Source organism: Cupressus sempervirens, chromosome 3, assembly GCF_028749045.1.
Source record: "Cupressus sempervirens isolate cs-2001-9-10 chromosome 3, ASM2874904v1, whole genome shotgun sequence".
Taxonomy (NCBI): domain Eukaryota; kingdom Viridiplantae; phylum Streptophyta; class Pinopsida; order Cupressales; family Cupressaceae; genus Cupressus; species Cupressus sempervirens.
In genome coordinates, this window is record NC_143120.1 from 442,923,010 (window position 1) to 443,067,188 (window position 144,179).

Consider the following 144,179-nt stretch of genomic DNA (forward strand, 5'->3'; position numbering starts at 1 on the left):
GGAAGCCTCTAATTAGGTTAATCATATAATATTATTAAAGAGTAAAATCCTATTAAGGATATTCATACTTTACTATATCTATATGATCTATAGTTTATTAGTTATGATTATCAAGGTTATAGAATTAATAGCACAAAGGATTCTTTTCTCTAGCATCCAAAGCATTTTTTCCTCCCTTTAAGCTCACATTTTTTTCTTTTTCTCAACTTTCATTTATGTTTCTCAAACATTTTTTCCCTAGTCACATTTTCTAGTATGCATTTTATATAGACTTTATAGTAATCTTTCATCTAGTGTACACATTTTCTATTCTATGGATTTTAATTTGATTTGAATTATCTATTAAGTAAAGGATGGGAATTCATAACAAATAAGAAGAAGAAAATTCTAACATCCACAAAACTAAACATAGCCTATGGAATAATATGTTGACTTCAACAAAGAAATTTGATTTGTATACAAAATGATGATGAGGGCCCCAAACTTATCAAATTCTCCTTTCTAAAGAAGTTATACCAAGAGAAAACAATTAGAAAATTCATTAATTTCACCTTGTTTTCCTCATAACCATCACAATCGACAATAATATGGTGCTCATTTTTTACATTTCCAGAGCTTTAAAAGGGACAAACTCTCTCATCCCATGCCTATTTTTCCCTTTTCCAATGCTTGGTCTAATTATGAAGTTGATGTGAGTTAGTCCTCAATTGAGTAACAAGAATTATTTTTTTCTAAGAAATATTGGCTCCAATGTAAGGCTTATGAAGTTAGTCATATGTGGGATTAAAATCATTGATATGGTATTATTTTCCTACCTATCTTTTTATCCCAATCCTCTTATAAACTTATTCAAAATGAAGACCTTAATTTCTTTTTTATTTGTGTGGCATGTGTTGAAATGAATATTCCATCCACTTGATGTTTTGATGCATCCATGTCTTCTCTTTGCACAAAACATCATTAAATACAATTTTAGGCCATTTACCATTTTCTATTTGTTGGGTTCTTTTAAGATAGCATAAAAGATGAACTATAGTGATAGCCTTAATAGGGGCAGCTCTTATTTCTCTTAGCATGGCATCATATAGGAGAGTGCACTAATTTTTAACTTTCTAGTGATCAAAAACCTTTAAATACCCTCTATTTGCTTCCATTGGAAAATGGAAGAGCTACTAGGCCACACCTCACAAGCATAGAGAAAAATCTGTAACACTTTAGACAAAAAAGGGTTTGAGTAGTCTTCCAATCCCAAACCTCATCCTCTCTACATCTATTTTGAAGAGCATAAAAAGTCTCCCAACCTCCCAAAATTCATTTTTATTGCAACTTCCCCCTTAGTTTCTTATTAAATTCAATGTTGAGATACTTGCACTCCTTTACTTCTTCAAGAGTACTTCCATTAAAATGAAACTTATACTGATTCTAATTTTTGCTAGTGAAGAATGTTGTGATTTTAGCTTTTTTAATTCTAACTTACATTCCCACCATAGTACAAAAACCCTCAAGAGTATATAAATTCTCTTGAAAAACTCAAGCAAATTTGGAATCAAAATAAGGACATCTACATAAAGGAGCATCCTAATAACAAATTCTCCCAACTAAACACCCTCTCCATTTTTCATATTTAACCACTCATCTAGTTTGTTAACATAAAGATCAAATAATTTAGATAATAGAGCACAACCATTTTTGACCTCAATATCACTCATAAAACATTTAGAATTACTAGTAGAATTTCTAATTTTCACTTTGACCTCATTACACAACCTATGAGTAGTATCTCTAACATGCAAAGGAATCCCAAGTTCTTCCATTCTAAGCCACTTCAAACCAAGATTCTTATGAACCTATGGACCTTATCAATCATATGGATTTTATCAAAATCCTTAACAAAATCCACGAAGTAGAAAAATAATTCATCCTTATATTTCCATTTCTTTTCAATAATGTGCATCAAAGTTAGGCAATGATTGATTATTGAATGCTTAGGTTTGAAACCAAATTTCCCCTTTTCCCTCTTATACTTCTTCTTTCTTTTTTATTCTATTTTGATCATGTTTCCAAATAATTTTAAACATGAAGGCTTGATCATAATCACCATGTAATTGGACAAATTATCGACATCACCACTTTTAAAGAAAGGTACCACTAAACTAGTTACACATTCCTAAGGGAACCCCTATTGGGTGATCTCATTGAAGATTTTTGTGATATGAGATGAAGGAAATTTCACGCCCCATTTGAGATACTTAGCTTAAGGCTCACCCAAATATTTTTCTTTCCCACTTCCCAATTTCTTGATTCCCATCAAGACCTCTTGAACTATGAAAAGATTTACTACATTGTTAACCAAGGGTGGGGGTTCCACCTCACAAAGCTTCAATGCATAATCAAACCTTTGCTGATATAAAATGTTATTACTAGCTTGCTTTTTTCTTGCAAGAAATTCCTTCCCACCTTGTAATCAAATAATCAACTTTTCTCCTCTTTAAAATATGTTTGTAAGATTTTATGTCAAATTTCTATTTGTTTTACTTTCTTAACAAAATCTATAACCATTTTGCACCCCTCATCAAACCAGACATTGACAAGAAAACAACTAGTTGTAGACTTTTGTTTATTTTATCTTTTGCACTTTGAGAGAGCACCATGAATCAACTTTGTTAAATCATGACTATTGTTAACGTGCATATGCATTGTCTTTTCCTTATAAATCTTATCAAGTGTAGCCTTGAAATTATTTCCATTCTTTTGAGTTTAAAGAATTGTGCACTATAAAAGTGGTTGTTGCGAGCATTTTGTTTTCACCACATATTTCTCCTTATCCATCCACAAAAAATTAATATACTTAGGTTTTTGATTTGACTTCAAATCACACATGCAGTCCCCAATTATGACTTTCTCAATTCTCTTATATAAACTATGTGCACAAATTGCATAGTCAACCAAACTTACCCAATGTAAGTATTCAAGTGAAAAACCTAACTTTGACTGCTTAGCTAAACTATTGAAAATAATTAGAATTCAAAGTATCACTTAAGCTAATAAAATCTTCAATAAATTGATTAAATCTTGTAGTATCCTCTGAGATTCTTTTCCATTATTTCTTTACACCTCCATGAGATAAATAGGATTATAATTTTCATTGTTGTTGATGATACTATCTTGATTGCTTATTGTCCTAGCATTACAATCTCCATCAAGGATAATATCATCTTGTTGCAAGAAAACAACCTCCTTTTTTAAGGCTACAAAGGGGTATTTATCATCTAATTTTTGTACTTTTTTTTGACTTGAGAGACAAAATAACAAGTTGCAATCCTGATCAAGTTGTTATTTTCTGATATCTTGAACCAAGTAAACATCTTATTGATGTCTTATTTTTCCAACTAAATGATATGACCTGCTTTTTCCTTTACTTAATCCCATGTCCTTTACCATTACCTACTACTTCACTGCACCCTACAAACTTCAAATATACCTCAAATAGAGGATTCATACATCCCTCATTGCCATGTATCTTAGTTAGACAAATAATGTCTCTACCTTTTGCAATAGGCCCTAAACCAAAAATCCATCTCCAAGGATAATCTTTATAGTTCCAATAACTAAACTTAATGAAACCTAAGTAGAGCACGAATTCTATTTATTTTTCCCTAAAAGACTCAAAATTGAATCTTCACACCTATGTGATTGATTTGAGCTTACATCATAGTAATCTACTAAAGAGTTTTATGCCAGACAAATGATGCCTACTTGCTTTCATAAACTAGAATGATGTCCAGAATGAGAAATCACAACTCTTTCTTTCAATAACCATGCCCTTTTACCATCATTTCTAATTTTTTAAAACTTTTTCCAATTCAATCCTTCTCTCATCATATTTTCTAATATTTAAATCTACTTCTAAAAGGAAACACAAACCTCTCAAGATTTATTCTTTTCCTAATAGATTTTTCTTTTCATGAGGACTAGACAACACAACCTTAATAAACTTTTCCTTTTCCGTTGATAACTTACCAACCCTCCAAGATTGGTAGATTTGACCTTTCCAAAGAAATACCTCACTTAAGAGTTACTTGGTCATATCAAGAGTGCATTCATTCACTACATAATCCTTTACACCCTTGATAAATATATTTTTCACTCATTTTTGTCTTTCTTTGATCTCTCTATGAATGACCAACATGCTTGCGTATTTTGTCACAAGATTTGGTAACTTGTGGTGAGAAAATGAAACTCGTAGAAGATCTAATAATAATTTTTTTATGAAACTTTCACTTGTAATGGCAAGTATAAGACTCAATTGCACTTGGCTACAAGAAACATCTTTGCCATTTTTTTACACTTGCAACTCAGTCTGGACGGAAATAAATAGATACAAATGTGATCTTACAAGCATGGAGAATATTTTCATACAAATTATAATAGAAATAAAAACATATGATAGTCTTGTGAATTGATGTGATCATCATATAGGTAATAGGGATGTTGTATATTACAATCAACGCCATCAAAAAGGTGATAAATTTTATGCATAATCTTAATAATGAGCTTAATGCATAATCTCATCCAAAAATTATAGTAATAGAAAAATGTTGATTCCATTGCTTATGATGGTCAAAGCAACAAATTTTTTCATACATAGTGTTTTAGAAGTTTCATACATTGTTCATTGATACTTTGAGTCTAAAAGACCTAACAGGAGTTCCATGAAATAATTTCTTCATTCTCATGAGAGATTTGAAGTTGGCACCATTACTTCATAGGCATATACAAAAAAATATGCCTTCAAATGAAGGTTTTAGGAGCAAGATATAAACATGAAAAAGTGGAGATACTAAAGACAAAAATATTTCCAAACTAGGTAAACTAAAGAGTGATCCTTGGTTTTGTAGTGCAACCATTTTATGAGTGATATAGTGAAAGTTTTAGTCAACCCTGCAAACATACTTTCCAAATTTTGGGTTTTCCCTATGGAAATATACTACCCTAGGAGATGGAAGAATGACTTTCAAATTGACTCACAGAAATACAAGTAGGCTCTTCCTCTCATTAGCAAGTTGCAACAAGTTCGTTCTTCCCCTCAATATTGCAAGTTCATCAAGGTTCTCCCCATTTTTTTCCAACTTTTGTTATGTATTCTAAGACTTGAATTATTTAGACATATTGATAATTTTGGGTTTTGAAAATATCATTGCATATTTTATAAATACAATAGAATAGTTCTTCCCAAATCTATAATGGATCTTCCAAGAACTGAATTTGGCTTTACAAGATATATTTACACTTGAAAAATATAAAGTACTTCCCACTACTTGTAATTGATCTTCCAAAATCTGAGTTTGGGTTCAAATGTACTAAAATGTCACGTAAAATTGGGTCTAAGACACAATTAAAGTGCAAGTTGGTGTACTTCCCATAAATATGCAAAGTACAATGATATCCTCCCATTTAAAAATTAAATGGTCATGTTCTTTTTAACTTGAAATGTACTTCCCAAGATCTTAAATTCATTTGTAATTCCATTTTTTAGCATCTAGAATATTTCTTCCATTGATAGTGTGCAGTTTTGTAAGGAAGCAAAGGTGCGCGAAATCACTTCCTACGCTAATCTTTGAGAGGACAATTGTGCAAATCAAAGTAACTATTGCAAAGATCTCAAGAAATGCATAATAACATAATCAAAATAACAAAGAACACACAACACAGTGATTACCATGGAGAAACCCTTCCAAGAGAAAAACCCCACCCTCCAAAACTCACACAATGTATTATCAAACCAAGATGATTACAATACATTTGCAATGCAAGTTCTTACAGGAGCGCATCACCACAACTCAAACTTGGAGAGACTCCTTCTAGCACTAGTCTTGCAAACTAAACTCAGTTACACAAACACCTCCCCAAGCCCTCCTTTTATAGTGATTTTACAACCTGGAAACCACTTATGGTTTTACAAAACCATGGGCAAAACTACCATGCCACATGTTACCCATTTTTGACATTTACATTTCCAATATGGAAAAACAACCAGGTTAAAATAGTAATCCCGTCCACAATTTTGTCTCTTAGTCTAGACCCCCATAAAAGTCACATAATGAGTCATCAAGGCTCTAAAAATGACCTACCTATATTCTACTATGGACAAGACTCATTTTAACAACTCACTAATTATTTTCCAATGCATAAACAAGTGGAAAACTTCCACAAACAAATTCTGGAATTTTCCAAGAAAGGATTGCAAGGTTGAGACACATGTTTCTCAACATTCTCCCACTTTTCGAATACCTTGCAAGAGTCAAGGGATCCAAAATATGATGGACTTAATTGCTAGGGGCCGAGAGGCCCATAGACTCTGAACAACATCTGAATTTCTCTGTGCTCATGGGCTTAGTTAATGCATTAGCAACATTCACCAAAGTCTCTACCTTTTCTAGCTTCACCTTGCCGTCCTCGATCATATCTCTCACAAATGATATTGTACATCAATGTGCTTGGTCCTCACATGAAAAGTTGGGTTCTTCACCAGGCAGATTGCACTCTGGCTGTCACTATAAATTGTTACTGCACCGTGTTTGAACTCTATATCTGAACACAATCTCTTTAGCTAGATGGCTTCTTTGTAGGCATGAGTAGCTGCAATATACTCTGCCTCAATAGTGGACAAAGTGACCACAGCTTGTCACTTACTCATCCAACTAATTGCACCACCAAATAATGTAAACACATATGCACTGGTGGATCTTCTTCTATCAACATCACCAACCCAGTCTGAATCCACATAGCCTCGAATATCTAAGGAATGCTTACTTCCTATTCCATGAAAACATATTGAGTAATCTGAGGTACCCCGCAAGTATCTAAAAACTCTTTTTACTGCATCCCAATTTGCTCTTCCTGGATTAGATATATAACGGGAAAGTACTCCCACTGCTTGGGCAATGTCTGGTCTTGTACAAACCATAGCATACATCAAACTTCCAACAGCACTCTGATATGGTACTCGACTCATCTCTTCCATATCCAATGGGGATGTAGGACACTGTGAGCTAGAAAGCTTTGTTCCCATAGTAACAAGAACACTCAATGGCTTGCATCCTACATATTGAATCTTTTCAAAATAGTACCAACATACTTTCTTTGGCCTAGCCAAAGCTTTATGTTCCATCTATCTTGTATAATCTCCATTCCCAAAATGTGCCTAGCTGCACCAAGATCTTTCATTTCAAACTTTATTGAGAGTTGAGATTTTAACTCTACGATCAAACCTTTTCCTTTGCCAATAAACAACATTTCATTGACGTACAAGGCAATAACCAGGAAACCATCACCATCAAATTTGAAATATATATAGTGATCAGATTTAGATCGCACAAATCCCAAACTCAACACATATGTATCAAACTTCTGGTACCACATCCTAGGACTCTGTTTTAAACCATACAATGATTTCTTCAATTTATAGACCAAATGACTTTTACCTTTCACCACATAGTGCTTTGGTTGTGACATGTAAATTTCTTCCTCCAAATCTCCATCAAGGAAAGCAATTTTCACATCCATTTTCTCGATCTCTAGATCATAAGCTACTGTAATAGAAAGCAAAAATCTAATGGATTTCATTTTGGCTACTAGAGAAAAAATCTCACCATAATCTACTCCCTCAACTTGAGAGTAACCTTTTGCAACCAAACGTGCTTTATACTTCTCAATGCTTCCATTTGAACCCATCTTCCTTTTGAACACCCATTTACAACCAACAGGCTTTCGTCCTTCAGGCAATGGTACAAGGTCCCATGTTTGATTCCTCTTAAGAGCTGCCATTTCTTCATCCATGGCTATTTTCCAAGACTCTAAATCATTCATACCAAGAGCCTCTTCTTCAGATCTTGGTTCATCAATGTTAGCAGTCAATGAAAATATGCACCTCCAATCATCAGGAGAATACCCATACCTTTCAAGTGGTTTCCTTTGTCTAGTAGATCTTCAAACAAGATCTAGTTCAGGTTTAGGAGATTTAGGTTCATGATTAGGTTCTCCCTCTTCCTTTGATGATTCAGAACTCGTAGAGCTCTCTTCAACATCTCATCTTTCTAAGGGCCTTGATTCAACTTTCTCAGGTGTAGACAGAAGTTGAATCACATCTTTCTTTTCTTTAATTTGTTCTGGTTGCACTGTAACAGAAGAAGTCTTAGTTTCTCTAAAAATAACACTTTTGGAATAAAATACCTTTTGTGCAACAGGATCCCAAAGCTTGTATCCTTTCACACTATAACTATATCCGATGAAGATACATTTGACAGCTTTGTTGTCCAATTTTGTTCGCTTCTCCTTTGGCACATGAGCATATGCCTGACAACCAAACACTCTGAATGAAATGTCCCTTCCTCTAATTTTATATGAAATTTCAAGCCTCTAATCAGATCTTTAAGATCGAACAACCAATCTTTCAAAGATCCACCAATTTCTCAATAAACCCCAAATCGGGTATGCCGGAAATAGAACCAAAAACTTCACAGCTTCACATATTATTAGCAAATCTGAAAGTGGAAATTTTTATAGAAATTTCATCAGCATAACAGCCTAAAAAATGAAATTTTCAGATCTATATAACATTTACACAACAGCTCCCAAACGGAGGATAAAAATAATGCTCATTGGGCTCCTGAAAACAACATAGAATAGCTCGAAAACACCACAAAAACACTAATAATCTATCACAGAAGTATAATCATGACCAAATAAATATATTCAACTCTCTTTTAACATCTAAAATTCTGAAATACAACAGCAACCCAAACTGATATGAAATACTCAACTGGAAACACCAAACTCTTACAAAAAACACACCCGAAAAACCACAAATCTGCACTGTTTAGCACAAAGGCAAACTCTGCATGAACATGCACATGGAATAGCTTCAAACTCCCATCCTTAGCCTTCTTGGAAACCTAAAAATTCTCATTCTTGGGTCTCCTTCTCCAGAGGTTTGGCAGCCTCTGAAGAATAACGAAGAAATGAGCAAAAATCAAGTTCTGGAATCAGCCCAAAATGCCTCCAAACCCCTTAAAAGAGGGCATAACCCTAACTCATGTCCAAGAGGGGTTAATAAAACATATTTTAATAATAATTTTCATTTATTAGTCCATTCGCTTCCAAATATTATTCCCTTTTGCTAAAAATTTTCCTTTTTAGGCCTGCCTGCCTTAGCAAAGATTATTATTTTTTAATTATTTGAAAAGGGGACATGACAAGTCCTCCCCTCCCAAATATTGCTTGTCCTCAAGAAATGGCTGAAAAATAAACCAATCAATCCACCTAGATCCCAAATGTAGTCATGAACTATACTATTTCCAATTAACACAAGCTCCTGCAATATCCTCTGCAATATGACCAAGAGGAATCCATAATCAAACTAACAATTACAGCTCAACCAAACTCCAAAATCACCACTGCCATCATTAGAAACCCACGAGACACAAACTCTTAGAACATCAGAACCCAAGTAAAGTGGACAAATCAAACTGCCAACACAGTAAATACCATCAACGTATTCCACTGGCCTATACGAAATGTACAATCCAACTCTGCAACAATGGTGAATGCTCTCGAATGAAACTGTACCAAGTATGGAGAATCCACACACTGTACAACTCCTGCAGTCAACACAACTCTACAAATCACTGGCCACTGTCTCATAACCATAACTCCCATGCACTACTGATGGTGAAAAGACATTACAAGATAAAGAGCAAGAAATGGAACCCAAACTAAATTTGCCATGAACAAGTGATATAGCCCACTGTGACTGACCACCAGCTAAGTTAGGAGATGTCATAGCCAAAGGAGTAGAATCAATAAAAACTTCTAAACTATCACTCCCAAACTCCTACTCTAAGTCATGTATTATCAAGCTATCAACTGCAGAACCTATTGCCATGTCATGCCCATCACAACTCTCATCCCGAGGTGTCAAACTGTCCCATAACTGATGACAAGCACTAGGAACCAAAGTACATCTCTATATCATCATCTCATCAACATGTTCATCAAAGGTAAATTGATGAGCATAACTCATAGTGTAGTGTTGATAGAATGTGCCAATCTTAGTCGGTGGCTCAGACTGCAATCCAGATGAAACTAACTGCAATTGATCACTAACCAAGTTGGAATTGACTACTACCTCTAAAGACATTTCCAAGGGAGTAATATTACTAGCAGGAACCATGCCAATTTCTGGCTCACCAACATCACACATGATCTTTGATACCTGTGCCATTAGTACTAGAGGCCACCACCATGTCAGGCATACCACAACAATTTGTTGCAACACCCAACTCAACTGAACCTGACTCTAGTGGGAACAAACCAGATATGGAAATGTTAGTATCAAGGATGGATGCATCCCCATCTTCACTGTCTTCGACAATCTCGACCATGGACATCCTCAAATCACTAGACACCATAGCTTGTGACTATACAAAATCTGGTAAAGATTGCAGTCGCTCCAACTCCATGGTCACCTTAGTCAAATGAAACTGTGACTCCTTGAAAGCCAACTGTGTACTCTCAAGAATCTCAGAAGTCACCTTGAGTTGCTGAGTAAGCTCACTCACCTCATCTTCCTTGGCCAATAATGCATCATATGTTGTACCCCCCTACTCTATAAGATAATTTTTGTCGGCTACCAATTGCATATAATTCTGTCTCAAAATCCAAATAGCCTCCCATAAAGAGTGGATCTTTGTCAAGGAAAGATAACTGCCTTCCTGCTCAGCACTAGTAGGAGAACCCCATCCATAAACTGCTAACAACTGACGACTAGCATCGAAATGCTGGCAAGTGATAGCAATGTCTCATTCACTAACTCTCAATTGATTAGACACATGATGGCACTGGCTAGATTGTCTCCTACAAACCTCCTCTGATGCATTGTCTAAAGGAGTATCCTCAAAGTTACTAGTCTCTAGAGTATTACCATCCATATCCTGTGAATCAACTCCAAAGCTCATATCAACATATGGAGTATCAAAAATTGTAGCACTTCTGTCCAACTCCTTTGTACCAAAAGAAATTTCCAAGGATACTAAGTCTTCAAAACTGCCCACTACATCCTCCTGGATGTCATCAATGCCAATATGATCTTGGGACTCATTTGTACACACTGCCAAATATGAAAGATCATCAACACATTCTAGCAAGTATGGTCGACTAGATATATGAACAAAGCCCAACACCGGTATATAAAAACTAATACCAACATCGGACAAGCTGCTAGCACAAGAAAAGACAACACCATACAATCTGCTAATCAAATCCATGATAGCACCCAAACAAACACTACTACCAAAAAGTGTGAAAGATCTCCAGTCAACTGAATCCCAAACGTCAATATAACAATCTTGAGTCCATATCCATAAACTAGAATTAGTTGGTAACTCAAGCAAACTCCTCACCTGAGTAATATGACCAATACCAACTAACTCCACATACCTGTCATGATGAGATAATGAAGTCACAATATTCTCTTTGTTCACTTTTAGCTAGCTAGAAAAATCATGTGAAGTACTACCAGCCTGAACCTCATGTGATGAAGCATCTAACTATGCCTGGTACTCTTTCTCAGAAAATTCATGAATGCTCAATGTCTACTCATCTCTACCAGGTATCTCACCATCATGCACAATAACATCCTCATAATCATCATCTGAACCCACTACGTTGTAGTCACTACCTGTTGTAACTATACCATCCTGAATACCTGTGACATCACCCTTTGATGACCTATATACAATTGTCTCAATTTGAGTATCAAGTTGACCATTACTATTAATCTGCATAATATTCTTTCTCACTACCTCTTATGGCGGAGTAGAATCTGAGACCTCTACCTGGCTATAAGCTAGTTTCTCAAACTCCTCATGCAAGTTCTTGGGAATTGTGTCATCTGTCCTGTGAGAAAATATGCCAAATAGAAATCCAGTCAACTTATCCACCTTAGCTCGGTTAGATAGCATATCATTCATCATACGGTGGTGCTTAACCAACTGTTCAAACATGTCATGGCTTATTTTCCTAAGTTTATCTTGAATGTCTAAATAACCATCCTTTCTACTATTCTGACTCTGGATATCAATTGTCCAAGATCGTGTCCTCTAAGACTCTGTACTATACTTGTCCATTCTAGATAAAGTAGAGTGTAACCCCAATATGTTATAACTTCTTCAAACACCAAGAATCTTTATACTTCAATTGTTTGACATTTCGTCAAACACTTTGCAAGTAAGGGGTCATATGACTGATATAATTTTTTAGATTGCTGCAAGGACTCTTGTTTCGATTTGCATCAAAGAGAATGCTTAAAAAAAGACTCCAGATTGCCTAAACAATAACTTAACATGAATGTGCAACTAATTTGGAAATATTCAATACAAATATGAGACTTAAACTACTTGCAATATGCAGCTACAGCAACTAGTAATTATGACAAATACCTTGGATGTCTTGGAAGAATTTCTTTGCCATCTCATCTGGATAAGTCGTACTTTTTCCTTCCTTGGATTTTGTACTTTTACTTTCAACTAGAGGTTTGATCAAAATTTCTTTATTCTTTTCTCACTGCAAATATCCCTTTTCTCTTTCACTTAGTTGCATTCAACCATAAATTTTTGCATGTAGCTGATTAGAAGCAACATGCAACCGTAAATTATGACATGCAAGATTTGGGTAGTTGTCAAAACTGACATGCAAACTTCTACAAACCCTCAGGCTGGTAAGATCATAGCTCTGATACCACTGAAGTGTCCCTTCCTCTGATTTTATATGAAATTTCAAGCCTCTAATCAGATCTTTAAGATCAAACAACCAATCTTTCAAAGATCCACCAATTTCTCAATAAATCCCAAATCGGGTATGCCGGAAATAGAACCAAAAACTTCACAGCTTCACATATTATTAGAAAATATGAAAGTGGAAATTTTTATAGAAATTTAAGCAGCATAACAGCCTACAAAATGACATTTTCATATCTGTATAACATTTACACAACAGCTCCCAAACAGAGGATAAAAATAATGCTCATCGGGCTCCTGAAAAGAACATAGAATAGCTTGAAAACACCACAAAAACACTAATAATCTATCACAAAATTATAATCATGACCAAATAAATATATTCAACTCTCTTTTAACATCTAAAACTCTAAAATACAGGAGCAATCCAAACTGATATGAAATACTCAACCGGAAACACCAAACTCTTACAAAAAACAAACCCGAAAAACCACAAATCTGCATCGTTCAGCACAAAGGAAAACTCTGCATGAGCATGCACATGGAATGGCTTCAAAATCCCATCCTTAGCCTTCCTGGAAACTTGAAAACTCCCTTTCTTGGGTCTCTTTCTCCACAGTTTTGGTAGCCTCTGAAGAATAATGAAGAAATGAGCAAAAATCAAGTTTTGGAATCAGCCCAAAATGCATCCAAACCCCTTAAAAGAGGGCATAACCCTAACTCACATACAAGAGGGGTTAATGAAACATATTTTAATAATAATTTTCATTTATTAGTCCATTCACTTCCAAAGATTATCCCCTTTTGCTAAAACTTTGTCTTTTTGGGCCGGCCTGCCTTAGCAAAGATTATTATTTTTTTAATTATTTGAAAAGGGGACATGATACTCAGATGTCTAAGTGAAGGGTTGTGGCCTGACCATGCTTTGATTGGCATCTTATCAACAAGAGCTGATGTAGGAGACCTGTTTATCAAGTAGCAAGCAGTGGCTATAGCTTCAGCCTAGAACTTTTGTTCTAGTCCAGCACCACTCAGCATACTCCTAGCCTTCTCCATCAAGGTCATGTTCATTCTTTCTACAACTCCATTCTGCTGTGGAGAATACGAAGTTGTCTTCTCTCTTTAAAGACCACAATATTTACAAAATGTGTCAAAAATATTGGAGAAAAATTCACCACCATTATCAGTTCTCAAGCATTTTATTTTCTTTCCAGTCTGCAATTCAACCATTGCTTTAAATTCTTTGAAACAACTGAAAACTTCAGCTTTACTCCTAAGGAAATAAACCCATGTTCTTCTACTAAAACCATCAATGAAAGAAACATAATAAACTGATCTACCAATAGAAGGAACATCAACTGGACCAAATACATCCGAATGAATTAGATCCAAAATACATGAAGACTTATGAGAACTCGAGTAAAACTAAATGTGGTTTTGTTTACCATAGATACAATGCTCAAAAAAATCAAACTCAAGATTGCAGTCATTCAGCCCATCAACAAGGTTCTTATTTTTCAAGCTTCATAGGCTCTTCTCACCTATGTGGCCAAGTCTCTGGTGCCATAACATAGTCTTCTCTATAGGCAACTTTGATTCAGTAGACAGAGCACCCTTGGGTACCCAAAAACCATGACCATCTGTTGAAAGAGAAACTCTCTCCTTCTCCAATTGAGTAGTATTTTCCACAATCTTATTAGAAGTACTATTGCACTCGACTGTGCATGCATCAAGTTGGTACAATGTACCCAAACTACTTCCTCTTGCTATTACCATAGCGCCTCTCACCATTTTTACACCTGCTTTAGAAAACTATACATGCACACCAACATCTATTAGCTTACTAACAGATAACAAATTCCTTGCTAGTCTAGGGATATGCAAGACACCATCAAATCTTCTAATTCTACCATCATAAAATTTCACACAAATACTTCCATGACCAACAACATCAAGTACCAAATTATCACCCAAATACACCTTACCACCATCAAAATTTTCATACTTACTAAACCAATTCCTATTACGAGTCATGTGGAAAGATGCACCTGAATCTATTAACCATGCATTTTCACCTGCATGAGTGGCCAAGGCTGCAATGAAAGCATCTCCATCTTCCTTCTTGGACTCAGAATCAGAATCTTGCTTCTTCTTCTTCTTCTTCTTCTTCTGCTCTTTGCAATCCTTTCAGAAGTGTCCAGGTTTGCTGCAATTCCAGCAGATTGCCTTGGACTTACGAGGGGATTTCGATCTCCCCTTATTTTTGGACTTTGAATGGCCATGCTGCTTTTCATTCTTGCCTCTTTCTTTTGGTCTTCCATGAACACTCAAAGCCTCTTTGGAATTTAGAGAGACCTTCCTTCTCATCTCCTCGGGAAGTAGAGAACCAACAACGTCCTCCATCTTCAAGACAACTGAAGTGCTCCCTATAGCCATCACAAGACTATCCCATGAGTCTGGCAATGAACATAACAAGATTTGACACCTTTCTTCTTCATCCATTGGCACCCCTACTGAGGTCAACTGAGTCACCAACATATTAAACCTTTCCAGATGCTCAGAAATTTGTCCACCTTCTTCCATTCTCAAGGAATACAACTTCTTCCTCAAGAAAATCTTATTCACAAGTGATTTTTCTTGATAGATCTCACTAAGATTTTTCCAAAGCTTCTTTGCGGTAGGTTCTTCATGGAAATTAATCAGAATCGAGTTTGCAAGACACAATCTGATGAGACCTTTATCTTTTCTATCAGTCACATCATATTCTGCGGCTAATGTCAGATCTTTGGGCCTCAGCTTGTTCTTATCAATTGCATCCCATAGATCCCGATCAGACAACAGATCTTCCATCTTTAGCTTCCACATCTCAAAGTTTGTGCCAGAAAACTTTTCAACATCAATTCTCCCTATCATGCTTGCCATCTTTTCAATCCTGCAACAAAAAAATGAAATGCTCTGCACAAGCTCCCACTCAAACCTTGATTAGCTCAAAAAACCTTGTACCCAACAAATAGAACCAAAACTGGCCAGAATCTGATACCACTTGTAAGGAAGCAAAGGTGCACGAAATTGCTTCCTACACTAATCTTTGAGAGGATGATTATGCAAATCAAAGTAACTATTGCAAAGATCTCAAGAAATGCATAATAACATAATCAAAATAACAAAAAACACACAACACAGTGATTACCATGGGGAAACCCTTCTGAGAGAAAAACCCCACCCTCCAAAACTCACACAATGTATTATCAAACCAAGATGATTACAATACATTTGCAATGCAAGTTCTTACAGGAGCACATCACCACAACTCGAACTTGGAGAGACTCCTTCTAGCACCAGTCTTGCAAACTAAACTCAATTACACAAACACCTCCCCAAGCCCTCCTTTTATAGTGATTTTACAACCTAGAAACCACTTATGGTTTTACAAAACCATGGGCAAAACTACCATGCCACATGTTACCCATTTTTGACATTTACATTTCCAATATGGAAAAACAACCAGGTTAAAATAGTAATCCCGTCCACAATTTTGTCTCTTAGTCTAGACCCCCATAAAAGTCACATAATGAGTCATCAAGGCTCTAAAATGACCTACCTATATTCTACTATGGACAAGACTCATTTTAACAACTCACTGATCATTTTCCAATTCATAAACAAGTGGAAAACTTCCACAAACAAATTCTGGAATTTTCCAAGAAAGGATTGCAAGGTTGAGACACATGTTTCTCAACAAGTTTCTCTTCCATTGGTGTTATGTAATTAGAGAAAGAAACAATCAATGGCTTGCTCCATTATTCATAATGATATCAAATTCATATTAGCCCAAGGAAGATCAAGGAAGCTTCTGTAGTTGTAAGTCTTGGAGCTTAGATCGAAGGAAAGCACACTATCAAAGAATTGATAGTCATCCACATGTCAGATGTTTAAGTTTTTTGGTTTAGATAGGGATTGCAAAGCCATTTTTGTGATTTATGGTATGGCTCTAAAATTATGTTCTTAATATGTTAGATTATGTAGGTTAGTTATTAGGATTGGCTTTGGGATTTAGACCACCAAGTATGTTATATATAATCTAGTATTTTTTCTTTAGGGAAACTTTGTTTTAAAAACCTTGTTAAGCTCTGACTTAATTTGAAACATATATATATACATATATATACTTGTTTTGATTACACTAGAGAATGGGTTGGTAATTAAAATAAGCCAATAGTATGGTGCATTCCTATAAGATTTTATAAGGTTTGGACTAGTTTTAATATAGTTAGAACTTGAGGGATGGACATAATATATTTTATATTCATGAAAGTAATTTCTTAATTATGATATCTGGTCTTTGTTACAGTAGTCAAAAGTTGAAAGGGTTGCAAGATTTGACTCTCCTCATTTCACCTCATATGAAATTAGATAAAATTTTCAATTACTTACATATCTTAATGTTTTTAGATTGATTCCCTTAACTGTTAATTGGTCTCTACAGTCAAAAAAATCATGGGCTTTGAACAAATACAGTTGATTTAAGATTTAAATTTTAGATTAATTTAAATTCAATAGCAATAGGTGTCATATCAACATTTATAATTAATTTTATGATAGAAAGCCTCACGCAAAATTATCGATTATTAGTAAGTTTGGATATGTTTATTCATAAGTATTGTTCTGATCGAGGGTAGCCATTATTATTGCCAAATTTGGATAAGAATTTATAAACTTTTAGAAGAATTGCAAAAGAATCAAATCATTCAATTTAACTATATCAATTTGTTATCTTTAAATATCTCAAAAAGAGTATATAATCAGATTGATCATTATTGCTTCAAATTGAATTATCCTCTCTTGAATTAAAATGTTTAACATAATTCCCTTTTAAGGACTGATTAAAGATTCTTAGTTTTTTCTAAAACCAATATCAAATCGTTCTCCCTTCCTCTAAATTTTACTATTTAGATGTAGTGTTATCTTTCTAACACTTAGTTCCTATGGTCTTGTTGCAATGTATTCAGCTTATGTGGAACTATGTGCTACTAATGCCCGCTTTCTACATATCCATGATATCATCATTGGCCCTAAACTGAACCAACATCCTGAAGTTATTTTCCTATCAGTAATACTTCCCACCCTATCTGAGTCTGTGAACCCATGTAAGTCCAAATCAACTTTCTCATATTTGAGCCCAAAGTTAAGAGTTCCTTGTAGGTATCACATAATGTGTTTGACTACAACCAAGTGAATCTCCTTTGGCTCACACATAAACTAACTTAAGACATTAATAGCATAGCAAATATTAGGTCTTGTATCTACCAAGTACATAAGAGACCCAATCATTTTTCTGTAAAGAGTAGAATCTATGGAGGGTGATTTTGATGTTGCTTCCTTAAGTTTGTGTAGATTAGTCTCCATAGGAGAAGACATAGGTCTATAGTTCCACATTCCAAATCACTTCAAGATTTCTAATGTATACTTTTCTTGATTAAGTATGATGTTGTTAGAGTTCTTCCATACTTTTAGTCCAAGGAAGTAATAAAGGATTCCTAAATCTCTCATTTCAAATTCTCTAATTAGATCTTTCTTTCATTGATCTATAAGATGATCATCACTTGTTATTAGTAAATCATCAACATATAGTATCAAAATTATCATATCATCTTTATCCCTTTTATAATAGAGATTTGGATTAGCTTCATTCTTGGAGAATCTTAAACTGGTGAGATACTTATCAATTCTTTCACACCCTGCCCTTGGAGCTTATTTAAGCCCATAGAGAACTTTCTTGAGCCTGAAAATAAAGACTTTAGGGTTATAAGTTTTAAATCCTTTAGGTTGTTCCAAATATACCTCTTTTATAATCTTTCTATTCAGAAATGTTTTTTCACATCCATCTAATGTACTTTCCATCCCTTCGATATTGCAATAGCTAGAACTACTCTTATAGAGGTGTATCTAGCAATTGGACCAAAGGCTTCTTCATAATCAATTCCCTCGTTTTGAGAGAATCCTCTAGCTTCAAATTTGGCTTTATATTTTTCAATGCTACCATCATTAGTATGCTTGATTTTAAATATCCACTTAGAAGAAACAACATATTCTTCTTCAGGCCTTGGAAAAATTTCCCAAACATCATCCTTAATAATGGATTGGTATTCTTCCGTCACAACATCCTTCCAAGCTGTATGTTTAATAACATCTAAAACATTGGTTGGTTCTAATTTAGATAAATCACTCATGTTTGTTGCATAACTAGAAAATATTTTGGATCTTTTTCTTTCTCTAAAGGTTCCAGATGGTGCAGCGAAGTCTTGTGCTTTCTCTACAGTCTTGATAGCCCAAATTGGTATTTTCTCAAGATTTTGAGTTTCCTCAAGATTAAGATTTTGAATTTCACCTTCAATTTCTTCAATATTCTTCATCTGAAACTCAGATATATGATTTTCTTTAGAACTAGGTATATGTCTAGGATCTTCAGAACTTAGGGTTCTTTTCAATGCTAAATCTTCTTCAAATATTACATCCCTACTAAGTTCAATGTTTTCTGACCAAGTTGGAAAACTCTATATGCTTTAGATGTTTCACTATACTCAACAAAAATATCTTTGCTCCCAAAGGGTTCTAACTTGGTTCTCTTTTCCTTTGGAACATGTATGTATATTAGGAACCCAAATATCCTAAGATGACTTATATTTGGTTTAACCTTAGAAAAAAAAAATTTAGGATTTTTATCTCTAAGATGGGAGTGAGGACTTTTGCTCTAAATATAGACAACAATACATGAGACTTTTTCCCAAAGATGATATTTTGAATTTTGATCAAATATCATAGCTCTTGTTGCTTCTACAATTTTTTTATTCTTCCTTTCTACTACCCCATTTTGTTGTGGGTTATAAGGAACAATATACTCCCTCTTAATTCCTACTTCTTTACAAAAATATTTAAACAAACCTGAAGTATATTCCCCTCCATTATTAGTCCTAAGAGTTTTAACTTTGTGTCCTAATAGGTTTTAAATTGAGGATTTGAATTCTTTAAATCTTTTAAGAATTTTTTTAATTTCTTTACATTTTAAGAAGTAAATTTATCTTTCCCAAGAGAAATAAATCTAAGTGGACTAATTCTAAAACATTGTTAGTTTTTCTAGTGCTATCTTGAAATGGACTTTTGGTGTTCTTACCTAAAGCACATCATTTTCATATGCTTGAATGATCTTTATTCAGCTTAGGTAAACCAATAACCATCTTCTTCATAATTGATCGGGCTTTAAAATTTAGATTTCCTAACTTTCTATGCCACATTTTGTTTATATCAGTAGCTTCATCAATTAAGACTTGAATACGTTCTATATTTAATTCATACAAGTATCCCTTTCTTTGACCAATCAACTTTGATTTCTTAAATGAAGACTTCTTTGACCAAGTCATTACTTTACCATCCATGAATGCAACATTATGTCTATCATCTTCAAGTGTTATAACAAATATTATATTCCTCTTTATTCTTGTTACATAGAGTTGATGGAGGGCCACACCACTCTACCCACTCACAATCAAGAATGAAACAATATGAAGATAGAGATGACAAAAATGCTTCATAAAACATCCATTAATACTTGAAAATTCACTACAAGAGCTTACACTTGAAGAGCTTCTATTTTCCGAACTTGATTACAAATGATAATAAGCCTTGCTTAAATAGGCACTTCTAACCCAAGATATTACAAACACAACCAATGTGGGATAAAAGGTAAATACAACTACCTTTAAATAAATATTAAATTCCCACCCAAATACAACTAAGCACCCAACAAATATTAAATACATGATTTATCCAAAACCTTCTAGAATTTCTACCTACACACCTCGATTAATGGAATGACAACTATTTTTTTTATTTTTCTATTTACGCCACCTACGCACCTTGAAAATAGAGATTCCCCTTTTCTTTTTCTTTTTTTCTCCTTTTTCCCTTTTTTATTTTTTATCATTTCTCCTCTAATTTTCGTCACTTTTCTCTCTCCTCCATTTATTTATTTATTTATTTATTTTATTTTATTTTAAATTTTAAATTTTAGATTCAACACGTCTCCCCTTTATTTTGGATGCAAGATGCTCCTGCATCAAGAGTACTCTTTTAAGATGGAGAGAAATACTTGACTTCAGTTTCAAGGTGCAGTTCCCAATTCCTTTGACTAAATGAGTGGAGTTATCACCTATGGTAACTTCATGATTAACTTCTTCTGATATTGATTCTAGTACTTCTTTATATCTTGTAATGTGCCAAGATGATCCACTATCAATTGCCCATGCTTTTCTTGATACTTCGTTTGATAGTGTAGAATACAATACACATTTCTTAGGATCATAGTTTCCCTCTTTCCTAGTAACATGTGCATAGTTTACTTGTTTCTTTGTATTCTTAGGGCAATTAGATCTATAGTGTCCAAAATTTTCACATTTAAAGCATTTTATTTTGGATAAATCTCTCTTAGGTTTGTCATTTCCTTGATTACCCTTTTCCTTCTTCTTGAACTAATTCTTCTTAAGTTTATAGGAATTTGTGTTGAGAATATGAAGTTCTTCATCTTCAATTTTCAATTTTTTGCCTTTCTTGAGTTGCCTAGATTCTTCTTGAAGGCAATCTACTTTAAGTCTATTGAAGTCTAGAAGTTTGTCTCTAACACTTACTCCTTGTGAGAATATTTCCCATGAATCTGTTAATCCATATATTGCCATTAAAGTTAATTCTTCATCATCAATTATGTACCCAATGCTTGTAAGTTCATCAAATATTCCCATTAGACTAGCCACCCTTAGGCAGTATGAATTCGTAGATTCTCCCTTCCTTATTTTTATATGATTTGACTACCTTTTTAGTGACAGGTTTTTGATCTTATTAACAACCTCATATGCATTGATTAGTGCACTCATCATTTTGAATTTCATTTAATGTTTCATTAGCATAGGTACTATATCATTTTTTACTCCATCTAATATGATTCTTATGGCCTTTTTGTTTCCTTTGATCTAGCTAGTTTTATTAGGTTCAATATCAAGTTGCTTGGATTCCTTATCAATGAACTATGATACATCATTTTCATCAAGAGAAATCATAATTATGAATTGCCCTGCAATGAAATGGTCTTTACCATCAAATCTATTTTTGTGTCTAATTGCATTATCTGTTGTAGTCATTGTAGGTAGAAGAATGATGCTAGATATGAATTAAGTCTAACTACTAATTTGTAGAGCCAAGGTTTGACTACCAAAGCTCAAATACCATGTAAAGTTTCTGCAAATTATGTTATAAATCAAATTGATATAATGTCTTTCTTTGTTGCTGAAGATGATCTTGAATATATAGAATTGTCTATGAAGTGTTACTTGGAGTATGATAATTATTCTGAAAATATTTTATTATTATCCCTACTATAAATCACATAAGTCAATAATGTAGAGGAGTGGATTTAATTGTATTTGTGTGTACTCTATCCTCATTTTTACCTCATAGTTATTTAACATCCAAGAGGCATGTCCTTACCAAGGACATAACTCTTTCTAAATTGGCCCTTATGTATAAACTAATGATAATATTCCAAGATCAGTGTCTCCCAGAATGCAAATTAGTTAGTAATTATACTAACAACAACTATACAAAATAGAACATTAGTAAATGCTCCCAAGGAAGCCTCTGATTAGGTTAATCATATAAGTTTATTAAAGAGGAAAATCTTATTAAGGATATTCATGCTTTACTAGATATGTGCGATATGTAGTTCAAATTAGTTATGATTATCAGGGTTATAGAATTAACAACACAAAGGACTCTTGTCTCTAGCATCCAAAGCACTTTTTCCTCCCTTTAAGCTCGTGTTTTTATCTTTTTCTCAGCTTGCATTTGTGTTTCTCAAACATTTGTGCCCTAGTCACATTTTTTATGCGTTTTATATAGACTTTATAGTTTTCTTTCATCTAATGCACACATTTTCTATTCTATGGATTTTAATTTGATTTGAATTATCTATTAAGTAAAGGATGGGAATTCATAACAAATAAGAAGAAGAAAAATTTAACATCCATGAAACTAAACATAGCCTATGGGATAATCTGTAGAATTCAATAAAGAAATTTAATTTGTATACAAAATGATGATGAGGGCCCCAAACTTATCAAACTTTCATTTCTAAATAAGTTATTCCAAGAGAAAGCTGTTAGAAAATTCATTAATTTCACCTTGTTGTCCTTATAACCATAACAATTGACAATAATATGGTGCTTGGTTATTACATTTCCAAAATTTTAAAAGGGACAAACTATCCCATCCTATTCCTATTTTTCCCTTTTCCAATGCTTGGTCTCATTATGAAGCTGATGTAAGTTAGTCCTCAATTGAGTAATAAGAATTTTTTTTTTCTAAGCAATATTGGCTCTAATGTAAGGTTTATGAAGTTGGTCACATGTGGGATTAAAATCATTGATATGGTATTTTTTTTTCCTACCTATCCCTTTACCCCAATTCCTCTTATAAACTTATTCAAAATGAAGACCTCAATTTCTTTTTTATTTGTGTGACATGCGTTGAAATGAATATTCCATCCACTTGATGTTTTGATGCATCCATATCTTCTTCTCTTTGTACAAAACATCATTAAATGCAATTTTAGTCCATCTACCATTTTCTATTTGTTGGGTTCTTTTAAGATAGCATAAAAGACGAACTGTAGTCATAGCCTTAATAGGGGCAGCTCCCATTTTTCTTAGCATGGCATCATATAGGAGAGTGCACTAATTTTGAACTTGATATTGATCAAATGCCTTTAAATACCCTCTATTTGCTTCCATTGGAAAATGGAAGAGCTACTAGGCCACAACTCACAAGCATAGAGAACAATCGGTAACACTTTAGACCAAAAAGGGTTTGAGTAGCTCTACATCTATTTTGAAGAGCATAAAAGGCCTCCCAACCTCCCAAAATTCATTTTTATTGCAACTTCCCCCCTTTTGTTCTTGTTAAATTCCATGCTGAGATACTTACAATCCTTTACTTGTTCAAGATTACTTCCATTAAAACAAAAACTTATACTAATTCTATTTTTTGCTAGTGGAGAATGCCATGATTTTAGTTTTTCTAATGCTAACTTGCATTCCCGCCATAGTACAAAAACCCTCAAGAGTATATAAATGCTCGTGAAAACCTTAGGCAAATTTGGAATCAAAATAAGGACATCTACATAAAGGAGCATCCTAATAACAAATTCCCCCAACTAAACACCCTCTCCATTTTGCATATTTAACTACTCATCTATTTTGTCAATATAAAGAGCAAATAATTTAGATAACATAGGACAACCCACTTTTACCTCAATAACACTCTTAAAACATTCAGAAGTACTTGTAGAAGTTCTAATTTTCACATTGACCTTATTACACAACCTATGAGTAGTATCTCTAACATGCAAAGGAATCCCAAGTTCTTCCATTCTAAGCCACTTTAGACCAAAATTCTTATGAACCTATGGACCTTATCAATCATATGGACCTTATCAAAATCCTTAATAAAATCCATGAAGTAGCAAAATAATTCATCCTTATCTTCCCATTTCTTTTTCCTTGCATAATCAAACCTTTGCTGATATAAAATGTTATTATCATCTTGCTTCTTTCTTACAAGTGTTGATCTCAGTTTGGTTTTGACAATTGAGTGTCAACACACTTAACCACTTTTCATATAAGAGTTGAGTATACTATGTATGTTGAGCATTATAAAGGTGTCGAGTCACAGTTGATGCCGAGAAAATCAGAACATTTCATATGCCAAGTGAGCCAGAGTCATACATGTGATGAGCAAGATAGAATGCAATAGGTGCCAAGCAAAGTAGGATAGCATATGTGCCAAGCACCAATAGTCCAGTATGTGTCAAGTAACACAGAATCAATATATGAGTTTGTCCCTTCACAAATTGAGATATAAACCATTTTTTTTTTAGCCAAAATAGGAGGATTTAGAAGGATAATAAGGATAAGAATTAATATTTTATATTTCCCATGCAATCACCATGCAACCAATCAGAAAAATGGAGAAGGAATGCAACCAATGAGAAAAATGCAAGGAATGAGTAAAAAGTCAAGATTCAATATAGATCATAGATCCATACCTAACCCTAAGTCTAGAAGTCTTTAGAAGAAGGCTTAGACCCCATGATTTTATGTTGTTGAAGAGAAGTTAAGGAAGTTGCTAAGTAGATAAGAAAAAATTGCAGAACAAGGCAAACAGTAGGGGTATCATAGACTTAGTGAATTGAGCAGCAATTACACATCTAGTTAATCAAAAGAGTACAAGGGATACAAATAGATATCAGATCAAGCAAGGATCACATTAGAATGAGTAGATCAAGTGCCTAAAATCAGCAATTGAAGATTGCAAGCAATCAGGTCAAAGGTTTCTAATACTCTCTAGCCATTGTATTAGATAGTGAAAATCCTATGATGATAGGTTAGCTTAACAGCTATTTTGTAGATCCTTTGAAGAGGTGACTAAATCCTTTAATAGGGTGACACTTCATATAAAGTGTTTGTAAATCCTTTAACCAAGTCACTATTGACACAGTGTAAAGCCTTTAACAGGGTAGGCCTTTCATAGGGCAGACCATCAAAAGTGGTCAAACAATTATTGTTGCAGTAATTTTGTGGGTATCATCCCCACCCTAGTTTTACTTTCATATTCCTAGAGGCTTTCTGGGTTTCCAAATCTAGTGTTATGTGTGTTGATGCATGTGTTTATTTTATGTTCATTTAATATGCTTACATGCATGTAGTTTACTTTCAGTTATTTGTTTTAAAGGATTTGAAAAAGGTCAAAAGTGTGGTACTTTTGATTCACCCCCCCCACTCAGAAGTACTCTTCCCATTTGAATATTCCAACAATTGGTATCAAAGATGAAGGTTCTCACAAGAAGAAGTCTAATAGCTTAGAGGAAAGATCTGAAGATGGAAGTCCTTAAACCTAGGAAGATCATAGACAATCAAGTGATTGATGTGCACCTCACTCTACACAAATTGGAGGAAGTTAGAGAGAAATTGAGAAAGTCCTTAAAAAGAAGGAAGGATATAGCCATAGCTGAAAATGACATACACTACAAGGATATTGATACCACACAAGTGTTTTCCAATGGAGATCCCAAAGAATTTGATGTAGAAATAGAAAAACTGATGGAGAAAAATAGAGCACAAGTTGAAGAAATCAGAATACTCAAGCTTGAACAAGAGTCACAAGCCATAATGCTTTGTGAAGTGACTAAACAAAAGAAGAAAGCCATTGAAGACAAGGCCATGATAGAATATGACAAGAGAAATCTTACCAATAGATTGGAGGAGAAGACAATTGATTTTGAAAGAATCTCAAACATGTAGCTTGACAACTTAAGCCAAATGATGAATGCTCATCATGAACTAAACATGAAAGACATTGAGATCTCTACATTGAAGTTACAAAATGATCAACTGCAAAATGAATTGAGAAGAGAGAAGGAGATAGCAAAAAGCTTCAACAAACCCAATGAGGCTATCAAGTACTTTGAGCAACTACTGAAATCACCAAGGGCTAGTAATGATACTTTAGGACTTGGTTACACTAGCACTGAACAAGGAGAATCATCCAAGACTACAGAAGAAAGGAGTAACAAAGGTAAGAACACTAAACCTACTTGTCATTTCTATGTTAAAAAGGGACATACCTCTAATGTATGTAGGAGCAAGGATAGTCATCAATATGATAAGCCTAAGAATACAAGCTACTATCATAAGTGCAAAAAGAAAGGACATCAAGCACATGAATGCAAAACCAAGACCATGAGGACATCAAGATTTGAGGGTCACTACTATAACTGCAATAAGTATGAACATAGAGCATTTGAATGCAGATCAAAGCCTATGTGGACACCTAATCAGCCTACAAGGAAAAACAACCATGTACACCACTACAATTGGGATTACAATACCAAGTATAGTTGTCACTATTGTCAAGAATATGGACACATTTTTGAAAATTGCATAATGACACATTTCAAAGGAAACTACAGTAGATGGTTGAGCCAAACCACATATTTCAATTACTTGAAGATTGGTCATATCAATAGGAATTGCCCAAAAAATTCAAAGGCACCCAAGTTAGAAGTCAACAAAGGAAAAGAGAAGGTAGAGGTTGAACAAATCAGAGGGCAAATGAACAAGACATGGAAAAAGAAAGGTGAGAGAAGCACATCAAATGGAGGGATCACTTCACCCAAGAGGTCAAGTGATCACATCTCATCCAACTAAGCATGAATAGGTGTATGGGACTAGTATACAAAGTTATATCATACATCAGTCCCAAGACAAAGAAGTACTACAAAGAAGAAATCAACATGAGCAAAGATGCCAAGATGAAATTTGAAGTTTTTGCAAATACTACCAAACTATTCTTAGATACCGAGTAAAGCTCCAATGGATGCCAAGTTGCTAATAGCGACCAAGTTGATAGTTGATGCCGAGTGAAGTGAAAATCTAGTGGAAATCAAGTCATGTTGAAAACTTCAAGTGCCAAGTGTACAATTGTACGTACTAAGAATTTAATGCTAGGTTTTGAATGGTATAAGGTCAAATTTTGTTCATTTTTTTATGCCATTTGAACATAGAGAAAAGATAAAAAGAGTGCAGAAGCGATCAAAGAGAAACCTTGAAGCCATCTATATTGATTTCAACAGCGATTCAACATAAATTTTGACAATCTAAGGTATTTATCAAGTGCCCAGCTATGCAGTGTTGAAGTTTTTAATATATTAAAACCCTAGTTTGGTATAATGGCCTCTAGTTCTAAGAACCCCAAAGGAAAGGAAAGTCATGAGGTCCAACTTGTCAGTAATGAGATCAAACAACTTGAGTTTAGGCCAATCCCTGTAGTCACCTATAGAAACGACCCTGTTGGAGCGTTGTCCATTATTCCACCAAAAGTTATCATGGTGCAAGACATAAGGAAGTGTTATAACTACAAAATAGGAGCAACAGGTGATCTTGAAATATTTCAAGCCTATGACAAACTTTGTGATAACAAAATTTTGAAGGACAAATATCAGATAGTTGAGAAGGAGGGTTTAACAAATGCCCTAGTTTACCCTACAAGTTTCAAAAAGAATGGATAAGGATTATTTTGAGCAAGATTTACAATGGATGTTTGTGGTTGGAAACAGGACCAATTAAGATTACCAAGAGGATAGTACATAAGGTTATGGGTTTTCCAATCCTAGATTGGCCTAAGACCTTGCACAGTTATTCAAAAGAGATCATTGAAAGGAATATAGGAGCTAAGTGGAATAAGAGGGGTATGACTATTGACACTGTAACTGATCCTCTTCTAGATTTTGAAGTGAGAGTGATATCTCACAAATTCTACCAATCCATCAGATTGAATAGTGTGTCGTGTATAGCTATTGATGTAGCATACAAACTTGTGAAGAAAGATCATACATATGATCTAGTAGAACTAATATTGCAGCAAATAAATGAGAACCTAGGAGCAATAAGGAGATCAAAAGGTGCTCAATGCAAGTTTGGCTCAGTTCTTACGTGCATATTCTTTTATGTCATGGAAGAGTTTCTTTCTATTGGAAAGGTGAATTGGAACTTAAACAAAATTGCAATCACACAAATCAACGAGTTCATTGATCAGATGGGTGACAACTTTGAAGCCCAAATGACAAGCTATTTTGAGGATTTAAAGAAATCCATGAAGCAAAGGGTATGAATACCAATTTCCCTAGTGGAAAAATACATCAATGACATATGCTTTTTGGTTGACATTGACTATACCTATATCTAGGCAGCAATTCCAAGGGTAAGATGGCTAAGGCCATCAAGTTATGAACTTGATGTGGATGAAGCCTCAGTAGAAATCACAACATTTCTTGTAGAACAGATTGATAAGGAGGCTCCTCATTTTGGCACATATGATGTTGTCAAATCCAAAGTTGAAACAGAATTGAAGATAGCCTCTATAATTAAGAGGAAAGATAAATTAGTGAAGAAGATAAAGAAGAAATTTGGTGCCGATATTGAAGGAGAAGCAGGTGCTGAAGAGAAAGAAGAAGAGGAAGGTGAGAGTGAAGAATAAGAACAAGGGCAAGGTCAAATGGAGTTGACCCGAGGCTTAGGAGAAGACAAGGAGGAAAGTGCAGAGGAAGAAGAAGTCGAGTCAAAGAAGAAAAAAGCTAAAACTCGGCCTCTAGCTTAGTCCAAACCCAAGAAGGTGACCAAGCCTGCACAAGCCAAGCTAGCACCAGCAACAAGAGATAGCACAAGGGTGGCTACTCAAAAGGCCAAGGAGAAAGTAAAAGAAAAGAAAAAGGCCACTGAACAGACCGATGAAATGCCAAAGAAAAATAAGAAAGTATGTGGCACAACCAAACACTGATGATGAGGAGAGAACAAAATCAGGGGATATCAACCAATTCATAGTGGTAAGGCATCCTCCCAAATCTGCCATAGATAAGATTTGTGAAAATATTAAGAATGCAGATTTGAATGATTTGAAAAATCTTGATTTCAACAAGCTAAGTAGAGAAGAGCAAAACAAAATAGAGGAATATGTATATACCATGATGGTTGAATTAAAAAATACACCTCTAGAGCTAAACAATACCATGCCTAGAGAACTATATGAGATAGTTGAAAACAAATGGCATTATTGTCTGAAAATGGAAAAGGAGATCAGAGAATCTACCTTAGCACAAGTGATGCCTAACCTGAAAATAGGTCAAATAACAAAGGCTAATAAGAAACATGGTGGAAAATTTGCACCTAAATATAGAGCCTTTAGCATCCTATAAAATAAGATTGAAGTAGTGAATAAGTCCACACAATTATGGAAGACGATCTATCAAATTACTAATGGCAAGGATGAAGAAGAAAATAAGGCAAAGGCTAGTGCCAAGGAGAAAATAGAGGAAAAGAAAGTGGAAGAGAAGCAAGAAGAAGAGAAGGAGGAGGAAGAGAAAAGAAAAGAAGATAAGGAAAAAGAAGAGGAGCAAATACAAGAGGGAGAAGACATGGCAATAGCTGAACAACAGCAGCAAGAGGAACAAAGTGTGCAAGACACACAAATGCTACCCCCTAGCCCTCCTCATGTAACCATCACACCTGCAGATACAATAACTATCAAGGATGTTCCTAAAAATTTTGCTCAGAGCATCAATCCCCTAACTGTAGAGGATCTCTCCAATATCCTTCACCAATCCACTCTACAGGCACAATTATGCACCAACCCTGTATTGGTGAGTGTAGATGAGCTAGAGAAGGTAGTAGCAGAACCAAAAAGAGACAAGGTGAAACCACAAGAACCACCTTTCATCTATACAGCTAATAGCACTCAAATTTTAATGCTTCCACCACCACCTCCAACAATTGCAATAGCAACAGGTGACACCATTCAAAAGCCAAGTGCAGAAGAAGGGAAGTCTAATGAGAAGGAGGAAACATCAAAGGAAGAGGAGCAAGCCGCTATTCAAACATTGGTAGAACTACCAAAAATAGACACACCCACAAAGACTCCTCAAAATTCGAGAACTAAAGCCATACCTTTGCAAATTGCCACACCAAGCTTGAGCTCAACCAAGGTGACCAGGGTACTTCACTATGGAGACCCTGAGTTAGATGAAGAGATAATCATTCCTTATTATGACTCAAAGACTATCACAATGGAACAAATTATAGAAATGCAAAATGCATTAAATAGGAGGCAAAGACAAGAAATACTCATAAAAGAGTATAAACATAAGCAAGCACTACATGAGATTAAGGAAATCTTTATGGATGCCTTCAGCTTGCAATCACCAGATGAGTCAAAGCCCATTATGGAACAATTATCTGATACAGTTGACCAAGTGACTAGTGAAGACTAGGATACAAATGTTAAACTTATGGAATGGTCTAAAAAGAAGTTTCAAGGGAAGATAAATGAGAAAATATCTAGTGGTATAGCACTTGAACAAGTAGAATTGGCCAAGAAAATTGACAAGGTCAAAACTGTACTTGAGAAAATTTTCTCACTGTACAAAAAGTTGTGTGATTTTTCCAACTTCACACAAGAGATAGGTCAGAGGATAATGAGCTTGGAAAGAAATTTGAAGATTTCCAGCATGCAATTTCCAAGTGATCTAGCTCAATGTGAGAAGCATTTTACCCAATCGCTTCACACTCAAAGAGAGTTAGCTACACTAACAAGTGAAGAGGCCAATATAAAGGCCAAATTAATGCAAATTCAATCCTCCATAACCCCACATCTAGAGGTCCTCCACAAAGAAAAAGTCTATGTTGAAACTTTCTTAAAGAAAGATCCTAATCTTTATACATTAGATGGACTTGTACATCTTACTGTAGAGACTGCCATCCAACATAAGTCACTAGACATTGCTTTGGAGAATTGGGATGCAGCTCTAAAAATGATAATGGAGTTAAATAGCACATTTTTGGCTAAATATGGTATTAATCCTTAGAACCCTTTGACATAAGTGTCAAAAAGGGGGAGAAATAATAAAGGAGATAAGGAGAGAGATAATAATAAGGAAGATATGACTAAGGGGGAGATAAGACTTAAGGTGTAAATAGACATGGGGGAGAAATAATGTTTTGGGGGAGATATGAAAAGACAAAGAGTATCAGGCACATTCAGCATAGAATTTTGGTTACAAGAATAAAATGGCACAATCAGCTCAAGGGGAGTTATAAGAATTTTAAGGTATTTTGAACTAATTTTGAAATTTTGTACATATGTAGAAAAGATTGAATAGGGTACTCATAAGGTTAGATTAGCAATGTTTAGTTAAGTGTTTTTGACACTCATGTCAAAGGGGAAGATTTTTGGTCTCAGATTGGTTTTGACAATTGAGTGTCAACACACTTAACCACTTTTCATATAAGAGCCAAGTACACTATGTATGTCGAGCATTATATAGGTGTTGAGTCATAGCTGATGCCAAGAAAATCAGAATGTCTCATATGCCAAGTGAGCTAGAGTCATACATGTGTTGAGCAAGACAGAATGCAATAGGTGTCAAGCAAAGCAGGATAGTATACGTGTCGAGCACCAGTAGTCCAATATGTGCTGAGTAACACAGAATTAGCATATGAGTTTGTGCCTTCACAAACTTAGATGTAAACCATTTTCTTTTGAGCAAACATAGGAGGATTTCGAAGGATAATAAGGATAAGAATGAATCTTTTATATTTCCCATGCAATCAGCATGCAACCAATCAAAAAAATGGAAAAGGCAAGCAACCAATGAGGAAAATGCAAGGAATGAGCAGGAATTCAAGATTCAATATGGATCATAGATCCATACCTAACCCTAAGTCTACAAAGTTTTTATAAGAAGGCTTAGACCCCACGAATTTATGCTATTGAAGAGAAGTTAAGGAAGTTGCTAAGCATATAAGAAAAAATTGCAAAACAAGGCCAATAGTAGGGGTATCACAGACTTAGTGAATTGAGTAGCAATTACACATCCAGTTAATCAGAATAGTACAAGGGATACGAACAGATATCAGATCAAGCAAGGATCACATCAGAATGACCAGATCAAGTGCCTGAAATCAACAATTGAAGATTGTAAGCAATTAGGTCAAAGGTTTCTAATACTCTCTAGCCATTGTATTAGATAGTGAAAATCCTATGATGATAGGTTAGCTTAACAACTATTTCGTAGATCCTTTGAAGAGGTGACTAAATCCTTTAATAGGGTGAAAATTCATGTAAAGTGTTTGTAAATCCTTTAACCAGGTCACTATTGACATAGTGTAAAGCCTTTAACAAGGCATGTCTTTCACAGGGCAGACCATTAGAAGTGGTCAAACAATTATTGCTGCAGTAATTTTGTGGGTATCATCCCCCCCCCGAGTTTTACCTTCTTATTCCTGGAGGGTTTCTAGGTTACCAAATCTGGTGTTATGTGTGTTGATGCATGTGTTTATTTTATGTTCATTTAATATGCTTACATGCATGCAGTTTACTTTCAGTTATTTGTTTTAAAGGATTTGAAAAAGGTCAAAAGTATGGTACTTATGATTATGTTGAATTTCTCTTTTTTTTACTTTCTTAAAAAAATCTATAGCCATTTTGCATCCCTCATCAAACTAGGCATTGACAAGAAAACAACTAGTTTTAGACTTTTGTTTTCTTTATCTTTTGCACTTTTAGAGAGCCCCATAAATCAACTTTGTTAAATCATGACTATTGTTAACATGCATATGCATTGTCTTTTCCTTATAAATCTTATCAAGTGTAGCCTTGAAATTATTTCCATTCTTTTGAGTTGAAAGAATTGTGCACTATAAAAGTGGTTGTTGAGAGCATTTTGTTTTCACCACATACTACTCCTTATCTGTCCATAAAAATTAATATACTTTGGTTTATGATCTAACTTCAAATCCCACATGTAGTCCCCAATTATGACTTTCTCAATTCTCTCATATAAACTATGCGCACAAATTGCATAATCAACTACACTTGAAAAACCTAACTTTTACTGCTTAGCTAAACTATTGCAAATAATTAGAATTGAAAGTGTCACTTAAGCTAATAAAATCTTCACCAAAATGATTGAATCTTTTAGTGTCCACTAAGATTATTTTCCATTGTTTCTTTACACCTCCATGAGATAAATAGGATTATAATTTTCATTGTTGTTGACAATACTATCTTGATCACTTATTGTCCTAGCATTAAAATCTCTATCAAGGATAATATCATCTTGTTGCAAGAAAACAACCTCCTTTTTTAAGGCTACAAAAGGGTATTTGTTATCTAAACTATAATTTTTGTACATTTTTTAGACTTGATAGACAAAATAACAAGTTGCAATCCTGATCAATTTGCTATTTTCTGATATCTTGAACCAAGTAAACATCTTATTGATGTCTTATTTTTCCAACTAAATTATATGACCTACTTTTTCTTTTACTAAAACCACAATAATCCCGTGTCCTTTACAATTATCTACTACTTCATTCCACCCTACAAACTTCAAATATACCTCAAATAGAGGATTCATATATCCTTCATTGCCATGTATCTTAGTGAGACAGATAATGTCTCTACCTTTTGCAATAGGCCCTAACCCAAAAATCCATCCCCAAGAATAATATTTACAATTCCAACAACTACGTAATGAAACCTAAGTAGAGCATAATTTCTATATATTTTTCCCTAAAAGACTCAAAATTGAATCTTCACACCTATGTGATTGATTTGAGCTTACATCATAGTAATCTACCAAAGATTTTTATGCCAAACCAATGATGCCTACTTGCTTCCCTGAACTAGAATGATGTCCAAAATGAGAAATCGCAACTCTTTCTTTGAACAACCATGCCCTTTTACCATCATTTCTAGTTTTTTAAAGCTTTTTCCAATTCAATCCTTCTCTCATCATGTTGTCTCATATTTAAATCTTCTTCTAAAAAGAAATGCAAACCTCTCAAGGTTTATTCTTTTCCTAATAGATTTTGTTTTTCATGAGGATTAGACAACACAACCTTAATAGACTTTTCCTTTTCCTTTGATAACTTACCAACCCTCCAAGATTGGTAGATTTGACCTTTCCAAGGCAATATATAACACTCCGCCAAGGGATCCAAAAGAATTAACCTAAAGTTTAACTAAGTTTGCCAAACATTTTTTTGTTAAGAACAAGAAAGAATAGCATACACGTCAAACATAAAGTAGCAAGCAATAACATACAATCATACATAAGCAAACATAATAGATTACATTCCTTAAGGATCCCAAGATGTTGAGTCACATTTAAATTTTAATTAATACTAAGTCTAAAAAAATACTACATCCACATGAAAGAATAATTAAAAGTCCAAAGTCCATTTAAATAAAATACATTTGTTCCAAAAGCCACTTGGAAATAAAATTCAGAATGCTCATTCATCCACTGTACATGTCACAGGGTATGAAAGGCTAAAAGAATATACATTTATAAAAAGTAGATTACATCATCCATTTCAATTGCATGATACAAAGTACAATACAACAAGTGAAGCCATCCATCATAAAGATATAACCATCCATTATAATGCACAAGGATAGAATGAAAAGAAATGCAGACAAGGAACTCCAGCCACAATATCATCAAACGGATCTCAATGGTAAGAGTAAAAAGCACTACCAACCAACCGCATGGTAACCCAAAATGACCCACTCCCACAGTGCCGAGGAGATAGTCTCTAGTCCCAAATAGGATATCAATCCAAAATCAAAAGTAATCTCTAAGTCCAAGAAACCCTAAAAGTAATCTAACTCAAAGGTTCTAAGATACATCGACATCTAGACCCAGAGGCACACAAAGACAAGTAGGAAATATATACTAGTAGTAGGCAAGTGTCATCGTATGAATCCAACTCTAGGGTTACCCGGTGAGTCTTTTAATCCTCCAACCCCCTAGTGACCCTATGCGGCACGAGTATCCTTTTGTACTAACAAGGCATACTAACAAGTCAACTCTAGGGTTACCCGGATAGTCTTTTAATCCTCCTGCCCCTTAGTGACTTCCTATGGTACCAATATCTTGTTAATTCATTTTAAACCCATTTAATGAAATGTTATCACTTATTAAACTACTTACAATGAGTTACCCTGGCAGCCACTTTAGGCCCCGACCCCCATTGCAAGCCACTTCACAACTTAACATATAGATTACCTAACCTAAGCTAATAAAAGTATAAATCAAAGAATCATAATATATCACCTCAGTACTATACAAGTGACTAGAAAGCATCAAAAAGATAGTCATAATAACACATTAGTTCTCTATGAGCAACTGGAAAGCATCCCAAAAATACTGATCGAAGACTCAAATGATTAAGTCAAATATGTCATAACATTCACCTTAGCTTCACATAAGAACACTAGAAAGCAATAACAAACAATAAATACAACTCATCATAGAGCATACCAACACATTACCATGGCTAAGTTTTAAAAGATCGAGATCAAAACATCAGCATGACATCACAAACACATAACCCTTAAGCCTCTAGTAACATCCTAATATTGGTCAAAGCTAGGTCAACCCAAAGCCCAAACAACATACAAACAACAATGTTGGTCAAAGTTTGGTTTGATTTGAAAAGACAAAGTTGAGTTAAATGTAAGGTTTTAGTTTCTAGTTTAACGTATGTTTTCAAGTAAAAATGTCTCACAGTTCACCCTTACGATTAATCCATTCTTTTGCTCGAATAAAATAAAAAATTACCCCCCTTTGATTTTACGTCAATTTCCTAAAATAATCCAAGAGTAATTATTTATTTAAATTATTAAAATAATAAGTTATTGATTCTAAATAAAATTCTTTACAGTTTTATTAAAAATCAATCTTATTGATAATAATAATTAAACAAAAAATTTAAAACTTCATTTTATAAAATTCATTATTAATTACATTTAATTAAACTAAATTTAATTAAATTAATTATTAATTTTAAAATAAGAACTATATTAATATTATTTAATTAATTATTTAATTAATGAATATTAATAAAATTTATTAATATAAATTACTAATAAATAATAATTAAAATTTGATAACTTAAATATAATTTAATTTAAAACTTATTAAATAAACTAATATTAAATAATATTAATTAATTAATTGATTAACATTAAATAATAAATGAAACTTTTTTTTAAAAAAATTACAAACCATGCGATTTAAATCGTAGGCTTGCATACAGCAGGCCTTCGTACAGCCTATAAAGGCTACGGTGGCCTTTGTTGCCAATGCAGTATTGTGGGGGGGGTGGGGGTGTCACGGCCCCACCTCTCTTTTTCATATACTAATTTGTTTTTTTTTAATTATAATTTTATTTCTTTTTAAAAAAAAAAATATTTTGTTTAAATTATATGAAATTTAATTTAAACAAAAACCCCTCCTTATTAAAATTTTTAATTTTTATAACAATCATAGCAAATCTCTGATAGGGAAAGTACGGCCAATCGGTCAAATTTTCTATATAAATTTTCAATTTCAATACAAAACCCTTCCCTGTTTAATTTTCACTTTTGAATCTATCGAAGGAAGATTATTTGATATATCGATCTTTCCGTATACAGAAGATTTAACATGCATACTAGAATTTCACCATATTGAAACACTCACCATAGAGAATCAATCTGAAAACCATTCGTAGACACGAAGAAGAGAGGAAAAGAAGAAACATAATAAACTATGTGAATAATCACAAGCATCTACCTAAATTCTAATGCTAATTGCTATGCCCAAGAAGATCGTGAGAGAAATTTCTCCTCCCAAAACCTTCTTTCTTCTGAAATTCTTTCCTCTTCCCAAAATCATTGTCCTTTGAAAATGAACCCTCAACTGGTGATAAGGAGTTCTCTCCTAAATTCGGGGCACTAATTGTGCAATCACCCGAGAGAACTCTCTACTCACCAGACTTTAACTCTTTATAAACTTTTCTTTATCTTTTCTTTGTCTTTTACATGCACGTTTATTGAATTATAAAATAACTTTATTTAATTTTCATTTGACTTCTCTTTTTAATTAATTTAATAAATTTTAATCTCATGCACACATCATGAAATCTTAAAACTTTTAATAAATTAATATCTTTTCACTTCTTAATTTATTTTCTAATGTTTAATTGATAAAATATTTTATTAACTTAGATAATAATAATAATATTTAGCATTTGTTTAAAAATGAACTATAAATATATTATTATTAAATTAAATAAATATTACCATGTTCTAAAATTAAACTTATAACTTTTATCCTTTAATTTAATTCTTTTTATTTAATTAATTTTTTAATTAATTAATATAATTAAATATTAAAAATATCATAATAATTTTTCTTTAAATTAAATCGTTAATTTAATAATTTAATTTGACTTAATTAATAAAAAATTACCAAAGACTCATAAAATAAAATACGAAAACCCATCATAGAAAAACACATACAAGATCAAACTAGAGGGATATAATCATGAATTAATGTCATTCAACGCATTCAGAAAGTAAAAAACTTGGACACTTATCCTAATTTTTTAGGAAAAATGGCTTAAAGGTTTAGGATTTGGACTTAAGAATTTATCTCCCCTTTCTTACCATTGAGATAATGTGATAGGGTGTGCTCATTCTGGCAATTCAGGGAAGTCGATACCCACTACCTGCAATCTGCATAAAATTCATGCATGTACAAACACAATATTCTAAGTTAAACAAACAATGGCAAGAAGTGGTGCATCGTGTAGATCCCGACTAGTAGGTGACTATGACTCCCTTCCTTAACCACATTAGAAATGTCATACATAAAGAAAACATACACGCACACCATACACATGCAGTATGGGGTAAGTATCCATAAGAAAACACATATGATAATCCATCTAACTAATCATCATCAATAACTGAAAACACTATAATAATCATCATACATACATGAAGTATAGAGTACCAAGTAATCTCATCATAAATCAACTGAATATGAAACAATATCTGATAATCTCAAACAATGCTACTAATCATCAAGCATAAAACTACCTTAAAAGAGTTCGGCGATAATAACAAAATGTAAACTACGGACAGGCACTACACAATACCTCACTTAAGACTTACTTGGTAATATCAAGAGTACATTCATTCACTGCACAATCCTTTACACCCTTGATAAATACATTTTTCACTCATGTTTGTCTTTCTTTGATCTCTTTATGAATGACCAGCATGCTTGCTAATTTTGTCCCAAGATTTGGTAACTTGTGGTGAGAAAATGAAACTCGTAGAAGATCTAATAATAAGTTTTTTATGAAACTTTCACTTGTAATGGCAAGTATAAGACTCGATTGCACTTGGCTATAAGAAACATCTTTGCAATTTGTTTACACTTGCAACTCAATCTTGATAAAAATAAATAGATACAAATGTGATCTTACAAGCATGGAGAATGTTTTCATACGAATTATAATAGAAAGAAAAACATATGATAGTCTTGTGAATTGATGCGATCATCACATAGGTTTCAGGGATGTTGTATATCACAGTCAGCACTATCAGAAAGATGAAAAACCTAATGCATAATCTTAATAATGAGCTTAATGCATAATCTCATACAAAAATGATAGTAATAAAGAAATGTTGATTACATTTTTCATAATGGTCAAAGCAACAAACATTTTCATAAAGTCAAAGTGCTACAAAGCATACATAAAGCAATGTTTTAGAAGTTTCATACATTGTTCATTGATACTTTGAGTCTAAAAGACCTAACAGGAGTTCCATGAAAGGTTTTAGGAGCAAGATATGAACATGACATAAAGTGGAGATACTAAAGACATAAATATTTCCAAACTAGGTAAACTAAGGAGTGATCCTTGGTTTTGTAGTGCAACCATTTTATGGGTGATATTGTGAAAGTTTTAGTCAACCCTACAAACATACTTTCCAAAGTTTGGGCTTTCCCTAAGGAAATATACTACCCTAGGAGATGGAAGAATGATTTTCAAATTGAACACAAAAACACAAGCAGGCTCTTCCCCTCATTCGCAAGTTGCAACAAGTTTGTTCTTCCCCTCAATATTGCAAGTTCGTGAAGGTTCTTCCCATGATTTTCCAACTTTTGTTATGTATTCTAAGACTTGAATTATTTAGACATATTGATAATTTTGGGTTTTGAAAATATCATTGCATATGTTATAAATACAATAAAATAGTTCTTCCCAAATCTGTAATGGATCTTCCAAGAACTAAATTTGGCCTTGCAAGATATATTTATGCTTTAAAATATAAAGTACTTCCCACTACTTGTAATTCATGTTCCAAATCTAAGTTTGGGTTCAAATGTACTAAAATGTCACGTAAAATTGGGTCTAAGACACAATTAAAGTGCAAGTTGGTGTACTTCCCATAAATATGCGAAGTACAATAATATCCTCCCATTTACAAATGAAATGTACATGTTCTTTATAGCTTGCAATGTACTTCCCAATATCTGAAATTCATTTGTGATTCCATTTTTTAGCATCTCTACATTTCTCCCATTGATAGTGTGCAGTTTCTCTTCTGTTGGTGTCATGTAATTAAAGAAAGAAGCAATCAGTGGCTTGCTTCATTATTCAAGAAAGCAAGAATAGAGTTCCCTCCAGTTACATAATGATATCAAATTCATATTACGCAGGTTGAAGAAGTCTAGTAACCTAAGGAAGATCAAGCAAGCTTCTGCAGTTGTAAGTCGTGGAGCTTAGATCGAAGGAGAGGACACTATCGAAGAATTGATAGTCATCCACATGTCAGATGTTTAAGTTTTTTGGTTCAGATAGGGATTGCAAAGCCATTTTGTGATTTATGGTATGGCTCTGAAATTATGTTCTTAATATGTCAAACAGTATAGGTTAGTTATTAGGATTGGCTTTGTGATTTAGACTGACAACTATGTTATATATAATCTAAAAAAAATTCTTTAGGGAAATTTTGTTTGTTAAGCTGTGACTTAATTTGGAATATATATATACTTGTTTTGATTACACTAGAGAACAGGTTTGTAATTAAAATAAGCCAATAGTATGGTGCATTGCTATAAGATTTTATAAGGTGTGGACTAGTTTTAATATAGTTAGAACTCCAGGGATGGACATAATATATTTTATATTGATGAAAGTAATTTCTTAATTATGATATTTGGTCTTTGTTACGGTAGTCGAAAGTTGAAAAGGTTGCAATATTTAACTCTTCTTGTTTCGCCTCATGAAATTAGATAAAATTTACAATTACTTACATTTCTTGATGTTTTTATTTTGATTTCTTTGATTGTTAATTGGTCTCTATAGTGAAAGAAATCATGGGCTTTGAACAAATACAGTTGATTTAAGATTTAAATTTTAGACTAATTTAAATTCAATAACAATAGGTGTCATATCAACATTTATAATAAATTTTATGATAGAAAGCCTCTATCGATTATTAGTAAGTTTGGGTATGTTTATTCATAAGTATTGTTCTGATTGGGGGTAGCCATTATTATTGCCAAATTTAGATAAGAATTTGTAAACTTTTAGAACAATTGCAAAAGAATCAAATCATTCAATTTAACTATATCAATTTGTTATCTTTAAAGATCTCAAAAAGAGTATATAATCAAACTGATCATTATTGCTTCAAATTGAATTATCTTCTCTTGAATTAAAATGTTTAACATAATCCCTTTAAAGGATTGATTAAAGATTCTTAGTTGTTATAAAACCAATATCAAATCATTATCCCTTCCTCTGAATGTTATTATTTAGATGTAGTTTTATCTTTCTAACACTCAGTTCCTTTTTCAGTTTCTTTAAAATCGTGCATTTTTTTTCTTATATCATTGCTTTTCCTTATCTACGCCTCTCATTTTTAGAAACTCTAGTTTGTAGTATTCTTGTCAGAAAAAACTAAATGTTGTTTTGGCAGTGATGCCCATTATCTAGTATAGTAATCTTGGCTAGGGTTTAGCATTTCTTTGTTATCCTTGACTTCTTATTTTTCTTTTTCCGGTCTTATTACAGAGTATTGGATCCTTTTAAGGGAATGAGGTTTTTAGTGATATCATATGTTTGAGAATCAAGATTTCCCAAACATTACGATATCCCCATAAACAACTTTTCCTTGGCCTCTAAAGTATGGCAATTCTTTTTGTCTTCATGTTTTCATGTTTAGGTTTAGTGTATTGACGATTCATTGATAGCTATAGGAGTTAGTCGTTTTGTTCATTTCTCTCACTTTTTGGTATTGTATGTCTTCAGAATTGTTTCCTTGTTAAAAAATGGGTTTGGCCTATATATTTTCCTTGGTAAGATATACTTTAACAAGGCTCCATTTGAACAATGAATTTTTTTTGAAGCTCCATTTAAGATTGTTTGAGGTTGTCTTTGTTGACAGATCGTCTTCGATGGGACAGCTTCCTCTTTTGTTGGTGTAACCTGTGAACTTTTCTTCTCAGATTACACCAAAAATGGAAAGGCTTTCTTTCCTAGACTAATCCTATTTTATCCTAGTTTTTACCTTCTTCACAAATAGACTTTTGGATTTGGAAATAGACTTATTGATTAATATGATGTTTTTTTAATTTAGTATTGGAGTTATATGTTGCTCTGGATATTTATGGTTGTAAGATTAAACTTGTACTTAATTCCAGAAAACCTTTTGAAGATCTTTTATTTTGCAGATATATAATATATATTTCTGATTTGAAGGCATATATAATAAATATTATTCATTTTATCAAACAATTCTTATTTAATAATGATAACAAAGTTTTCATTCAACTTAAGACATCTGACAAAAGATCTTAGTCAAGATTGCGATACAAGTTATGTAGTGAAGGATAAAATATTTAATCAAGGTTATCAATGAGGAGACAATTGGGGTAAAAAAATGTCTATCAAAAAAAATATTGTTATTATTTATCAAGCTCGAGTCTTGAACCCAAGACCTCCTAGATAAGAGACTTGCAATGTATTATTGTGGTGCATATAGACTACGGTAGATCTTACATTGCATTTATGCACTTTAGTTCATAACAATTCAAATATACTCCTGATTTGTGAGCAATACACACTTTTTTCTATTATATTGGCTATTTGTGGAGGTGAGAATCACCAAAACAAGGGGTTGACGAACAAAAGCCCCTATATAGCCACACACACAAATCCATATTATAGCCCTTTTTTTAAAAAAGAAATCGAGCGTGAAAATAGTAAAAATCAAGCGGGAAATTTAGAAACAGCCGGTCGGTCTAGGAAAGTTCACTAATATAAGAAACTCACAGCAGCATACAGCCAGTCGGTCGGGAAATTTCACTAATATAAGAAACTCACAGCAGCATATCATTTAGAAACAACCAGTCGGTCGGGAAATTTCACTAATATAAGAAACTCACAGCAGCATATCATTTAGAAACAGCCAGTCGGTCGGGAAATTTCACTAATATAAGAAACTCACAGCAGCATATCATTTCACCTCTTGTTTATTTGAAAAAAAATTGAGGCGATTTTCATTTTGTATACGTAGTTTTGTAAAAGCTTCGCAGTTGAACATGGAGAAGGTTTTAGAGGGTTATTTCAACAGATTTCACTGGATTCTGTGGATTCTACTGGTTAGACATACACTCTTCACCTATTTACATGTTAACTGCATTATCAACCGGTTTAAACCCCATATTTAAATATCGACCTTAAATTTTTCAAGAACATTGTACGCATTAACAAGTTTGTTGAAATGATATGGAATTTATGTTTTTTTACAGGTTATTGCTAGTGTTGTGTGGAGTTTATTTTCATGGAAACTGCTGTCTCAATCGAAGATTAGCAGAAAAAGAAGTCATTTGGCCAAAGAGAAGGAGCGTACAGAAGAAGAAGATACAGATGAAGGTCTGGAAAGAAGAGCCAAAGCAGCTGAAGAACAAGTTGTATTGATTTCACAAGAGTTAGAATCGATGGATTTGTATGAACGCACCGGATCCGATTCTGTGAAGAAAAATGCAGATTTTTTGTGGAGAAGACTGAGAGAAGTATGTGAAGAAAAAAAGAACTTAGCAATTAGGGTTTCATCTGAAATTCAGAGCCGCAAAAAAGAAAGATCTCTGGCAATTGGTGCCCGCAGTTTGATTGAGAAAGAGTTGGAATCTCGAACAAAGATATTGGAGATTGAGAAAGATGATCTGCAGAAAAAATTAGAAAAGGAGATTGATAGGAGATCGAATGAATGGGCTTCTGTTCTGGAAAAAATTAGGGCCGACGAGAGAAAGATGAGAGGGAGAATAAAAAATTTGGGGAAAAGAAATGTGAAATTGGCAAGAGAAGTTTCTTCTTTGAATAAAGAGGAAATTCATGCAAAAACCATGGTTATGGATGATTTGAGAAACAAATTTAAAGATGCGGAGGATGAGATTATGAAATTAAGGGAAATCCTTTCAGAATCTGTCAATAAGGCTAAACAAGTAGAAGATGAGCGGGATTCAAACAATAGAATCTTGAGGGAAAAGGAAAGGGAAAATTCTGAGTTGCAGAAATCGGTTGTTAGATTGCACAGACTTTGTAGAAATCAGGAAACAATAATTGGAGGATTGTGGTTACAATTAGACAATGATGTGAATAATAATCCACAAGAAAAAGACAAAGATGTTCGTATTATCGAGCTACAGAAGGAACAACTCAGATTGGTTGGTATAGAACATGGGTTGCGCAAGGATTTAGAGAATTGCAGGTTGGAAACTGAAGCTCTGAGGAAGAACAATGGCAGCCTTCTTGAGAGGGTGAGAAGTAAAGAGAAAAGTAGTAGTATTGGATTGATCAAACTTGATCAAGAATTTTGGGATTTCCTTCATACTCTGCAAGCTCAGGCATTCCCATTGCTGGATGAGAATGTTCAGCTTTCTTTCAAGTTGCTTGGTTTTGTTAAAAGGGTGTGGGAAATCAATGAAGGGGAACACTCAAAGGGTATGTTGACTTCTGGACAAGAAAGAGATCATGTCCTTGAATTGGACGTGATGGCTCAAAGTTTAAGGAAAAAGGTTGAATCTTGGAAGGAAAGTGTGCATAGGCAAGAAGAAATCTTGAAAGAAAAATCTCATATTTCCTGTGATGAATCTCTCAAGCAAGATTCTGTTGAAAATTCAGAGGCATATCAAGAAGAGCAACAACATATAGAGGTAATTGGAACTATTTCTTTTGTTATCTTGAGGTTTTTGCATTTTTATCCAGCTTTAGAGAGACTGGTGGCTTAGAGATAATTTAGCCCATAATATAAATTCAACAGTTCTTTTTGGAAAAGTTTAAGGCGAGCAGTCTTATGAATGTTTTACTGTGCTTCAGCTTAGAAGTTTTGCGTCTTAAATTTAAGGAAAAATCTTATAAATTTTATTTTTTAGCAAATCGTTTTCAGTTTTGGTAATGATAAAGTGTGCAGATTTTTGACATGTGGAACTAACTACAATGTATGGCTCAGACTATCTGTCCCTTTGATGAAACCACCATCTAGTATTCTAGTACATGGCATGGCTGAATTCCTTGTATCTATGCGTAACTCGAGTTCCATGCTCAGTTTCCCCGACCCCACAGCTTGTCTGGTTTCAGAAAGTTTTATAGAATTGTTCTCTTTATTAATTTCGATAGTCAACTTCACCGAATCCAGAGTTTTAGAGACAGAATTTGCTGGTTGAGTAGCAAGTTCACTCCGTACCATCATAGGATGAGATGCGAGGATATTCATATATCTATTTCATTCTGTTCAATTTTAGATTTTTCCAAGCTATCAGAATCCTCAGCATGACAGTTTTCATCTTTTGTGTTACCTTCATCAACTTTCAAAGGTTGAATAATCATTTGTTTCTTTTTCACCACTATGTTGTCCAATGTTTGTTTCCATCTTGAGCTGATCAATGACAGATAATGTCATCTCATTTTTGTCATGGTAAGGTCTGAAAGATACAACCAACGGATCATATGCTTCCCGTTTAAAGTTTTTAATGAATTCAAGAACCCTATAACTGCAAACACGGGCAGTCTGTGACCGTGGTCTGTCTTGGGTATGATATTCCCTCTTTACCAGATCTATAATATTATATACAAAGAAATCTTCACACAGTGCTATTCCTGGGTAATGGCACCGCCTGCTATAAGAAATCTCCGAAGTATCCAAGAGGTTCCTGAACAAATGTTGATATAATATCCCGCAGAGTTACAACACCCTCTAAATTGCCATGACTATCAACAACATAGATCCTTTGAATTCTTGCATTATCCAACTTCAATATGACATTTTCAATAGTATCAGTCTTTTCGCACGTGATCACGTGTTCCAAGGGAGATGATGCCTCTTGCTTTAACCAGAGGTGAGATCTAACTGTCGTACAGAAGACCTTTGCTGTAACCGATCTGAATTCTTTATATATCTCAGGGGCCATCAGCAAAAACTGGATGTCCCTTAAACTTATGTTCCCCACAACCTTCTTTCCTTCTTTCTCAATAATTGGAAGCCCTCCTACACGCTTTTCACTCATCAATTTGAATGCTTGGAGAACAGGTTGATCTTCAATCAACTTGACCATTTGATCCGGTTTCATTACTGGAAGGCCAAGTTCTGAAAGTGTGTTGTTTCCCCAGGTCTCAAACCAAGGGAGTCTGACACGCTTAGAAAGCATATGCACTACAGCAGACTGTGTAACAATTTTTTCAATCTTTCCCTCACCTATGTGAACCACAGGGAGGCTCTTCATCCTGTACTTCGAAAGCAAGAGAAGCATTGTAAAAAATGAGTCAGATGGCTGTACAGATAGGAATGGAGCCCAACGGAAGGATCCTGATATGTCTTTGACCTTTGTCTCCCCATAGAATTTTGAGGATGTCAACATTTCAAAGAAGTGACCTCCCTTTGCAGCATCAGCTTTAGGATATGAGTTTATTCCAAACACTTGAGACTGTTGAAGTAACCACGCAGAGATTCCTACAAACTCAACAATCTCGATATACTTGTCAATCCAAGTTGCATCATCTGGCGCATTTATATCCCTTACTGGTGCACTCAATATCTTGTTCTTGGCAAGCAATTCGACCACTTCAGCAAGACTGGCATCTGAATTGATCTCTACCACTGGAGATCTTCCAAATTTGCAGAGCCCTTAGTAACTAAATGTCTTTCTGGATTGCACATACTGCTTCATGAATCTCTGAAATAAGAAAGATTTGTATATCCTTTATCTAAGAAGATCATCAATAAAACATGATATCCTTGCCGGACTAGGAGCTATCACCTACCCGACATGACAACACTTAAACCAACCCACCTGGCAAATAAATGAGAGGTCAAGAGAAAGGGAAACCCGACAAGGATGGCCTACCTATGAAGGACTTAGACCTAGACACCAAACTGACTTGACATTGAAAAATGATGGGTGACCAAAAGTCAGGCAACATACTGAAAAATAAAACTATAGACCCCCATTAAACTACTGTCTAATTACCTTTATTTCTCCTTTCCCATGTTCTTATTTCTTCAAGTTTTATCGTACATCTTCAAACTCTAATGCTAGATATGATGACAAACTCAGAATTTTAGGTTAGAGCTTATGTATATGTTTGGTTCCAATATTGTTGGTAGAAGGATGGTTCATTTAGACTTTGCCATCTCTATTTTTATGTACTTTTTCTTCTATTATCAGTAACATTTAGTATCTCAGCTACTTTGTCTTGATAACTAAGAGGTACTTTTACCATCAACTAATAATATTTGATTGCTATTTCAGAATGAGGAGGGGTTCAAACAAGTTCAACATGAACTAAGAGCAAAAAATTTGCTTGTCAAGATTCTAAGGGAAAAGTTATTTTCCAATGCAATTGATATAGAACAACTTCGAGCTGAATGTACAATTTTGGTAAGGGGTCAAGAGGTTTTGAGAAGTAACATTGAAAGCCTACAAGGTAGCCTCAGTAGCTCAAATCAGAAAGAGAAAGACTTGGAAAATCAAGTATGTGTTTTCATGCTTTCAATTGTTTCTATTTAGAATGTCAAAAGAAGATTATACTTACTTTTGAAGAGCATTATTATATTTAGAATGTCAAAAGAACATTATGCTTACTTTTGAAGATCAGTATGTTTCTTCTAGATAATGAATACTAATGCTATGATATATTTTATATATAGCTTGCAGGTAAGGAGAATACCATCAAAAGTTTACAAGTTGACTTACAAGAGTGTCTTAAAGAACTGGTAGTGGTAAGAGGAGAGATGGCCAAAGTTTAAAAAAGATGCATAACCAACTACCTGGGAAATCAATGAACTCATTTGAGAAATTCAATGAGGATGTATAGTTAGGAAAGCCGAAATGCATAATTTTGTAGTATTTAGATTCATTCGTCTTTCCATTGGTACCCATCTAAACATTCAACATTCTTGTTGGTTGTATTCTATTTCTTGAACAAGTGTAATATAGCTGATTTTCAAAGGTATCTAAACATATTAAGAGGAAATCTTTTATTATATAAAATTTCTAGTTGAAAGATGGCACTAGGGCATTCTGAAATATTGATATTTATACTGTTAAAATAAAAATTAATTTTTTTAATAGTAAGTTTGGTATTTGCTTAATTTTGTTTAATTTAAGTAATTTATATTAATGATTAAGAATATGTATTAATGTATTTAATCTTGTTTATTTGAATTTCAAATTTGTATAATTTAATTTTTGTTTCAGATAGTAACACCAATTGTCCTTGAATGATTGAAAGTATAATTCTAATTGAAAGATGACATTAAAGGCCTTCTCAGATTGAAATGTTGATATTAATATTGATTACTTGAAAATTTAAGTTTTTGCACCATTTCAAGTTCTCTATTGGATTAATTTTGTTATACCAAATATATATAAGCTATCTATATTAATGATTAATAATAAGTACTAATGTATTTAATTTTGTTTTTTTGAATTTTAAATTTGCACCATTTACATTTTGGTTTCAGATAGTAACACCAGTTTACTTTGAATGATTGGAATCATATTTTTGTTTTATTTTAAGGATAGATTTTTTTGGTATAATTTTCAATACAATCATTAATCAAAGAGTAAAATAAATAATATGGAAGCAATTATAAAACTTGTGCAGTTATTGAAAACATGGTGCACAACCATTTGAAAAGGGTGACCAAGTTAAAATAGAACAATTTTTATCTATTAAAATCTTTGTAACCTATGGGAGAAAAAGATTCACATTTTGATACCAAAGTTAACAAGAGCAAGCGTAGTGAAGTTTGTTGAAAATAAGGATCTAGTCAATGATTATCAAGGCCCCCTTTTGTCATAAGAGGTGTCTTATGTTCTTGCACCCAACTTTTCTTGCAGAGATATGGAGTGCAAAGATTCTAAGAGGCTGAATCTATCTTTTTTGAGCTCCTTTGAAGACTAAATAGTAAGTGCCAGCCTTTGTTGACAAAGTCACCCCATTTTTTTAATTCTTGTGTAAGAAGCTTGGACATGTACAAAATCAAAAAAGGAGGCAAGGGAGTTTGCAAGCAAACAAGACATTGTGGATGAAAAACCAAAAACCATCCAAGAAATCTTCTCGCCACATTCTAAATGAAGATTATGTCTTGGAACGTAAGGTGTTTGAAGGCGCATCACAAAAACATGTGCTGAGGAATGTTATTTGGGACTACAAACTGGATGTTGTTATGATTCAAGAAACTAAACTGTCTAAAGACAAATGGAAATGCTCTCTTTATTCAAAAATGGGAAAGTGGTTGGTTGTGACTCGAGGGGAGCTTCAGGTGTTGTTGTTTGTGTTTTGGAATGACTTCCTTATTCAAGGTGAGGTCATTTTTCTGAAAATAACATTAGTTGTACTAAGTTTACTCACATTAGAGAAAAATATCTCTCGATTCTTCCAAATATATATGCACCCAATACTAAAAATGATAGTTTGGGTTTCTAGGAAAGGCTTGGAGATCTTACAAAGTTCTTACTTAATGAGCCTTGGCTTGTTATGGGGGACTTCAATTCTCCTATTAATGTGAGTGATAAGATGAGAGACTAATGCAACAAGGATCCAAAGGTACCCCTACTGGAGGTAATCTGGATCCCTACAAATAACTACATAGTGGAAACATAACACCAAGGCAAGATTTGATAACAAATCACAATACTTTATTCATAAATAAACTGTTTCCATGTAATATGCCCAATTGTAAGGTCTTCTTGGTTAGTTCCAAATACAGAAAGAAATTACAAAGCAGTTCAACAAGATCCCTCATCAAGATCCAACTCCACACTAATCCCAACCAGTTTAAATCCACACTATGGCAAAAAACCTCGAGGAAATCTCAACTTGTGCTTGCAAGCCCACCAAGCAATCTTCTGGTTTATCAAGCCTTGGCTACTAGCCCTTCTCAAAATTTTCTCGTACACTTCATCCTCTTCTCCAAGTTGGATGATCTACCTTCTCCTCAAGACTCCACAAAATACCCCTACTTATACCCAACTAAGCCACAAGTAAGCCTAGCCCATTACAAATTAAAATAAAACCTTACATTAAATGTTTGCATAAGCCACAAGTTGGCTACAACATAAATTAAATACCCATACACAAATTAAATGCTAAAAGTCAGCTCACAAACAACTTGGGCACCACAGGGACCAAGACCAAACCGAGTGTTAGAGAAAACCATGCCGAGTGTTAGCATTTCACTAGACATAATCGAGTTCCTTCAGTAACCAAGCACCAGTATGTGTTGAGTCCTCCAAAAGTAGCCGAGCCCCTTCATAGACGAAGTTGACTCGGGAAACACTACTGTCAAGCTCCCAGTGCAAACCGAGCTCCCTGTATTTGCTGAGTACCCCAAGTATCGCCAAACATCTTCATTAACCAAGTTACTTGGTTAACACAACAACCAAACCAACTCAATATCAATTGATTCACACTTCATTCTTTGACCAAGTCCTCCAACTCCAAGGTCAAACCACACCAACATGCAGGAATGCAAGCCCACCAAGGATGCTTCTACATCAGAGTTTTCAGTAGCTAGAAGAACATCTTTTGGGATTCAACACATAAATGCCAAATTGGTTCTTCACATACATATCCTCTAAGTCCTCAACTTGTACACTCTTTCCCTTGATCTTCTTCTACTTCTTCACATCCATCCGCAGTGTACTACAAGTCTACTTTCCATGTTGATCTCCAACCTTACTAGAATCCTTTAACCCAACTCGGCTAGCAAAACTCAGGTTCCTCCTACCGAGCTCTTCATTTTGTAAAAGAATTAGGGAATTCTTTCTACCACCTTTCACAATGGAAAACAAATTCTTGACATAATCATGCACAACCCTGCAATCATAATACCAAGGTATACTAAGCAACACATGACAAATGTTCATGTCAACAATATCAGACAACACTTGATCCTTATACTTTCCAATCTGGAAATCAACAAGGCATTGCTCCCTCACTTCTAAAGCATGTTCACCTTGCAACCAACCAACTCTATAAGGATAAGGATGTTTCATTCTTTTCAAACTGAGTTTTTGAACCATCTCCTTAGCAACAAGGTTGTCAATGCTACCACCATCCATAATCATATTGTAGACTTTACCACCAGACTTACAACGAGTCCTGAACAAACTAGTCCTCTCACAAGAATCTTGTGTCCTTTGACAAACTAGTACTCACTGAGCTAGCAAACTCTCTCCTTGCTTAGGTTGACTGGCATGGCCTTCAACCTCATTCACAACAACTCTTTTGTCGCCAACCTTTGGACATTCATAAAATATATGTCCTACTTCTCCAAATTTGTAGAAAATAACCTTTTCCTATCCTTCTCGTCTAGTCAATAGGTTATGGTTCATCTTCTTCACTCAGTTTAGCTTTTATTGAGCTATCTTGCTTCTCCTTCCCTCTAGAGTTACCTTTATTTTTCCTCTTCAACTTATCTTCTACCTTTAGGGCATATTGATAAGCATCCTCAATTGAATCAATCTTCAATATACCATCCTCATCTTGGATATTGAATCTCAAACAATTAATGCACCTAGCTACCTTCTCCTTTGACAATTCTCTATACCTTGAGCGAATAGTCAACTTGTAGAACTCCTTGATATAATCTTTCATAGTCATATCTTTCTGCTTCAAATTCTATAACCTCTTGAATAAATCAAGTCCATAATCAGTAGGAATGAACTTAGCCCTCAACTTAGTTACCATCAACCTCCATCTAGCGATCTTCATTTCACCTTCCTCCTCTCTATTTCTTTGCATTTCTTTCCACCAAAGAGTAGCATGCCCTTTTAATTCCATTTATGCCAACATTACTCTAAGTGGATATCCAATATCCTCTAACTCAAAGTAGTGTTCACATTCACCAATCTAATTAATCAGGTCTTCAGGATTCAACGTACCCAAGAAATTAAAAACCTCCATCTTATGCTTTAGTTTTAATTGAGATCTAGGTCTAGCAAACTAACCAACCCTATTTCTCATATTTCTCTTCACACAATCAATTATGTGCTCACCACTCGATCTAGAAACTTAAAAGTTTTCAGAAACTTCCTCATATCCAAGATACACCACCTATAACACTTACAATTTTGGTAATCATGTCACTCTTCATCAATGCAATCTCATATCAGAATTTTGCTTTAATCTTCTCTGAGATCCTTTCCTCCACAACATCACTAAGATCATCAATTGCCCTAGGGTCCAATCTTCTTGGAGGCATCTTCCAAGATCCTTTGCAAACCCAAAGTAATGAATCCATAAATCCAAAAGATCGAACAACTCCACGAGATCAACCTTATCTTCCAGCCTTCACCCAAGTCCTAGTGCAAACTGCCTCAACTTCGACGCTTGGTCTACACACTCAAGAACAACTGTGCTTTGATACCACTTGATGCAACGAGAATCCAAAGGTACCCCTTCTAGAGGTAATCCAGATCCTTGCAAATAACTACACAATGGAAACAAAATACAAGTGCAAGATCTGATACCAAATCACAACACTTTATTCATAAATCAACTATTTACATGCAATATGTCTGATTGCACGACCTTTCGGGTTAGGGAAAAATACAAAAAGAAATTAAAAAATAGTTCAACAAGATCGCTCAAGATCCAACTCCACACTAATCCCAACTAGTCCAGATCCAAACTATGGCAGAAAACCTCAAGGAAATCTCAAATTGTGCTCACAAGCCCACCAAGAAATCTCTTGGTTTACCAAGCCTTAGTTACTAGCCCTTTGTTATCCATTTTTTGCCTCTCGCCAAAAAATTTGAATTCAAATGCTTAATCCCACCCAACAGTCTCTCCCCCACTTTTATATTATTTAAATGGCTTGGAAATATCAAAAAAATAAAACGATAAAACCTTATTGTATTTTCTTATTTCCTAAATATGTTTTCGCTGGCCTGCACTTTCTGCGCCATCAGATCTAGCACAAATCTATAGTGGGTGCTTTCTCGCATTTTGAAAATGCACTACCTTTGCGTAATGCGGGGAAGCCCCTTTGCAACATGTGAATCAGTGGGTCCAAGTTCTTCTTGTGGGCTGCAGAAAGGAGGAAGGTTAGTCCAACTAGCGATTCTATTGGCGCCCGCTTTCCCACATTCAAAGTTCTGTCAAACTTCCTGACAATGCAAGTAAGTGCTTTTTGGCCGCGTGGTAGGTGGGTCCATCTTCTTTGAGCAGCTGTAGATAGGGTGGAAAAGGTGGCAGGGTGAGTTGGCAGTTCAATTGGTTCCCGCATTCTTGCATTTTGTCTTTTGTTAGGCTTTCTGACAATGCGGGCATGCCACTTTGTGACACATGTCCCATGACATCCCATGTTCCCAGTTGTACCTTCCACCGTTACATCTATCGAGATCAATGGCTGGTGCATGCCCACAATATGAAGATGTGAGGTAGTTAAGGAATGCAAGTATGCACCCTTGCAACGCGTGGCATGATGTGACATCCTAGGCCCGCTCTCCTCAAGAGGAATAAATATTTTTGTTGTGGCACTTGTTAGAACACGTGGGTTTGAAAAGGTGATATTCTATTCAGTAGCAAGATCCATTGTCTGATGCAATCATATCAGTGGCTAGTGCATGCCCGCAAGATGAAGTTGCAAGGATGTTAAACAATGCTGGCATGCCCCTTTGTGATGCGTGGCTGGTGGGCCCACCTTTCTTAGAAGGTGATGATGACTCATCCTTGGTGGCAGTTGTTAGGTGAGTCATAGTACAATGGAGGCATTTCATTGGCCCATCTAGCTAACTAGGTATGCAGTCAAGCATGATTTTATGATCACCATAGATTTAAAGAAGATCAAGGGTTGGCGCTTCCCCACATTAACAAGATGCAAGGAAATTAAATAATGCGGGCAAGTGCCTTGCTACCTCATGTCTCTGTGGGACCAATTTCTTGTGTGGGTCTCCAGGGTGATGCCAGTTAGGGCCGGGTCAGGTTGAGTTAGATGTCGATGTTTCATCGGCCCAAAATTTTGAAGAGCAAACATAGTAATATGGGGGTCTTTGACGATCGCTGATCTTACAGAGATCAACGATCAGGGCTTTCCCACATTATGAAGTTACAAGGAAGTTAACCAATGTGGGGAAGTGCCTGAGGGATAGGTGTCCTTGCGGGCCTGGGGAAATACATTACAGTTAAGGTATTAACAAATGAGCTAGTGGTTATGTGACTATCACGGTCAGGATTTTAAGGAGGTAGCACAGTTAGTAAAGAAGATGTTGGTCAACCACGTGGAGACCTTGCGGGGTGGAAAAATAAAATGAAACTACTAGCCCACTTCGCTCATCCTAGTGACAGAGTTAGGTTGACCTATTGACTTCACTGATTCATGAGCTAGAAACAGGGAAAATTGAGTTTTGTTTTGCGATCTGATCCTTGTGATCAATGCCAACCACCCTTGAATGACTGCTAATCCTAGGAGAACACTCCACCACCCTAGTTGATCTATCTACTTGGTCAGACAATTTAATGGCATCATTTCTGTCTTCTCAGGGCCTTGTTTCAACAAAGATCATATATCATTGCATCTGGATCTATGCTCAGATCAGATTTTCTTCAGATCTCCATGATTATTCTTTGTAAGACTTAATGGAGGTGGTTGTGGAGTAACTTTAGTTAGAGGACATCTCAGTTATGCCTGAACTATAAAGGCAATTTTTGTAGATTTTGTTCTAGTCGACTCTTCTCTAACTTCCCTGATATTGCTCTACAATTTCATGTGTAAATTCCCTTTTCCTCTGAACTATATGACATTCTACCTTATCTCCTTCAACCACTAATGTAAAGTGCAATAACTATTTGCCTCTCATTGGTGTATTGTAGATATCTATAATCTTCTATGATTGTATCTCTTTTGGCCTATGAATAGTATATAAGTGAATCCTCTCTTTCCTTGTGTCATTCATTTGGGTTTTCTAATCTGTATATGATTTTTAGATTAAAGCAAGTTTGAATGTGTATATCTTTTGGTGTCATGATGGTTCAATAGTGCATGTATGGGCAGAGATTGGTTTGAACACTCTATTTTGGTGCATCACCCCTTTAGGTTAGAATAGGTAGATTTTCTTCTATGCATTCTTTCTCCATTTTCCTCTCCAAGAGTAGTTAGGTGCACCCTAATCGTAAAGGAAGTCGGCCTTCTCTAGAGACTCAACCTCATAGTTCAAGTCCCATAGCTTGGAGGTTGTTTCCATGTTTCACAAGGTTGTCCTTAGGTAAAAAATTTGGACGTGGGTGAAAACTTTTGTGACAACACCCTTCTCAAAATTTACTCCTACACTTCATCCTCTTCTCCAAGCTAAATGATTTACCTTCTCCTTGAGACTTCGCAAAACACCTCTACTTATTCCTAAGACAGTTCCAATTTTGTCTATCCCAACTCTAGTATTAGGGTACAAAATAATGTGGTTGTTATCTACGTCCAAGATCTAGGTCAAATTTAGCTTGTCGTTAGGTGTCGGTTGGGAGATCTCATATTTATAGTTACAGGTGTCAGCATTCTTCCTATCTTCATTCTAGGTGAACAAAAATCCCTCATAATTTCCATTTATACGTTATTTATAGCTCATTAAGTTCATTTCTTATCTTGTTTAATCATTTGTATAAAAACATTAATTATCTCCTCCTCAATTCTAAGCAATAAATAAATAGAAACTTCGAGAGCATAAATATTACATTGGCGTCCTTCAATCAAGTGGTGGTAATCATATTCATCTTATGGTGTTATTGTATTCCAAATGTTCCTTAGGATTGTGGGAACTAGAATCTTATGTGATCCCATTTTCTTACTATACAATTTCTAACATTGTTTTTCTTTGAAAAAATTATGTACTAGTAGTAGAATCATCAATGAGGGTTCTATGAATAGTAAATGGGAATCGAACCCCCATGGGGTATCTATATTAGGCCATAAATAAGGCCAAAGAGGTGGCTCAACATGTATATGGGTCAGGAAAATTAAATGTAAAGCCATGTGGCAAATAATTGACCAGAGACTCCACCAACAAATTCATGTTGTTGCCTACTTTTCAAACCCCAAGTTTTATATATTCCCTACTTTCAAACTGCATGTAGAGGTTCTTGTTGACCTAGATAAAATATTCAAAAATTAGTTGTCGACGAGAACCTTCGAGGCCTTATACAAGAAGGCCCAATGGACCATTGTTTTTTCCACATGATTGCATTTATAAAAGAGCCACTGTGTTGTGAAGTACAGAAAAATAAATTCAATATTATTTTACCATTTATTTCCCTCTTTACATTTATTGAAAATCTTTACCAAAAACTGACAATGTTTATCTTCATAGGTTGTGGTGGGAAGTTTAGTGACCCAATGCCTAATCTTCAAAGGCTTTTTATCCATATGTTATCCTAGCCTCATAAAGTTTCTAATTTTAAGTGCAACTTGTTTTTTACGCCATTCGCAAAAAAATGCACTATAAGTTGACTCAAAAGCACCATATATTAAGTCAAGAGTTCTTAAAAAATCTTTTCTATGTGTAATGCAACCTTCTATTGCATGAAAATAAGGTACAAGGTCAAGGTTCACATGAAGCACTAGACTTGAGTAGCATTAATCTGTATTCCTTAGATTAGATTGCTCAACCTAATTGTGTTGATATTGATATTGATCCATTCTTTACTTATAATCACTTAGTTTAGTTGGAGAGACAAGCAATTGAGTGAGAGGTAGGAGTGGCAACAAATGAGGAATAAGCGGGGTTGTCATTCAACATAGGGAATCCCCCCAATAAAATAGCCTAATCCACCTACCAGGGCACTTGTTCAGAATGTTGTAATTGCTCGCCCACACAACAACAAACTATTTTGAGCTTTAGTCATACACAACACTAAACACCCACACAACGACAACAAAGTCTTTTGAGCTTTAATCATAAATGAAATTTACAATTTCTAGTTTTCATTCATACCAAAATTTGGAACTTAATTTGTATTAAAAGGTAGTTCTCTTGTGGTATACGACAACGTATTGAACTCAAACTTATTCAGAGGTTGCACTTGTTTTTTTATCTATAATAAATATTTTAACTCAGTCTTTGATTATGTATGATGAAAATTCCTAATATGTTCTACAAGTCCAATGTGTGTTTGTGTTTTTTAAGACTATTTATGAGAACATATTTTCAAAATTTTGACGACTTTGGCAAGTTATTGCCAATTTTCCAAAGCTTTTGACTTGTCCTAATTTTTTTTTGAAAATTAGGTCAACAAAGTTGTAGAGTCCAAGTTGGACTACTATGGCTAGGATGATAAAGATGACCTTGATCATATCATCAATTTTTATATTGATTTACCTAGATAGGTTTTCCTTCCTTTTGGGCATAGTAGTCCTAGCTAGCATTGGTAGTCTATGTAACATCATTTAGGAATCTACTAACTCTAGGTCTTTGTTATTATTATCTAACATTATAGACTTTTTCTCTACTCAATATTAAAAAGGCTTTACCACTTTTATTTTCCCCTATGTGGTCTCTGTGCACATGCTTAAATGGTTGAGCACTTTCCACATTTCGATCAAAGACAACTTGGTTGTCTAAGACATTTACCTTGTTTTTTAGATTGTAGGAACCAAATAAAGCCTCTTATAAACTGTAGTGTGTTGAGAACTTTTTTTAACGTGAATAATGACATTAGCATGGCTTGTCCCAAACTTTACACAATTTGGTGGAGAGTAGATCTCAAGGTCTCATCCCTACCTAGGAAGCTCACGCTAATCAGCCCTTTGAGACATTTACCTTTGCCCAATATCTTCAATCAAATAGCTTTAGCTTTGGCATCAATCATAAGCATGATTCTTTTGAGACGGGTATTAAATGATAATAAGGTTATTTACAACAAGGTAAGGGACAAACCATTAATAACACTAGTAGAATGGTGATTGACAAACTCAAGAATTGGTAAATAGCTCACTCACAATGTGGGTAGGAGAATGAAAACTTGAAGAATGATTTTCCTATGCCATCAAACAATTGTCCAAGCATATTTATTAAGGAAAACAGGTTTTGAAGGGTGTCTGAAATCCTTTACAAATCAAAATACTTTCAATGTAGCTCGAACAAAAGATACAATAGACCAAAGGAGAAACAGGTCACCAACCAAAATAAGGTGGCCTCACAAGTAACACAGTACACTTCTACCAACCAAGACAGGTTTTGAAATGGGTGCATAAAACCCCATGGTTGCAAAAGAAATAGGCATTAAGTCCTAAACCATGACAAACTACAAAGAAACAACAAGACAAAAAGGCCAGGTGAGCCAAACAAAAAGGGACAGCCTCAAAAGAATAGGTCAGCAACAGGTTTTGAAAGGACCTGAAACCTAATACAAAACCAAGCCTCAAGATTTACATTTCAATCCCATCTTCTGAGAACATAAAGACATATCAAACGAAGGATTGGAGAGCTTGACTTTTTTTCCTTTTACTATTGTCCATCCCAGCAGCCTTCTGCCATACAAGGTCATCAACTCCGCAACCAACCCCCAACACCCTTGCGGCAAGAGAAGAAACAACACCACCACACGATTTCTAGACCATAGCAAAAGGGATAACAACACCAGCCTGAGACAAAGCTGCAAGAGAGGCATCAAATGAATCAATAGTTACAACAATCAAAGAAGGGACTGCTGCAACATTCTTGGTCACCACCATAAGGACATCATTTGAAACATCAGAGACAGCAACAGAATCCTTCATCAAAACAATTGTACAAGTGTTACTATTACTATAAATTTCCTATAGCAAGTGGTGGAACCCTCTTGGAGAGACTTTCTGATGTAGGAGCATCTTGGAGAGACTTTATCAAATGTTGCATCACCCAAAAATATTTCTATTTCTATTTCTATCTTTTCAATAAGGGTTATTTCAATGCAAAGTTGTTTGTAAAAACTTGCTAATTTTATTAAGTTGGTCATGTGAGCTCAAAATGTTCTAATTTCATGAGTGGAGGTTCATCTTAGATATATCAGTCTATCAGATGAGTTTCATTGTCATATCATATGTATTAGTAAAGTTATTGTAAATTTTTAATATGAATTTTTTATATCAAAACGTCAAGCTCAATTTTGAAGGCCTAGATGGCTCCAAAATGAGGTAAAACCTCAAATGACAAAATTGTGCACAATCAATCATTGTAGAACAGGAGCTACCATTTCCAAAAGGGGTTATAATAGCCAATCAAGGCATCGGTTTGCAAGTTATAGTCTCCAGAAGTTGGGCTAACCAAAAGTGTAATTTGCAAATTGTCTTGAGTTGATTCTATGTAACAAAGTGTAATAAAATAATATAATATTAGATTGGTCAGCGTCAAGAGTTAGGGTTAAGTTTTTAGATCCTTCCTGGATGGTGGAAATGCTTATATAAAAAAGGCTTCTCGGTTGTCTAGGCCAATTTTTGGTGGTGGTTCGCAACTTTGTCTTACTAAAGATTGTAAGGAAGGCACCCATGTGGATTTGCATATTGTATTTCTAAGTTTTGTAACTCCACACATGGAGAGATAATAAGCTCATATTTTGCTCTCGCAAATTGTTATTTTTCTATTTTTTATCGTGTGTGGTATTAAGGGGAGCACCCTTCATCACTTTCAAAAAGGGGCAAAGTGTTGGTAAATTGGCACATTGTCAACCAAAGGTTGCAGTCACATTGGAGTAGCAAACTAAGAAAGGTTCATACATTCAAATAAGGTTGCACCAACAACAATTAGGGTAGAGTCCACTAGGTTTTGGAAGACCAAAAGAGCATCCTCTTGAGGGGAGTCACCATCAACCTATGAAGAGTCATCAAAAGAAGAATTAGATGTCGAGACAATCAAATGACCATCATTAATGCCTTTCCACTAACTGGTGACAACTTTACAATGCAAGAGAACAATCTATTATTAGGTGACCTTTTGAAAAGCATTGATGACATCAAAAAGGGAGGCCCTCATTATCCATTAAGTACATGGTTTATTCCCAAACAAAGAACCACAACCCTCAAAAGAGACATAGAAATACCAATGTCAAGTAGAATGCATGCAAAACTAGAGTGAACCAAAAGGTCATAGTATCATCCACCTATAAGAAACAACCAATGGCCTCAAAACATGAACTATCCCAAAAATGTAGGGGAAGATTAGGAAGAGGAACTCACACTAGACGCACTCTACGTGGTTTTGTAAGAGTTTTGAAGGAGAGTCTCAAACATTTTGCGGAAAAAGGAGTCCATGAGTCCATAATTGCTCAACATCAGATCTTTGTCAACATAAAAATAAAAAATAGCAACAAAAAAACTCTTAACATGGGAAAAGCACATTGTTATCAGAAACCTAGGGTCTCTAAAAGAATCTATTACCAACCCATGAAGTTCCGAAAAAGAGGGCAATGAGGGGTTTTAGTAATAAGTCTTTTTATTACTACGCTCTCCAAGTTTGTGATGATACATGTATGTTAGATGTTAGGATATATAAATAACTAATTCTCACTTAAGTCGATTATCGGTTGAGAATAGACTATCATTAGTCCCAACCATTGTAGATTGAAAGTAACTGTAACATGTGCAAGCTAAAGTTGGAACCTCTCTTTATATTGATCTTGACGACTCCCAAAAATGAGCACCCCAACTTTGGCCCAAGCTTGTCACTCAACATGCACTCGAAGCTTCTGACCAGTGCCAATCTTGAAGCCACCCTGCACTACACACAGACAAAACACCTGTTTCCTTGACATAGAGAGAAGATTGGAAATATTCTTCGTTTTATTTATGTATTAGTTTCTGATATTCTTATGAATATTCACTATCGCTAATATCAGCTTAGCACATAATACTCTTGTTTTAGATAAATCTTTTGAATCTCAAACATTTATTGAACCAAACTTAACCAACTAAAACTTGTCTTCAAAAAGTAGAACAATTTGATACGATTAAAATAATTATAAAGTTGCTCACAAATTCACTTCTTGATACCTTAAACGATATTTATTGATTTAATAAAATTTATTGTAGTGCTCTTCACTTGCCTTTAAGTCAATGAATCACATGTTAATCATAAAACACGGGAGGAATGCTCTTGAAATTGATTTGCAATAAACATACTGTGCTCACATGTTTAATCATAACACATATGAGACATGCTCTTGAACTTGATTTGCAATCAAAATAATTTTATGTAAGCGGTTGTTTTACGTTTCTTAGTTGACTTCCTCAAGATATTTATCTATTAGATAATGATTCTTAAAGAAACATCATGTGTGCTCCTCCTTCCTTAGAAGATGGATCTATGGCCGTTAATTGGGCCCATGAAATCTACACGTCTCTTTGGAATCTTACCAGAACGGAAAAACCAGGTCACCGAAAAAAAATCAAATTTCAATGAGTGCCAAATCTTAAAGCTATGAGATCTTGAAGAGGACCACTGTACACAACAAATAACTTGCTCATCCATCCTATTAAATGTCTTTATTCTTACCTGATCAACGAAAAATGACCAGGTAAGTTAACATTAAATTTGAGATGAGAAGTTATGTCTATTAAAAGGCCTGATTCTGATCGGAGCTCTTGCACAACTGTTACCAGTCATATATAGCCGCAACAGAACATAATAGAATACAAGTGTCAATCAAAGCAAGAGCAATTTTTCGACGTTTTGCTTCCCTCTTTTACACCATATATGATTTTATTGCCTTGCAAAGAAGCTGACATCAGTAAATACCTTCCGCAAGCTTTCTGTCGTTGTTTTTCTCAACAATAGTTGTTAGCGTTTGTTTGCTTGTCATTATCCACATAATCCAACAACTCTTCAAATTCTGGAGCGGTATGTTTTTTATTGCATACCCGGAGATGTGTATTGATTTTGACTGCTTTTCAATCTCGTCACACAAATCAATTATTATTTGCATCACTTATACTGGATACTTTGTCCATGGCGACAGGTTTCAGATCCATGACTGGTTCTTCTACAGGCTGTTTAGTGCAAGTTTCGATCTCTGCATGCATAGTGACCAAATTTTCTGGAAGATTTGGTTCTGAATGTGCACTTTCTGTTTTATCGAAAATGCAACCAGCATTATCCTCTTGACATTCTGCAACTTCTTTTCCTATTTCATGGACAGGATCTGCCTTTGGAACATTTAAAGCAGATGTTTCTGAATTTCTCTGAGCATCACCTATTTCTTGCATGTCATTTGGACCTAGCAAGATGGATCCCTCATCCCTTTGCTGATGATGGCTCATGTCAATCTCCATACTTTCTTTTTGTTTATCCAGCTTGTCTGGTGTATGCTCCATGGCCACATTACACAGTAACAAATTTTTCTTTACATCCAAATCTCCACAGGTAGAGTTTTCTATTTCCTTCTCAATTCCACTATTTTCATGCTTATTGGCTTTCCTAGCTCCATGGACTATTTCACTATTTTCAGCCAATATGGCTGTATTATCAACATCTGTTTCAATATTGCAGATCCCTTGAGCCCTTGACTGAGAATTGATGATAGGAGTATCATCAGTTTCCATAACAGACACTAAAACTGGTTTATCTGAAGAACTCTTCGACTGATTATTGAGCTCACCGACAGAAGCTGGCACTGGTATAACTGAAGAATGCTTGGACTGGTCATTGGCTTCTATAGCAGAAGCTGACAATGGTGTACCTAAAGAATTCTTAAACAGATTGCTAAGTTCAGTAACAGAAGCTGACACTGGTGTATCTGAAGTTCAGTAACAGAAGCTGACACTGGTGTATCTGAAGAATTCTTGGACTGGCGATTGACTTTATTAACATAAGTTGACACTGTTGTACATGAAGAATACTTGGACTGGTTATTGACTTCGTTAACAGAAGCTGACACTGGTGTACCTGAAGAATTATTGGACTTCTTATCAACTTCATTAACAGAAGCTGGCACTGGTGTAACCAAAGAATTCCTGGACTCGTTATTGATTTCATTTACAGAAACTAAAACTGGTATAACCAAAGAATTCTTAAAGTCGTTATCAACTTCACTAACAGAAGCTGACACTGGTGTAATGGAAGAATTATTTGACTTGTTATTGACTTCATTAACGGAAGCTGACACCTTGAACTCATTATTGACCTCATTAACAGAAGCTGACACTGGTGTACCTGGAGAATTCTTGGAATCATTATTGACTTCATTAATAGAAGCTGAAACTGGTGTACCTGAATAATTTTCAGAACAGTTATTGGCTTCATTAACAGAAACTGGTGTACCTGAAGACTTTTTGGAATGGTTATTGACTTCGTTAATAGAAGCTGAAACTGGTGTACCTGAAGAATTCTTAGACCGATTATTGACTTCATTAATAGAAGCCAACACTGGTATACCTAATGAACTGCCCTCTGTACTGCATATACCAGAAGCTTTTGGCAAAAGAGGTGGAATTGGTACCCTCCTTGGTCTGCCTCGTCCTCGCTTTACTGGCACCACTTCATTTACACCTATTTCTGGCCCTGATTTAACTGCACTTTTGGTTTTACGATCTTTCCCCATATCATTATTTTTGGGAGAGTCTGGAGCTCCAGCTTGACAAAGCCTTTCAAACTCTTCCTCTGATAATTGATCACCATACGAGCGTACCTGATAAAGGCAGGAAGAGTGTCAATTGTCAGCAAATGATCAATTTATCAGTGATTATGACATGGCATGATAGAAACAACCAAGACTTCTCAACTGACCTCTCTAGCTCGTTTACCCCTTCCATAGTGTTGAATATCCAGGGCAGATGAAGACCTCTTTCTTCCACCATTATGTGCATTGTCATATGCTTGCATTGCCGCAACAAAAGGCTTCAACTCTTCTTCCCCTAACAACCTAGGAGGTATGGGCGTTCCTTGATCATCCCCATTTCCTTGTATGCACTTCAACCACTCTTCCTGGAACACATTGTTTCAAGGAAAATCACTAGTATCAGCAACATGCAACCCCATTTAGTGGTTGAAATTGAAATACTAAAGAATGACAGCACCATGTATATTTAAACATAAAATGCATTACTTGTTCAACTTGATGTCTCTGCTTATCAATAGCCTCGAAGATGTCAATCTCGGACTCACTGGCAGTAAGAAGATCATTTCATCAAGGTAGTCAATAGTGCTTCTTAGAACATTTTAAAAAGGTACAAAATAATATTCAAGAACAAAAGCTACATGTCAAACAAACATCACAATATATATGTTGATGTTAAGAGCTTTTGAAATGAAATCAAGAGAGAAGTATCAGTTGATTCAAATATTGCTGCCAAAATGACAAAGCAGACTATCACTTTAGATTTGTTGAGCTTAGAAAATTTAAGACTCCCAAAGAGAATGCCAAAACCCGCACAACCTGCGAGCTAAAAGATAATTTAGAGCTTCATCATCTGGCACATGGGTATCTTCTTCCTTTTTAGAACCCCTCAAAAGTTCTTCCAAGTACACTCTTCGGTCTTCCGCACTGCAGTGGAAAGTACAATAAAGCATCTTCACCATTCAAAATTTACAAAATCGATTTTCTATTTTATAAATCAAAAGCATGACAAATAAATTTCCAGGGTAACTAGCTAATTGAATGAGAATAGACCTTGTATTATTGTCAAAGAATCCAGCAGTAATACTCTGATTAGCTACTCCGAGTTTATGCTCTGCTGAAGCCCTAACTTGTTCCTCTACAGTATGAACCTGATTTAACAATGTCAACAATGTGAGTACAAATATAATAATCTGTGAATGTTTTGACTGTTTCTAAAGAATTCTATACTGGTCAAATGTGAGAAGGAATCAGTACAAACAAAAAGATGAGCATGTCACATTCTCTTCTTTATTAAAAATGTACTGTAGAAAAGCCGCTCCATTTTTTCACATTAACAATGTATGTATCACAGAAAATGGAACTCCAGAATGCAAATAATAAAGAAATGAATAATCAATTAAGGAAAACTTGTTAATTATTGTTAGTTGGACAGCTGTTATTTCTGACCCGGAAATAGCAGCACTATTTATGGGTAGCTTGGACAGCTGTTCGTCCTTATCTATGAATAGCGGTTGTATTTATGGGTGGTTTGGACAGCTGTTTGTCCACTTGCCAAAAATTAGTAAATGGTTATTATTTACTAATTTTAGAGATTCCCTTTTGGACACCTTGCAACCAATTCTATTATTGGCTGTTGAGTTGTCTTAATCTCAGCCGTTGGTTTGATTTAATCTCGGTCGTTGGTTTACCAACGAGAGTAGTATAAAAAGGGGTCTAGGGGGCATTTGGAGAGGAAGACAAGAAGCTTTGGTGAAGCTGTTTGCAGTGTTAGAAAATAGTCTTGCAGTGTTAGCAAGGGCACAGGGTGAAGCTTTGGTGAAGCTGTTTGCAGTGTTAGCAAACAGTCTTGCAGCGTTAGCAAGGGCACAGGGTGAAGCTTTGGTGAAGCAATTTGCAGTGTTAGCAAACAGTCTTGTAGTGTTAGCAAGGGCAAAGAGAGAAGCTTTTGTGAAGCAGTTTGCAGTGTTAGCAAACAGTCTTGCAGTGTTAGCAAGGGCGCAGTGTTAGCGCAGGGATAGCAGTGAGAAATATCAGCGGGAGAAATTAGGAGGTTGTCGGAGTTCTGCCAGTGTGAGGCAAGGAATTTTGTATCTCTTGATTTGCTGAAGTTTAATATAATTTCTCATATGTAGAACTGGTTTTCCCTTAGGGATTTTTCCAGAGACAATTTGTTCAAAAATATTGTGTTCATTGTGTTGCGCATTTCTTTCTGTGAAGAACCTCCTTATAGCAATATCGTGAGAATGCTCGAAATAACAGAATACCAAGTGATAACAGAACTCAGAATGAATCTACTGATCGCAGGCCACTTCGAGGGGGTAACCTCCTTTGAGCAAGCTCAATACAATAAATTCGTCCGTACCCATCAAGGGCCTCAACCTATTCTTATATACTGGGTACGATCTAGAAAAGTAATACTACCTATGCATGTGGGATAATAAAATATACTCACGGGACGACTTACAAAGCATATGCGTCCAACAACACTATTCTAACAAAATAAACAGAAGGAACACACCGGTTCCTAACATCCCCTCTCCCTTAGAAAAAAGCTTTGTCCTCAAAGCTTAAGGTGTGGAAATTGTTGTTGAATCTGAAGAAGGGGTTCCCAGGTAGCATCCTCTGGTTGCATGCCATGCCACTGAATCAAGACCTCAGAGATGGAGCGAGAGCGAAGCTGGCGAGTGCGCTGGTCAATGATTGCCACCAGCTCCAAGATAATGGATCCTTCCGTATCCATTTCAGGGAGAGTAGTTTGTGCTCTGACAGTGGTACCCAGAACTTTCTTTAGACAAGAAACATGAAAGACTGGATGAATGCGGGAAGAAGGAGGAAGTTCCAGTTTATAAGCAACTGAACCAATCTTCTGCAGAACCTTATAAGGCCCATAAAATTTTGGGGCCAGCTTATGACGCCCTTTCAGCTTTAGGGAGGATTGTTTGTATGGCTGTAGACGAAGAAAAACCATATCCCCAACTTGAAATGAGCGCTCAGAACGGTGTTGATCTGCTTGCTGTTTCATCCGATTACGGGCCATGTGAAGATTATCCTGTAAGGTACGAAGAATCTGATCCCTGCTGCGGAGAACTATGTCAACTGCCTGGACTGGTGAGCTGTTGGGAGTGTAGGGAAGGAGCACTGGAGGTGCCTGACCATAGACTGCTTCATATGGAGTCATTTTAGAGGCAGTGTGGTAAGAGGTATTGTACCACCATTCAGCTAAAGGGAGCCACTTGGCCCACTGATGTTGCTGCTCGGAAGTGAAGCAACGAAGATAAGTTTCCAAGCATTTATTGACAATTTCAGTTTGACCATCAGTTTGTGGGTGATAGCCCGAACTCATCTTCAGTTTGGTGCCAGTTTTCTGAAACAGTTTAGTCCAAAAATGACTGGTAAAAGTTGCATCACGATCAGAGACAATGGAAGAAGGGAGTCCATGAAGACGAAATATCTGGTCCATGAAGATTTGTGCAACAGAGGAGGCAGTATAGGGGTGGCTGAGGGCACAAAAATGACTATATTTCGAGAGACGATCAACCACAACCAAGATCACTGTCTTGCCACCGGATTTAGGAAGCCCTTCAATGAAATCCATAGAAATATCAGTCCAAATCCGTGTAGGGATGGGCAATGGTTCGAGCAAGCCAGGAAGGAGGGTCGTTTCACCCTTGTGGCGTTGGCAAGTATCACATTCAGCCACCATCTGTTGAATCGTCTGTTTCATCCCTTTCCAAAAGAAGTTTCTCCTTGCTCGCTCATAAGTTTTGAGGAAGCCTGAGTGCCCTGCTGAAGGAGAAGCATGGAGTTCATAAAAAATAGCCTGATGTAGAGCTGGGTTCTGAGGAAGCACTAGCCGACCCTTGTATCGAAGAGAAGCACCATCCCAAGAGTAATGTGGTATAGCAGAAGGATTATTGGCTAGCTGGTGAATGATTTGAGATAAAGAAGAGTCACTGTCATAGCCCTGCTGAACAGACGCTAACCAATTGGGAATGGGCATAGAAATAGCGGAAAGGGAAGCTTGATTATCAAATGTGCGAGAAAGAGCATCTGCCACAATATTCTCCTTACCCTTCTTGTAGGTGATCTCATAATCATACCCCATGAGTTTGCTGACCCATTTCTGTTGTGTAGGAGAGGATACCCGTTGTTCCAAGAAGTATTTCAGACTTTGGTGATCGGTTCTGATGCAAAAATGACTCCCTAAGAGGTATGGCCGCCACTACAGAGTTGATGATCAGAGAGAAGTTGCAAGACAAGCTCCAGATGATGGAGATGCTCAGCCCAAGTTTTGCTATATATGAGGATATCAGCAAAGAAGACTAGAATGAATTTCCGGAGGTATGGTCGAAATATGTTATTCATCACTACCTGAAATGTTGAAGGAGCATTCGTGAGGCCGAAGGGCATGACTAAAAATTCATAGTGACCATCATGTGTGCGGAAGGCAGTTTTAGGTATATCCTCCTCATGAACCCGAATTTGATGATACCCAGAACAAAGATCTAACTTGGAGAAAAAATGAGCCCCATGAAGTTCATCAAGAAGTTCATCAACAACTGGAATGGGAAACTTGTCCTTTATAGTGAGATGATTAAGTGCTCGAAAATCAATGCAGAGTCGCCATGACCCATCTTTTTTGCGAACAAGCAGAACTGGAGAAGAAAAGGAACTGGTACTAGGGCGAATAATACCTTGCTTTAGTAAGTCACGGACAAGTATCTCGATTTCGGTCTTCTGATGAAATGGGTAGCGGTAGGGCCTGATGTTGGGCGGAACACTGCCAGGAAGGAGCTGAATACGGTGGTCCTCTGGACGAGAAGGAGGTAATCCCACAGGTTCAACAAATATACCAGAATACTTGTCCAAAATGTGTTGGAGATCGGCAGGAGTGCTAGAGACTGCTGATGGCTGCATCTGAATGGAATGGAGCTGAGCGATGACACCATGTGAATTCTTCTTAAGAAGTTTTTCCATACGGTGTGAACTGATGATGCTGAGAGACCCTGGTTGTAAGCCTTTCAAAGTGTGTTGGTGCCCCTCGGCTGAAAACTGCATCCAAAGTTCAGCAAAATCCCAGAGAATGGGGCCAAGAGTGCGTAACCATTGGGCACCCAAAACCACATCACAACCACCTAAGGGTAAGGCAAACATGTCAGAGCGCATGTTATAATCTCCAATAGAGAGACGCACATTGCGACATTTCCCTTTACAAGGTAAAGTGCCCCCATTGGCAATCATGACTTCAAAGCTAGAGCAGGGATGGATAAAGAAATCAGCCTGTTTGGCTATTCGTGGATCAATGAAGTTATGAGTGCTACCAGAATCAATGAGTATAGTAAGAGGGATCTTCTTGAAGAAACCCTGGACCCGCATGGTTTGTGGAGTAGTGACTCCTGCCAAAGCATGGACAGATATCTCTGGTGGAGCTTCTGGTGAAGGAGGTTCAGGCTGGTGAGGCTCAACCTCATCATCCACTGTTTCCTGAGCATCTACATATTCTTCCAGTTCCGGTGGAGAATCCACATCCAAGAGATAGAGCTTTTTCTGAACACATCTATGGCCCCGAGACCATTTCTCATCACAATTATAACAAAGCCCTTTGTCTCGCCTGACTCGCATCTCTGTTTCAGACAAGTGCTTGATCGGAGTAGTTCTGAGAGCTGGTATGACTGGAGGGTTGTGAGAACCTGTATTTCTGAATGGAACAAAATTAGATCTGGAGCGTTGTAGAGCACTAATCTTGTCTTCCGCTAACTTAGCCAACCCAAGGGCTTCCATCATTGTAGTAGGTCGAAACATTTTGACTTCTGAGCGAAGTGCATCCTTCAGACCACTGACAAAACAACTACGGAAGAATTCATCAGACAAGCCCTCTGTGTGATTAGCTAATTTTTCAAACTCTGTCTGGTATTCTCTTACAGTGCCTGTTTGACGCAGTTTAGTGAGTGCTCCTGTGAAATCATCAAAGGAACTAGGGCCAAAGCGCTCCAAAATGAGGGTGCACAATTCGCTCCACGTTGGGCCTACATTAGCCTTGATGTACCAACGGAACCATTGAAGAGCTTCATGTTCCAAATGAAAAGATGCAAGGGGGACTTTGTGGTTATCCAAAGTATTATGCAAGCTGAAATACTGCTCTGCCCTATAGATCCATCCAGTCGGATCAGAACCATCGAAGCGTGGAAAATCAAGCTTTGGTCCACGGAAATTGCCAGAAGAGGACCCAGTATCTCCTGAATGGTTTCGGCTCATGGCTGACTGCTGAAAGTTAAGACCCAGAATTTTGTCATCCAAATCTTGAAGTTTGGTTTTGAGGGATGCAATTTCCTCTTCCATGATTTTTGCTCCTGTACGCGTAACAACCATAAAACAAGGTTTTTTTTTTTTTTTTTTTTTTTTTTGGAATGGGTAGAAGATGAGAAACAAAAACTTTTTTAGTTACGGCAAACTTGGATTTGGGTAAAACTCATATAGGAAATGGGTGTTCGACGGGTGGTGGGAGACTACCTAGGGACAAGGGAAAAAGAAAAATGAGGGTTTCAAGGGTAGGGAGGCGAAATGAGGCGAACAGTCCAAGAGGGATAAGGGAGCAAAATGAGGAATCGAATCTTGTGGCTCAGTTTGGTGGCGATTGGATGAGAGGTGAAAAAGATAGGGCAAACCCTAAAATTAGATAAATGAGGGATTTAGGGCTTTGATATGTAAAATTTGGGGTTGGGTCGCCAAGGAAGGAAGTATGCGAAATGATATTGCAGACGTTCTGTGGAAGTATGAGCAGAAACAGAAAGCAAACAAGGAAGCTACGACTAAAAAACAGAAAAATTTTTACTTTTTTTTTTTTTTTTTAAAAAAAATTTTTGAACAGTCGACTTAGAAAAATTCACTCACAGACAGAACAACTGAAAAGAGTTATTGCAATAACAAGAGATATTAGAAGTGAGAGGAACCTGAAGGCCACGACAGAAAAAAAATTTGATGTAATTTCCACCCAGCGAGCCCAAGAGAGTGCTCTGATACCAGATGTGAAGAACCTCCTTATAGCAATATCGTGAGAATGCTCGAAATAACAGAATACCAAGTGATAACAGAACTCAGAATGAATCTACTGATCGCAGGCCACTTCGAGGGGGTAACCTCCTTTGAGCAAGCTCAATACAATAAATTCGTCCGTACCCATCAAGGGCCTCAACCTATTCTTATATACTGGGTACGATCTAGAAAAGTAATACTACCTATGCATGTGGGATAATAAAATATACTCACGGGACGACTTACAAAGCATATGCGTCCAACAACACTATTCTAACAAAATAAACAGAAGGAACACACCGGTTCCTAACACTTTCCGTATTTTAAGTGAAGTTGCAGTTGTGTTATTTTTCGATATTAGCTGGGAATTTATTTTCAGCAGTTTAATAATCATTTGTGATAGGAGATTAATAATCAGTGACTGCAATAGTTTGATTTTTCACAAAACTTTTCAGGCTAAAATATTTTTAAAAGCTTGAAATTAAACATACTGTTTTTTAGTATATTAATCTTTTCTTGTCAATTGCTTTAGTTTTGAATCACGTGATATTTTCCAGTGTTTTTATTCACTGAATACAGTTTGTTGCAACTATAATATGCATGTAATGGAGTAATCATCAGAAAAAAAATTCTCTTGCTTGGATTATGTTAGTAGTGCCAACTGCTGAGATTGGAATAGCAATTCTATTGCAGTAGTATATTCATACTTTCCAATCCTCCTGCAATGTATCTGTAAGGTGTGCTAGGAACACCTTAAATTAAAAAATTGACAATATATTTCAGGATTATTGTGCTGTATATGACCCCATAAAATCCATAACAATACAAAAATGAGAGGATAATGTATTCTTGTACCGTTTCCAAACGCAATACTAGTACATCACGTTTCTGGCCAATCCTATGAGCTCTTGCTTGTGCCTGTAGATCAACCTGAAAAATAGCAACTTTAACTAATAGATAAGTGTCCACTTTTAAGTTTTCTGAATTGACAGCAAAGATGTTCAAAATTATTAAAGAACCGTATAGAAAAAGATTAATTGTCCAGCATCTTTCTCCTAACTTGCCTGAGGATTCCAGTCGGTGTCAAATATAATAACTGTATCAGCAGCTTGTAAATTGATTCCAACACCTCCGGCACGGATACTGAAAAGAAAATTGGTAGCATGAGCCATCAAACAAAAAGATGTTCCCAGGATGAGAACTATGAGATCAAGATCATCTATTTCATAGACGTTTAGATGTGCAATTCTAACTTGAGAGATATCATTACTTAAGGAATGTTCTAGAGTCAGTTAAAATATATGCAAATACCAATGTAAAGTTGAGAAGACATTAAACAGGCAAGACACCTAAATAAAAATAAAAAGGCTTCCGAATCAGGTCTATTGAACTGCTCAATAAGAGCTCCCCGATCATTTCCACTAGTATGTCCATCCAGGCGAAGATACTGATAACCTTTCCATGTCAAGTACTCTTCCATTACATCTAATAGCCGAGTCATTGTAGAAAAAAGTAATACCTGTAAAACAAAATTAGAAATGATGAGATGTAAGTGAATTGCACAGCTTCCAGTAGTTCAATCATCAGAAACGTGAATGATCATTTTGAAATTGATACGTACAAAAGTTGGCCTTACTTTTATATAGGAATAACTGCAAAGCAGCCAAAATATTTTGGGGAAATATTGGCAAACCAAAAGTTCAAGATTTGTTTAACAAAGTAGATTTGATCGGAAAAAAAATTAAATTAAATATGTAGAACAAACTAATAGAATAATAATAATAATAACTGCTGATCTTCAAATTCAAATGTATTTTAATAGCATAGATATATACAAAGAAAATAAAAATGAGTCTACCCCATGAATCATGAAATATAGACAAGTTAATGTATCCATTTGACGAATAAACATGTATGAAAATAAGGAATCTCCAAAAAATTATTCCTTGTCAAACACTTTTTCACTACAACGCATGTATTATGTAGCACATAGGTGCAGGTATATAGGGGCCTAAATCATTTTGTTCGTAAGAACCAAATAAATGTGAAAATGGAGCAGCACACATCCAAACATTTAAAGGAACACACCCAACAAAAAAATTTAATGTAAACAAAGACAATGAAAACCAAGGTTGCTAGGAAACTAATGTTGTTACCCGCCATTTTCAAAGAAGAAAACAAGGACTTCAAGATGTCATATTTTATATACACACACACTAAGATACCGCTGCAGCCTCTTGGAGGCTGGAGGCAGAAGCAGATATGGACGGATGCCCTCTAAGTGCCACCTGAATGCCACTCACAGGCACCCGGATCTAGACAGACGCCAGTGAGTGGCATCCAGGTGGCACCCAGGAGCATCCACAGGCTTCCTCGCCGAGAAAAGAAAGACTAACATTTTTTTATTTTTTTTGACATGTGGCATGATTCTGCTAGGCTTAAATCATGAGTAAAATGAGTGAAATAATTAAACAGTTGTAATGAAAGATAAGAGCCGATACAATAGATTTGAACAGCAACGAGACAAAGATAACTCAGAGAAACTGTTTGTGGGTGAAAACTTCAACCAAATGTGACTATATGCTTAGTGCTTAAAAATAGCTTACAAAACTGATTTTACAGCTCCTTTGGCTGTCTGCAAAACTCCAATAATGTCCAACTCCCCACAAACCAATTAAAGTTGGATTCTTCCTTTTGAATTGCCATAGGTTTCTTTGCAAGGGTTTCTTCTGGGCTGCTGGCTAGTTGAGCATATATGGAAATGCATTTTGCAAAGCTTTTCAAGTTTGATGGCATTTTAGGTTGTCATTTTTGTGACAAATAGTGACAGGAAATTCTCTCTTCAAATTATAGGCCACAATTTTTTTAAATTAATCTATTCCTAAAATCTGAAACAAGTAAACAGATTGTAGAATATGTACCTCATAAAAATAACTTTCTAGGGTTTTTTCATGTAAACAAAATATATGAAAGAAACAATGTAGATCATCTTTTGATCTTGAAGGTAAGAATACAGGACTGAAATTCTCATTTATTTGCATATACATATACTCTCTCTCTCTCTCTCTCTCTCTCTCTCTCTCTCTCTCTCTCTCTCTCTCTCTCTCTCTCTCTCTCTCTCTCTCTCTAGATAGATAGATAGATACGCATTTGCATCCCCCCCCCCCCCCCCCTTAAAAAAAAAGAACCCACATCTTCTTTGGAATCTGCATCCAAATCGGTAACTTTGTCTCGTGTGTGTGTATAATGGAAATCTTTCGAAATTTCACAAGGTTCAAGTTTGTGCTCATGTTTGGAAACAATAGAATTTGGATGAAGTTCAACAAGAAAAAAAATTTGCCTTATACAAAGTTGGTTGTAAACAAATTATTAAAATAATAAAATATTGCTAAATATACTTAACTTTTACAACTATACACAGATTCATAGTCTAAAACTACAAATTAATTTTACATATCAAATATATAATATATAATACTGTAATATCCTCCCCTGATTTGAACTTTGACTTGCAGAAATTTAACTTAAGGAATATTGTCAAACACTTTGTATGCAAACTCATAAAGCTGATTTCCTCAATAAATTGCTTTCCAATGAGTAGATTTACGAACAACTATGAAGTGACATTAAAATGCATAATACACATCATAACATTTTCACAAACACTTGGCACACATTCAATAGTATATGAAAAATCTGGAAACTCTTTCAATCTGCTAATAAAGGGTGATTTTTAAATGTAGATGTGCACTTACAGCTGCCTTAAAGGCTGCAACAACTATTCAGACTTGTATTCAACAATTATTATGCAAAATATCAAAATTTGACAGAAGAAACCTGGAATTAGTTGGCGTAGTATTTTGCAGATGTAGTCGGCCAGCCCTCTAGACTTCTAATCAGCCGAAAAAACAAGTAAACTTGATACCAACACTGTTCACGCCGTACTATAAAAAAATATTGTTTATGCCGACTGTAGCAAAATACTGTTCATGCGGCACTATAGCAATAACTAACTTCAGATTTGCACATCAAACCCTTGTAAATTTCTTTATGCAAACGCCCCAAATGTAACCCAGTGTGTTTCTTGAAGTGAAAACACCCTTGATCCTCCTGACTGTGTTTTCCAACAGCGAAGAGAATGCTAGCAAAGAGGGATTCTGTCCTCCAAGCCCGATAATCAGATATCCAGCAACATAACATTAATCTTCATCCAAGCATACAAAAAAAAAACTCTTCCATTTCTTTTATAGTGTTCTCACAAGAGCTCAATCCTTCGTTTTCTCAATGTGGGATAAAACATAACTCCCTTTATGTACCTTATGTCTCCAATGTGTTATAAAAATAAAGGGAACTCTTTTAATTTAAATATTTCCCACAAACTATAGTCTATGCATTAATAAAGTTAAATATTTAAATTTAACTTTATAAAATGGCTTTATCAATGCATAACAAGTCTTATCAATGATAAAGAAGTCTTCCTGTCGATTTTAAACAATTACCATCGACATACCACTGTGACTGAATGTCCGACCATGTCCAAGATGACTTACTATAAATAGTAAGTATGCCCAAAGTTGCCTCAAAACCCCTCAGAAAGACCTGCAACTAAAACTGTCTAGGCCAAATGGCCTCTAAGCCCCTTTAATGTCCTAGTTAGCCTACGGGACTATGGGGAAATAGGCTAACTACAACATCATGCTATGAATGCTGGAAAGGGGACATTACAGTCCGCCCTTCCCAAAATTGCTTGTCCTCAAGCAATTTCAGCTCTGGATGCTGCAATATCTGCTCATTTTCCCAAGTAGCATCCTCGACAGGTAGGTTCCTCCACTTCACTAGATACTCCCTGATAGTCCTCTTGCGAAGCACCCTCTCCCTGGAGTCAAGTATGGCCTCGGGAACCAAGATAAGCTTTCCCTCATCATCAAGAGGTGGCAATACTACTGAAGGCACCACATTGTGACCCAATGCCTTCTTAAGGCGTGACACATGGAACACATTATGCACTTTACTGTCTGCAGGCAACTCCAACTCATAAGCTACTTCGCCCACTCTCTTGATTACTTTGAACGGTCCATAGTAGCGTGGTTTCAATTTCTCTGCTCCACTCTTCTTGAGAGAGGACTGTCGATACAGCTGTAACATGAGGTACACCATATCTCCCACCTCAAAAGACCTCTCAACCCTGTGCTGATCAGCATATTGCTTCTGCTGATTTTGTGCCTTTTAAAAATTTTCCTTCAAGGATCGCGTAATGTCTTGACACTCCTGCAAAGTATCCTTGGCCTTAGGCACCCTACTGTCCCCAAATAACAAATCCAAAAAATTAGGAGCATCATACCCGTACAGTGCCATAAAAGGGGACATTTGAATAGACATATGGAAAGAGGTATTATAGCAGTACTCCCCTAGATGTAGCCACTTCACCCAAGCCTTCCGCTCTCCTGCAATGTAGTTTCGAAGGTACCCCTCAACCCATTTGTTCACTATCTCTGTCTGCCCATCAGTTTGGGGGTGGTAGCTGGTACTCGGAGTGAGCTCTGTTCCACATAACCTGAACAACTCCTGCCAAAAGTGGCTCATAAATCTGTTGTCTCTGTCACTGACTATGCTCCATGGTATCCCATGTAGTCTGAATACCTCTCGAAAAAATAGTTCTGCTGTTTGTGGTTCTGAATATGTAGACGAAATTGCAAAGAAATGTGCAAATTTCGTCAATCTTTCTACCACAACAAAGATACAATCCTGACCCTGTGCCTTGGGGAGGCCTGTGATAAAATCCATGGAAATGCTATCCCACTTCTTCTCTGGTATGGGTAGGGGCTGTAGTAAACCACCCGGAAATGAATGTTCCTGTTTGTTCTGTTGACACACAGGGCATTCCCTAACAAACTGAAGCACCTCTGATTTGAATCCTTTCCAAGTGAAGCGATCTCTCACCTGCCGATATGTCTTAAAGAATCTGGGATGTCCTGCCATTGGTGAATCATGAAATGCCCTCAAAATCTTCTGCTTCATAGCAGACCCGGGTACTAAATAAATCCTTTCCTTGTAGATGATCAGATCATTTATGACAGTGTATCGACTATCTTGAATAGCTCCCTCAATAATGCTAGATGCTCAACTATCCTTAGCATATTCTGCCAAGATCATCTCTCTCCAATCATCCATGACTATCCCAACAGCAAGCAAATGAGGCCTTCTAGATAAAGCATCTGCAACAATATTTTTCTTCCCTTTGACATAGGCTATGTCGAAATCATAGGCCTGTAATTTACTCACCCATTTCTGTTGCCTGTCATTAAGGTCCTTCTGTCCAAGGAAATGTTTCACGCTATTATGATCTATTTTTACTGTGAATCGGCTTCCCACTAAGTACTGCCTGAACTTAGCTAGCGCGTGCATGATTGCTAGCATCTCTTTGTCGTAGATACTATAGGTTCTCTCCACACCTCGTAATTTTCTACTCTCATATGCGATGGGATGTTTGTCTTGCATGAGAACAACTCCTATGCCCTCTTTCGAGGTATCACACTGCAGCTCAAAAGGCTTGGTGAAATCTGGAATGGCTAAAACAGGACATGTACTCATCAGCTCCTTAAACCTGTCAAAACAATCCTGAGCCCTCTCTGACCACTTGAAACTATCTTTCCGTGTCAAATCTGTAAGTGGTGCTGCTATCTGTGAAAATCCCTTCACAAATCTGCAGTAGAACCCACAAAGCCCGAGAAATCTCTTGAGTTGTGAAGTGTTCCTCGGTGGTGGCCAATCCAGAATGGCCCTGATCTTGTTTGGGTCAACCCGAACACTTCCTGCACTAATAATATGCCCTAGATAGAGCAACTCTGTGATCCCAAACTCACATTTACTCATCTTGGCATATAATGACTCCCTCTCTAGAATACTGAGCACTGTATCAATATGCTTCAAATGTTCCTCCCAGGTACGACTGTATATCAGTATATCATCAAAAAATATCAACACAAACTTCCTCAACTGATCTCTGAACACTCTATTCATGCAGGACTGGAAAGTGGCAGGGGCATTTGTCAACCCAAAGGGCATGACTAAGAACTCAAAATGTCCATAGTGGCATCTAAAAGCTGTCTTCTCCACATCCACCTCTCTAACCCGTATCTGATGGTAGCCGGATCTCAAATCAATCTTGGAGAAGTAGCATGCACCATGCAATTCATCAATAAGCTCATCGATGCGCAGGATAGGGTATCGGTTCTTGATTGTCTTCTTGTTTAGCTCCCTATAATCAATGCACATCCTCATTGTACCATCCTTCTTCTTCACCAATACTACTGAAGAAGCGAAAGGACTTTTGCTAAGCCGTATGTGCCCCATGTCAATCAACTCCTTAATTGCCTTTTCTATTTCATCCTTATATCTCTTCGGATGGCGGTAAGGTGTGATGATAACTGGCTTAGCCCCTTCCTCTAATTCAATAACATGCTCGATTCCCCTATTCGAGGGTCTCCCTGGAGGTATCTCACCAAACACCTTAGTATGTTTGGTTATTATTTTTTGTACATCAAGTGGATACTCTAGTTTATGCTGCTCTGTCATCTCAGGCATTACTCTAAACTCTGCTGCCCACTGCACCTGATCATGTCTAAAGAAACTCTGCATCCGCTTGAGTGACACCACTCGAATTCTCCCATCTGACAAACCTCTGAGCACTATCTTCTTACCATTTTCCTCAAACCTCATTTCCATTTTCTCAAGGTTAAATGTAAACTCTACCAAAGACTTCATCCAGTTCATCCCAAGCACCATATCCTGATCACCAATGTTGACCACAAAGAAATCTCCTGTCATGTCATAATCTCCCAAACGAACCTGCAAGTTGGAGATTTTCTTGGTACATTCAATTTTGAAGCCATCGGCAACCATCACCTTAAATCCCCTATGCTCCTCTGTATGTAGCCCTCTGCGTGTCACAAACTTCTCATCAATGAAGTTATGTGTCGCCCCTGTATCAATGAGTGCCACAACTCTCTGTCCATCCAAGGTTCCCCTAACTCTGAAAGTGACGGCCTCCTGTATACTTGACAACTAAGCTATCGTGCTATCACCGCGTGCTTCCTCCTGTGAAGAACTATCATCATCTCCATCTGATTCGGATGACTGCTCTGAATCTCCATCTACTGACTCTTCGGCTGAAAAGTACTCCATCTGCTTAGCTTCTGCTTTCAATGGACACTTATGTGACAAATCCCAAGGCTCCCTGCAATGAAAACAAAGCTTCTTCTTCTTGACATCATTAAGTGTCTCATTGTCCAACCTCTTACTTTCCTCCTTAGTTGGCTGAACCTCTTTATGAAAAGGTTTTCTGTCCTTATCTTTCCTTGAAGGGAAACTCTTTGCCTGGAATTTATTTTTTGAAGATGAAGAGGAATCCATGTCACGAGCTTTCTTAATGGCTTCCTGCAAAGTGGGAGGGTTGAGAGCTTTAATCCACCCTCTCAACGGATCAGCTAACCCATCCATAAATAGAACTAGTATCCTCCATTCAGATACATCTGTTACTAACACTGCAAGTTTCTAAAACTCTGAAATGTATGTTTCCAATGATCCCCACTGTTTAAGCTTAGCTAACTCCTTGAAATGGAGTTCTGGATCCTTCCTATCAAAACATTCAATCAGCCTCTCTGTAAACTCCACATATGAGGTAATGTGTGCATGTCCCATAGTGACCATACCATGATGCCACCACTCGTGTGCTAACCCATCCAGATGAATTGCTGCATACTTAATAGCTTCTTCCTCAGGCATAGGGTTCAATTGAAAGTATGTGTCAAGCTTTTGAACCCAAGCTCTTGTTGTAGACTTTCCTGAGCCATCATAATATTGTAACTCAAGTCTCCCTACTTTCTTCCGTAGCTCATAGCTCTGGTTCCTATCATGTCCATGTGGCATATGTTTCATCCGCACATCCATATACTCCCTAAAGGTAATTGCAGCAGTAAAATCTGGCCCTCCGGCTTCCCAATCTCTCCTCAACTGGTCCTGTTTATCAATAATTTGGGGCTCTGGTACGAGCTTCTCTGGAGCTCTAGGAGGAAATGTAGGAATCATGGGCCTTGAACTCACTGTCCTAGCTCGCTGGGGTGCATGACCGAAATTGTTCCCAACTTGTTCATCTCCATTATGTGTCCCATCCTGATCATTTCCATTCTGATTGTTACCATTCTGATTATTTCCTCCACCCATGTTAGCATTCAACCCCATTTGACGAGCCATCATCTGCATCATAAGATCCAATCTCTGATTCTGTTCCTGTGCCCTTTGTTCTGCTACTCGCTGACCTTGTACCAAGCTCTCTAATAACTGTAAGAATCTTTCCTCTCCAGGCTCTGGACCGGCATTCCCGCCTCCACTTAATCTTGTATTCCTGTCATCTCGATCACCCATATTGCTATCTTGATCAAAGAATACCTCCGTTGTGTCTGTATGACTGGATTCTATACCCCCTTGTACAGATGAACTAGACTGTTTGCTTTGCAGGTCTGAACTCCTACTTTGTCTTGCTCTGGTATTGCGAAAATTATAAGGCCCCTGTCACATGCTCAAACATAAATGCTCTGATTTTAGTGTTTTGACATTTCATCAAACACTTTCCCCTCTATCCGCCAGTTCCAAATTTCCTATAAGACCTCCACAGGATGGCAGGACTTATAGCTCTGATACCACTGTAATATCCTCCCCTGATTTGAACTTTGACTTGCAGAAATTTAACTTAAGGAATATTGTCAAACACTTTGTATGCAAACTCATAAAGCTGATTTCCTCAATAAATTGCTTTCCAATGAGTAGATTTACGAACAACTATGAAGTGACATTAAAATGCATAATACACATCATAACATTTTCACAAACACTTGGCACACATTCAATAGTATATGAAAAATCTGGAAACTCTTTCAATCTACTAATAAAGGGTGATTTTTAAATGTAGATGTGCACTTACAGCTACCTTAAAGGCTACAACAACTATTCAGACTTGTATTCAACAATTATTATGCAAAATATCAAAATTTGACAGAAGAAACCTGGAATTAGTTGGCGTAGTATTTTGCAGATGTAGTCGGTCAGCCCTCCAAACTTCTAATCAGACGGAAAAACAAGTAAACTTGATACCAACACTATTCACACCGTACTATAGAAAAATACTGTTCATGCCGACTGTAGCAAAATACTGTTCATGCGGCACTATAGCAATAACTAACTTCAGATCTGCACCTCAAACCCTTGTAAATTTCTTTATGCAAATGCCCCAAATGTAACCCAGTGTGTTTCTTGAAGTGAAAACACCCTTGATCCTCCTGACTGTGTCTTCCAACAACAAAGAGAATGCTAGCAAAGAGAGATTCCGTCCTCCAAGCCCGATAATCAGATATCCAACAACATAACATTAATCTTCATCCAAGCATACAAAAAAAAAGCTCTTCCATTTCTTTTATAGTGTTCGCACAAGAGCTCAATCCTTCGTTTTCTCAATGTGGGATAAAACATAACTCCCTTTATGTACCTTATGTCTCCAATGGGTTATAAAAATAAAGGGAACTCTTTTAATTTAAATATTTCCCACAAACTATAGTCTATGCATTAATAAAGTTAAATATTTAAATTTAACTTTATAAAATGGCTTTATCAATGCATAAAAAATCTTATCAATGATAAAGAAGTCTTCCTGTCGATTTTAAACAATTACCATCGACATACCACTGTCACTGAATGTCCGGCCATGTCCAAGATGACTTACTATAAATAGTAAGTATGCCCAAAGTTGCCTCAGAACCCCTCAGAAAGACCTGCAACTGAAACTGTTTAGGCCAAATGGCCTCTAAGCCCCTTTAATGTCCTAGTTAGCCTACGGGACTGTGGGGAAATAGGCTAACGACAACATCATGCTATGAATGCTGGAAAGGGGACATTACAAATACATCTACAATTATAATAAACAAAATCACTATAAAAGTTAAAATCACTCTATCTATCTATCTATCTATATTATAAAGTAATATTAAAGTTTAATATAGCATTATATATTAATAGAGGATGGAGAAAAATAGTAGAGTGGAGAATTGCAGAGAAAAAAAAATGAATTGTAGAAAGAAATAAGATTAGGGCATGGGTGAAGGAGAATTGGAAAACACAGATTATCCTAAAACTTATTCCGAACGGATTCTTTGTTGCAATTTTCAAAGAGGGAACAAAAGTTAAAAATATTAAGGAGTGGGCTATGATAGATTGGTCAACACCCAATTTATATGCAACCATGGATGCCAGACTTTAATCCAATCTCCTTGGAACCTTACAAATCCCCTGTAAGGATTAGATTATAGAGCCTACCGATTGCAGAAAATTGTAAGGAGAAAATTGGTAAGTCTTTGGGAATACTAAGTGAAATAGATGAGGAGCTAATACAAAACAATTCTTATTTATACACAAGGATACAGATTGCGGCAACTAAAATGATCCCAAAATAAGTAAGATTAAGAGTGAATGACAAACATTGAATCCAAAAAATAGAAATTAGAAAGGAGAAATAATATTGTGGGATGTGTATAAAAAGGAATTATTCAGAATTGGACTGTAGAACAAAACAAAAGATGACAGAGAAATGGATCCCAAAAGAGCGAGCAAGAATGGAGGATCCGAATGTGACTGCATTGGATGGAAAGGTAGGGGGGAAAGTCTAAACACAGAGAACATGACCATTGAAAAGGAAAAGGAAGATCGAATGGAAGAAAACCAATTAAATACAAATGATGAATTGGCAAAATAGAGGGAATATGTGAAGGGTTCAAAAGCTGATGCTAATGTCGGGGTACCAAAGTATGGAGGGTGATATGTACAAGGAAACAGTCAATAACAAATCAGACTCTGAGGAGATTCTGAGGAGGGAATTGACATGGAGGAGAATTCAATATCTTAGAAATTTAGAGTCAAGGAGTTTGAGTCAGCAAACAAAATCCTGGATAAGGCAAAGAGGGGAAAGGGCAGGAAGACTAAAATATAAATTAGGGAAGATAGAGCATCTAAGAAAGATATCATGAGTGTCGTTAATTTCATGAAAAAATTCAAGGTAGCGAGGGCCTCCTTGGACACCAATGAGCATCCTTACATGGAATATCAGGGGACTCAAGGCCCCTGGCAAAAGGCACTTATTTAAGTGCGCCCTTGATACTTCTGATGATATAATTGTTGTCCAAGAGATAAAATGTGCTAAAGAAGGTGAAGACAATTTATTAAGTTATTCTAACATGTGGAATGAACTCTTGCAAGATGCTAAGGGCACAGTTGGGGGGATGGGCATCCTGTGGAAACCACATTGACAGAAAAAATTGAGGTATTTGGAGGAAAAGATTTACTGTTGCATGGGAATTTAATGCATTATTGAAACTCGGAGAAAAAAGTGGAAGGACTGCAAAGATTAACAGAGTGATGGAAGACTTCAGAAACTTCATTTTCAATAACAAACTATGGATATTGAACCAAAGAATGGATTATTTACATGGACAAACAGAAGGCAGGATTTCACAAGAATTGCTGAAAGGCTTACCACTTCCTTGTAGATCAGGATTGGATGGAGTCAAATAACATGATTTCATCGTTCATGCTCCCAAATTCTAGATCAAACATTCATTTCCAGATTAAAGCAGTGGTGGGAAGAGGGTAAGTCAATACAAAGCACGTCCAGTTTTAAATTAATTGAAAGATTGTAGTTTATTAAAGAAAATTTGGAATTTGGAATTTAGAAAATTTGCTGAGACATTGAATATTGTGTAATGTCCCTTGTTTTTGGGGACATGGGACACATTTACAATATTAAGTTTGACTATGTGAGCTGGAAATTTATTATTAAAAGTCAAATTAATATTCCAAGTGGTCACAAGAGGACAAGGAGAGATAAGACAAAAAACCCAGAAAGGAAGTCAAAGGGTCACTGTTGCGAGAATAACAGGAGAAGAGACCCCTTCCTTTTGGTATGCTTGATTTTATGATTCGGTTCAGTTTTCTCTCTTGTGAGAGTTTTCAGAAAGCTTCAACTTTCAACTAGTTTGAGAACGTAGCCCCCCGTGCTGGCAGACAGTGGACGCAAACCCATTGTCCTGGGAAACATCAGTTCAGGTGTTTCATTCACGCTTATAGGTTTTTATTCTAGCATTTCGATCTGACTGTTAAATTTGTATTTAAGATTGGGTTTTTGTACTGGTTATTGTATTGCTGTTGTAAAATGCAATAACGTATTTCAAGGAGTTATAAGAGTTTTCTGGTTTTATCTTTTCTAGTTTGTAATACATGGTTATATGCTCGACATCATGGATATTATTATGAAATAACGGGTTATGTTCTTGTGGAGAATTCCTTGGGTTTTATTATAGCATTGTATTCCATTTTTGCCTACATCTGAGTTTGAATGTTAAAAGTTGAATAAATCCCTATTGAAATTTCTACTAGTTTTCGACTGTGCTAGAAACTATCTGCAAAGTTTTATTTCTAATTACATTGTTAAAAGAGAAAATAGCAAATATCCGATTAGGGATAGTATAGTGGTATCAGAGCTGGTCTTCCTGCCAGCCTGTGAAGTTATAACAGAGACAAACTTTAAGGATTTATCAGAAGACTTCGATAAATGAAGGTTTAGAGAGAATGCGTGACAACCGTAGTTGAAGAGTTGTTGTGTGTTAACAGCATCTTCATCAGGAATCAGACGTAATATAACCTCCTTCTGCAGCACGAGTACTTCACATCCCTTGTTTTGGGTAATTGCATTGAATTCATCTTTTCCCAACAACCGAGTCGAGTCCTATCCATAGCTCGGGTTGGCAGAATGCACCCTAGTAACCAGTCGCAGACTGGTTAAACACCTGGAAGTGGGGACAGCTGAGTGTTGGTTGTTTTCTTCAAACTCTCTAGACGGCCTTCATCATTGTTACAACATCTACAAGACACAATCTTAAGTGGGACGGTAATTCCAATAGACAGACATTCTCAAAGTCGATGCATCTTGAGGAGTTGAATGTAAGTGTAATCCCTATCATCTAAGTTGTATATTGGCAGCGGGTTTCTATTTAGTCGTTTCACGGGATAGATAATAGGCACAAATCAGCAAAGGTTCATTTCCCGTAAATATCCTGAAAGCGTATATCTTTTGTCGAAGGTTGATAGTAAGGATTAAAGTAAGCAGATTGGAAGCAACAGTTGGCATCATATCATCATCCCACAATATACACACCACATAGAATTCCTTCCTAAAGAGATAACAGGTCGTAGATGGTATAAGGAGTAATTGGCATCATCACCGTCTGAGTAAGTGGTGAAGACAATTCATCCATCTCAACCCACAGGTGGCTTAACTAGAGAATAGGACAACGTGACCACCAGTATCTATCACGGGTAGTAGAGGAGAATTCATTTACAGACTGCCACGAGTCTAGACCAAGAAAACAAACCACAAACCGATCCCAGTCTGGCACGGGTGAAGTAGCACAATAGCCTCAGTGTTACCAGAATCTTCGTTAAACACTGTCGTGCGTTAGTCATCATTTGGAAGCGGTCACATATCAATGAAACACTTAAATAACCTTACTGTCAAGCTACTTTTTATTCACGGAGGAGGTCATTAGAGGATTTCATCGAGATGAATGAGAAATCAATGACCATATGTAGTCTGCTCAAATTATCAAAGGGATCATTATCTCAGGCTCATGACAAGGATAAGGCGAGTGACAGTTCAACCTCATAGTAAGAAGAGGAATTTTGAAAGAGTGATTCTCAATACATCGCTACCATGTATTATGAATTGTAGCAGGCCCCAAATTACATGCGATCAAAGATTTAAGCATGGGATTAAATGATATACAATAGGAACCTATAATCGAAGATGCAAATACAAATTATTCATTGATTCGGGTCTTCCAACAAGCTACGGATATTGCCTATTCGAACTGCCTTCAAAGTCGGGCCTGAAGGGAATTTTTGGAATATGTCATGGGAGAGTTAAAAACAAATTTGTAACGGTTATCAGTTTCCATTCAGAGTTGGGAAATGATTTTTTCTTCACTTTTAGCAAGTTCTAACGATTAGCTAGAGAGTGGAAAGAAACGGCTCTCACACTTGGACATCATGCCAAGCAAGTTGTGGAAAGATAGAGATTGTAATAGTTCTTATTGAAGCAATTAGGAAACTTTCAGATAGTCCACTTGAAGTTGTTTTATCCAACAGGTTTGAATGTCATGTAGCCTCAGATTCAAAAAAAGGATTGAATTTGACACAATATGGAGATTAGTTTGGTTCCTAAAAATAGTTGTCATCATCAAATTTCTGCATTGGTAATTACTGTTATACAGCAGGTTGGTAAAAGAAATAGCATTTGATTTTAACAGTGCTCTGGGATTTATGTGTTAGCGATTGATTGTGTATCAATCTCGACAAACATAATCCATGTATTCCTGAGAGTTTTTGGTTGATCCTAACACATTGAGAAATACATCTTCTGGAAACACTAGTTATTCGAGTCATAGTTCCAACAAGCATCTTCAGCCAATGTTAAGCATAAGTGTGTCAAATAAATTACAAGCTAGCGGTACAAGGCATTTGTTAAAAATTAACAGTCCATCTATACGACAACTAATGTTGACAGCATTGATTTAAATCACAGATTGAAAAGCAACAATTCTTTGTGAGAGTATGGAAAAACTAAATGATAAGACAGTGATTGAAAGGGATCTAATGGAACACAATTCGGGAATTTCAAAATGAATATTCATTCGAGAGACTAAGTAACCACAGTTCTAAGAATATAATTGGAGTAGAAGAAGTTTATGCAGATATCAATTGCTAAAATTGCGGGTATTAAATTGCTCAATAAATTATGGAGAGATCCCAATTCACAGTGTTGTTGAATGTTACAAGAAAAGATACCCCCAAGAAGCTATTCATGCATCAAAGATGTATTATGATAGCAACATTGACTGAAAATCCTTGCACATCAGTTTCCTATTTTATTGAAAGAACATCCATCTAGATAGTTTGGGAAATTATAAGGTTTGGACAAAATCTTGAAAGGTACTATGAAACTACAAGAATAGTTAGCCCAAAATTTTGAAGCTGAAATAAGAGCAGAAATGCTCAACATTCATGGAGAGTATAAACAACTTCCTACCCAAATTCAGGATGAGTTATCATTCAATGATTACTTGAATTTTCATCTAGAGTGTCAAAATAAGACTGATACGGCAAAAAGGAAGTATTTGGAATTGGTTCAAGATCTTCTTGCAAGGGGCCAGGGCAAAAATAGGTACAAGGAGTTTCCAGAAAAATCATGATCAGCAAATAGAGGTTCTTGAAAAAGAAGAGCAGTCAACTACCATTGTTTTACAGCCTCCCAACAACCATGTAGAAGATGTTACCCAGGGTACAAGTTTTTATGTTGGTGAATTGGAGGTTAGTGTTGACAAACAGGCGAATGAGGACGGTTGCACACAAGGTAATAATAGATTCAAATTTTTGTGTGATGAACCATATATTACCTATGCCCATGACAGAAGTTCAAAGGAACAAACCAAGATGACACTACATGACTATGAGTTGTATCAACCTGATAATGAAATGCATGCATTTAGAAATCAATTTAAGGTTAGTAATGACATGGTTGTGGCATCACTGGTTCATTATGACAGCACTCACAAGATGCTGGAAGATCTCTACAAAAAAGTTCAAAGAGGAGTGGAAGCAGATTGGCTTGTTTCTTATTTGCAAATGGTCAAAATAGCCCTTGAGATTATGAAATCAAATTACTTATATCTGCTGTCCGACAGGGATTATATTGTTAAGGTTGCTGAAATTTATGCAGCATAGTCAAATAGGGAAAAGGATGAGATTGAGGATCTCAACAGGACGCTTAAGTACGTTCGGGAGGCACTGAGTGAAACTCAATTTTCTCTACAGGGAGCAAAAGATCAAATCAAGCTCATGGAACACTCTCGGGAACATGACAATAGAATGAGGTAGGAGTTCTTCCAAGAAGTCATTGATGAACTTGAGAGCATTCAGCTGATGTATGACTTGGATAGCTGCCCCAAACGGTTAAGTAGCAAAATTTCAGAACACTTTCAGCTTGTTGAAAACCCTTCGTTTGAAGTTGTTGCTGATTGGACATCTGAAAATCCTCTTTTTGTGTTAAATGAGGGATCATCGGTTGTTTGCCATGAAGAGGAAGAGTTTGATTCAGACTTTGGAATCCTGGCTTAGATCCTAGCAGTGAATCCGGATCTCAGCATGCGAATGATGAAACAACTTATGTTGTTGATCATTTGATCAGCCCCAACATATTTTCCAATTTCACCCCATTCAGGAGTTGGGTGAATTTTCTTCATCAACCTTTGAACAGTTCTCGATGGAATATTTATGTGAGGCTTGTGATTAGATTCTCAGCATCTTTCATATTCATAGCACCTATGCGCTTGGGAATTCTAAGTTTATGCCAATAGTATGAATTTTGATGTCTATGGGATGGTGGTTTCAGCTTTTGAGCAGCTCATTTCTTACATCATCCATTTAGGTCAGCTCTTCACATTCTATTGAATTATACATGGAGCCTAGATATATTTCTATCTCATCATAGCAACGAGGTAACGTAACAGAGTTTGGGATCCAGATGTTGGCAAATTGTATCTATGGTTGGACGAGGATTTTATTGTGGTCCTATTAGGTTTGAGGTTGAATATAATGATGACCAGTGTTAATCAGTTTACAGGCGCAACGTTTCTTCATAGAGTAATATGGGATCTAGGGATTTAGTTGACAGGAGGTTTGCAGAGTGGTACAGTGCTTCACAGTTTGGTCAGGATTGTTGTCAGTTTAGGCTACTGGGTTAACTACAGATTTATATGGGATCCTGGTACATATTGCTTGAGGGCAAGAAATCTCGAGAAGGGGATATATGTAATGTCCCTTCTTTTTGGGGACATTAGAAATTTTAAGAAGGGATGTATTTACAATATTAAGTTTGACTATGTGAGCTGGAAATTTATTATTAAAGGTCAAATTAATATTCCAAGTGGTCACAAGAGGATGAGGAGATAAGATGAAAAACCCAGAAAGGAAGTCGAAGGATCAACATTGCGAGAATAAAAAGAGAAGAGACCTCTTCCTTTTGGTATGCTTGATTTTATGATTTAGTTTTCTCTCTTGTGGGAGTTTTCAAAAAGCTTCAGCTTTCAGCTAGTTTGAGGACGTAGCCCCTCATGTTGGCAGACAATGGACACAAACCCATTGTCTCGGGAAACATCAGCCCAGGTGTTTCATTTGTGCTTACAGGTTCTTATTGTAGCAATCCAATCTGACTGTTAAATCTGTATTTAAGATTGGGTTTTTGTACTCATTATTGTATTGCTGTTGTAAAATGCAATAACGTATTTTAAGGAGTTATAAGAGTTTGTTGGTTTTATCTTACTGGTTTGTAACACATGGTTATATACTTGACATCATGGATATTATTATGAAATAACAGATTATATTCTTTTGGAGAATTCCTCGGGTTTTATTATAGCATTGTATTCCATTTTTGCCTATATCTGAGTTTGAATGTTAAAAGTTGAATAAATCCCTATTGAAATTTCTCCTGGTTTTCGATTGTGCTGGAAACTATCTGCAAAGTTTTCTTTCTGATTACATTGTTAAAAGAGAAATTAGCAAATATCCGGTTAGGGATATTACATATTGAGGAGCAACTGCAACTGAGCAAACTTAACGAGAAGGTAATACAAAATGGTATGAACAATGAGGATTATATAAGAGAAAAATAACTGAATTCCAGATTAGCTGATGTACTAGAAAGAGAGGAGCTATATTGGAAGGACAAATCAAGGGAGGTGTGGATAGATGTTGGGGGCTTAGATGCCAAGTTCTTTCATCCCTCAGTCAAAACCAGAAGAGTCATTAATGGGATAGATGCAGTCAAAGGAGAGCACGGGGACTGGCATATACAGATTCTGAGGGTATTGAAGAGTAGCGGTCTAATACTTCTAGAAACTATTGGGCGGTGGTGAACAAGGAGATTGCAGTTAATGGGAACCAATGCTGGAGTTGATTGAGAATAAAGTCATAAGTGAGTAGAGTCAATTTCTTTTGCAGCCATTCACATTGGATTAAATTAAACAAAAAGTATTTACAACGCAACTTTACAAAGCACTTGGGCCAGATGTTGTCACTGCAGATTTTTTCCAGAATTGTTGGCAACTCTTAGGAGAAGATATAATAGAAGTGGTTGAGAAGTTTAGAAAGAAAAAGAAATCATAAACACTGTTACAGCACTCACTCCTCAAAACCCCAAAAGTGAAACAATGGTAAACTATAGACTGATATCTCTATGTAATAGTGTACAAAATAATAGTGAAGGCCCTGGCTAACAGGCTTCAGAGGAACAAAACAGCAAGATCTCAGAGGAGCAAAGCAGCTTCACGCCTGGCAGAAAAATCATAGATAGCATTATTCTTGCCACAGAAACAATTCATTTGATGGAAAAGGCAATAAGAGGGGTATCATCATCAAGTTCCACACAAACAAGGCCTGTGATTGGGTCAACAGGAAACTCATACAGATATTAAGGAAATATGGATTCGAACAAGCATGGATTGATTGTATACAACTATGCATTTCTTCTCCAAGGATGGCAGTGGCAGTTAATGCCTCTCTGAAAGGATTCTATGGACTAAGGCAGAGCTATCGACTCTCTCCACTCTCATTTGTATTGATGCTGGAGGCTCTCTGCACAAATATTAAGAAGAAAGTAAGGATGGTTCATGGAAAGGGATTTTGGTTCATGAGGAGATTGAGCCAATCTCATACTCGCAGTTTGCGGATGACACACTGCTATTTGGTGAGTCGTCTATAGATGAGGTTAAGGTTCTAGATTCCATGTTGGAAGATTATGCAAAATCATAAAGTAAGTCTATGATATGTGGTGCAGAGAAAAAGAAACAAAGATTAGATTGTGTTGGGACAAGGCGGTGCTTCCAAAGGCTGGTGCATTCTTATGGATTGAATCCTTGCTGGGGAAAGACTCAAGGAAATAGGGATTGAGGGGCCCAGTATATGCATATTGTCTAGACAAGATGAGGAAACAGCTGATCGTCTCTTCTTGTGGTGTCCATTTAAAAAGATGTGTTGGAATTGACCGTGGAAATGCTAGATAGGTAACAGCTAGGGAGGTAGATTAATATGATTTTCTTACTTCTTGGCCAATGGATAAAAGGAAATTGAAATGGGCAGATTTATGGATCATAGGACCACCAATGATTATGGCACATTTGGAAAGAAGGCATGGAAGAATATTCTGGGATGAGATGAATCCAATTGAAGTTATTATTAGCAAGATAAAGGTTACCATTATGGAAGTTACAAACAGGAAATACTTAAACAAAAAGGTCACTGACTACATATATTAAGATAAAAGAATGGAAGACAAAAGGGCAGGACTAATTGCTGGGACACCTAGAATGGATAGCAAAAAGATGAATAGGAAGATGGTGAAATGGAAGAGGCCAAGCCCTGGTTGGTACAAAATGAACTTTGACAGGGCAGAAAAAGCCAATCCCAGGGATGCTGGCTATGGGGTTATTCTTAAGGATGAAGAAGGCCAACTGATATTGGCAGCTTAGGGATTGATTGGATTGGCCACATACATTAAAGACAAAATGGTGGCTCTAAACAGAGGGCTGGACCTATGCAAGGAACAGGGAATCTACACAAATGAAATTAATGGAGACTTCCGGTTTGTTTTCAATGCTATATCCACAAGACAAATTTCACATTGGGATCTAACACAATGGGTTCCCAGCATTCAAAATTCACCAAAACAACAAACTGATGTTTCGATGGCACACATCTACTGAGAAGGGAATAAGGTGGCAGATTGGCTGGCAAATGAAGGAGTACGGAGAAGAGGCAAAAGTGTAGTCATGGACGTATCTCTCATTCAGCAAGATCTAAAAGTAATTCTAGAGGAAAATATTAAAAGGGAGAATGCCATTCCGCGATGTGGAATAGGATGACAGTTAATGCCCATATAGGGGGTCTGAGATCTTCTAGATAGGGAATGAGCAAGTGGCAATAGCATACAGGCCTTTGGTGAGCAAACCAATCTCGGAGATGGGCATTGGTTGAACGGACCCATCCCTGATTTTTTGGGGAAGAAATAATCGATCGCAAAGAATAAGAAGAATGCTCAATTAACATTACTAATACTAAAACCATCCCAATGTTGCTAGCTGTTACATCCCAATTTCAAGTCAATTTTAAAAAGTCCATATAGCCGTTGAGGTTTCACATGAAGTCAATTGATAGGTAAAATTAGTTATGTGAAATGTTAAGATGGTTAATCGTTATAATTTTCATATGAAGACAACATGTTAATCGTTATGATGCTATTATATTAATATCTTGAAATCTTAGGAAGTTGGTTATTCATCTTGGGAAGTAAAATGGTGGTTAGCCGTTATGAAGGTTATGAATAATAACTTGTTATGATAATTTTCATTTTGTTGAGGATTATGATATAATCGCAGAAAATTTCCACGTTAAAGGGGAGAAAAGCATTGCCAGAAAGGAACTCGGCATAGGGGCACCACCTATGACTTGGGCAAATAGGTACGAGTCTTGAACCACCATGACCAAGGATAAAGGACTAGGCAAGCAAGAGTGTATGTTGGACGACCATGAGCTAACCGGTTAAATTATATATCACTTAATAATTAAAGAAATCACTAAGCATAAATTTAAATATAATTTAAATTGTTACCTTTGATCATTGTGGGGTCTCTTGAGTATATTGACACCATGTTATTATACCATCCATACTTGCATATACATGTATATGTATATGTGCATATATCAATAGGATGATATAAAATAAATATATAATTGATATGCATGCACATGTGCATAAACATGTACGTACAATTAGAGATGGCACAACACCATGATGCTAATATATATTTTATATCATGTGGAAGGGGGGACCGTTATATTTATCTTAATATTTTATTTGATTCCAAAACAATGAGTGTTGCCATCTTTCGTTCGCATTGGTTTTAAAATTTGAACTTAAAGTATTCTTGTAACTGCAAATCGAGTCCTTGTAACCACAACAGGAGATTATATTTCCCATTCGCTGCGCCTGAGAGAGCTCTCTCTCCATCGCGCGTTCTTTCTCTCCATTTATACGATTCTCTTTAACTCTTCTTGTTCGTGGCTTACTTCAGAAGCATATCACTAAGACAGTAATACAATACTGAGCCGCTTGTGTGGAGCCATATCTTGCATAGTGTTTGTTTCTGCACCAGAACCTAGTCTTATTTTCCTCTATATCTAGGTCATGTATTTTCCTCATAATATTCGCATTATGAGTGATGCATTTTCGATTCAAGAAAGCTTCATTTTTCAAATGCAAGTTAGCATTGAGCACAATTAACATTTGCAAGGCTTGCCCGCTCCTTATTTTTGATCAATTATTTTTCATAAGCATCAACTGATATAAATTTTGGGAAAAGGAATGCCCAGCTGATGGAATCCTATAATGCTTTATGTTGTGTAAAATCTGCCTTGAAATATCTTTTGTTTTTCTTTGCTATTTGATATGTACCAGATGTGACTGATTTCAAATGGTTTCACAAACATTTCTGATTTGAAAGAATCTCATGATTATCAGCAGTCTTCTAGAATGCACTCAGAGCTGGTAGAACCAAGTATAAATGGGTGAAGAGGGGAGGAATCCTGCAAGAGAAAAGAAAAGAAAACTATTATTCAATGTCTTAAATATATGATCAATTATAAAAGACACTGCATAAGTCCAAGTTAGCTCATGGTAATCCAATGTTTAGATCTTGATGCCTACGAGTAGTGGAATTAATTCTCTAGTACAAGGATGCTCAGTGGTTGGACAAGTTGTTCCATGTCTATTTCTAGGTAGGGAGGGTCTTTCTCAGATGAGATTGTGTGGGTATATTTAAGGTCCATGGTGGGGAGGTTAAGCCCCTGACAGTGCTTCCCCTCTCCATCAGATGCCAAGATGTAAACAAGACAGAGATAAGTTATGCATTCAAACCAAAGTAACGAGTATCGGAATCGGCAAGGCCGAATTGAATCATGAATCAGCCATGAATCAGAATCGAATTGGCCAAGAATCGCCAAATTAAAAAAACCCTTGAAATTTAGTGAATAACTTATTTCATAAACCCTTTATCGCTGATTCAATTCACTGATTCACAAAAAATTGTTTGGCTTGAGTTGAATCGCCGAATTGCTTAATCACGTGAATCACTGAGATTCTCGTTACTATGATTCAAACATCATTTGGTAATAGGTATTTTACTTTTATGATATTTAAAATTACAAAATGAAGATATGTTTAGATAGATTTATATCGTTGCATTAGTTATTTCCTTCAATGAAATCAACTTTTCTCGTCAATGTAAATGGTAACTAGTTGTTAGATCAGTTGATCTTCCAATTGGACAATAATTATATCTATATGCTTGAGATAGGCCTACTTGATGGATGTTATAACTTTCCTTTCATGTGAATAATGAAAATGAACGTTTATTTTAACTATATGTTATTGTCATGATTAGCAATAGGAAAGAAAAAAGATGATAAGTGGTATTTGATTCCCTAGATGGAATTTGTCATTATGATGCAGTGGTACTTGATGCCCTAAATGGTAATTGACATTCTGATAGTGGTGTAACTATTTGTGCCCTAAGTGGTATATGTGTACTATCTGGGTTTTGCAGAGGCTGCCCTAGGTAGATTCCAGTTTTGGAATTTAGGGTATGGACTAACTTGGGTTTTCCAGAGGCTGCCCTAGGCAGACTCACACCTAGTTTTAATATTACATATATATTTTGCTCAGCCAACCTAAGGCATACTGAGCCCAGGTTTAAAAATTTATAAAAGCACACCCATCATAGTTGAATCGGCAACTTAGATCATAACCCTTACAGATTAGTCAGAATCCAGACAACTGCAAACTGTAAAAAGTGTTATTGCTTTATCACTCACTTTACCTAGGTTTAGGTAGGGAATATTAGGAAGAAGTGTGTCAAAATAGTATATTCTTGAATGGAATCACAAAAGAAAGTTTTAGCACATTACATTCCTGCAGCACATATGAAGTTAAATTACATCTCATTTGCATGAACCCCAATCTAAATACTGTTAGATCTCATCTTTATAAGTCTCTCAATATCCATAGTGAAGACATTAGACTTATTTGTGTCTTATGTGTTTGGTAATACTATTGTGTTAAGATTCTAGAGGTCAAGTTAGACACCAATGCTAATAAAAGATTTATCACAATCAATAGGGTTTCTTTACTGTAAATAAAGAAACCATACAAGGATACTTGTGACTGGTGATCAAAACAAAAATAATTTGAACTCATTTTCTCACTTCATTATAGGAAAGTGTTACTCACCCGATGGTTAGTTGCTTTAAGCTTAGGTAGTATACGATCAAGCATCTCAAGCTTTGCACAAAGTCTGATTACTGGCGGCAGGAAATGTGGAGGCAACATATTCTGAATCTGAAAATCATAAAAAACAGTATTTTCTTGCATATCAGAAATAAAACTTCATTAAATAACACACTTCCATATTTCAGAAGCACAAAAGTTCAGAATAGATCAAAGAATACAGACAATTTAACAGAATATTATACTCAATCTCATGCTAATGATTAATAAAAGTATAATAGCGTTGTCTGAGACAAACCTCATCTGAATGCAACTGGCTGAGATATGGATGGTTGCAGATATTGCGAAGCTCCATTACTGTATTATGCACTGATCTACCCTGAACATGCAATTTAAAATAAATATTATTAGAGATCTTTTCATCACCAATATATTTAGTTGATAATAGAGGCAGAACTTGTCAACAAATTTTTTGCATACCTTGGCATGAAAAAGAGATCCAAGATTATCTTCAACTCTTTTCATGAGAAGCTTTTGATATGCAGATGCCTCACACCTTACCAAATGCTCAATCTTCTCTGGCAGTTCATTCTCAACCTTCAAAAGAAGCAACACAAAACTCAACCAGTTCAAATCAAATTCTACTAATAATAAATCTTATAAATCATATCGGCAGGTGCTATGTTAGTCTCTTAGCAATGGCATTGTATTGCATTTACAGTGCATACTATAACAAAGAATATGCTACTGAGAAAACACATGCTACATGTCACCGCATATTTGTTTCCTACATGCAAAAAAGGGAAACTTGGATTCAGACTGAAGATAAAATGCAAACCCTACTCTGAGATGTTAATTCCAATACAAGATGTTCACACAAGAAGCTCAATACACATCTTGCTACTCAATCTGAATTGTCCGTTTCGGCAGCTAATTATATAGTACTTATTAATCCTCATATTGGGTTCGCTAATGAACAGGTATCACCCAAAAACAATGCATCAGAAAAAAGAGTTTACTTGTAATGTCCCCACTTTAGCAGTTGACCAAGTGTGTGTGTGTGTGTGTTAGCTTAGCTCTACATGGTCTTGAGGGCTAATGAAGGGTTTAAATAGATCTTAGAGTGTTTTGGCTTAGTCATCTCCAATTTGGGCCAAAACGGAGTTGATTTACTCAATTTTAGGCATACTCACTATTTTTCGTAAATCAGCAAGACACAAGGGAGGCTTGTTTTGGTGATTGAAATTGATACTCCTTAGCGAGAGCTTTCCGACGAGCAATCACTCGTGTTGTTTGTAGTCTAATAGCTAATATATTTTTTATGCCTGAAGTATTATTAAAGTAACATTTAATTTAGTTGTAAAATATTAAAGTTTTACTTTAATATTAAATTTTATGGGAATGTGTACAAATCAAAGGGGGCACCTAAGGGAGACATAATTGATTATTTTAATATGTTTTATATTGCATATCTTTTATCCCACATTGCTCATGTGAGTTGAACTGATCCTTGAAGAAAGAATAAAAGGGAGCATTAGTGGCTGCATTCGGCAGGTGGAATATGAGAAGAAAATTGATGTGTGAGTTGCAAATCCGTTCTTAGCATTAGAGGACGTTTATCCTCTCTTGTGACAGTCTAGATGTCATTCCCTTGGGGTTTGGCCTTTATAATTCATTGCTATCAACTTCATTAACAGGCAGATTGAGCACATTTCTAGTTGCAGGCAGATTGGGTGTTTACTCATATCATTCTCACTTCTTGTCTGATGCTTATGCCATTGTAAAGGGATGATTTTAAGAGGGTCTTGGACTGATTGAAGGAAAATCTTACTATAGCAGCACTGCAACGCGGCACTATTCATATTAGTGTAGCAACAAGATGGGAAGTTATTACTGGAATATTATGTTATAATGCTCGAATAATTAGTGAGTTGAAAAGTCTACTATGTATTTGATTTTATTAGTTTGAAAATTAATATTATTTCAGCAGTAGTTCAATCTTTAATTTACATATTATTATAAATTTCTTATTGTTCATGTTATGTGGTTTCAAATCTATGTAAAGACATAAAAATAGACAAACAATTTATTTCCCGAGCCATAAAGGGGTTTAAACATTTAACGGTGAAATTAAGAGTTGGATGCAAATTATTTGACTAAATTCCTATCAGCAGTTGGTTCAGTTTTTGGGTATTTTTAGGGTGTCCATTACATTAGTTTATGTTTCTCCTAGAGAATCCACTGAGTCAAAAAATTGGAAAGAGTCAAGTACGCTATGTCAGGCATGGGGTACCTTAAATTTGGCTTCAGTCTGCTAAAGAATGTCATCAAATTTTATGTAGATATTCGCCAAATCTCACACACATTGTAAGTATGGAACTTCCTTGCCAATGGGACATATTTGGAACTGGAAGAGAATCTAGCATCTCATAAGGTCCCAATTGTTGGAAGTCACAAAAATTTTTTAAAAGAAAGATCTCCTCAGAAAGCTTGATTATCCCAGGTGCCGACCATAAATATGTTGAATGACATGTAAATAGGTGTTCCACTACCTAGTTTACCATTGAGAGAACTAGAGAGCATGAACTACATTGTGATTAAAACCCAACTAGTTTTAGAATATCAAGCTATTGACAAACTAAACTGGCGAAGTGCAATTAACTACCCAAATGTTTGTCATGGAAAATTGATATTGTATTAAAAAGAGGAGATGAAAACTCCTTATATAGGTTAACAAAGTCATTTTTTTACAGAGCAGTACTGGGGTACGTCAAGACGTTGAAACGAGCTTTCGGGATGCGAGGAAAATGGGCCTCATCTTTGGGACAGTGGGGGGACAGCGGCATGGGTAGGACGGGGCAGGGAGGGGTGTTGTATTGTATACATATGAACTCGAAATGCTAGTTATGAAATGATGTTTCAGTAGAACATACCAAATTAAAATACTTTAAAATAGCAAAATTGCTATATGAAATAGAACCATTGAACATTCAACATAGTCGCATATTACATACCCAGTAATAACATTCAAAAATTAAAATTCAAGTACCCATCCTAGCAATGACATGGTTGTGGAATGGTGGAGGTGGGGGTGTACTTGAGTACTCAAGTACCCGGTGCGGGGACGGGTACTTCGAGGTTTGGGAGGAGGGTGTAAGTCCCCATGTCACGCTGTGTTTTTATAATGAAACAATCATGAACTAAAGGTGCAAATTAGAAACTACCAAATAAACTAAAGCCTAACTAAGATTACTATTACAGAAACACTACAATATTCTAATACCCTCCCTTAATGCTCATCATCTAATTGCCCTACAAAAGACTATACGTGTCTTGTGGTCATGAATTCTTCATAACATTCTACTGTTGTTGAGACCCTTCCTAGATCAGCATAAAAGAAGGATGAGGATTTCATTTTCAAGCATGCTTAGATATTGATTTGGTTTGAGATTTTCTCTTGGAGAAATCAAGGAAGCTTCAACTTCTATTCAGGATCCGAGGACGCAAACCCTCAGGTTCTTGGGTGGATTGGACAGAGCCTTGATTCATCTTTGCAAAAATTCATGACAGAGTTCACAATTACATTTTAGGTTCTTTCCTAATTATCCAATTTGACTATTATCACTATTTATACGAATGGATTGTTATTGCATTGCTGGTTTATAATGTTATAATGAATTCTAGAGTATTTACTGGTTAATGTTGTTGATTCTTTACTGATTATTTTCTGGTTATTATTGTATACATTCTTGTTTACGATTCTGAAATTTATTTGAGGAAATTGGAGAGATTATCTAGGTAGGATATTATACTGGATTCACAGCCAGTGAATCCTGCCAACCTATGAAGTTGCTTGAAGAACACAAATTGAAGTATCTAAAGCTCCGAAAAAAAATTATCTATTTTGAAGAAAAGATATATTTTATTTAGGAAAAGACATATTCTATAGAATAAATGATTTTAATGTAAGGCTATAGCCGCAGTGAAATATTCAGAGAGATATTGCCGGTTGCGAAGTTGTGTTTTTTCTTCTTCTTTTTTCTAGATTTACTAAATCTATCGAGAGGGAAATTTGAGCAATTATGTTAATGTGAAAGCGCTGGATAAAGGAGATATCAAATTAAAAATGTCAGACCTGATATATATATAGGGTCTTCTCTAAAGTTTGTTTTTGGTAAAATATTTGACCGCTACTATTGATAGATGTTGAATAATTAAGGAAGGGACTGTCTATTCTAAAGTCTAGAAGAAAAAAATTTCAAGAGCGTATATTAAAGTTATATTACCAGACCATTCATTTTCTGGTGCCAAGCGACTTTAAGTAATATTAATCGACATCTTATATTTTTTGGTAATAAATATCTTCTTCTGGAAAAGTCTGTAATACACTTGTGTTTGACATGAAAAATCATTTGCAGAGTTTACAGGAAGGTTTGAACAAATATTGCAAAGTTAGAAGTTGTGACCGAATCAACAAATGGAAAAGAGGCAAAAGGGAATGGAAAGTGATCCTAAGCTGCTGATTTACAAAGGGTTTTAGTAGCCTTGGAGACTTTGAAATCAGATTACTTATGTCTACTTTCAGACAGATATTTCATCATCAAGGTTGTTGGAACATATGCTAAGCAATTGAGGGAAAAAGAAGATGAGGTTAATAGGCTCAACAAGGAGCCTAATGTTTCTCAGGTTAATAGACTCAACAAGGAGCCTAATGTTTCTCAAAAGGCATTGGATAATACACAGGTTGCTCTTCATGAAGCATAAAATCAGATTGTTGTCACCAAAACATATAGGGAACAGGAGGATAAAGGAAGTTATGAGTTTTTCCAAGTGATTGAGGAACTTGATAGCATTCAGCAGACTTGTGACTTGCATAGCTGCCCCAAGAGATAACATAACAAAATTTTGGATCATATTAAGCTAGCAGACAATTCTTTGTTTGCAGTGGATGTTGATTGGACAATTGATAATCCACTTTTTGAGTTGAATAAAAAAGATGTTTCTTATTTCTGTGATGAGGATGATCTTGACTGGAGGATATGGGACCCAGTCACAATTCCTAGTGGTGAGTTTTGTTCATAGGATTGGTGTGATGACCTGATTTTCAGATTTAACATTGTTTCTCATTCTCCAATCAGCTTAAACCTGGTTTCAGTTTCAGGCTTACACATGAGTTGGATAGACTCCTTGCTTCACCAGCTGAACATATCTTGGTTAAGAATTGATGGGAGTTATAATTTGCTCATTTTATACATGGTTATCTTATTTAGTTATATCTACTATTTGCATTAATCTATAATCTTGGTGACGTGTTATCATTAGTTAATTAGGTTCTTACGTCCATTTCTATTTCAAAGATTTGGTTTATTATTGATCTGCAAACTGTTAAAAGAATTCCTCTGTTATTTGCATTCCTTTTATACCATATTAATATTCTGTGGTTAGCCTTATTTTACTTATTGCTCTTGCCTATTTTGTGTAATGACCCTGCTCAAATCTGATCCCAAAATACTGATAAAGGTTCAAGAAAAACTTTGAATACAAGGGTCATATGACTGATAAAATTTTAGTTTTCTTTTATGGCTTTTTCCTCCACTTAGCATCAATAAGAATGCTTGCAAGCAGACTCTGAATTGTCTAAACAATGACCTAACATGAATGTGCAACTGATTTTGGCGATATATGATGCATATATATGATTTAAACATGAGAAATGAACACCTACAGCCAACTGGCATTTTTACAAACAGTTGGTATGCAAACTAACTAGTTGATAAATAATGATATTGAATTGCTCAAATGACACCAGCAACTATTATCTCCTTAATTGCAATGAAATTTCTAATACAATGCTCATGAAATATGGCCAAGACTTTTGGCATTTACATGGATTACAAAAAAATGATAATGTTGGTATAATGCACACCTACAGCTGAAACTTATAACACCTAAAATGCAATGCTAACAAAGGAACTTGGCTCTAGACGGCTGTAATAATTTCCTCCAATGCTGCCTTTCTGCTTTGCTTTTTCCGATCTGCTTTTTCACTTGCTTTTTCGGATCTGCTTTTTCGCTTTGCTTTTTCAAACTTTTTTTTCGAATCTGCTTTTTCGGACTACTTTTTCGGATCTGCTTTTTCGGACTGCTTTTTTGGATCTACTTTTTCGGACTGCTTTTTTTGGATCTGCTTTTTTGGATTGTTTTCCAAAAAAACTCAAACCCTCAGGTAATCTGAGTATTCAAATTAAGCTCAACTTGAAATGGATGAATACCACTTCCAAAGTGCAACCCTTCAAAAGATCTTTCACTTCCTCAGTTATGCAATCTCTTGAGAGGTATCGTTCTCAAAGATTATGCTGAATATTTGCAGACCATCAAGCTCCACAAATGCTCATAGAAGATGTAGTTGAATTATCAAATCCCGTATATCCAAATGGGAGCCCAAGCCCTCTATTTATCTACTTTCCTAAAAAGTTACTAAGAACTTCTAGAAACATCCATTATAAAATCCCCTTATAATGCACTTTTTAATAATAAATAACTTTGTAAAATAAAAGAGCAACTCAACTTAGAATTATAACATGTAGGCCCCGTATAAGAAGTGATGATAAAATATAAATAAAATAATATCTCCAAGAGCATAATGAGCCATCTAATCACCAAATAAATGCCAGAATGACTCTCTCATCACAACCACCAGTCTATGAGAGTCCGTGATAGACTGATCTGGCACGCAAAACGATGTCAACCAAAACAGGGACATTACATTTTGCTATACATTCCCAACTTCTACTACATAGTTATGAACTACATACAATATATATTCTGCCAAAGATTCAACGTCGTTAGAAATTGGTAAACCATGTGTGGCATTCTGAAGTTAATAACACTTGTGTGTTGGCACTGTTTACATTTTAAAATGATATTTCGATGAGTTGAGATTTACATTTACCTTTTTCTTGAGAATTAGAGGGATGATTTGTTAGCAACCCACAGTCATATATATGAAGGTTGATAAAAAATAGTGTCTACTAAAATATGGGCTCGAGCATTCTAGCAATTTCTTCTTGACAGAAGAAAACTCAGATTCTGTCAAAAATTAATCTGCATATGAAACCTATATGATGGAACCTTCCTTATCCATGTCACAGCTACATAAATAATTGTACTTTAACCACTTCAATTCTTACTTGACAACATTTATATATTTCAAAAGAGATAAATCCAATTGGATATAAAATAACGCCTTAACAAATCCTCAAAATCTTCATGATCAATTTGCCAGAATAATATTAAAATTGCAACTGTAAATGCGTACTTAATAATAAAATATCATGCCCATAGGCTATCATTGATATCAATCCAGGGACATTTTATGGAGAATACGTTCCTTCATTTTCTCCCGGCACTGTGGTAACTGGATCCAGTAACTCCAAACTGATAGCGGATTCGTACTCCCACACCCCTACCCTATCCTCTATTATAAATATATCTATCCAATCTACAAGGGGCAAGGAGTTGACATACATTAAATAAAATAAGAAGTACAGATTACGTTTTACTAATAGTAGCCATTCAACCAGCCTGTGCAGGTCCATAGTAGTTAGGATTGGATAGCTAGGGGCAGGCTGGTCACCAATCAGTGGAGTATCAGGTTGTCCTTTCAATGAAGATTCAATTTATTATAGCCCTGACTTCAGAAGAATCGTGGTTATTAAGTAGAAGGGCCAATATATTTCTGCCCACCTCAAATATTGTTGGGTGATCTTCACTCTTAATGTAGGTAGTAGAGATTCCCTGACATTTCCTTCACACCTGCAACGCATGGAATCTGTTTTTTTTGTTTTCATAAGATATTGATAAGATGTGAGCACAATCAACCATTCCTAGAACACAAGCTTTAGCAATATCTTTTCTTTGTTTGTGATATCTTTCCATTTCACCTTCAATTGTCCTATTTCGAAGTTGAAAGAATTGTAGAATATCTTTTCTTCTACAATCTCCTCTATAGTCCTTGTAAATAAAGCATTGTCATCATTGTTTATTATGTCATTCATTCTAATATTAAGCAAAGCACACAATTCTTCCTCCCACTCTCTATAAGTCTTTAGATTATGTTCCCTTTTGAAGGCCAAAGGGATAAGGTCAAAACTTTTATTTTCAGATTTGGAAAGATAAAATCTTACCCTTCTCTATAATAACTCCTTATTTATATCAAATTCTACCAAGGTTGCGAACAGATCATAAGTCTTTTCACTTAGATCCTCAACCTAGGGCTTATCTATAACAATTTCACATCTATCACCCAACTCTTCTTCTCTGTTGACCTATTTGTTCAGATTCTGTCTCAGCATATTCTCATTTTGACCAAGAGATCTCTCGATAGCTGCAAGTTTTGATATCCCATGGTAGAGCAATCTGGTATCCATATTAAATGCAAAGTGCAAAATGTTATCTCTTACATTTTGTTCATACCTCTGCATCACCTCCATTTGTGCAGTCTTGAGATTGTTCACATGGGGAGTTCCAGGAAAACCATACACTCTGAAAAATAGTGGAAACTGATAAGGGATAATGTCTCCCAATTATGGCTCACCTTCAGACCTATAGCAAACTCTTTTGGCCTAAGTAGTTTCAACAATGCCTTAGGAATTCTAGGATTATCAGGGGATAACAAGGCTCTCATCTTGGAGGAAAGATACCTATCAAATCTTACAAAACTAGCATCCTTCCTATCCCATGACATATTTGTACTCCATAAATGAACAAGAAATTTCTCTCCATTATGTTCCCTTACCAACTTCATTTCTTTTTCAAAATAAGAAACTCCCTTAAAAAGGCACATGCATGAGCATTGAGTACCATCAAAAAGGTTTGCCAACCTTTCCTTTATCAATTCCGATCAAACCATTGTGGATCTCCTCAACAAGATAGGAAGCAAAATCAAAAATCACATCCACCCCATAGTGGAGAATCTGAACCATCATGTACATTAATGGGATATGCATATAATCTTGTTCATCCTCACCCAACACTTTACACAGGGACATATATATGGCTTGGGCACACGTATTGAAATATTTCTTCAATAATGGTTCAAGAGTGGCTGGTGAAACCAAAATTAGATTTCCAACCTTTCCAAAATGTTCCTTCAAGGGCCCACTTCTAAGATAAACCTTTTGAGCTTCATATTCTTCTTGTAATTTCTCAAAATCTATGGTATCATGGAGAACAGAAGGTGGGTCCAGCATGAAAACCTCAGAATCGCTTCTGATGTGATCTTAAACAAGCCAATTTCTAGCATGGTTTATCACTAAACAAAGGACTAGATCATAAATTTTGGTAAGTAGGGTTGGTCTAAATCCATAAAAAAACCCTGGTACAACCAGTTTCCCTAAATCGAAATTTATAATATTCCAAATCAGATAATACTGGCATGAGCTCAATTAAATATAGTAATAACAGGGATATGTGTGTCTACGACCCTTGATGAGCATAAAAATTCCCTCACACCATAGTTGGATCAGCAATAGAATAATAGGAACATTCATAATATAAGCTTGAGTCTACAATGATTTTCAAGATACATTCAGTTAAGCCTTAGAATACTGCCTCAAGTTTCTTTACTTAATACCGATTTTGATAACCATATGAAGGCATTCCTTCATCCACAATTACCACACAACACTACCTATCTAAGCAATAAGTAATATGCAATGAAGAAGGAAATCAAAAATTGGCATTCTGTGCATGCATGACAGTTCATGTGGCCATAGACTTTGTTGAATCTCGTCAATGGGTTCTTCATTGCCTACCACCCAATTTTCTAAGAGTTGCAACTGATGTCCAACACGCGGACCCCCAAACTCCTCACAGCATACACAGCTCGGGATATAATGCTGATTGCGGTGAATGTGCACTGGTTGGTGTTGTCCAATGAAGTCACTCCAACCCAAATACCTTGGCAACTAGTCTGCAAACACTGCCAGTCGAGCAACCTATTACTATCGCATGACTGATGAGAGTGCAGTCGTGTCCTCCTGGTAACAAGTCCATTCAAGACATTAAATTTGTTGCCTTCTGCAATCCACTGCTCAATCTCGTATGTTGTTCATTATAACACTACCACTACTCCTTTGTTGTTAGTGATCCAAACACCTAGTTTAGACCTTGCTCTTGTATTACTTTCCTTCTTATACCTATTACGCATTCTTCCGATAACCACTGGTGTAGACCAAAACCATACACATTTCCAATAGAAATAAGGGTTCCCAAATGATGTTGTTACCTTTTGATTTTTCCTTTGGGATAAACTTACTGAACAAAATAGATCGAGATCTCGTACTTGATCTTGAAATTATTTCGAAGAGATACTGGGGCTACATCTAGTCTCCACAAATCTCATTAAGTCATTTTGTCCTTAAGAGATAACCAATCACATTTAAGCGACCTGTTTGTATTTTATCGGTATTAATCTAATGGTGTAAATCCCAATGCAAATGATTGCTTTTATAACTCGATGTGAGGGGAGATGCGAACAACTAGGCAATGTGCGGTAAAAGCCTGTTTTGTCTTTGAGTCACTTAAGTCATTTTTGTCATAAAGTCACTTTAAATGATAAACTACTTTATAAATCAACTTAATAAAATAAAGTGACTTAACCTTAGGAGTTCCCACTTAAATATCTCCCCCAATGAAACCAAATAGATTCCCGTGACTGGCTGGCATCCTCAAAATAAATGTTGTTAGCCTATCCAGATGGAAAGATAGACCAACAAGGCACCATTATGTCTAGTGCGAAGAAGGGGACATTATAGTCCTCCCTTCTTGGGATTGCTTGCCCTCAAGCAATCTTGGTTTCGGATACTTCAGGATTGATTCGCCTTCTCAAGTGGCATCTTCATATGGCAAATCCTTCCAGCAAATTAGATACTCCCTGATGGACCTGTTACGCAGTTTCCTTTCTTTGACCTCTATTACCTTTGCTAGAACTAATACTAGCTTCCCTTCCTCATCAAGTGGGGGCAATCCAATGGAGGGTACTACATGCTAACCTATCGCTTTCTTGAGGAAAGAAATGTGGAAAACGTTATGAATTTTGTTATGAAAACGTTATGAGTAAATTCCTTCTTTCTCTCTCTAGGTGGTTGTTCCTCACTTTCTTCCTCATCGCTGCCATCAACATCGCTGCCCTCCTGCTGCTCATCCTCCTCCTCTGAGAGTACCTCAACATAATTTATTTTGCCTTTGCCAAGGCATCAATGATCGGGTGTCTATAGCTCCCTGCAAGTGAAACATAACTTCTTCCTCCTAAGTTCATTCCGTGCCTCAAAGTCCAACCTGAGAGGGGTAGCCTTATGTTGGTTCTTGTTCTTCTAGAACGAAGTAGACCCCTTATAAGGTTTCTTAGGAGGTTGTAGTATCAAAGAAGGTGATCATCGGAATGGGATGCTCACTTAGTTCTGTCATCAGGATCAATAGGTATGACCTTAAACTTCTTTGGAAAGGACATGACAACTTGAACACCGGATACATTAGTGGGACCTGCATGAGCTATTAAGAAAATAATCTAAGAAAACATAAAATAATCTAATTTAAAATATAAAACATACCTCAAGGAATTTTAATTGATCTTTCATCATATTACTATAATATATATTTATATACGTACATATAAATATAAAAAATGAAATGACACCATTATATTATAACTTAATTAAATGATGTCACCCCATTGATATACTTACATGAACGTATGTAAATATAAATAATAATAATAGTTGAAATTATAATTTTCTTCCAACCTTTTACCTTTCCCTTTTTCTTTTTAATCAATTTAACATTTGGCAATTCAAATTGTCATATAATCTTTTAAACTGGTGGAAGCCAAGAAGTCACGGCTTGTTCCTTATATGAAAGCCGTGAGGGGAGTCGGGCACCATATTCCTTTCTGCCGACTTCTTTCTGCTTTGTGTTTCAAACTTCATTGCCTCCACACCCGACTTCTCCTCATCATATCTTCTGCTGATACCTGCAATACCATCCATTGAAGCCTTGTTCAAGCAATTCGAATTACCGCTCCTTGCCATGCAAGCAATCCAGCTAAAGATCAAAGACCATATGCTCTATAAGTAATGTCTCAAAACAACTGGAGAGGACCAATCAGAGTTCAAGTTCTCCAAAATAATATCAAATTCTTATCAGGTCATGAGTTATCCTTCCAAAGTTTTTAAATACAATTCTATAGCAGCTGGCTAGGAACAGGAACCTCTTTTGTTATGTCTATAATCATGTTATTTAACTTGCTGAATAATCCCTGTGATTTATAACAAACTTTCTTCTTACTTTCATTGTATACAGTTGAATAGTATCCCTTAAAGAAGAGTTTCTAAATGTAATTAGAATCTGTATGAATGTTGCTGATCTCAAGAACAAGTTTTATTTTGCCACAATTCATGATAAAAGATATCAAGAGTAGAAAGCTCATAACTTTTCCAAAACACTTGGGATTCACCGGTAATATAGCCATGTAATGGTGAAGAGGTGTAGAAGGACAAAGTGCTCATAATCTATCAATAAACCTAGGAATCACCGGCTATGTAGCCATGTATGGTGAAGAGGTGAAATAAATCTGGAAGAAAATAGAAGAGAAATCAAACATGAATAACCCAAATGAAATATACTTAATAGCTCATGCTCATCCCTATAATGAAACCTGTTGTCAAGTCAAGCGGTGGTGATCGGGTTGTTGAGCCCATCTGAAATCCTTGGTCAAGGTAGTTTATAGGCATGTTTGCCATCTAATAATCACTTGATGTCAGTAGTGCCACTTATGTAAGCATATCCGTTTCATAACTGAGTGGACATTCAAGAATCAAAACACCCGAATGCTCAGGTGGTTGGACTAAAGAACATCCCAAGCCCAATCCTGAGGTAGGGAGGGCCATTATAATTTAATAGAATGTGTGGGGATAAGTATGGTCCAAGGTTGGGAGATCAAGCCTATGTCAATGCTTCTCCTCTCACCAAAGTTGAGGCTTACACAACCAGCTAAAGATCCTTCGGATGATACTTGTATGTTCCATTCCTTCATTTTTTGATAAGCATTTACTTTACTTGTATGAAGAAAGGATAATTAATCGTTAATCTAGTTATTTCAATTGATCATGAATACAGTTATGTTTTAGTTAATCGTTAATCAGTTATTTCAGCTGAACATGAATACAATTATGTTTAGTTAATTGTTAATTTAGTTATTTCAATTGATCATGAATACAGTTATTTTTAGTCAATTGTTAATCTAGTTATTTCAGTTGAACATGAATGCAGTTATCAGTTAAAAGCTAAACTAGTTATTTTTAAACAAACATTGATGAGGTTATGGTTATTTCAATTAATTGTTAAAGGCAATTAACGTCATGTGAAAAGGATTTCAGTTGTATATTTTTTAAATATTGGAAGTTCTCTATTTAAAACGTCTTTGTTTCCAATATGAAAACCGTTTGTTACACTCTCCCCTTTTCGATTCAAGTATTAAACAAAGAATAGATTTTGCTTAACCGAATTAGAGAATAAATCTCATTCATCGTACATAGCCATAACGTTATCTGGCAGTAAGCCTGGTTCCACGAGTGGTGCTACCACTTCCTTTGCATTAAAAACAGGCATCAAAGGCCTGTCAATGTTCCATGTGGGGGCCCTAGTAGCTCGGAGTGATCCTGCCACACTACCACCTCCACTATGATGACTCGGTGCTACCTTGTGAGGTGGAGCTAACTACTACATAGCACCTGAAATTATTTTTCCCATCTCTAATAGCCCACAAGGTTCCCTCACTTCTCGTTCTCGTTCATTCTCATTATGATCCATTTGAGTGTCCTGTACTCGTTCACCCTGTTGAACCCGTAAGTTTGTCCCAAATGTTAACTCCTCGTCAACTGAGTAATTGTCCTCAATATCAATCTGGTCTTAAGATCTTGTCTGTTCGGAACAAATGTGACTAAACCTATATGGTTTCCTATTCATGCATGTCTGACATTATCCTTGTTAAATCCAGCCCGTTAATAATTTTTCCCACAAGTTGGGAGGACTTATGGCTCTGATACCACTATAATATTCCAAATCCGATAATATTGGCTTGAGCTCAATTAAAAACAGTAATAAGAAGGATATGTGTCTACGACCCTTAATGAGCATAAAAATTCCCTCACTACAGTTGGATCAGCAATAGAATAATAGGAATATTCAAAATATAAGTTTAAGTCTACAATGATTTTCAAAATACATTCAATTAAGCCTTAGAATATTGCCTCAATTTTCTTTGCTTAATACCGATTTTGATAACCATATGAAGGCATTTGTTCATCCAACATTACCGCACAACACTGCCTATCTAAGCAATAAGTAATATGTCGTGAAGAAGGAAATCAAAACCTAGCATTCCGTGTGGGCATGACAATTTGTGTGGCCACAAACTTTTCTAAATCCCATCAATGGATTCTTCGCTGCCTACCACCCAATTTTTTGGGAGTTGCAATTGACATCTGATCACGCAGACCCCCAAATTCCTCATGGCATACACAAGTTGGGATATAATGCTAGTTACGGTGAATGTACACTGGTTGGTGTTGTCCAATGAAGTCACTCTCGACCCTAATACCTTGGCGACTAGTCTGCAAACACTGCTATTTGGGTAACCTGTTACTGCCTCTAACTGATGAGAGTGCAGTCATGTCCTAGTAATCACGTCCATTCAAGACATTAACTTTGCTGCCTTCTGCAATCCGTTGCTCAGTCTTGTATGTTGCTGATTGTAACACTATCACTACTCCTTTGTTGTTAGTGATCCGAACACATGGGTCAGACCTTGCTCTTGTATTACTTTTCTTCTTATACCTATTATGCGTTCTTCCCATAATCACCGGTGCAAATCAAAACCATAAACATTTCCACTAGAAATAAGGGTTCCCAAATGATGTTGTTACCTTTTGATTTTGCCTTTGGGATAAACAACTTGAATAGAATAGATTGAGATCTCTTCCCTAATCTTGAAACTATTTCGAAGAGATATTGGGGCTACAGCCAGTCTCCACAAATCTCATTAAGGGATTTCGTCCTTAAGAGATAACCAATAACATTTAAGCAACCTGTTTGTATTTTATCAATATTAATCTCATGGCATAAATCCCAATGCAGATGCTTGCTTTTATAACCTCGATGTGAGGGGAGATGCGAACAACTAGGCAATGTGGGATAAAAGGTTGTTTTGTTTTTTAGTCACTTAAGTCATTTTTTGTCATATAGTGACTTTAAATGATAAAGTACTTCATAAATCAACATAATAAAATAAAGTGACTTAACCTTAGGAGTTCCCACTTTAATATCTCCCCCAATGAAAACAAATGCATTCCTATGACTGGTTGGCATTCTCAAAATTAATGTCGTTAGCCTATCCAGATGGAAAGATAGACCAACAAGGCATCATTACATCTAGCGTGGAGAAGGGGACATTACAAAATTTCATACATTATCATGTGGGGCTCATAGATTTCTCTAAGAAAACCATTTCAAGGAAAGCTCCCAGCCACTTGTAGTTGTCTTAGCATCCCTAACCCAATTTCCCTTATCATACAATACCCTCACAATTTGTAGTCATGGTGAATTGGGAACAAATCTTTTATCCTTAGCAGAATCATTGGTAGACATATCTAACTGTTCTAAAAAATCATCATGCACACTCCTTAATTGATAATTTATCTTCCTCGAGAAATCTTTTCTAGGTGGCATTGTCTATGGTTTATTAAATATCTTATCCACAAAAGGTTGAAACTACAATGTCTTCTTTGAGAGTAATTCTACAAATTTTGAGGCAAGAATACTTATTGGTTCTTGACTCACGCTTGATGCAATTTCTTCCGTGAAACCCTAGCTTTTTCTGCAACCTTTTCCAGCATTGTATATTTGCCTCACACACACTCATACACAGGAATTGATCACATTTCAACCATGTACCATTCAAATAACATAGGGACAAGAAAATCTCATAAGGCCCACATGCATTTTGAATTAATTAGCAATCAATTTCATAGACAACAGGCTTGAAAAAAGTCATGATCAACTTTAAAATTGGACCATTGATTAAAATGCAAATCTATGGCTCCAACTGAGTTTGTGCATGTTGAGTCACCTTTCTTAGGGTGACGGGGAAGTCAAACCAACAATATAATGACAACCGTAAGCCACCTCAACACTATGGACCCCTATCTAACCATTTAATTTCCCTAGACGCGTGGCACATTGTCACTTTATCGCAAAAATTAAATAGTATGCACTTCTTGATAACGACAATGTGACCACCATAGATATTCTTTTGATCTGACAATTGTGAAGCAAATAGGAGGCATCTACAACCAAGACCACTTTAGACACATGGCTCAATGTCGTTATGTCACTTTTGTTAAAAACCTTGCACCTTTTTATAGCGACAAAACGATAACCCTAAGACTCAATCATACCGGAAGATCCAGAGTACACCTAAATTCTCCTAGGTGGCTTTCACACTCGCCCTGTGTACAACACATGTCACGCATTGATTTGTCACAAAGTTTAATTCTTTCTACATTTAACAGCCCCCACCAAGAACATGTCTAAATGTCACTTCGTCACATTGGTTAAATGTTATGCATCTTTTTATAGCGACCAAGCAACAATCATTGGATCAATCTGATCTAACAATTATGAAAATAAATACTTTATGTATTGCCCATACTAAAGCTGGCCCACACCTATACACGTGTCTGAATATGATTTGATCATTTCATCTTTACTGTATTAGTTTAATCATATGTTTGATTTGGGACACGTGGCGCACAGTCGCTTTATCGCATTAGTTAAGAGCCTTACACTTTTTCAAAGCGACTAAGCAACAGTCCTTAAATCGACTTAAATCTTACGGTTGAGAAAATGACCATCCACTTACTACTTTCTTGTAGAACTGGACCCACTTGGATGCATGTTAGCATTTTTCTTGGTCGCTTTCATTAAACTCCCTGCATCTTGTGGTAGCGACAATACGACAACTGTTAGATCTCCCATGATCTGATGATAATAAAAAATGAATACATTGTGGGTCCGCTCATTCTTCTGGGCATATTACAACAAATGGCATTATCCCACATAGGTAAAGAAAAGTATCTATTTAAATAATACCACTGGGCCCACATTATATATTTTATCAGGTTTTTTGGCATGCTATCATGACCCAATTTAAATGAATTGTTGTCTAAAAAATACACACCCCACACCCAAAAGACAAACACAACTTAGGAAAATGTAACTTTAGGGGGGAATCAATAACTAGCAACTTAACCGATAAGCAAAATTAAAAGGGTCCCCTTTCCTACAGTAACAAGACCCTTCCCTTAGGGCCCTTTTGGCTGCTGGAATATAAAAATGGGAATAAGAATACTTATTCTCAAATACTTATTTTTTAATAGAAAATGGGGTTACGTATTCTATTCTTGTTTGGTTCACCCAAAATTTGATGCGGAATTCACGCTCAGGTTGAGCTGTCTAATGATCAAGTAAATAATTTTGTATCTTGAGTGCTATTCTCTAGTGCTCATTATTTCTCTTTTGTAACACAAGTAGTGTATCAAGTGCCTCTTCATACACATACAAAAAATTGTTGTAATCTTCAAGTTCCCTTTTTGTTTCCACATCATTCTTCTCTGAAAACTCTTATAGAAATAGGGAATACTAAGGGGAGGTGAACTAGCATTCTACAAACCTTTTTTACCAACTAGATATTATTAATTACTTTTTAACATGCATAGGAAAGTAAACAAGTAATCTTGAGTAGAAATAGTAAAAATGCATAAAGAGAACTCATAACACCATATTTTGTTAACTAGGGAAACCCTAGCGAAGGGAAAACCCTAGTGGGAATGATACCCACTAGATAATATATTGATATATATATGTTCCTTGTTATAGGATGGACCCTAGTAGGAGTCAATGAAAAAATTTAGTATAGAGAGTCCCTGTTAGGAGATTCTAACCCTATTGGGAGTTGTAGTATAGTAGATGCAAGATGAGCTCACTACCCAAACATGCACTTCCAATAACAAGAAGAGCTCACTACCCAAAGAAGTAATTAGCCTTTAGGTATATGGGTGTTGTAACTTCCTTCTTGAATAATCTCTGACCTTAGCTCAATCTTAGATCACAAAATTAGGTTCTCAAAAATTTGCATTTATTGCTTCACAGAAAGTTCACATATCACTTATCACTTGATACAATTGCACACTTATTTTCGTAAGATGTCCTTTTCATAAATACCATGCCTTTTTAAAAAAATTTGCTAGGTTGACTAAGACCATAATATACTTTTCAACTTAGATTAAACATCTAGGATGTTGGCTCTACTTGGTCAAGTAATTATTTTGTAAACAAAATAATTCTTTTACCTCCAATTATGTTGTTTTGTTTCACTGGTAAAACATGAATAACTCTTTTTTGTACTATTTTTACTAATGTCTAAGGCTATACACATCATCATCAAAATTTATACTATCACCATTTAACTTCTCCTATCATAATATGATGTCAAAAATATTTTTCATATAAAACAATACACTGTTGTAAACCAATTTCATACTTAGACAATTTTTTAGGTACCAAAAGCTAAGTATCTTTATTTCTAAGGTTTTCTACAAGCATGTAAATCATGTGTTACCATAAATGACAACAATTACATATCGTTATTAGCCAATTGTTAACAATCTCCCCCTTTGGCATTGATGGTAACAAAATAGGAAAAATTGATTAAGTATGACAAACTTGTCCAAAACATTATAGTATCAATACATTAATCATCTTTTACAATTGATCCATCTTACACATGCTCCCCCTTTTGATATGATTTCATACCTTACCTTAAAATTTTCTTATGCATCTTCTCCCCCTTTGACATCAATGAGAATGGTTAGAATGTCAAAATAAACTGACAAAATTGTTCATCTGTTGTCATAAACTCTGTTCTGAACTATCTAATGATCAAGTAAATAATTTTGTATCTTAAGTGCTCATTATTTCTCTTTTGTAACTCGAGTAGTGTATCAAGTGCCTCTTCATACACATACAAATTTTTTTTGTAATCTTCAAGTTCCCTTTTTGTTTCCACATCATTCTTCTCTAAAAACTCTTGTAGAAATAGGGAATACTGGGGTGGGTGGGCAGGTGAACTAGTATTCTACAAACTTTTTTCGCCAACTAGATATTATTAATTACTTTGTAACATGCATAGGAAAGTAAACAAGTAATCTTGAGTAGAAATAGTAACCATCCATAAAGAGAACTCATAACACCATATTTTGTTAACTAGGGAAACCCTAGTGAAGGGAAAACCCTACTGGGAATGATACCCACTAGACTATATATATATCTGGATATGTGTGTGTGTGTGTGTGTGTGTGTGTGTGTGTGTGTGTGTGTGTGTGTTCCTTGTTATAGAATGGACCCTAGTAGGAGTCAATGAACAGATTTAGTATAGAGAGTCCTTGTTAGGAGATTCTAACCCTATTAGGATTTGTAGTATAGTAGATGCAAGATGAGCTCACTGCCCAAACATGCACTTCCAATTATAAGAAGAGCTCACTACCCAAAAAAGTAATTAATCTTTAGGTATATAGGTGTTGTAACTTCCTTCTTGATTGATCTTTGACCTAAGCTCAATCTTAGATCACAAAATTAGGTTCTCAAAACTTTGCATTTATTGCTTCACTGAAAGTTCACATATCACTTATCACAATACAATTGCACACTTCTTTTTGTAAGATGTCCTTTTCATAAATACCATGCCTTTTTAAAAATTTATACTAGGCTAGCTAAGACCATAATATACTTTTCAACTTAGATTAGACATCTAGGATGTTGGCTCTACTTGGTCAAGTAATTATTTTGCAAATAAAATAATTCATTTACGTCCAATTCTGTTATTTTGTTTCACTAGTAAAACATTAATAACTCTTTTTTGTACTATTTGTACTGATGTCTAAGGTTATACACATCATCATCAACATGTATACTATCACCATTTAAATTCTCCTATCATAATATGATGTCAAAAACATTTTTCATATAAAACAATACATTGTTGTAAACCAATTTCATACTTAGACAATTTTTTGGGTACCAAAAGCTAAGTATCTTTATTTCTAAGGTTTTCTACAAGCATGTACATCATGTGTTACCATAAATGATAGCAATTGCATATACTCATTAGCTAATTTTTAACAATCTCCCCCTTTGGCATTGATGGCAACAAAATAGAAAAAAATGACTAAGTATCAAAAACTTGTCCAAAACATTATAGTATCAATACATTAATCATCTTTTACAATTGATCCATCTTACACATGCTCCCCCTTTTGATATGATTTCATAACTTACCTTAAAATTTTCTTATGCATCTTCTCCCCCTTTGACATCAATTGCAAAGTTTATAATGTCAAAATAAACTAACAAAATTGTTCATCTTTTGTCAAAAACTCTGTTCATCTACCTTAAGATGATAACATCTTCATGCAATTGTCAAAACTTACCTTGAGACTATTCAAACCTTTTACCCATGTGTCCTTGGTTGTTTCAATAGAAGTGAGAATTTAACATAAGGCATATGATACAATCTCAATTGAATTAAGATTAAAGGATAAGAAATTTGAATAGGTGTCCTTGTCCTTGACACATTCCTCCAACTATCTCTCAATAGTTGATATCTTCAGAGAAATAGACTCTCTAAATTCTGATAATCTCTTCAAAAATTGTTCTTTCTCAAGTTCTAGTTTCTCAATATCACTATGAACACTAACCACTTGTCATTCAAAGTCATCAACTTTGTTGGAAGATTGTTGTATCTAGCTTGTTAGAGCTTCTAGCTCACTTAGTGTTCCTTCAATCTTGTTGTCAAAATCCTTCATCAACTTATGAGATAAAGTACACTTAATGTACAATACCTTTCCATCTTGTAACTAACATCTTTGAAGTTCCTTGATATAAGTATCAAGACTTAACAATTCATTCTTGATATTCTAACAAATGGTTCTAAATAGATTAGCATCATGAGAAATTTGGGCCTTAGACTATGCAACATTCAACAAATTTGTAAATTCCTCATCATAAGACTTTAACACTGCTTGTGCCCTCTTTTCAGGATTTGCCTCTCTATGCTTGACTACTAGAGTACTATGTAATCTGTCAGTTACCTCCATTAAGGTTTTTTATAAGCTCTTTACTTTTTTTTCTTCTCAATCAATTTTGTTAGAGATGCGATCAAGTCAGTTTGATCATCATCATCACTTGTTAGGCTAGCAAGTGAAAGTGGAGTAGATGAACTAGATAGTTTAGTTTCATCTTCCTTTTGCTTCTCTACTACCTCCTTAGCTCTTCTCTCTTCTTTCTCTTTCTCCTCCTTTCCTTTTCTTTCCTTCTCTTTCTTTTCTTCCTCCTCTACTCTTTTCTTCTTTTATGTTTCTACTCTCCTTTTCATTTCTTCTTCAAGAAATTTATGCTTAGCTTCTTTAATCTTTCTATTTTCTACCACTAATTGCCTCTTTTTTTCTTCAATCTATTTCAACTAATCTTGAATGACCTTGGCCTGAGATTCAAGCTGATTGAAATTTTCAAAAGGGTTAGTGTCATCAATGTTGATAGTAACATTGGTTTGGTCAATCTACATAGTGTCACCACTTACTGACACTTTCAAAGTTTTAGATGTTGGTGTAGGTATTACCTTTGACTCTATCATCATCTAACTAATATTTGTAGCTATTTCACTCCTTATTGTATTCTCTCACCCACCATAAATAGAAATGGTTTCATCTTGTTCCTCAAGTAGGGTGCTAGCTTGTTCAACAATTTCTTGACTTCTTCCTCATCATCTGTTTTGCATATAGTCCTTAACATAGACTTTCAAAGTTCCATATCCTCTTGCCAAGCTGGTTCTTTCTTCTCTATAACTTTGTCATAGACTTTCTAATTTACTGTACCTTCATTATCCTCAAGTTTCAGATTGTTAACAATCATATATCTCACAATAGAGATATAAATTTGATCTTTCTCAATATCATTATATAAATCATAGAATTTGTTCATCTAAACAAAGTTCCCTTTATTTACAATGGCTAAGTTGATCTTATCAATCTTTTGCTTCCAAGGTTTCCTTGCTTTTCCTATTGTCTGTTTAGAAACAGTAACTTTTTCTACCTATTTTACTTCATGTTCTTCTTCTTCTTCTTCTTCACTAGATTCCATAATTATCAACAATGACTTCTATCTTTTTTCCAGTCTAGTAGCTTGTTGCTTGAATTTTTTAGTCTTGGTAGTCACAACTTCTACTAATCATTTAGATTTTCTCTTTGACTCACATGGTTGTTCAACTAATACAACATATTAAATTCTTTTAAGGTGTTTCTGCAATTGACAAACTAGATGGTTTCCCAACTAATAATGGTTTCACATACATTATTCCTTGTTTCACTATCTACCTAACTACCCATGACTCACTTTCTATCATATTGGCCTTAGTTAGAGCATTCTTCATTATTGTCTCAATCTTTTTATCAGATGCTTTCTCTAAGGATGCTTGATAAGCTAACTGGGTAATCTCTTCATGTGTCCCAAATCTTTACTCAACTTGATCCTAAATAGAATTCAACAATATATCAATATATCCAATTGCTACATCATCACTTAACTCATAACCTAAGGGATCAAGGAATGTTTCCCGAGGTACTACTACTTGATTATGAGTTGAATCTATATCAACCATAACACATATATCATTTTTGAATATTTCTACAATTGTAGGTGCGATTTTGAATCTTTATTTCATCTCATTCTAAAATGTTTTCATGATCAAATTTATATTGTCCAAGATTTTGTCTACTAGATGTCTTCTACATACATCTATAATCTTTTCCATGGTACATCTCTCACTACTCATAATCTCCATAATTGATAAGTATGGATCTCTTAAGTACATGAAAGAATATATGATTGATCAATGACTGGAATCTAAACAAACCATTCTTGGTCCTCTTGATTTTCTCTAAGTTTTCAAGGAGTTGCACTCTCAAATTTTCACTTAGGTTAACTTGCTCTTTCTCAACACAAATCTTATAAGCTATATAGATGAATCCTGCTAATAATTCATTGATCTTAGAACTTGCACAAATAGAATAGGAAATGATTCTTCTTAAGAATCTTACATAAATTTGTTTAATGGTTCTAATCACCATGGCCTTCCCATTATAAACTACCTTAGTGTAGCTCTCAACCTTCTTCTTAACTAGTTTCTCACCTATAGGTACACTACCTTGTTTACTAAGACCATTTATCTAATCAATAAGGTCAGTTGAAATGTCAACTACATTTCCTAACATCCACAATTTTCCATCATTAATTCTACTTAGTATGATCTAAGTCCATTCTTCATTGTCCAATTCTTAGTAGAAGTGATATTTAAATAGGTCTAATTCTTTTAAATGTTCAAATCTAGGCTTTAGAACATATCATGGTTAAAGACAATTTTGATATCTTTGTTCATATACTTGCTCCCAATAGTTTTAAACTTTCTATTAAGATAACTTCATACATCTTCCAAATACACTATGTTGTTCAAAGTAATAGATAATGTTAAATCAAGGTTTCCTTTTATAGATTTCATGGAAACAACCTTCAATTTTGGTCTTTCCTCATTCTCAACACTATGAACTACTAACATATCCATGATTTTATCAAATATAAAATTTATCAAAGAAATTATATGGAGAAACAACAAAATGCCTCTTTCCAAAATTAGGTTTAGTTCAAAATTGCCTTGTCAAGTCGCTTATGAGTTCGCTATGATTTTAATGTGATTACAATGAAGTGGTAATCAAGTTTGTACTCCATTTTATTCAAACTTGTATTAATTGTGTACTTTGCAAACACAAAAATGTTGTCAATTACATTCTAAAATCAAACATCTACTCGAAATCTTTCTTAGATATTTAAATGCTACCTGAGGTTTACCATAGCTTTTTTGCATCATGAAAATGCTCCAAGGAGCTTTGCTCCATGAAATTCACTATAAAAACATAGTTTTCATCTTCTACTATAGAATTAACTTTCTCTATTATAAAAATAACTCTTAATTCCTTCATAACAAGTTTTAATAAGATCCAAATTACAATCAAGCTTAGCTACAGTCTAAAGTTATCTCGGTACACCTTTTCCTAACCTCATTACCCATGGTTCGATCTCTAAATGAAGTTTCAAATTCTGGTGTGGTGATTAAGATTAATTCAACTTAGTTGAATTAAACTCAATTACTAAATTCACATTTCTTGTCTCTACATTATCTAAATTTTCTTCAAAAATATTCAATCCCTTCACAAATGCATCATTAAGTTCTTCTTGAAGTTCACTAACTATATTTCTTTGCTCTTCATTGTCTTTGCTAGTTCCTAGGTTTCTTTCATGGTTCCTTCTATCATTTCTGATGTTTCTTTCATCATTTTTTATGCTTCTCAAGTTTCTTCCATTGTTCCTTCTATCTCTATAGTTTTTGTCCATTCTACAATACTTTTTTGTACATCCAAAGTTATTACATAACTAACATATGGGAGTTCTTCTTCTAGGATTCTACTGATCCATAGGTGCATGATAATTCTAGGCTATGTGTCCAAAGTTGTTACACTTATAACACACGATCTTCCTTCTTTCTTCATAAGCTCTTCCTTCTCTTGATGTCCTCTCATTAGATCCTTTTCTATCTACAAGATTAGTATTTCCAAACATTCTACTATTCTTTCTATCATTATCATATTTAGGTTTCCTACAATCAATTTTTTTATGACCCATATCATGACAATTATGAAAATAAGAATTCGTAACATGATTAAATGACTTATTTGTACAATCTCTTTTCATATAACTTATTTCATTACATGAAAAAACTTACCTCTAAATTCATACCTGGTTTCTTTAGGAGATTCCACTTGCTTTGGTTTATCCAATATCTCAACTTCCTTGTCTTGTCCAACTTCTTTAGTTTTATTACAAGATTGGCTGGATTGAATCTTATTATCAAATTTATCTTTTTCTTCTAGATCTAATCTATTTTTAGGTTTATTTATAGACATGTTAAATAGATAATCAAGAGCAGCCTTATCATAGGTAGGTACTTTTATTGACATTGAATCATCAAAATTTTCTCTACTAGAATAAAGCTTTTCAAGTTTTACTTTTCTTTGAGTCACTTCAGCTTTCACAATATTGTTGTACTTTTGAAGTTCTTCATGATCTACTTTTAATGCTTCAAGCTTAGAGGTCATCTTTTCTAGATTGGCTCTAAGATCTGAATTTTCAGTCTTCAAATCATATTCAACTTTTCTAGGATCACTCTTCAAGCTCAACTTTAGATTGGTAATCTTCAATTCATACTTCAAGATCTTGTACTCTATCTTTAGTTTTGAATAATCATCATCAGTAGATTTAGATTCAGTAGATTCAGGATTGGATTTGTGATGTTCAATCTTGTCCTTCAATTATCCAATATATACTTTGGAGTCTTCATATCTATCTTTCAACTTATCTCTTTCTTTAGTAAGGAGATCAATTTTTTCAAGTGCCTCTTCAAGGTTCTTCATCAATTGTTCCATATCCATAGGGATCTTACTCAAGCCTTCAAACCTCTTTTGAGTAACTGTGCTTTGATACCAATTGTTAGAAGTAGGGAATACTGGGGGGAAGGGAGGGAGGTGAATCAGTATTCTATAAACTTTAGTCACCAACTAGATATTATTAATTACTTTATAACATGCATAGGAAATTAAACAAGTAATGTTGAATAGAAATAGTAACCATGTATAAAGAGAACTCATAACAGCATATTTTGTTAACTAGGGAAACCTTGGCCAAGGGAAAACCCTGATAGGGATGATACCCACTAGATAATATACTAATATATATGTTCCTTGTTAGAGGATGGACCCTATTAGGATTCAATGAGAAAATTCAGTATAGAGAGTCCCTATTAGGAGACTTTGAATCCCTTTTAATAGATTCCAACCCTATTAGGATTTGTAGTACAATAGATGCAAGATGAGCTCACTACCCAAACATGCACTTCCAATTACAAGAAGTGCTCATTACCCAAAAAAATGAGTAGTCTTTAGGTATATAGGTGTTGTAACTTCCTTCTTGATTGATCTTTGACATTAGCTTGATCTTAGATCACAAAATTAGGTTCTCAAAACTTCACATATATCGCTTCACAGAAAGTTCGCATATCACTTATCACAATGCAATTGTACACTTCTTTTCGCAAGATGTCCTTTGCATAAATACCATGCCTTTTCAAAAATTTCTTCTAGGTCGACTAAGACCATAATATACTTTTCAACTTAGAGTAAACATATAGGATGTCGGCTCTACTTGGTCAAGAAGTTATTTTGTAAACAAAATAATTCCTTTACCTCCAATTCCATTTTTTTGTTTCACTGGTAAAATGTGAATAACTCTTTTCTATATTGTCCATACTAATGTTTGAGGTTATACACATCATCATCAACATTTATAATATCACCATTTAACTCTGCTTGTCATAATGTGATGTCAAAAACATTTTACATATAAAACAATACACTATTGTAAACCAGTTTCATACTTAGATAATTTTCTAGGTACCAAAAGCTAAGTATCTTTACTTCTGAGGTTTTCTAGAAGCATGTACATCAATGTTTCCATAATTTATAAAAATTACATATCTTTATTAGCCAATTTTCAACAAACTCATCAAATCTTGCATTTGCACTTTCAATCATCTTGTTGTTGGAATTACAAATGGAAAGAGTAAACTTTGAAGGGGGGGTGAATTAGTAGTTTAAACTTGGACCCATAAAACTTTCACCATTCATTCATCATATACATTCAATATGTAAATTGAAATAATATGTAAAGCATATACATCTAAATCATGTAAACATGTAAGAAACCATACACATAACACCAAATATGATTACCCAAAAACCCTCCAAGTGAGAAGGTAAAATTGGGGTGGGGATGACACCCACAAATCTTCACTACTATAGTTGTAAAGTGTATCCAATTGAAGTTACAATATTTTGACCATGAATCATGGTCTACCTTATGAAAGTTCTACCTTGTTAAAGACTTACAAATACTATTAGGTCTCATCTTGTTAGAGGATTTCAACACCTTGTTAGAAGTGTGCCTTGTTAGAGGACTTCAACTTACAACTAAGTAAGCATCCTATTAAAGGATATCATATAGCCTCTTAGGACTACTCTTCTTAAGAGATTTGACTGAAATCACCTATTAGAATGTCTTAGCATAGATCCTATGATTGGCACTTTTTTTCGTGATGAAAGATCACCTCTACACAATGTCTAATTGATCCTTCATGATCAGATGTCTTAATATTGTATCCTTTTCTCTATCCTCTGTTCGTCTCTAACAGATTTTGCAATTGACTCTTGCTTCTAAGTCAACTTGAATGCTCTACAAACTATCTTGTTTGCACCTCTAATTTGATTACTCACCCATAAAGAGTTTAAGGCTTCATCGTCCTTAAGAAAACTTAGGTTGCTTAGGGTTAGGTATGAATTTGTGGTTGAGATTCATCCATATTGCCACTTAAACCTTCCCTTTTTCTGATCGAATGCATGTAATTGCATAGGGAATCCAAATATAGATTCATCCTTATCTCCAAAAGATCATATTCTATCCTTAAGTTAATTAAAAAATGGTTTATATAGTTGTTTGTGCCATTATAAGAAAATATGTCAAAACTGTGTCACTCGGCATATTAAGTCACTGATGCTCAACATGCACTATATTTTTTCTCTGACTCAGCATTTGCACTACATGGCATCTTCTATTTACTCGGCTCCTGAATCACTTAGCATGGTTTATATGCTTGATATTTGAGTGACTCGACACACATTGGAACTCGGTATGGTCTAATATTTACATCATGTGCTCAACATGTATTACTATTTCGACATGAACTAAGGAAATGGCTTAAGTATGTTAAAACTCACTTGTCAAAACCCATTTGAGATCAACAATCTCCCCCTTTGACATGAGTATCAAAAACACTTGAATATACATAATCAACTTCAATCTTCTAGAGCATAACATATCCATGACTCGACTTATATATTAAACTTCAAAATTTCAAAATTCTATAATGACCTATATACCTCAAAATTGATAAGTCCCCCTAAGTTAATATGTCTATTTTGTATCCAAAATCTTTGCTCCTTTCTAAGTAAATTTTGTCTCTGCTTATACTATTTGACTTCAATGTATTGATACTCTTTCATGCTCTCCCTTAGCTGATATCTCTTCATTTTATTTCTTTCTCCAATGATGCATCTCCCCCATTCTTTATCTTCCTATGTTTCTATCTCCCCCTTTCTTTATTCTCCCCCCTTTTGACACTTATGTCAAATGGGTTATACACGTATAGTGTGTTTGTCCAAAAAGGATGTATGGACATCCATTATAATTTTTAGGGTTGCACCCTAGTTGTCACATGCAACATCTAATGACTTGATTTGGATTGCAAGCTCCATAGCAAGGTGCACAAGGCCATCTAAAGTAGAAATATTGGGGTCTTTCTTTAGTAGAGTCTTGGCATAACCTAGTTCCTTGTGCAATATCTCTATGTGTGGGGTGAGGGATGCCTAGATAAATGTCAATTTGGATTTTATGCTAGCCTCATCTACTATTTGTACAGCTAATTGACTTTGTTTCTAAAGCAATGTTCTAAAATGCTTCTCACTTTGAGCTAGGTTCTAAGGTAGCTAAATGTCTAATATGTTGAGGTTTTTCTCCAAACTGAAAATATGACTCCTAGTTTCTATAGTGAAGAGTGTAGGATCAAACATCTTTGTGTACAATGAGAATATATTCTCAAGTACCTTCTTCACTTCTTCAACCTTAGTTGCCAATGCAACTTGAGTTAGTGCTATCTCACTAGATATTTTCTCATTCACCTTACCTTGAAACTTATTTTCTAACCATTCTAAAAGTTTTGTAGTTGTATCAAGTTCTTCCTTACTAACCTTTTCCACTATATCTATAAGCTGTTCTATCAGCGGCTTGGTCTCTTCAGGAGTTGGCAGGCTGAATGCATCTAGAAAGATGTCTTTAATATCTTGGAGTACTTGCTTCTACCTATGTTCTCTCCTAAGAATTTCTTGATGCTTTTTCTTTTCTAAGGCTTTTTGTAAAATTCCTATTTTCTCCAATGTCATAGTGTCATAGTCAAATTTTGGAATCACAATTTCTTCATCAAGGCTTATGTCTCCATAATGAATTACCTTATCAACCTTTGATGAGCTAGGGCTTGGCACTAAGATTTTTAATGGAATGGATTCCATGTTTGGCTTCTATAGAACCTATGTAGAAGGAGTGGCAGATGTTGGTAGGGCTACCAGTGCTTGGATGGCTTCCCATTTCTTCACCTTAGGTGTTAACTCATGCTCTTTAGGCTTACCCTGATCTATTACTATGAATTGGCTAGCACCTTGTTCCTATGATGTAGGTACAGATGAATCTATTTATCCTATTTTCTATTGTCCTATAATATATTTCTCTTCTACTTGCTTCTTTGCATTAGTATCAACTATAACACTTGTATCAACCTTAGTAGATGTATCTACTATTGTTTGAACTGAAGGTTGTACATTAGTAACTGAAGGGATGATAGAAGGTGGTTCTTGTAGATTTACCTTTTCCCTTATGACCTTAGTTACTACCTTTTTCAATTCTTCTACACTAACCAAAACTGGATTTTCACAGAGTTTAGCTTAGAGTATAAATTGTTCCAAAATCTTCTTGAAGGCTTCTACACTAAGTGAATTAATGTTCTAAGATGAAGCATCAAAAACATCTTTTATAGTTATAGTCTCATCTATTACATTTGTGTTATGAGGAGGAGTGACATTAGGCATTTATGTGTCATGCACACTCTGTTCCTCTTGTTGTTGTTCAGTTGTTGCCATGTCACCATATTGCTTTTATGTCTCTCCCCCAACCGTATTGTCTTTATCATCATCTTTATTATCATCATCTTCCTTGTCATCATCATTATCATCATCCTTATCATCATTTTTATCCTCTGAAAGGTCAGCTTCTCCTTTCTTCAAAGTGGTCAGCCCATAGATAAGTTTCCATATTTGGGTTGATTTCTTGACCACATCTTCAATGTTATTTTGAAGAATTTTGAAGGCTCTATATTTAGGTGTGAACCTAAATTCATATCTCTTGACAACCTTAGAAATTTGTCCCTTTATCAATTCTAACATTATTTGGGCTAATGTTGTTTCCTTGATCTATTTTTCCAAATTCAGACAATAAGCCATTTTTGCTCAATAATATCATATAAACCTTATGGTATTGAGTTGGAAAATTCTAGTGGAGTATTCTTAAACTTTGACATCATTGCATATAATGCCTCTTCCATTTGGTTTTTCTCTTCTTTTCCAAGTTTATCAAAATTAATATGTTTCAAACCAAATAAATTTGCATTGCTTTTGACATTTTCACATAAGTTTTCAAGATCAAATACAAGATTGTGACTTACCACTTTAAATTGGTTATTTTCATCTAATTCTATCCTCTCTTCATCAAAATCTGGTTGTGCCACATACTTTCTTCTTTGTTTCTTTTGCACTTGACCTCCTTGATTTATTGTCTTTGTCTTTTCCTTGGCCTTCTAAGTTGTACCATGTGTGTTGGCTCTAGTGGTAGGAGTGGTGGGCTTGGTTGGGCTAGGTTTGAAAATATTCTTTTCCCTTGCCACTATTTGTGCCTTAGCCTTCCTCTTCTTTGGCTCAGCAGGAGTAGGTGCTTCCTCGACTTCTTCTCCCTTAGTACCTTTAGTTTCCTCCTTAGCCTTGTCTTCTCCTATGCCTTGGGTGAATGCAAGAGGTGCTTTAGTTTGTGTTTCTTCTTCCTTTTCATCCTCTTCTTCTTCTTCTTCTTCCTCCTTGGCACCTTCTCCAAATTTCGCTTTTAGTTTCTTCACTATCTTATCTTTCTTTGTAATGGTTGATGTTTTTTTCAACTCCATGGTAATCTTTGACTTTACCATCTCATAGTTACCAAATGTCATAGCACTTTTATCTATTTCATTTGCTAGTAGTGTAGTGATGGCTTTTGAGGCTTCATAATTATTAATTCCATTCCCAAGTGGTCTTAACCATCTTACCCTTGGTGTGGAAACTTGCACAAAAGTGTAATCAGCATCAACAAGAAAACATATGTCATTATAGTGTTGTTCAACCAAGGAAACTGGTATCCTCATTCTTTCCTTCATTAATTTCTTAAAATCTTCAAAGTAACTTGTCATCAAGGTTTCAAATTTTTCTCCCATCTACTCAATATACTCATTTATCTGCACCACAACTAACCCATTTATCTTCCATCCTACATTACCAAAAGAGGGAAATGTATTTTATACATAAAAGAATATGCCAACTAGTATTGAGCCAAACTTGCATTGTACACTCTTGGTTTTCTTGATAGCTCCAAGATTCTCCATCACTTGTTGTAATTATAGCCTTGCCAGATCATATGTATGATCTTTCTTTACAATCTTGTAGCCAACATCCATAGCTATATAGGGCACACTATTTAATTTTTTGGATTAATAGAATTTATGTGAGATTACCCTTACAACAAAGTTCAATAGTGGATCAGTAATAGTATCTATTGTCATCCCTATCTTATTCCATTTTGCTCTAGTATTCTTCTCAATTACTTCCTTGGAATCACTTATGAGTGTCTTTGGCCAATCTAGGGTTGGATAGGCAGTAACCCTATGAATTATTCTCTTGGTTATCTTGATAGGTCCTCCCTCTAGCCAAAAAGAACCATCATGAATTTAGCTTAGCATAATTTGTATCCACTCAATTTTAAAAACATTAGGAAAATCTAGGGCTTGTGTTAAACCCTTTTTCTCAACTATTTTGAATTCCTCTTTCAAAACACCATTCTCACATAATTTGTTTTATGAATCTCTTTTCTCCATGTCTCTTATTCCTCCTATCTTGCAATTGGAGCACTTCCTCACATCTTGCACCATAATTATGTTTGGCGAGATCATTGACAATGCACCAAAAGGATCTTGTCTATAGGAAATGTTAGGAATGACTTTAAATGTGGGTTACTTAACTTCATTACTGACAAGTTGAACATTCAAAACTTCCTTCCCTTCAACATTTTTTGAACTAGATACCATTCTGTCAAACTAGGGTTTATGTAAAATTAAATTATGTAGCTTGGCTTGTCATAAATACCTTGTGAAATTTGATAAACTGGTGTGAGATCATTGCTAAAATCTCTATAAATTCTTTGAACAGGTTTATGAATTTCCTTCTACTCTACTTGCTCTAGCTTGAATTTGAAATGATGAATAATGAGAAACAATTGATCATATACCCTTTGAAAACTTTGGATTTAATGCTAAGTGCTTACATAGCTATAAGCTTGACATCAACCAATTTCAAGATCACTCAACATCCATTTGATGTTTCAATCACTCAATAGCTACTACAAGTTCAACATCAACTAGCTAGATTGCTAGCTCAACATCAACTATCATTCCACTCGACATACATAACAAACATTTCATGCTCAACAACAACATGAAAAACTTAAAGATTTAACTCAAGTTTTCAACAACATCTTGCATCTTTATTCATGTTAATGTAGTCTTTTTAGTACTATCTCCTTCAAAAATAATGTATGATATAACACTTGAATATCAATCCCACATACCTCTTGATTGCCTAGTTTGATGAGGTGTGATCACCTGATCCATTGGGTGAAGTGATCCCTTCTCCATTTTATGTACTACAATCATCTTTCTTTTTCCATCTCTTGTTCATCTCATCTCTGATGTGTTCAACATCTATCTTGCCTTTGCCTTTATCAAATTCACTACTTGGTGCCTTTGACCTAGTTAGACAATTCTTACTTAAGTGACCAATCTTCAAACAACTAAAACATGTGGTTTGATTCAACCACTTTTTGTAGTTACCACTGAAGTGTGTCCTAATATAATTCTTAGGAACATGTCCATATTCTTGACAATAATGATAGTTATATCTTGTATTATAATCCCAATTATAAAAGTTCTCATTACTTCTTACCTTTGCTAGCATGTTTGATGACCACATGGATTTGGATATATATTCAAAAGCTCTATGTCCATACTTCTAACAATTATAGCAATATCCTTCAAATATTTGTTTATGCATGGTCCTGGTTTTGCATTCATGTTCTTGATGGCCTTACTTGTTGCAACTATGACAATGTGTCATATTCTTAGGCTTGACATTCTAATTTGTGTTCTTGCTCCTGGACATATTAGCAGCATGTCCTTTCTTACCACGATTATGACAAGTAGGTTTGGAGTTCTTACCTGTGATGTTCCTTTCTTCTACAACTTTGGATGATTCTCCTTCTTTAGTGCTTGGGTAGCCCAATCCTGATGTATCATTGTTCGATCTAGGAGATCTCAATAATTGCTCAAAGTATTTGATGGCTTCATTTGACTTGTTGAAACTTTCAAAAAATTCCTTTTCTCTCCTTAGGTCACTCTGTAATTTTTCATTCTACAACTTCAATTTAGTTATCTCAATTTCCTTGACATTCAATTCATAATTGGCATTCATCATTTGACTTAGAGTATCCAATTGCATGTTGGAAATCTTGGTTGGTTGTATTGACTTCTCTTCTAGTCTATTAGCCAAAACTCTTTTGTCTTCTTCAATCATGGCTTTGTCTACCATGGATTTCTTCTATTGTTCAACCACTTCACATACCAATATGGCTCTTGATTCTTTCTCTAACTTGAGATTTTTGATTTCCTTGGCTTGGATTTTGTTCTTTCCCATTAGATCTGCAACTGCTGCATCAAATTCATTTGAGTCTCCCTCTACAAATAGCTTAGTAGTGTCTATCTCTTTGTATTGTGTGTCATTCTCTGGAATAAAAATTTCTTTCCTTCTCTTCAAGGATTTCTTTAGTTCTTCTCTTTCCTCATTCAATTGATGTAGTATGAGATGTATTTCAATCTCCTAGTTTTCAATAGTCTTTCCCAACTTGTAGACTTCCATTTCAAGATATTTTTTCAAAGTTGCAAAGCTTCTCTTTTGTAGAACAAGTTTCTGATACCAATTGTTGGAATTACAAATGGAAAGAGTAAACTTCTAGGGGGGAGGGTGAATTAGTAGTTTAAACTTGGACTCATAAAACTTTCACCATTCATTCATTGTATGCATTCAATGTGTAAACTGAAATAACATGTAAAGCATATGCATCTAAATCATGAAACATGCAAGAAATCACACACATAACACTAGATATGATTACCTAGAAACCCTTCAAGTGAGAAGGTAAAACTGAGATGGAGATGACACCCACAAATCTTCACTACTATAGTTGTAAAGTGTATCCAATTAAGGTTATAATGTTTTGGCCATGAATCATGGTCTACCCTATGAAAGGTCTGCCTTGTTAAAGGCTTACAAAGACTATTAGGTATCACCTTGTTAGAGGATTTCAACACCCTATTAGAAGTGTTTCTTGTTAGAGGACTTCAACTTACAACTAAGTAAGCACCCTGTTAAATAATTTCATACAACTTGTTAGGACTACTCTACTTAAGAGATTTGATTGAGATCACCTATTAGAATGTCTCATCATAGATCCTATGATTGGCAATTGTTTTCCTGATGATAGATCACCTCTACACAATGTCTAATTGATCCTTCATAATCATATGTCCCAATGTTGTATCCTTTTCTCTATCCTCTATTCTTCTCTAACTGATTCGATAATTTAATCTTACTTCTAAGTCACCTTGAATGCTTTGCAAACTATCTCGTTTGCTCCTCCAATTCAATCACTCACCCATAAAGATTTTAGGGCTTTATCCTCCTTAAGATGGCTTAGGTAGCTTAGGGTTAGGTATGAATCTACAGTTGAGATTCATCCATATTGTTGCATAAACCTTCCCTTTTTCTAATTGGCTACATGTAATTGCATAGGGAATCCAAATATATATTTTTCCTTATCTCCAAAAGATCATATTCTACCCTTAAGTCAATCCAAAAATGGTTTACATAGTTGTTTGTGCCATTAAAAAAAAAATGTCAAAACTGTGTCACTTGGCATATGAAGTCATTGATGCTTGGCATGTATTGTATTTTTTCTCTAACTTAGCACCTACACTATCAACATCCACTATTTACTCAACTCCTCAATCACTCGACATGGTCTATCAACTTGGCACTTGAGTGACTTGGCACATGAGTGACTCAGCACTCATTGCAACTTGACATGGTCTAATATTTGCATGTTGTGCTTGGTATGTATTACTAGTTTGACATGAACTAAGTAAACGGCTTAAGTATGTTGACACTCACTTGTCAAAACCAATCTGTGATCAACACTTGTTAGTGGCTTTTTTCAAACCCTTATTAAATTTTCTCTTAGATGAATAACCAAGGAATATACCTTTATCTCCTTTAAAATAAAATTTATCATTTCTTTCATCCTTTAGAATATAATATCTACTTCCAAATATTTTAAAATAACTTACATTCAGTGCATGACCATACCAAAGTTCATACAGTATCTTGTTTTTTCCTTTTTTACTTGAACTTGGTTGAGAGTATACACAACAATGGTAATTGTTTCTTTCTATAGTATCTGAGAAACCTACTTTTCAATCATCATTTTTTTGGCATAGTCCATAATTTATCTATTTCTCCTTTCAACAATTCCATTTTGTGATGGTGTCCTCGGTGCAGACAACTATCTTTTAATATTATTCTTAGTACAAAATTTAGTGAATTCAATAGACATAAACTCACCACATCCATCAGATCTTAAACATTTTAAATATTTTTCATTTTCTTTCTCAACTCTAGCTTCATACCATTTGAACATATCAAAAGCATTTAATTTCACCTTCATGAACATAACAACCATCATTCTTGAATAGTCATCAACAAATAATAAGAAATACTTCTAACCATAGTAATTTTCAACAGCAATTGGACCATATGAATTAACATGCACCAATTCCAAAATATCATTTAAAGTGTGTGTCTTTCTTGAAAAATTAGACTTTGTCATCTTACTGGAGGTGACATTCTTTACACATAGCATTTATGGTTTTTGCAAATTTGGTATGCCTCTTACTCTCTTTTTTCTACTAAATTTTGTCATGTTCACAAAGTTTTAATGATAAAACCTTTTATGTCACAACCAAATATCCTTAAATTTAGAAAATAAGCATTTCTCAATAATAGGATCAAGATAGAATAAGTTATCTCTTGTTTTCATTCTTGTTCTAATTAGATTACCTTCATCATTAAAAAAAATTATAGCTTGTGGCCTAAGTTATTCAACTATGCAACATTCAAAAGATTTTACTTTAGCCCTTGTACCCAATATGCATCATCACATATGATCTTATCATTCAACATTGGTGGTCCTTTACCTTTCACTAGACATTGAACATCGTTACCTAGTTTAATAGTTCCACTATCATTAATTTCTTCATATTTGTCAAACTTACTTAAATCACCACTCATGTGATATAAGAATCCACTATCAATAGTCCATGAGTCATTCTTTCTAACATGTGAAATAAGGGTAGTTTCACTTTCATACCTTTATCCACTAGGATTTTCTTTGATTGCATTATATACCATCTCAACTATTTCCTTTTTATCATCAAAACTGGACTTAGTGTGCTCTTCTTCAGCAATGTAGAATGAATTCTTCCATTTTTCTTTGTAATTTATATTCATCTTGTACTTTTATTATTTCTTTTCATTTCTATCATTTTTACTTCTATAAGGACATTTAGCAGCAAAGTGACCAACCTCATTATATTTGAAACAATCAAGGACAATTTAACTTTATATTTACCATTGCCTCTTGTCATCCTTCTTGTAAGAAATGCTTCAAGTTCATCCAAATCATCCTTAAATTCTAATTCACTTTCTTCTTTAATTTTATTCTCTTCCTTGGAATTTTGAATGGTTAGTGAAGATTTGAAAGTAATTCCAATTGTAACTATACTATTTTCATAATTTCTGAATTCAAATGTAGTCAACCGACCAACTAAATTGACAAGTATCAATACATTATGAGGAATAGCTCTTACTTCTCGAGTTGTAGAAAATTTGATAGTATAAATAAGTAGAAGAGTCCTAAGAACTTTACTTACAATCTCAGAATCAATGATAACTCCTCCAGCAACTTCCATTGTGCTCACAACTTCTCTGATTTAGTTTATATATTGTGCATCATTCTCACCTTCTTTCATTCTCATGCCATCATATGTTCCTCATGGACTTTCAAAATTAGCTCTCCTAACATAATCATCTCCTCCATGTGCAAGTGTCACCTTATCCCACATTTTTTTGGAGGTAGTGTAATTATTGATATCATCAAACTCAACATCATTGAGTGTAGATGCAATCTCAATCATAAGGATATTGTACTTTCTCTTCTCATTCATTTGCTCCATAGTTAGAGGATCAATAGGGGTAGTGTATTCATGATCCAAAAAATGTGTAACATTATCTCCAATCCAAGATAGATGCAAGTTCATTCTATCCTTCCATGAAGAGAAATTATTTGTGTCCATTCTTGGTAGCTCTCTCTTACACATCTTTGATCTTTAACTCAAGTTCCTTTAAAATTCATCCTTTAAGAATTGTTCTCTGATACCAATTATTTGATAATTGGGGGTGGGGGGAGGCTGTGAATCAATTATTTATGGTCCCTTAAAAAAAATTAGTACCAACCAACAATCATATTATAAAATTTCACTCAATGTATTCATTCAACTTCACAATCTCATTCAATCACTTTAATCGAAACTATTCATTCACTATTTTGTTCTAACTAGTTGATTACAATACTACTTAGTTATTACTAACCATAAACCTAGTTGTTACCGAGTTGCAATAAAATGAAAATAATAAGAAAAATAACTTGCAAAACAAAAACATAACCAATATTTTAACATATAAAACTTCTGAAGGGAAAAACCACATGGGGTTGACAAACCAAAAAAATTCACTCTTTTGAAGTGAGCTTTGTTTGGATCCAACCTTTGTAAAGGCTACAAGAACATTTTTAATGTTTCCTTTTTCAACTAAAAGATCATCTAGACCTTATCACTCCTTGCTATTGTCTAAAGAGTGGCCTACTCTAAATGACTGAAAAATACCACTAATCAATGTTACCATATAGCATTTCATAGATTTGTTAGGTCCTTGATCTATAAGATTTTATGCTACAATTATTAGAAATTAGTAGTAAAAATATGATTTATTTAGGTATAGCACTACCTTTCTTGTTTAGATCTCCTTTACATTTGGTCTTCATTTTAATCTCCCACTCTAATCTATTTTTAGTCTATTCTCTTGACTAATTGATTCACTCATTTTTCTCCTTCAACTCTTCTCGATTCACCTAGTTCAACTATCTTCTTTTTTCTTCAAAAAATTTGCATTCATAGAAATCTTATCATCACTTAATTAGCTTCCAAACATAAACCTAAAATAATTTTGAAAATCTCCTCAAATAGTCGTCTACATGCATCTAGATTCTTCTATTTATTGCTTCTTAACCACAATCATTGATCTTAGATTCAATGTACTTAACCACATAGAAAATAAAAATTTCATTGAACTTCATCTCCATCATTAGATCCTTATTGAATTTTCCTAGTCATTGGTCTTGCAACAAACTTTGACTCAAACCTTTGACTATCTCAAATATTTTATATTTCCATCAAATGTTTTCCTTAGATTCCATCCTTATAATCTTATTCCTTTAGTTGTTACTTGATGAACATAATGTTTCACTTAGGTAATATAGTACTCAGTTAATACTAGACTTTCTTGGGAAATACTAAGTTTCCCTCTTACTTTGCTAACTACTTATTGAAGATTGTAGTCACTCGACAAATACAATCTTCCCTTTTTAACTGTGTCACTTGGTTAAGCTTACATAGCTCAATACATTAAAATATTACATGATTATAAAATAATCAAGCCATCATTATATTATCACTATCCAACTCCTTCAAGTTCCCATTGTATACCATACTTATTAACTCTATCTTGAACATACTTTCTTTAAATCCTCTTCATCAATCATACTGATATAGAACTCTACTGAGTTAGCATAATGTCTAGCCAAATAATGCTTGACATCAATGAAAACATAAAAACTAATATAAATCTTTTACATACATTCATAGCATTAGTAATTATATTATCAATTGGGGCTAACAAAAGTCATTTCATTTTCCTTGATCTTGCAAGGTCTTCTCTTATTAAACACAACTTTACTTTCTTGAAATTTCCATACTTTGTTTCCTTCACATAATAATTGTGTAATCTCTCACTTTTTTTTTCAAAAACAATTTTTAATTCATGATATTTCTATTGATTACATATGACACTGTACATGGAGGTTTTTAGTTTTCTCAAATTTGGGTTCAATTATCAGTTCTTATCAATTTTTGCTCCATTATTTCTAATGGCATGCTAAGTGGATAGACCATTGAGAACTTCTATACATCCATACAATAAATATGATTTTCTATGCATAAAATCCTCTACACTTTCACTCCTTGCATCATTATGAAGTGATATGTTTGAACCTTCAAACCCTAGATTACACTTTTAAATCAATGAATTTGTGCTTTGAACTTAAAACTATGCCTCTGTACTAATAGGTCATGCTTTTGAATTTGAACCTTGAATTTCTAACGGGAATCTAAATGTTTAACCTTGACCTTTATGTTTTGCAGCTCAATTTCAATAGCTTTCATTGATTCTTTCTCTTCACAACATAAAATTTACAAAAGTATTGTTAATAAATCAATAAGACATTTTGATAATTTAGGAATTCTCACAATGAGACTCAATTTTCAAAAGTTTAAAATTTGGGTGCCAAGGGAAAGATAACATGTAGTAAGAAGGAAGCCATTTTATTTTTGAAAGAGATCTAGGGCCCATAATAAAAACCCTAGATGTATAGATTGACTTGGTTTATCTATACTATTTTATGTTGACCAAGTCAACCTATACCTTGAGAAGCATGAGTTATAGGTAAAGATCCCTAGGTTCCCAAAACTAGAAAAGGTTTGGGTTCAATTACTTAATAGATATAGAAATTAAGATCAAAGTTGGGAAATATGACATAGGAAGACAATGATGCATATAAATTATATCCTACCTCAATTTTTTCATGAGAGGAAAAGGAGAAATTAAGGAGGATGTGTTAGGTCCTACATCAATCTCACTTAGGAGAGAGAAAGATAAAGAAAGAGTATGTGCTCCAAGAGTAAGTGTTCAATACATTCACACTAAAGAGGAGCTAACATGTCATTAATTGAAGTAATTCCAATTTTAGATGGTATATTTAGTCCCCACTTTATTAGTATATGAAATTACATGCACATGCAAGCTAAATTAAGAAAAGCATATATATGTAAGAGATATGACTAGGTTCGCACACATATATTGTATAAGAAAATATTAGTATCTACATCCTGCACAACTACATGTTAGGGATAATCAAGATCACCTAGGAATTTTTAAGAAAATATGATGAAGTTCATAGGTATTTATATGGACCCCTATTTGGCTTGCTAATGCAAAATAGAGAAACATGGAATTGTGTTTACCACAATGAACTAAAAATGCATCATATTGAAAAGTATCCTCCAAAATAATTCAAGAAATTTCCTAAATGTTCTCAAAGGTACTCAAATAGAAAGGTTCTTGAATCATGATTCCAATTCCTATAATGGTACTCAAATTTTGGCTTCTAATCTGAATATATGATCAAAAGAGTGAGAGATATTATTGATATCTGGGAAAGAAAAGTTAACTTTCTTTGAAAAATAGGTCAAAAAGTAAGCTAATGTTAAAGATATATAGATAAATTATCTTTTTAGAATTTATTTGTGACATTTCTTGTAAAAGTGAAGAAGACAAAAGAAGATTATGAGGAAGGAGGATTTTTCATCGACATGGATAGAGGTTCTTTGACAAGAAGTGATAGATGAAATATAGCTGGATGAGGTGTGCCTCGATATCTATGCTCATTGTCCTTTCATTTTTTATGTTTTTTCTATATTTAGGAAGTCTATTTTAGATTTCATAAGTATTTATGTTCATGTTCAAAATAGGAAGTTGACCTATATGCCAAGTTCTAGTTCAACTTCTACCTAGAAAGTTGACCTATACTAGGGAAATTGATGTATACTTATGTATGTTAGTTTTTATGAAATTTTTTTCATATAGTGCTATTATAGGGCCATGCTATTGGATTTTATGGGGAGATAGGATGAGGATACTTAGGCATTCCATATACTAGAAGGGAGATGAACGTCACCCTTGAGGATGTGTAGTAGATCTTATAACTCCTAGTTTGAAGACCGATGGTTAGATCATGGATAAACTAGATGATGGATGAGATTATGACTATTGCATGGGAATACCATATAGAGGAAGTGAGACACTAGCATAGATCAGTTAGATAGGTATTTATTGGTCAGGCTCCTTTTCTCAAACACCTCACACTACCCATGATTATCACATCTATGGTGATTCTCAACACAAAGGGTACAATATTCTACAACCTTCTAGCTCATGTGGTACAATGCATAGAGAGGGAGTCAGCTATTTATGCTAGGGGTCAGGGAATGCCCACACATTTCTATTGTGAGTAAGGGATATTTGTCAGATTCCAGAGGAGAAGGTAGTCTAACATATAGATACATCAAATTATACCTCACAAGTATCATCAATATCATTATATAATAAAAATTTAGGAAAATCAATAGGATCTAATGTAGAAGAAGGCAAAAGAGCCTCACCCAAATGTTGATCAATTAAAGCCTACCCTTTAATGAATTTCAAATCAAACTTTATTAGGAGAATGAACCATTTAGAAATTTATGCTCATAAATTAGTTTTTGATAAGAGATTTGTTAGAGGGTAAAATTTAACAAAAATATTAACTTTTGAAGTAAGGAGATAAGGCCTGAGTTTTTAACAAGTAAAAACTAAAGAAAGACATTGTTTTTAAATCATGGTATATCATGTCTCATAGTCAATAAATTTATGACTTATCTAATACACATGACATTATTTATCATTTCTTTCATGTTAAAATAAAATAGTGTTCAATGCTTCTAAGGAAGTTTCCATATGAAAAAATGGTTTATTAGGTTAAGGAGGTTGCAAGATAGGAGGATTAACAAGATAAAATTTGAATTATTCAAAGGAGTGCTTACAATATTAATTCCAAGAGAAAGTAATATCTTTCTTAATAAAGGAAGTGAAAGGAACGGTATGATTTTCTAGAAGAGAAAAAACTTATGTATTTCCTATATCTTTCCTTGTAAGATATGAAGTTGTGAGACATTTTTTGGTGGGGACATATTAATAATGACATCAATTTTATTTATATCAAAATAAATTCCTTTATTATCAATGATAAAATCAATAAGTTTTACACTATCAACCCCAAAATCAAAATTTTATGAGTTTAAGTGCATTTTGTACTTACATATCCTTTCAAAGATGTGTTTTAGAGTGGGCACATATTCATTTTGTTGTATGAATTTAGCAAGAGTTTCATAGACACAATCTTCAAGAATTTTGTGATTGTAATCATGAAATATCAATGTCACAATATTTTTATAAGTAGCACTTGCATTCCTTAATACAAAAGGCATAATGACCTAACAAAAGGTCCCCCAATATATAATGAAGGTGGTCTTAAATTGATGATAAGGAGTAAATAATTGAGTGTATCCTAAAAATCCATTTGTGAAGGATAATAATGCATGCCATGTAATAGAATCTAGAATCATATCAATGTTAGAATGGTGAAAATCATCCTTTAAGGAGGCCTTGTTTAAATCACAATAGTCTATACACATATTAATTTTGTTCTCACCTATGGAAAAAACTACAATGTTTGAGATCCAAGGGAGAAAATAAATAGGATATATGAACGTGACATGCAGAAACTTTTCTATTTCAGCCTTGACAAGAAGAGAAACACTAGGATTCATCTTATGAATATCTTTCTTAACAGATTTAGCATTAGGAGAAAGAAATATGTGATGAGTAACAATATTAGGATCAATACCATACATGTCCGAATATAACCAACCAAAGATATCTGAGAATTCAAGAAGAAGGTTAGTAAGTCTTTATGCTTTTACTCATTTAGGCACTCCCTAATTTTGATTTTTTTTTGGGGTTATTAGGGTCCATTTGCACATCAAGAGTATCAATGATTAAAATTTTACTTTATTGATTGTATTCTAAAGGTGGAGTAAGATTATAGCATTGTTCAACATCAACTTCTCCAAAATATGCCTCTGTGTTCAAAACAATATGCCTTTTTTATTATGATGGAAAGAGGGTAGTTGATCATATAATCCTAATAATTCTTCTATAGCATCATCTAAATAAAATATATCCAAAAAAGGTTTTTGATCTAATAAAATAAGATGCAAATTAAAAATATTAAGAAGCCCACTAAAAAGGTGATTACATTTTGGAAAAAGTGTGTGTTTCTTATAAGGACTAAATCCCAAACTATAAGTATATTCATGACCATCATTTACTAAGGGGGCATGAATCCCTTGTTCAAATTTTCCACAACCTTGATCATTAAATCCATGTTTAGTGAGAAGTGATAACCAAGACTATAACTAGAAGCAATGCTTGAAATAGTTAGATGAGCTTCATAGGTAACTATGTAATAAAAATTAGGACTAGTAGTTTTACTAGTCTCATTGGACAAAGAAAAAACTAAATTATTATTCAAATCTCCTCAAATAGGAATGGGGATAAAATTTTTAGTTTCAGTTTCATCTTTAGGTTTCATAAAGGTAAGGTTTGGAAACCTTGTATTCTCTAATGAAAGTAGGAGTGAATCATCTTCATAGAGAGAGGAAGAATAAGGTTCCTCAATCAATTGGGTTTTAACCTCAAGCTTCAATTATTTCTTTTCTTCACTAGGTTGAGAGGTCTTCAAAGATTTGGTGTTTATATAACTATTGGGTTTTTCATCTATGTGAAGAGTATGCATCACATTATTATATATGAATTTTACTTTGCGATGAAGTATTGAAGGAATACCATACATGTTATGCAAACAAGGTTTTCCTAAAATAAGAACTTAATTAAAAGGTATAGGAATCACATGGATTGGGGAATCTAAGATAACCTGGCCAGCTTTGATAAGAAAATTTATGATTAAAAAAGCCTTCTTAGAAATATTATCAAATTAAAAAAAAGGGAATTTTATTAGGTTAAATAGAGTCATATCAGCCTTAATGGATTTTAACATATCTAAATAACACACATTTTAGACAATTTTAATTTTAATTAACATTCTTTGAATGTTACTCCATTTGATGAGAATGAAAACCATAATGACATCATATTGTTTTTACACTTCTTCGGGAACTAAATCCTATAGGGTAAATATTATTTGTGGAGGAACAAGTATGGAATGCATACACTTTAAGAAAATTTAATGTTGTATTTATTCAAGGACAAACATGAAGAGTGGATAAAGCAATTTGTAAAGCTTTTTGATAAGTAGGAGAAGTTTGAAGAAGTTATCACATAGAGATCTTAGCAGGTGTGGCATGTAACTACTTAACTAAATCATGCTCTCTCCTAAACAAAGAGAATGTGGTTCTTGGAGAAGTATTGGTTGAAAAGGGGGTGAAGAAGTAGGAACAACTAGAATTTTAGGTTGAGGATTTTTTTGTGTTTGACAAGTACGATCTACCATAATATAGTTAGGTTTCCTTTTAAAAACAATGAGAGGTTTATCATTTTGAGGATATCCCTTAAGAGTGATGAAGGGTTGGTTAGTTAGTTAAGAAAGACCATGTTATAGTTATGGAAGGTTTATAAAATAGAACTAACCTAGTAGGTTCAATATTGTAAACAAGTTCACACAAAGGAAGCCACAATAAGAACATGTCATAAAGCTTGGTTTCGAAAGATGTAGGGGAAGATTATGGATGAATATGATCACTAAGGACCTTATTCATTATTATTGGAAGCTACAATTGAAATAATTTTTATGGTTTTATTGATGTCAAACCTTATTGGTGAGATAGTTGCTAACTGCATAGAGTGTCATATCAAGATGATTGATGAAGACAATTTGAGAAGGAGAGATAGCAAGAGGACCTAGTGAAAAGGTGTAGTTATGAGGAATTACAATGGGCATTTGAAAAAATGGAATTTGACAAGACAATATGTTATTTTAATTACAAAACTAAGTGAAGAAGATAGTTGTGTTGAAGCCTAGAAGAGATGATCAATAAAGATCATATACTTAGAATTAACCAAGCATGACTCTAGAAGATTAAGGAATGTATAGTTGAAGCCGAGATATGCTAGTGTTGATGAAGTAAACAATAGAAGCTGAAAAATTTTAGTGTCAATTGAGAAACAATAAAAGATAGAGTAATAGAGAAGTTAGACTAAGCACCATTATTTGGACCAAGTGAAGATAGTGTAAGCCAAGTAAGTTAGTGTAGTGATGATCAAGCTATCTAGTGATGACTAAGTCCAAAGAACACAGTTTTGTGTGAGTTTCACCATTTATTATTTTAAGAAGGGATATTATTTCTTAAATGACATAGTTGAATTATTTGAATATGTAAAGTGTGTTGAAGATAAGGATTGATGAGTTGGAACATTTAATACAAGGAAAATTGTGTTTGACTATTTCTATGTATGGATTCAAGGAGAAGTTTCTAGAGTATGAAGGAGGAAACAAAAGATAGAAGCATTTGATGAATCTAACCAAACCCTAAGATCAAAAGTGATGTTTAAGTGGAAAAATATTAAGTTTCCTATTTAAGAAAGCATAAGGGCTAACCTTAGAGAGATTCAATTAGTTGTTGATGTCATTAATTGGCAAATTTGAGTAGAAGGCTAAATAATGAAGAGTTGAGGTGAAGAGTGATTGCTTGAAGGGTTGCCAAGTGAATTAGTGATGAAGATGATAATGGAGGCCAACCATTGAATCAACTATTGAACTGAATTATGATATATATTTGCAAAGTGAGTTATATTTATTTAGATCAACTTGTTGTTACTTTCTAGCCATTATATCAGTTTGAAATCCTTTAATCAAGGTTGGCCTAATAGTCATTTGTAAATCCTTTAATCAAGGTGACATTCTAATAGAATTTTATTAAGTCCTCTAACAAGGCCACTCATAATAGGGTGATTAAATTCTTTAACATGTTCACACCCAACAGTGTATATTGTAACCTTTAAGAGGGTTGGCTCCTCATAGAGCTCACTTTAAAAGAGTGAAATATTGATATCATGTTACTAGTGGTTTTTTGTAATTTGGGTTTCTACATTAAATCCTAGTGTTATACTTGTGTGGATGTTATCTGAGTTGATTTACTGTTAATGTTTTACATTCTACAATTAATTACTATTGGGATAGTGGATTGCAAGTTTATGTTACTAATATATTGCTATAGAGACTGAATGGATGAAAAGATAGATATAAGTTGTTTTAAAGTGTTTAAGAGTTTAATTGGTACATCTAGACTCAAGGATAACTAATTCACCTTCCACGCACCCCCCACTTGCCCCCGCCCTTAGTTATTCTAGATCATTCTAAAAATTACATCCACACCTTCACCGATAGACACCTAATGAGGCTCCCTAATGAATTTTATCATCAAAGTACTCATACAAAGAGTCATTAATCTTGAAAGTAAAATAAGCTTCTCATAATGAAATGCAATTATTTTTGTATTTTCTTTAAATAGAAATGAAATGATTATCTGACAAAGAAATTTTGTTGTTGTAAATTTATGTTTATAAAATATAAATATACAAACATAAATGTGATGCATACAAGGGGAAAATATAATGACTAAGATCAAACAAATGAAGGTTCACGTTGGGTCCACCAAGATGTTCTAGGGAAAATGACATCAATCAATTTGTTAAGGTAAACTAGATGAGATGAGTTCATTAGATAAACACTTTCAGCCTAATCCATTCAATATAAGAGAAGTAGGAGAATCTTAAGATACCTTTTGAATAAAATGTAAGTTATATTAGCACAATCCAAATGACATGAACTAATGCTAATACTAAACCTTGGGTAGCATTTGAAGATCGAACAAAGATCTCAAGCAAATATTTGATTTTAGAATGTAATTGATAGCTTTTTGTGTTTGCAAAGTACACAATTAATGCAAGTTTGATTTGAATGAATAAAATGGAGTACAAACTTGATTACCATTTCATTGCAATCACATCAAAAGAATAGAGCACTCATAAGTAACTTTACAAGGTGATTTCATACTAAAACCCTATTTTTGGAAAGAGGTATTTTATCATTTCTCCACAAAATTTCTTTCATTAAGTTTATATTTGATAGAATCATGGATATGTCAGTAGTTCATAATCTTGAGGATGAGGAGAGATTGAAATTGAAGGTTGTTTCCTTGAAACTCATAGCAGGAAACTCTAATTCAACATTATCCATTAGTCTAAAAAATGTAGTGTATTTGGAAAATAATGTAGTTGATATTTCAGCTGACCTTATTCATGAGGTAATTGGTCTTAGTAAACAAGGCAGTGTACCTAATAGGTTAGAAACTTGTTAAGAAGAAAGTTGAGAGCTACACAAAAGTAGTTTATAATGGGAAGGCCATGGTGATCAACACCATTAAACGAGATGATGTAATAGTTCTAAGTAGAATCATTGCCTACTCTATTTGTGCAAGTTCTAAGATTGAAGAATTGTTAGCAAGATTCATCTATATAGCCTATAAGATTTGTTGAGAAGGAACAAGTTAACCTAAGTGAAATTCTGAGAATACAAATTCTAGAAAACATAGAGAAAATCAAGAGGACCAAGAATGGTGTATTTAGATTTCAATCATTGATCAATCATATATTCTTTCATGTACTTAAGAGATTTACATACTTATCAATTACTAAAATTATGAGTAGTGGGAGATGTACCATGGAGAAGATTATAGATGTATGTAGAAGACATCTAGCAGATAAAATCTTGGATAGAAAAAATTTGATAAATGAAAACATTTCAAAATGAGATGAGACAAAGTTTCAGAATTATACCTACAATTGTAGAAATATTCAAAAATAATATATGGGTTTGGTTGATATAGATCTAACTCATATTCAAGTAGTAGAACCTTAGGAAACATTCTTGATCCCTTAGGTTATGAACTAAATGATGATGTAGCAATTGGATATATTGATCTATTGTTGAACTCTGAGAAGGACCAAGCTAATTATAGATTTGGGACATATGAAGAGATTACCCAATCAGCCCATCAAGCATCCTTAGAGAAAGAATCTCACAAGAAGATTGAGACAATAATGAAGAAAGATCTAATGTAGGCCGGTATGACAAAAAGTAAGTCATAGGAAGTAGGTAGACAATGAAACAAGGAATAATGTATGTGGAACCTTTATAAGTGTCTATTACATAAACATATTTCAAAATAGAGCATTCCATATGCTATAGTATCATCTAAACAACCAAGTGAGCCGAAGAAAAAATTAGAAAGATTAGTGGAAGTTGTGACCACCAAGATTAAAAGAGTCAAGCAATAGGCTATTGGACCAAGAAAAAGATGAAAGACATTGTTGACAATTGTGGAATCTAGTGAAGAACAAGAACAAGAACAAGAAGTAAAATAGGTAGAAAAAGTAACTATTTCTAAATAGACAATAAGAAAAGAAAGATAAAATTAGCCATTGCAAATGAAGGGAACTTTGTTCAAATAAAAAAATTTTACAATTTATATAATACTATTGAGAAAGATTAGATTGATATCTTTATTGTGAGATACATAATTGCTAATAATATGAAACTTAAGGATATTAAAGGCATTGTAAATTAGAAAGTATATGGCATACTTATAGAGAAGAAAGCACTAGCTTGGGAAGAGGATATAGAACTTGGGAAGTATATGATAAGGACCATATGTAAGAAAGTTGATGAGGAAGAAGTCAAGAAATCATTTAACAATCTGGCACCTTACTTGAGAAACAAGGTGAGACCATTTCTATTTATGGTGGG

At 35.0% G+C, this 144,179-nt stretch overlaps 3 protein-coding genes and 1 pseudogene across 3 annotated transcripts; 1 reads left to right on the forward strand and 3 right to left on the reverse strand.

Moving 5' to 3' along the window:
- Positions 1-42,903: 42,903 nt before the first annotated feature.
- Positions 42,904-44,759, forward strand: LOC149566967 (uncharacterized). Its single transcript, XM_089816585.1, has 3 exons — positions 42,904-42,963; positions 43,114-44,517; positions 44,625-44,759. The coding sequence occupies exons 1-3, from the start codon at positions 42,904-42,906 to the stop codon at positions 44,757-44,759; spliced, it is 1,599 nt and encodes a 532-aa protein (XP_089672711.1).
- Positions 44,760-45,444: 685 nt separating this feature from the next.
- Positions 45,445-61,630, reverse strand: LOC149566968 (SNF1-related protein kinase regulatory subunit gamma-1 pseudogene; annotated as a pseudogene).
- Positions 61,631-61,736: 106 nt separating this feature from the next.
- LOC149566969 (uncharacterized) lies at positions 61,737-64,630 on the reverse strand. Its single transcript, XM_089816586.1, has 6 exons — positions 64,436-64,630; positions 64,202-64,309; positions 63,872-63,929; positions 63,553-63,750; positions 62,554-63,454; positions 61,737-62,506 (listed from the first exon to the last, which is right to left on the reverse strand). The coding sequence occupies exons 4-6, from the start codon at positions 63,646-63,648 to the stop codon at positions 61,737-61,739; spliced, it is 1,767 nt and encodes a 588-aa protein (XP_089672712.1). The 5' UTR covers positions 63,649-63,750; positions 63,872-63,929; positions 64,202-64,309; positions 64,436-64,630.
- Positions 64,631-71,457: 6,827 nt separating this feature from the next.
- Positions 71,458-95,292, reverse strand: LOC149566970 (putative ATP-dependent DNA helicase CHR23). The gene is made up of 4 exons (XM_089817441.1): positions 95,209-95,292; positions 94,914-95,021; positions 71,767-71,936; positions 71,458-71,560 (listed from the first exon to the last, which is right to left on the reverse strand). Exons 1-4 carry the CDS (start codon positions 95,263-95,265, stop codon positions 71,473-71,475), a joined length of 423 nt encoding a protein of 140 aa, XP_089673567.1. The 5' UTR covers positions 95,266-95,292; the 3' UTR covers positions 71,458-71,472.
- Positions 95,293-144,179: the final 48,887 nt, after the last annotated feature.

Excerpts from the sequence above, each read along its gene's own strand:
- LOC149566970 (XM_089817441.1), bottom strand. The coding sequence starts at position 95,265 with ATGGAGCTTCGCAATATCTGCAACCATCCATATCTCAGCCAGTTGCAT. Across the intron at positions 71,937-94,913 it reads TTAAAGCAACTAACCATCGG|GTATTACTTTTTTCTACAAT; the intron begins GTGAGTAACACT and ends TTTGTTTTACAG. Across the intron at positions 71,561-71,766 it reads GCCTTTTTATTTTTATTTAG|TATCCGTGCCGGAGGTGTTG; the intron begins GTGTCTTGCCTG and ends TTTTCTTTTCAG.
- LOC149566967 (XM_089816585.1), top strand. The coding sequence starts at position 42,904 with ATGGAGAAGGTTTTAGAGGGTTATTTCAACAGATTTCACTGGATTCTG. Across the intron at positions 42,964-43,113 it reads GGATTCTGTGGATTCTACTG|GTTATTGCTAGTGTTGTGTG; the intron begins GTTAGACATACA and ends GTTTTTTTACAG. Across the intron at positions 44,518-44,624 it reads AAGAGCAACAACATATAGAG|TTCTTTTTGGAAAAGTTTAA; the intron begins GTAATTGGAACT and ends TAAATTCAACAG.
- LOC149566969 (XM_089816586.1), bottom strand. The coding sequence starts at position 63,648 with ATGCAAGCATATGACAATGCACATAATGGTGGAAGAAAGAGGTCTTCA. Across the intron at positions 63,455-63,552 it reads GGGGTAAACGAGCTAGAGAG|GTACGCTCGTATGGTGATCA; the intron begins GTCAGTTGAGAA and ends TGCCTTTATCAG. Across the intron at positions 62,507-62,553 it reads TGAACTTCAGATACACCAGT|GTACACCATTGTCAGCTTCT; the intron begins GTCAGCTTCTGT and ends AGAATTCTTTAG.